The following is a 144,179-nucleotide window of genomic DNA, read 5'->3' as shown; positions in this document are numbered from 1 at the left end:
AATACACAAGCCAGGGCCATTATCCTAGTCAGAATATGATATACCTAGCAGCCTATATGAAGACATATTTATAAAGATATGACATGGTACACAACTTTGGGATTTTAATATTCCTGTCTCTGATATCAGAGGAAGAAGAACTACTGATAATGGCAAATTTATGATTAATTTTCTGGACATTGGATATAATGAAAATATGTAAAATGTAATTTTTTTGGATACTTGCTTATAGTTTCAATGTGGGTTTGTAATATATGCAAAATGAGGTTATTTGAATGTTTATTATTTCTCCTCTTTATATGTGAAGCTATCACTGACTTTTCTGACGTTTTGCATTTTGTTATCCTGATAATTTCAATCATTTTTATTCATATTATTTTAATGCTTAAAAAAGTACCCATTGATTTAATATTTTCTGTGATATTATTATGATTGTATTTTTAACTCTTTCTTTTAGCTGTATTCTGTGTGTCTGATTAGAACATTTCTGATAGGACATTAATTTACAATAATATTAACTATTTGTGTTGGAACAATGGTGTACAAGACCACAAGTTACATATCATGTATTATTTTTTATAGTGCGCTCCATGTTGTTGGTTTCAATGCCCGGATTTAAAAAAAAAAAAAAAAATTTCAGACAGAATTTACTGTCACGTGAGGTCATAATAGTGACGGCATCCGCCAAAGTAATTTGGTAACAGTTAATTATCTTGTGTGCCTGAGACTTCGGTCCGTGCTTATGGTGAAGGTCCAGTTTTCTGTTTCAAAAAATACATGTATGCATGTGTTGCGCCCAGTCCGCCACATCTATAATTTTACATAATTATATACAGGAGCTGAGAGCATACATAGGCCTATTCATTGTTGTCTGTAACAAGAAAATCAACTTTGTTCGATAAAATTAATGAGACCCATTGATCGTTGAGAGATCAAGAGCACAATACAAATTTGAAGAGTACATACATTTGAATGCAAGTATGCCTGTTAATTTAAGGCTTTCGTATATCGACAGTAGTTTAATGTGGGAATGAATGCGATAGCCTATAGATTGCATCATCTTATCGATTTATTTTGAATAACCGTAGATTTACGAGATGCTATACAAGTTTTCTAAGAACCATGGGTGAATTTACAAATGTAGCCTAGATGCAATCATACAAATAGGCTATCGTAAAACTGATTAATCAATATATCAATCTATGTCCAGTCAACACGATTCTTTTACGGCTTCGTTCAGGCAATAATACACAGATGTGGGCACGCAAAACCATTTTGGTAGTTGAAATCCGTATTAACACAAGTGCCGGTAGCTCGCGTGTTATTGTGCATAACTGATCGAGATTCACGCGATGCCTCACTCTGTTGTTGAGTTTGGAACAACTAATCATTTCCGCACGTGCGCCAGTTCATTATAGTGTATACACTAATCTTATTCTTTTGGAATCCTTTTTTAGATGTTACACAGATTGTTTAATACGTATTAGCTACTAATGGTAACTTTAACAACTATTATTAGTGTTCATTGATTGTACTAAAGGTTTAATTATAAATGTACTTCCATGACTGGGCTAAAGCCTATGAACGGTATTGATGATCAACAGGATACATATTATGTACCCAAAAACTGTAAAGAAAAAACAAAAAGTCTTATCTGTCTCCTCGTCACTAAGGGGAAAAAATATATAGCCTATTCATGCTTTCATTAAGCAAAAAGTCATTACCAAAGACGTTACAATGAAAGGTTATTGTCCTTCGTTAAACGCATGCGTCTAAATGATGAATGCAGGCTTCAGACCCAATCAACAAACAGAAAATCCTTCCGATGAAATCTGGGCAATAGGCTATTGCTTTCGTATCGGACATTGCACACTGCCAACATTTGGATTCTTCAGTCACTTACACAGGTGGAATAGGACGCAGCTAATGCAGACTGTATGCGTTATTGATCATAAGGACCTTTGGCCAATTGCACGGATCCCGTCAATAGTTCAGTTTATAATTATTGTAATTTGTTTTTTCACTGCTGCTATTATTATAGGCAATATTTTTACCATTTCTAGCAAACTATTGAGGCTAGTATTTATCATCAGTGGGGACAGACTGTCAGTTTGCAAGGCCTAGTCTTGTTTGTTGCTATTGTTGTTGCTAATGGTAGGCTACTTTTGTTTTTTCTCTCATATTGGCTGTCCACCCACCGCTGAAACACTCTACTGGCTTCGCTAAATTAGCATGTAATGAACATTGTTATTGGACAAGGGACAAAACAATGCTGAATGTTTTTTCCCTAATTAATTAGAAACTGTCATCTTGTGCTGACAGAGCCACTATGTTGCATGAATCCCCAACCACTGTACAAAATAGCATCCTCTGCTGGCGTGTTCACTAGCCTGGCGTAACTTCTGTGCGATAGGACAATGCCAGGCTCGGTCAGAATCGTCACCTCTAGAGAGATAAGGCCGTGTGACGATTTCAAACATCTCGTGCTAGTTATTAGATACGCGGAGACAATCTCATTCTCTTCAGTAGTCCCGGCACCGGCAGGAGAAAGCCAAGAGGAAGAAGGAGGGTGGGGTGGGAGATTCGCGAGATTGAAGTCATAAAAGAACAAGAGGTTCAGCTCTTTAGAAGACAAAAGTGTCAAAAAACGAAAGGCATTTGTTTGGAGTTCAACTAATCGCTTAAAATTTTGGAATTGGACCCTTTTGTGAGGGCACTACGTAGACCGACCGATAGAAATAGAGCCATTTCACATCGATAGCCTATTACAGTAGATTTGTTTTGAAAGTATGGTGCATAGGCCAGTCAGCAGTCGTATCATTAAACCATTTTTGTTGTTTGAATTAATAACCGCTTTCCCCATTTGTGTCGCAAGCATCGTTCAAAATGGTCACTTCATAGTCAGACAATGTAAAACTGTAAAATTCAAAATGTAGAAATTGTTCGTTTATGAATGTTTCTTGTTGGTTGTCGATACCGTCTTAAGTAGCCTAGGCCATGCTATGTTTCAAACGAGAACTGCAGCAGACTGGAAATGTCCCAACTGAAATATGAGGACTAAAAATGTTAAATTTAGGATTGTGAGCTAATGTTATCAACAGGGTGAGTTTGATGCGGACGGATAAATGTTTAACTGTGATGTTACCGCATGCTTTACCAGAACGAGAATAGGCTAGGCTCACTTGCAAAAATAATTCATTTTAATAACTGGTATGTAATTAATCAGTATGATGACATGATGGCGTAACAGGTGTTCTTTGTTAGAGTAAATGCCTTTATAACATCCCGGATTATAGCATAGCCTATATCGCAGGCTATTGCAATTTCGGGCCACAATTTTCAAGAGCCACTGTCTGACAAATACATTTACCTATCTGTTCAAATGGAAACGTTAGTCAAATGACATGATTTTAAAACGCTATGACAATTTAAAGCACAACTGAGAAGCACAATGCAATGCACAAACACGATGTGAAATATCAACTGTTAAATAATAACCTATAATAGCCTTTTATTCAATATATAAATTTGTTAGCGATAGAGAGATAACATTTTCAAATAATAGTTTTGAAATTCAACTAAGCCTGTATTCATTCTGTTCTCATTTTTAAATAAATTACCGGATTGTGAGAATAGTGGGTGCGCTATACTATCGGCCTACACTTTAAATGATTCTCAAATGAGATGATTTCTGACTGCTGATGCATTCCAAAAGTACTGGGCGACTATTGCATCTTTTAAATTCACATCTGATAAATTAAATATTTACTAGTTGAGTGCGGGACGGTTGAGCGATTTCCAATTTTGAAAGAACACGCTGATGTAATCATGCGAATCTGTAGACACTGTGAAGTGAATTTCTATGTTCCTCGCAGTATAAATTTATTATGAGCTTTTCAGAACATATTTTATCTACGACCTTTGAAACGTTCCCTAGCAGCCTGTTTCGTTACCAGAGCACGTGAGTGATTCTTTCGAACCTCGGAAACTATTCGGCATCTATTCATATTGCTATTGCTAAGAACATCCAATATTTGATTACAGTGGCGATGCAAGGGATTTGTGACAACTCCACGAGTATTTCGTGGAGAAACGTGAAGCACAATTGTAAGACATGATTCGAAATATATACATCTGATATGCACGCATTCGTGCACTGTTAAAATGAGGAATTGTTATTATTACTACCATTATTATTATTATTATTATTAGGCTATTATTATTATTATTGTAGTTGAGGTTATTGCTCGTCTACTAGTTGGTTTATATGCATTCAAATTAAATAATAGGTTGTTACAATTGAGTTAATAATGGTAGCAGGCTGATTTTGAATGTGTCGAAATAACAAGAAACAAACAAAAACTGAAAATAGAGATCATGAAAAATAACATCCCACACATTTCAGTCGATTTCAACATATTTAACGTTACAAAACCGTTCACAAAAACGGTCTACTAATTTAACCGGAAATAGACGAACTAAACGTCACGATTGCCATTTATATTGCTGTCTGTTAAATGCTTGCTTGCTTACTAAATTTGCATAGCCTAGATTATACATTTTTGAATCTTATTCATTTAGGCTACTGGTCAAAATATTCAACTGTGAATTAATCATTAAATGGACAAGCGTACCTATGTGTAATTGATGAAAATTATTTATTTTGCATACACTGAATTGATGTGTTTCAACAACCAGAGTAGCAAGGATATTATCACTTTTTTATTAAATAAAAGTGCAATACATATGAACCTGCAATACACTCTGTTGCGAGATTCAAACACTGTTACAAACTTAAACATTATATAAATTAAGTAAATTGTGAAAAATGTCCAAAAAAAAGTTCAAACATCTTAACATTGGGGAGACAAACACTCTATGCATTATATTACAAATATACTTTAATCGAGAAAAAAAAACAGCTGTTTACCTATTATATACATGTGAAATAAATGGCTCGTTTAGCTTTATTGTGTTAATGTGTCAATTGAAATTCAGAAGTTTTTCAGTGAAAGCCGTCAGTTGTAGGCCTATTTTGCATTTTCATCGGTAAACGTTATAAATGCATTATTTGTCGGGGGAAGCAGAGTTAGAAACAAAAAGCTCGGCAAGTTCTTATAACGGAAACGTAGAAGCAGCCGGAGTTAAAAGTTCACGACAGGCTACAACATAATTTGCAAGTTTGAAAATAAAGAGAAGGGACAAATAGACTGCAATAGCCTACCTGTTGTCATTGCAATTCAGAGCCGAAAACATGTTAACCGAGACTGAGACTCGGAGTGGTTGCTTTCTATACAAAAAGTATTTTACACATAAATATTCACAGTAATATAATTTCTATTTAGTAACTCACGCTTCTATTTACAAGTAAGTACCCTCGTAGTAATGTGGAAATGTTTATAAATTTCAGTGTCAGCTTTTGGGTCGCTGCTCCAAACCAGTAAAAATAGAGCCCGTCGTCCTGAACTGGCGCGCGTCCTTCCTTCTCGTGCAAGTCAAACTTAATTTAAAAACTGTCGACGAAAATAGGCCACTGCTATAAAGCAGTTCAGTGCTGGGTTTCACTTAAAAATTTCATTTCGGCATTTGTCTTCTTGTTTCTATGAACTTTCGTTTTCTGATGTGTGGATGTGGAGAGAAGAGTTTGGTTTATGTTTCTTTAACAACTGTGTTATTTTCTCGTCGTCCGAGTTTGGGTCCAACGGCTTGTTATAATCGTCGTCGTCGTCTTCATTTTCTGAAGCCCCCTTCAGCCGCTCAGTCTCCGAATCCTGCTTTTTCTTTGCTGAAGCCATCTCGGCCGCGTGCCTTTTCCGCCATTTCGTTCTTCTGTTTTGAAACCAAACCTGAAAGAGCGAAAAACGTGTGACCTTTTTAAAAGGTTAAAAAATAACTACAAAATGGTAACGCCTACTTTAATTATTCACGTCACATGCCAAGTAACAATAACACAGCACGTCTAGCACAGTAGCTATAAAAAGCGAAGAGGCCTATATTCGCAATTGAAGAGAAATAAAAAAAAACAGCAATATCATTTCATAAGAAAATGTTCTAGGTTGATGTTTAACCAAAAACACTGCAATATGCAATTCTGTATTTTTTAAAATGTTGGAACTAGGCCCATAATTAAATTAAATGAAAACTATTATTAATTAAATAAAAATGATAATATATGCACACACAATAAACAGTGGATAGGCCATCTATTAAGGTGTCATTTTGGAAAACTCAATTAAATATATGCATGTGCCATTGTTCGGTTCAAACGATGGTTGAGGTGGTGACAATTAAAGCATATGGCATGGCCTCGAATAATTTAGGCCTACAATCTCCATATTCAATCTATTATTGACAGATAAAAATAATATACAATTAGGCTATGGAAAATTCGGCAATTTTCAAGTTAAGATAAAACCACATAAAGGCGTGTCTTTCGTAAGGCTGTACACTGATAAACTATGTTACATTTGCTGCATTAGGCTTTAAATAATGTAAATGTTCCACAAAAGCACTTAAAATCCATTATGCACCGCTTGTATTAATCGGATAATATTACTGTGTCGTTATTGCATAATGATATATAGCCTACCATATTCTTAGTTTTGTATTGTACAGTCAACATTTCAAATGAGTAAAAGGTTAATCACTAATTTAATAGGTAAATAGAGATAAGGACCGAAATGCGTGAATTAAATAGTTTAGCCCAAATTGCCTTGTAGTTCAAAGCGGAAGCACCAACGCAAAAAAACCGAAAACAAACAAACAAAAAACAAAAAGCAAATATACGATATAATGATATAACAAATAAAGAAGAATGGGCTAGACTATACCTCGTTATTCTTTGCAGAAACATTCCAAAATCTGTTCGATGTGGCAAGTGGGTTCCAAGCGGATTTTGTGTTTAATCTCAGTAATGTGTGATCTTTATTCTCTTATCTAATGTTTGACAAGATAATCTCACCTTCACTTGGCTTTCTGTCATCCCCAACGAGTAGGCCAGTCGCGCTCTCTCGGGTCCCGCTAAATATTTCGTCTGTTCAAACGTCTTTTCCAGGGCAAAAATCTGCTGTCCGGAAAACGTGGGTCTTGTATGTTTCCTCTTTCCATCTTTGTCGAGCAAAACCGAGTTCTGGTCTGTGAAGAAGGCAACTTTTTATTAACATTTTCAACCCAAGATTTAATGATCACAAGTTGTTTGCAATGTAAGATTAACATTCAATGTTATCCGCAGTTCAGGGGAACATGAGACAACCTGTCGAGAATGCATTACATTTTCAGGTTATTTTACATTGTATTACAAGTATTATTATTTTTTTTTTTTAGTTTATATAAGCTACATGTTATATTATTTGCACACAAGTCACCTAATGACGATTGTTCTCCATAAATCACATTGCTAAGCAGAGCTCGTCCATTTATCCGTCAATAGCCTACCAGACTTTAACATTCAGGACATTTTCCCAAGTTTTCGTGCAAGTATAGAGGACTGGGCTAAATGCCTTGCATAGGCCTAATGATGGAATATTACAATAGCATTGGCGGAATGAGCGATCTCAGTTGTCTATGAATACGAGTTGATACGAGTTTATAAAAAAAGTATTCGATGCAAATGCTGGGTTTACGCGTCAACAAGCAAGTAGAAATATGCTCATGTAAATGGGGAAAAACTTACGGGGCGAGCAAGCGAATCTGGCGTCTCTCCAATGTGGGCTTTGCATGACTCCGGGCCAAAATATAGGGGTCCTGCCTGGGAGGTCCGTCAGTGGCTTGGGGTAGCGAGCCACTGCCACGGCCGCCGCGGCACTGGGGCTGAAATACAGGCCGGGAGGAGGCGGAGGGCTCAAGCTACTGAAGCGGGGCAGTCCTGTCAAGATTCCAGCAGAGGAGGACGCAGCCACGGCCGCCGCTGCCCCCGCGGCGACGACTGAAGGACGGTTTAGAATATCGTTTATTCCGTGAGGGGTGGCGATTGCGCACTGGTGGTGCGATGCGAGAGAAGATAGTCCGGCCGACGGTTTTATCCCCGGGGAAGATACGGGGATCCCACCAGGATTTGGGGAGGTCGCAGACGGGGAGGTAGACGAAGCGGGTCCGCCGGAGGACAAGGGATACGCTGGGTACAGTGGGGTCTTCATTTCGGTCATGCTGTGCAGAGCAGCTAAAGGCGGAGTACTGAGGAGGAATGCGCTCTGACGGGACCCGTCCATCTGCCCCACCGCTAACATAACCGGTAAAAATGAAGATCGAAACTGTCTTAAAAATAATCCGTAACGCTAACCACTCACTAATAATTCAATTGTTGACTAAATCTTTTTAATCGACTGTTATTTCCAGATGAAATTGTCAGGAAAATAACTTCTATATTAGAAATATCAAATTGAACGCATGTCCCTAAACGCTCCAGAGTTTGGTTTAAAAGAAAGAAAAGTCAAGAGTTAATTTCTCACAGCACCGTCATAATAAGATACTCGTATTTTCCTTCTCTACTAAGCTCCAAATGTATTAACAACCAAGGTTTATACCCATCTCTATAGGCAAATAATTCCAATCTCTTCCTTTCTTCAACCTTGTATATCTTGAGAAAGCATAGCGTACTAGTAAACTGGATTTCCGATGTCTTCAGTTGATATTACTGAATGGTTCAAAGCTGCGGACGGTATTGTTTAACGCTTAAATCTATAAATAAAAAAAGCACTCTTTCTTGACGAAGCACATGAAGCGCCGCGAGATAATAAAACATTTTCATCACTTTCTACTGTCTTTTGCTGCAGAAGTCAAAACTTTGAGAATGTCACTCAGAAAGTGGAGGAGGTGTTTCTGTTTCTATTGGGTAAACACCGTTATGACGTCAACAGCGTGCCAGCTGCAAGCGCCAACTGAATTTAGGAGTGTGTTCTTATTGGCTCTCCATCAGTGCTTTAATTTGCACATTAAAAGAGTTGCCTTTCGACCGGCTATTAAATACAAAAAAGTACAAAATCAATCGAGTCAATTTGAGATCTATTTTTTTAAGCAAAGGAACATCTGCAAGTGTTTCTCAAGTGAAAAAAAACCACATAGAATTTTCCCATTCATTTAGCTTCACTAGCAATTAATTCCAGGGCGCTATTCCGCGAAATCCGTAAACCCATAGTCAAGACAGGTCATGAACTTATTGTCCATTGAACGAGTGCAAATAATGACGTCTTCGATTATGATCCGGAGGAAGGGATACTCTCCGAAAAAAGTGGTTCTATAAAACAACTATTTGCTAACAATGAAGGAGCGGGTTATATGACAGTTGATAACCGAATATAGGCTAAAGCAATGCTTGTGTATTTTCATTGTATTTTTTCACATAAATGTCTTTAATATTAAGTCGACTATTTAAATTAAGCTATAACAATGGAATTCGCCGGTTTTGCTAAACACGTTTATAAAAAATTGCTTCAGCGTTATGTTACTCGTTCACTCTTTCATGTAATTTCCATCGGATGATTTTAAGAGCTGTTTGCCGTTAGTATCGTTTGCCTTATTAAAGTAGATTCATGCGTTTTCTCCTTTAGCCTACATTTAATTAATTTAAGTATTTTGCATTATTAAGCCCTATCATTTGAGGTTAAATGTTTCGTCAATAAAACGCCGTATTTGTTTTCTTCATATGATAATCTAATACGATTTTGGTTTGTCTTGCGCATGCTTTTACGTATAACGTGGATTTTGGTCAATGTGTTTGTAACGTTGCGACCCATATTTTCTGGATATAAACTACTTCAGACGTAGCCTGGTTTTAACTATTTGTTCTGCATATATATGACAGCAACACATATTGTTTATTTATTTATATAGTATTTTAATACATAAATAAACTACGTGAGTAAAAACGACTATCCCTATTTTATTATATATTATAGATAAAATTAAAGCTTTAATTCAGGAAAACTGGTATGTTGAACAAGGGTGCAGCTTCATAAATCTAAACAAATATCAGATATAAAATACAAATATCAGAGCGCTGCTATATTTTTGGAAGGATATGTTGAAATAACACTTAGTCTACATTACATTTACATTGTCGGCAAAGATTATTTTGGCATGTAGGCTAATTGTACCACTGATATTATCCTGTTACGCTTTTTTTTTTTTTATGGGGCTGTTTGGTTTGTAAAATCAAGATTCCAATGATTCAACATTTATTTATAATTTATGCTTTCATGTTTGGGGGGCAGTTTTCAGGTCATTTCACTGGGCAATTCCTTTAATATTTCTGCTTTAATATTGAATCTTACAAAATAGTGTTGACAAGTTCCCTCTGGAAAATGAAATAATATTTCACTTCTGTTACCTCCAACATAGCTATTAGCCTATACTACAAAAGTACTACTGGTGCAGTACTACTACTTTAAAGAAGAAGATGAAAGATAGGTGGGAGTGGAGTCGGTACTGTGATCATTTAACTATGGTTAATGATTTGTATAGCTTCGTACGAAAGAATGGTGCTTTGTGGTTCTGTATTGTCCACTGACACCACCTTGTGGGAAATAACAGAAGTAGCAAGCAACTCTTCATTTGTTAAAAAGACTGGTTTGGGTGGGAACCCCCAGTTTACCGTTATTTACTGCCATAGACAACACCCTCAGTCCGTGTGCAGTCCACGGGGCTCTTGAGAGTTTTCAAGAGAGGCACCGAGGGCCACTTGTTTTGCCTAACACAAGATTATAAAATGTGAATATATTGCTTTATAAACACCGAATATACGTGTGTTGTGGTACATAAGGACAGTGTTTATGAAAAATGGCTGTTGGGTAGTTACAGCGGAACGGAAGGTCAGTTTTCTAACCGTATTAGCACTTCACAGGTTTCCATTCCAACGGATACCCAATGAGTTATGAGTTTCATGTAAATATACAGACATTTTTAATTCTCATCACACTTTGATTTTGATGTTTGGATTAGTTTTCTCGGCCTATAAAGAAACGATGCACTGCATCTGCCAACCGTCTTGCTTTATCTGAGCCGTGAAAAATTAAAATTGTGAAGGTGGGAGGTTGGGTTCCAGCTGTCTAAAACAATACATGGAGTTTTTCTTTTTTTTTTTTGGTTGGGACTGAAGCTGCCGTAGAAATGCTAATTCCACTCAATAACTTTGTGGCGCCCCACTAACATAATAGCAGAAACTTTTTACCACTATGGGTCAAAATGGCAGCAAAGCAAACAAATGTCTGTTCAGATTTGATTATTTTTCTTTAATAAAAATGAGGATAATTTTGTACAGATAATAGCTGAAATTTCTGAGACCCTGAAAGGTCATTTCCAAGGGATATTCCACTTTCCTTCACCTCAGAATAGCATTCCAGAATTATATGCTTAATAATGCTTGGTTTTGGACACTGTGGACATATTGTGTATGTTCTGTAGTAGAGACAGAAACTCGGGGGGTTTTCAAGACCAGCTTGGATACAGTGTTAGATAATAGTCTAAGTAATCAGAGCACTAGGTACAATTTATTTAGGAAAATGGGCAGCATTGCTGGGCCAAATGGCCTGTTCTCCTCATTATATTATGTTCTGTGAAACACAAGAGAATTAGCTCATTGAACAGCGTTTTTCATTATAATAACTTGGGCATTGGAGACACCAAGTGGGAACATAGGGGTATAACACCTGAATATGGAGTGAACAATGACTGGACATGGAGCTCCCTGGGCTTCCTGTTAGACAAACTGTTGTAGCCCCAAGACACACAGTATCAGCTTACAGTTCATCAACTTACACACACACACACACACACACAAAAATGGTTTAAAATAATTTCACCTACAGGTATTTTCTTACTATTAACACAGGAGTATGCTCATCTCTGATGAGCTCACGATTAACAGATGAAGAGTTCAGTTCAAACCACTTCTTAACACTTAGGAGGATGACATCACTAACACACCTCACATATTTCACTCTACTGTTATCATTGTAACGTCATTAGCCCAGGGCTGCCCAACCTTGTTCCCAGAGATCTAATGTCATGTAGGTTTTCACTCCAACCCTAATAAAGCACACCCCATTCAACAGCTAGACATCTTGTTGTGCTACTGATTAATAGAATCAGATGTGCCAAATTAGGGTTGGAATGAAAAGAGTATGGACAGAAGCACAAAAAGTGAGCATCATTTGCAGATTAAATGTAAAATGGTAGGGGGGCAGTGTGTCACAGTGCATAGGGTGGCTGGCATCCAGTCATTTACTGAACACCCCCCAAACCCATACCCACCCTTCTGGGGTGGCAGCTCAATCACTTGCCATGGCAACTTCTGAGCAGTGATCCCTTGTCTACTTGTTGTCCTCTATGCTTTCTCTCTGCTTGAATAAAGCCAAAAATATGGATGAAGGGCAGACCGTCTGCGCTCTTCAAAAAATACAATACTAAAATACTTCAGAGTTTATAAAGCTGACCAGCACTGCTCATCCTCAAGACAGATTATTTTCCATTATATTAGTCCATGGATATATTCATTCATTCATTAGCCTTAAAAGCATTTTAAACAATCAACATGGTGCAAATTCAATTTGATGCACATCAAGAGCTTGGTGACCTTCCAAATGACCAAGTTGTCCCTTTCACCCTAATTATATACCTCTGCAAAGCCAATCGGCAAAACATCACTCCATTTCAAGTGACTGAAATAGAGAGTTCTAGAAGCATAATGAAAATATCCATTGAAAACACTACAGAAGCCTCCTGCAAGCCAAGTAATGGAGCTCCCGGTAATGACCTTGTGATCAGGGACGTCATTAAAAACCAGACAGGAGGCGTGTTCTGTCCTTGAGCAAGTTGCTGATACCTTGTCCTAGTTCCCTGTCAGTCAAGCTAACAGCGGAAAGCACTTGTAAATTCATCCCAGTCGACACATCACTGTTCAAACCTCAAGTTAAGCCAAAATCATTTTTTAAATAATAGTGTGTAAACCTGCATGAATATTTGAGGAGCTAAATTGTTTATGATTTGTAGTATTATTCAGGTAGTCACATAGTAAAACTTGCACGCAGTAACAGGGTTGTGTGGTCTTTACCGTTTACACATTTTTTTAAAAATCCAGTATTAGTCATTCAGCTACACTGTAACACACGGAGCCACTTTTGTTCACTTCCGGGATTCCTCCGCACTAATCATCACCATTTCTCCAGCAGCTCTGACGACATAGTGTGTGAAATAGTCACCGGCTGCTAAGACTGTAGACCACACCCTTCAATTTCACAGCTTCCTGTGTGGGTCATAGATGTGATTATTCCCTTATCCGGGAGTACCGATTTCTTACCTTGAATATCTCAACCAGTGACAGAGGACCTGGATAAGTCTTAAGCATAAACACACAAAGAGCTTTGGTACTGACAGCTAGTAACAGGAGAGAATGTTCAGCAGCAAAGCCAAATACTAGTACCCCACAGGGTACTGACAATCAGTGTTTCCTGATTACTCAGGAAAAATCAGGAAAATTAACAGCCTAGGTAGGCACTGGTGTTAACACCATCTCACAAGCACACGCATACACTTGTTAGCACACGTGCTCACACAAACATTTCTTTAGTATCAATGTGAAAAGCTTCCTTTGGATCAGAGATGCAGAATTTGAATAAGTCCATTAAAAAGCCCAGTGATGAGACCCCTGAGAATCTTCCAATCAACTGTCACCTCACTGCCAGCTGAGAACCTTCCAATCAACAATAGCCTCACTGCCAGCAATGAGAAACCTCCAATCAACCATCACCTCACTGCCAGCAATGAGATCCTTCCAATCAAACATCAGCGCCAGCTATGAGATCCTTCCAATCAACCATCACCTCTCTGCCAATTGAGAACCTTCCAATTTACCCCCACCTCAGTGCCAGCTACGAACACACTCCAATCGACCTTCAACTCTCGGCCAGCTATGAGATCCTTCCAATCAGCATGTCACTGCCGGCTATGAGATCCAGCCAATCACTAGACACAAAATTACATAACACCATTTTCTCATTTACCACTCAGTGTGAACAGTGTTAATTAACCTCATGTTTTCTCCATTCAAATTGGACTGTCAACAACACAAATATGTTCAAAAGAATAGACTGGGAACACTTAAGCAAGAGTGTGGTGGGGGGCACAGACTAGGTTGGATAGGTCACAATCCCTGTGGACGGGGCTTCAATCTCAGCCATGGCACCAAGGCTACCGTCCCATTCTGTCACTCCCGTCTTACCAGCCTTTTTAAAAAGTTTCAATACAGCAGGAAGAGGAAGAACAAGCACAGAACCGCCCAGACCCAGGGCGCAACTCACTTCCGCAGACACATTTTCGCTGGCACCACCTGCGCATGCGTCCTACTAAACGAAGCACCACCTGCGCATGCGTCCGACTAAACGAAGCACCACCTGCGCATGCGTCCTACTAAACGAAGCACCACCTGCGCATGCGTCCGACTAAACGAAGCACCACCTGCGCATGCGTCCGTCTGAACGTGCGTGAGCGAGCGACCACAATTCGCCACGCATAGCCCATGGCAGCAGTCCTGCCTGCACGCCATGGGAAAAATACATCTTAACAAAATAATAGTAAAGTACAAAGCAAGAATTTGGCGCTCAAAAATATTAGATGCTACAGCAAATAACTGCATTAACTAGAGCAATATTTTGCTTACTACACATGGGTGGAACAGGAATGAGTGCTTTCAGCTTAACGTAAATCTGAGGTTTGACCAGATAAAATTATAGCACTCAAAACAGGTCAGCGCTTACTTGATTAGCTTCTTTTTGCCAAACACTGCGCAAATACGTCTGATAAGCAGCAGCATTCAGGATCTGAGCTCATAATGGCCTACATACCCGTATACATGGCATCATCCACCTACCACATGCAGTTAGATGTTACAGAACATTCCAGAAACCAGCAATTTCACATTTAAAATTTTCAATTAACTTAATTATTCTGAGACTGCTCAACTTAAAGTAGTGGGTGACGGGGGAATGCAGCCAAAAATAGCACTCACCTTAGAGGCTGCTGTGTATCGTTTGCCTGGGAACTTATTGACTGTAATGAGTGGATCTCCAGGGTATAACATAAATGCTAAATGTGCTGTTCCTGTTCACTCTACTGCACTACTTGTGCCTCCTGAGCTAGACAGGCTAGTAAACTGTGGCTCTTCAACTAACTGAAGCCCAAGGCATGTAATGCCATACAACTAGAAATATTAAACATTTGCAATTCATTGAATTCAAACTGAAATGCAACCAAAATGTAGAGTACATTGTAAGGGTGAGAACGATAACCTAACGTGTTAGATATGGAAACTTCATCTATGTAATAAACTTGCTACCCACGCAAGTTTACCTGCCAGAAGTGGCACCTGTTAAGTACTGGTTCTTTAAACTCTCGCCAACTAAGAAACGCAACACAGATTATTAATCCTCCTCTGCTTACCAATCAACATGCTCCAATCAATATCGGTCAGGTTTTCATAGCAGCGGACACCCAGTGTAATACTGGACGCGACCTAGTATAGACTCCTAGCAATATACACTTCCCACAGGCACCCTCAGAAAGATTCTAGTGGATAAAAATAATCACTACACACAGTTCACTAGCATCCACCTTATCGAGTCACCTCTTAATTCTGCCCAACAAATACAATGACAACTGATCATCCAGACTCAGCTTCCAGAAAGGAACTGACAGAAAAATGACATGGCAATATTTTTGGTACATAACAGTAAGCATTCAGAGTATGAAATGTGTACTTCCATGCACAATGCTCCTGAGAATAGGATAAATGGCTCCTAACGTGCTGGGAACAGCTTGCCGTTTAATAGAAACCATACACATACATCAGCATTTATATTCCGTTACAGAATTCCAAAAGCAATTGTCTGTGTGTGGGTTCTGGTCCTCAGTAAAACTCATAATGTCAATACAATGTTTTCTAATATTGAGAAAGTGGCTTATGCAGCCATTTCCTTTTCCCTTACTTCAAGCTGCCATACTAAATAGTGATGTCTGAGACCTTTGTGAAATGCTTGATGAGAATTGTATTGCAATGCCAAATCAGAACACAGGTTTTGACAAGCACGTTAGAATTTATAAAAAGGTACACTTTATAACTTTAGGTTACTACCACAATAAAAGGTTACACATGGACAGAACCATTCAGGTGAATTCACTGTACCATGATCAGATCCTCAGACTAGCGCTAGACCGGCTCCAGTGGTCAGTTTGCCACAGGTGTAATTTGAAATCATGCAGCCGAGTCATTCTAGTGTGGAAGGAACTGGGTGTTTATTGTCTGTACATTTTACTCCCGAGCCATGAGCTTCTGTTTCTTCAGCTTCTTCTGAGAAACCTGCGGGTACAGAAGTCTCAGTTAGAACAATATTCACTGCACCCTGTACTGCCCAATTTACAGTTTAGATGCAAATCTTTCCAGAAAATTAGAAATACAAATGTAAATTTTAGACATTTCAAATACAATTTCATAGCATCTCATATTGGAACAGTACATTTGAACATTAGAATGGTGTGAATGAACACAAACACAGCAGCTGACAAACAAAAACACAGGAATAGTGCCATGGACTACATGTTTCTCAGTGATAGAGGTACACTAGGAAATACGGCGCACTCCACAGGAACCACAATAAGCCTGAAGAGTTCTGGTTGCTCAGATCGTGTTAAGTCTTTTCATGGGAAATCCAAAGGTGTCCTAAGTAGTCATCATTGCAACCAAAAGCTTGATGGAGTTAAGACGCACCTTAGCACAAAAAGCAAACCCTCATTCATTTCAACTGAATGACAGGCCAAAAGAAACTTAAAGCAAGAGTGAGATTTTCCTTATTAATACAAAAATACAGATTTTAAGAACATGCGTCTCCAGGGCCACTAGCATTTCTCTTTCCTGAATATTCTCTCGCGAGTCAGTTGCCAGGGTTCAAAAGCTTTTTGTGTGTGCCAACGACTCCGTCTCAGGTCGAAACCCATATTCCCCGAGTTAAACCGCACTCCCACAGGTTAAATCAGAGGCGCTGTTCGGGACGCACCTTTTTCTTCTGCGCCACCTCCTCCTCGGGCTTGGGGACGATCTGCTCCTTCTCGGTGAGGATCATCTCGATGTGGCAGGGGGAGCTCATGTAGGGGTTGATGCGGCCGTGGGCGCGGTACGTGCGCCGGCGCATTTTGGGGGCCTTGTTCACCTGGATGTGCTCGATCACCAGGGAGTCCACGTCCAGGCCCTGTGAGAGAAAGCAGACACGCGCTTACTGCGACCTGCAGCTTCACTGGACAGCAGACTGCTGCGATGGGGAGGGATCTCAAATTTTACCCAGGGGGAGCGAGTTTCATTCTCAAGTGAAACAGACACACAAGCTGTTTGAGAACAGTACTTGACCGGAATTGCTTCAGTAAACACAGCTGTGCAAATGTTAAAACTAAGCTTGGAAAGGCACACTGGATAAGCGTGTGCTGTAAATGGCTAAATGTTTGCCAGGATAAGTTACTACAGCACACACGGTGCACATAATTAGAAAGCCAGTTTACACTTGGCCAAGCAGGGCGTAGACAAAATCTCAATGGTTGCTCAGATCGTGTTAAGTCTTTTCATGGGTTATCCAAAGGTGTCCTAAGTAGTCATCATTGCAACCACTGATCTACAACACGCACCACAGGCTGGATCATCCCCCAGGTTAACTGGCTCAAAACCCCCCTCTAACTCAGCCGATGCATGGCAATCATTTTAGCAGGCAATGGGCATCAGAAATTAAACACACCCACCCCGACCGTAAAAAGACGGAGATGAAAGGCGCTATATAGGCCGTTAAAATGCGACATCGCACCTTGAGCTCGGCGTTGCTCTCTGCGTTCTTCAGCATGTGGAGCAGGAACTCTGCGCTCTTCTTGGGCCAGCGCCCCTGTGTCCAGTCCCACTGCTTGGCCTGAGGGGGAAACATGGCAACAATTACTGCGCTTTCCACATGAACCGGGACACCTAGAAATCAAACTCAAACTTTAAGGAATAACCAGCCTGATTTTAAAAGGGCCTCTGACAAAAGCCTTATTCAAAATCTTCTATTTAAAAAAAACAAAAAAAAACACTTGCTTTCAACCCTCTTTATATTTTACCTGCAATACAATTCCATACATGTTTTTTTATTTTGGTTATTTTATTTTACACTCCTAAAGCACTACATGCACCATGCAAGACAATGACTTATGCAAATCACTATGAACACTTACTGGTTGGTTACAGTTGCTCAGATACATAACAGTTCTTTTCATGGTTTATTCCAAAGGTGTCCTAAGATCGTCATCACCGCAACTGACCAATCCAGAGCCATTTAAAGGATGGGTTCAGCAAAGAAAACGCAGCCTTGGATGTCCCCGTCTCGATAGGCGCGCATCACCACACACCTCGGAGGCTCCCACACTTAAACCAGTCGGCTCACCTGGGCACACCTGCCGACTCCACCGTTGTAGCGCCGGAAGGGGACACACTGGCGCTTCACCACCACGTCCTTCAGGTACTTTGTGGCCTTGCGGATGTGCATGCCTTTGATGGCCTGGGCGGTCTCACGGGTGTTCTACAGACACAGTTTAAAACGCTCCGCATCAGGGCTTCTCAAACGCTGTCCCGCTACCCTGCCTCGCCCCATGGGCATGCTGGTTCACATGCCAACCACGACTCAACTGTAAGAATCTGTTGTGAAATTGTTCCTAATTAAATCCTGTTGGAAGGATGATTTATCCTTACAGAGAAGTACCAGAAATGGCTGCACATACCATTCAGTATAAATGTCTCATTCACACCACAGCACTTGATCAGTTCCAACGCTTTCCATTACTTTCTGTAACGCACTGTGGCAAATCACTACTTCAGAAAGATGCATTTTCAATTGATTCAGTTCTACAGTGACAGGTTAAATCAGTGCAAATCTAACTAGTGAACGCAAAGACACCTGGGTCACTGAAACAAATTCTGAAAAATTAGTTTCATAACTAAGCAAAAGCACATTGAGTCAAATGAGCAGTCTACAGTCAATGGAGAAATAATTCAAGAATTTTACTAAGTTTACAAACACAAACTGCTTAAGTCATAACAAAAGGCAGCGTACATAGGGGTCCCTAAGACAATGTCTGAAAACTCCTGCTATACATTAGGGCAACAACCCTCCCCCCCCCCCCCCCCCCCCCCCCCAAAAAAAATAAGTACATGGTAGAAGATGCTCAGAACACAAGTTTGTTATTGTCATATTTCAATCCAAAGGTCTCCTAAGTTGGTCATCATTGCAAACCTTACCATGTAGTTTCCAAGCTAAATATAGGCTGTTTTCAGGTACCAGGTAATTACAACTAGTAGTTTACTAAAGACCAACACGTGGTCTGTATCGGTTTAGCCTAAATAATTCAAAGATTATTGATTGGGATTCCGTGAAGCACCGATCATGTAGGCGACTTTCAGTAAGCGCTGGTGTTAAAAACGTATCTTAATAGGTAGCCAATGTTACGTAGCTACCTAGCTAGCCAAATTTACGACCATCAATACTAGTTATGCCATACAAGCCATTTTTTCCCCCAACATACATAAACAAGTGAAATCGGAATGACAAGCTGGAGAACTCGTTACACTAAACGTGCTAGAGCGTTACCTTGAAATGCACCCGGAGATTTGAGCCCCTGGACTTGCATGCTGTATGGGAGAGAGATCAGTCAAACAGGGCAGCTAAGTTAACTCAAATCCAACATCAAATCGATAGCTACAACATCCATACGGGTAACGCTTAGAATATTTACTCACACTTGGTCGGGTTCTCGGGGTCGAGCGAGTAGCGGACCATTTTGAGAAGTCTGCAATGAGACGAAGCAGATTAGTAAGCAAGTCTGCAAACAGCCATTTTTTACCTATTCAGACAGTTGTAAATGAGCAACCTTTTGAGTAAAAAAAAAAAAAACCGGCCACACTAACCACAGCGAAAATAACTTATGTACTAACGTTGGCATCGAAAACTAGAGGTCCGCTGCCATTTTAGATGAGAACGCAAAGCATTGAAGTATGTATGCACGCGTCTTCCTTCACCAACTAAACATACAAATACCATTCTGGGCGATTCAACAAAAAATATAATTTTAAATTCAGACTGTTACGATAGGTCATCTTCACTCACACCGCGAAAGTGGTCTGCCGGTTGCTATCGATCGCACATTTTGACTTAAATGGTCACGCCATCATACAGCCAAGTAGAAAAATAAATATTTCCATCTGACGTTAAATTTACACATACAAACATGAACACCTTCCTCAAAACGCTAACCATTACTTGGTGTATCAAATTATAAGTTATGTACGACGATGTGTACGATATTTCGCAGATATTATGTTGCTTCTTCTCGCCATAATTTCTCCATCACTACTTACTTTCTCGGGCCGCAGAGGGGAAGAGGAAGTCTGGGGCATTCTGGGAGCAGAAATGGTGGAGCCGAGTATCGTGAGACTTCACATCGAAAACGAGATTTCATATTAGTAGTCGAGTGGGAGGACAAAATTGTACTGTATTGTATTTTATGCATGATGTATCTACGTCTTATTTTATATATTATATTTTTCCTGATTTGTCCTGCATTCTAGTCATTTTCTAAATAAATAATATCCGCAGTCTCAAGTTGTCATGTTCTCTGTGTGACTTTACAATTGTAAATAGTACTTTCACATCAATTAATGTATACACTTTAATTGATTTTATTGCAGGTATATGCTGGATTAATAACATTTTATTTTACAGAGGTGGCAGCTGGTTTATGTTGTTCCCATCGTCTGTTTCTGAGCAAAGTGATTTGCGAACCATTTAAACAACATTGCACTTTCCCCAACTACAACAGTATAACATTCTTTACTGTTATACTGTTTTAGTGGTAAGGGCTGTGAATAATAGTAATTATCGTAATTTCCAGAGGACCAGTTCACCCTTTCTCGGTGTAATTACCTAGGTAGACCGCAGGAGGGCGGTGTTTCCCTTATGGCAGTTTATCTTTTATTCTATGAGGCACAAATAAGTAGTCGAAATGAACAGGCTACCCACGAAAAAGATGTCTTTTATTAAGAATATTTGATGTAGTAACATATACGTACACGTTTAATCCATTTTCTGAATTATTAGTGTAAACATGTGCCTGCTGAAAATTCCAGCTAAGACCAGCGGGAATTCTAAGCTGGTAGAAACTGTATTTTCAAAAGTTTTAGTTGGTCGTAGCTGGTCAGAGGTCAAAGGTGGTCAAATTGGTGGACAAGCTGATTGTAGACCAGCTAAACCAGCAACCAGCTTGACCAGTTTAGCCTGGTTTAAAATTGAATTTTTAGCAGTGATTAGACTGATGCAGAATATAAGAAGAAACTTATATATAGAAGAAATCATCAAATATTGATATGTTATTGAAATTAATAATGCAGCATGCTGGCAGTGTGAAAATAATCATGGATGTATAGCATTATGTCTTAGTAAGATTCAGTGACTTGTGGTCTCTTAGTATATGGCTTAACATCGACAGGCTTACTGTTCTTCTCACATTTTGTTGTTAGGCCAGAACCATGAAGCCTATAATTCAGTGGTCAGAACATGCTGGCTGTATATTACTTGTTTGTGAGCAATAGTATGTTGAGTTATTTTAGCCCCCAGGTCATCACTGACACAAAAGCATGGTTCCCTTGTTACACAGGCACATTTGATCCTTCCTATGTTTCTCTTTGAATCACGACATTGCTTATGCCTTCTGCTTAATGGCTCACAATGCTCAGTTACTAATAATCACATTTATTTCCCGTTTGATTCTGAGCAAATTTATGATTAACCTGTATTTTTTTCCAGGTAATCACTTTTGCAATTTCTGTACTGTATGCTTATTTGGTGAACATGATATTTTCAAGTCCCAGTATCAGGCAGTCTCACCTGAAGTGTAATCTCCGTTTTATTGTAAAGTATTTAATGGCAGTTTTTGCTTTCTTTTTATATCCTTAATTTTTGACGGGTAATTTTGATTTATTTTCTTTGCTGGAACTTGCTTAAATGGTTTATTCAGTTTGTGTTGTTTCAGTGTCTGTGAGTGATCAAATGGAAAGTGTGTATGAAATGTCCCACTGCCTAGTTATGGACTGTATGCAGATTCAAATAAACACACAAAGTAAAATAGTCAGTTCTTCATTTTATTTTTAGTGAATGCATCCATCTTTCTCGCCAAGTCAGTACAGCAGCTTTGATGCAATGTTTTTTTTTTCTCTCTCTTGTGTAAATAACCTTTTGCATTGCAAAAACAAGCGTTTCCAAAACATTCTACCTCATGAAACAGAACCATAAGTGTGCCTTTATGTGTGTGTAAGTGAATGGGTCCTCATACCTATCAAGCATATTAATTTAAAAGGCAGTCAAAGTAAATTTCATTTCATATTTACCATTGCCTGGTATCTGTTTAGGCACTGTTCCAGTTGATGGATATGCCCCATGGCCTTGTACAGCATTTGTTAAGGCACTGTTTCAGTTTATCGATGGACCCCCACGGTCCGGTATCCGTTCAGGCACTGTCCCATGTTATGGATGGACCCTAGGTCTGGTATCTGTTTAGGCACCGTTCCAGTTTATGGATATACCCCCTGGCCTTGTATCTGTTAAGGCACTCTTTCTGTTTATGGATGGACCCCCATGGCCTTGTATCTGTTTAGGCATTGTTCCAGTTTATGGATGGACTCCATGGTCTGGTATCTGTTTACGCACCGTTCCATTTTATGGATGGACTCTATGGTCTGGTATTCAATCAACACTGTGCCAGTGTTGTCCGCATCCAATAGGCCAGCAGGTCAACACACAGTTGGCTGTAGTACTTCACAGGGGGTGTGGGATGAAGCTGGCCAGAATGGCTGTGTCTCATTGGTTACCAGCAAGCTAGACTGGTCAAGCAGGTGTGTGCAGTCACTTGTTAAAACGGCACACAAAGAGGCTTTTGGCTCATGTCTGTATGAGCTCTACTTGTGCACTGTGGTGGAGAGCACATGCATGTTTGCCCTCTTCCAAATGAGTGCAGTTGGTCAGTACAAATAAATATTCCAAATTTAGAAGAAAATGGGGGGGGGGGGGGGGGGGGGGGGAGATAAAATAAAAACATGCACTCCTCAATCCAAAATATAGAATGGCGTGAAGTCTCTGTACTCATGAAGAAAAGGACCGAATGTTCTTAATAGAAGACAGGAAAGTTTATCTATGCAGCTAGCCATTGGAAACACAGGCCAGTGACATAATGTTCAACAGACACAAAGTTTAATTCGCTTTTCACAAAGTATATTTACATTACTTCACCCAGGAGACATTGGCCCCTGCCCGACTCTGAGCCTTTACAGGACATCTCTGGCCTCAGCCCATGCACCCTCTAATACACAAACACACATTCATGTGTACACAAAAACACAAGATTATCTCTGTGTGTTCAGACCAAATGTACCTCGCACACCTGCATGATTATAGTTAATAGACCAGCTTTTAGTTATCGGAGGACCAATCATATCTGTAGCTCAGCATTTATTTTGTGAATTATTCTGCATTAACAGACCCCTTATTTAACCTTCTATTTTGACTAGCAGCTGCAGAGTCTTGCTGATCTGATCTGATTATTAGCAACGTTTCTATGCAAGCGTGCGCTATTGCTCTGCACTTTTAGCTGTGTGACCGTGGTTTCCGAGTTCTTGTATTGTATTGTTATTATTTTGCATTTACTGTTCCTCTGTATTGCTGTTATTGGGAAATTAATTTGAGAAGTAAAAATACTGCCATGAACACATTAATAAAAAGTACATTGTTGTTTGGGTTTCTTCAATCTTTTATTTGTTTTAAAAGTCTTATAAAATTACGTCATTGTGCAAATAACTATTTATAATCATGTAGAAAACATTCCCTGGGTCTTTATGTCCTTTTCCTATCAGGATAGAGGGTACAGAATTTTGAACTTCAGCTACCTCTGCAACAGCTGAACCTTTGTCCTGAAACCCATTTTCTACTTGGCACATGACCTTCTCGGTCTCTCTCTTGCACCTACAATGGCATTTGGCACATTACAGTGTTAAATTAATTCTAATAGAGTACATACGGTCTCTATTGGACTCGTATGTACTATATTAAGAATTAACACCTAACACTGTACTCTGATTAAGGCTTATGTATTTTCCACTTCTAAGTTATGCTTTAATGGCTATTATTAGGTGTGACCCTAATGACTTGGCAACAGCTCTTTGTTGGCTAAACCTCTTTGTCTGCACTTATGCAAGTCATTCTGGATAAGAGCGGCTACTAAGTACCTAAGTGTAAAGGTAAATGTAAAATCAATTGGGTTATTTTTAAGTGTAATCACTTTGAGAATGCACTCTGATAACTGTTGTGCAGAAGATTTAAAACACACACACACACACACACAGGCACACACACACACACGCACGCACGCACGCACACACACACCTCTGAGACATTACTTCATACAATATATTCTCTCCTGGCTGCTACCTAGGAAACAGCACAGATGAGGTCACTGTATGAAGCAGTGGTCCAAATATATCTGAGCAGATTAGGGTTTAGGAGGGTCAGAAATAGTGGTTTAGCCATTCAAGTTGGCCCACCTAATGAGCACAATCGTGTCTGTCAGGAAGAATGCTTGAATGATGTCTGAATGATGATCTACACTTCGTTTTGTTTTAAATTAGTCTATGAATAAAAACAATCATTTGCTCCCTCTCCACGCGCACATATGTAGGATACATTTTAAAGCACATAGCGCTTCTCCCACCTGGCAAGGAAACCATACACACTTTTTACTGTACAGTACCGTCAGCGTGTACATCACACTGCAGGGCCATCTCACCACAACGATTCAGGATACATTCCTGGCGAACTGTACGGTGCCCCACTTGGAAATGCCACCCGCTCCTCCTCGGGGAAATAAACACACAGGACACGTACAGGAGAGTACTGAAAGTCATATACCGGTTTATTAGGATTTGGTGCTTTTCATGATCACGATGCGAGATGGTTTGAGCAGCTATACGTACATACAGCTCTGCACGTTCTCTCCCTGATTAGAGCCCATGCTGAACATTGCACTGTAAATAATGCTGAACGAGGCTGACGACTACTCGAGTCCTTTTACAAAAATAAAGATATTATATACAAAAAGTGTATCAACTGTGTTTTTCTTAAACATTTTACATATGTTTCGTGGTATCTATTTTTTTAATTACATTAAGACGTCCACATCTCCGGACGATGAAAACGAAGGAGGTGGCAAAACGCACAAGTGACCGGTTGAAGAACGCCGTGGGGAGAAAAATGTCTGAAACAAAATGTCCAAAAAGTTGTTTTCTCCCTCTTTTCATGATTCTTCCCAGTCTTCTTTCTGTCCATTTTGCACCCCCGAGATACATTTTTGGATGACCTTTAAGACCAGCCATTGAGCTTTCCCCTTGGGATGAGAAACAGATCACACACTTCACACAGAATGCTTTCTAAAGTTTGGTCAGAGATTGGCTACACTACACAGCAAAAATTCACATTTCAAATGTGGCACGGTCACTTGGCTTATATGCCTCTTGCTCCATGTCAGAAAAGTATTAACTTTGCCCCTTTAGCCAGCCCCTCGGTTTCTTGACACGCAAAGCAAAAATGGCACATGCAAAGGAATCATGATATACTATATGCACAAATCCTTTCAACACTCTGTAGAATCCCAGTTTTTTTTTTGGGCTGATGTAGCACTACATTGTAACCTGCAATTTGGGTTACCACATCCCATGTATTCAGTAAGTGAGGGAAACATTAGCTTTAGCAGATCCAAGAAGACTTTTCCTTTTGTCCACAGTTGAGCTGCAGGGTGGCGCTGGTGTTCATTATCACTCAGCACTCCATTGGCCCATTCAAGAAGTTGCCAACAGAGGTGAAATCACCTGACCTGGTTTCTTGGGCAATCGCCAACAATTCCGAGGGGTATAAGAAGAGTGGCAGCTCCTTACCTGGGTACGGCTCCGCCCCCCACCCCCCAGGCTGGATTTCAGAGGTGTGTGATTTACAGTGCCAACTCCCAGAAACTCCTGAGAAAAACTGCAAGTGCTTTGCGTGTCAAGAAGTGTGGGGAGCTGGGATGAGAGTCCCGCCAATGTGCCTGCTTCCATGTTTCAGAGCTTACTGGTACTGACTACAAGATTTGTGCAAGTTTTTAATTTTTGGGGGGGCACTCAAAATTTTACCCTCCACACAAGGTAAGTGCTTATTAAAACTCGTATTGGCTGGGTGGGTGGTCAGTCAAATAGGTTCTTCTTTTATTGTGCATGGTCATATAATCTCAAAACCAGTTGGCTCTGAAACACAGAAATCCGCATATCTGTGGAACTCTTCCACTCCTTAAATGAACCCATAAATCAGACCAAGGCCCAACGCCGGCATTAGATGCCCATGCAGATTCCTGATGGCGCTGACCTTTGGGCTCTACTATGGGTCAGGCCAGTGACCCCATGCACTTTGACCCCTGGAGCCCCACGTCCGTGTTGCACTGCTGAGACGAGGCCCATGTTGCCTGGGTGACAGTTCCATTGCTGCTGCCTGATTAGTTTACACCCCATGTCATGCCCCCCCCATCCCCCACCCCCCTCTTACTCCCTGCCCCTAGCCACTTGCTCTCATTCGGACAGGCCCAGTAGCCCAGCAGCATTGTGGGTAATAAAGAAGGCCCTCACCCATAACATTCTCCCACACCTGAAAGGCCATGGAACTGGAAACCGGGGATGGGCAGCATTTCAAATGTATCTGAAGAGTGCTTAACATCCATTTGAAATATGCATTTGCATTATATGTTTCCGTCTTTTTTATGTGGTATAACTTTTATTTTATTATTTTTCTTACTGATATGGACCTATGTGTCTGAAATAAAGTTAAATTGAATTGAATTGATCGCAATCCATAGATACATTTATATGGGAGGCGTTTTGCTTTTGAATTTTATTCAGTGCACTTTTGGCTCATCCTGGCTGGAAATACAGGCCTGGACCTGCTCATTCCTCCCCTCCCCTTCTCCACTTCTTCCTTCAACCCCGGAGGGTGGACGGATTGGATGGACAGACGGACGGACATTGCGCTGGAGGACGGAAGCAGACGGTGAGGGGGTGACTGCGGGGTAAAATATAGGAGTGTCTGTGAAAGTCCTGGCCAGCATCACACTGTGTTAACTGCTTCTGGACCCAACAGGTTTCCAAAGCTGCTGTTTCCTGCGACAGTTTAAACAAGCAGCCGAGCCAGGTGAACCTAGAGAGGGGAAAAGAATCAGAGACAAAAATAGGAAATGTGTGCTTTTTCTGCACCATCAGTTTGAGACACACAAAACTACAGTCTCATTAAAAAAACTATAACACAGCCATAATGCATTCCCAGTTTGGTAAACTAGCAGCTTTACAGGGAGCAACATAATGGACTACATATTAGTAATATTCAATAATTGTGTAACAATAGTTCAAATCCTCATGCGACTAAACCATAATTTCATGTTAATAAGTCGAAAAAAGCAGCTTTTTTTGCATGACACTGACACTGTTGTGTTTGTTAACTGAAAGCTGATTGGTCAGGGCACTTACCCATCTGCTCAGGCTGTCTGACTCTGCCCTCATGAGGGAAGGCAAGCCAGCAGAGGGCGCTGTGCAGAGACTGGGTGATGAGGCAGAAGTGGACAGAGGTGGTGTGGTGGTGTGGGGGCGTGCTGAGTGGCGGGCAGGGCTGGGTGGGGCCAGGGCACTGTGGTGTGGGGCGTGGGGTCTCATTTTAGGCAGGGGCTGACCACAGTGGGGGTGGGAGGGTACACCAGGGCTACGTTGACCCGCTCCGAGCCGTTCTTTGGGCAGATGATCTCGGTCATTCCCTCTGGCCGGGGCTGGCTGAGGAGCTCACCTGCAACAGAACAAAGTCAGAGACACATTACCTTCCATTTCATACATCAAATTTCACAGAGAGAGAGGGGGGAGAGCGAGAGAGAGAGAGAGAGAGAGAGAAAGAGAGAGGGGGGGTGAGAGTGAGAGAGGGAGAGAGAGAGAGAGAGAGAGACGGAGAGAGAGAGAGAGAGAGAGAGAGAGAGACGGAGAGAGAGTGAGAGCTCTAATGCAGTATATGTCAGAGACAGGCTGTTTGCTGATCTCTTCAGTGTGCCAGCACAATGGACCAAAGGCTCTTACAGGAAAGTGGCCGTGGTTCCTGCTGGTTTTACAATTGTATTTACTTAAGGAAAAATAAGACAGACTCACTTTGTTGAAGGCTTAACACTCTGCAGATATCTCAGTATAAAGGTTTCTCGATCAAATTTGAGCACCAAAGCATTACTTCTTGATCTGTTAATGTAAAACGTCACTTCATAATTATTTTTATTTTAAATGAATACTTCTAGCATGTCTCTGCATAGGTTATGTGCACCTTGGCAGGAGCCATTCAACACCCTGTTTTTACGACTCTTCATTGGCCCATCAGCACATCCAACATGGCTGCCACCAAACTCACTTGCACCTCTACTGTTCTTCTGATTTGCAAGGGCCTATATTATTTCTAGGCTGGTCCGATTGCTGCAGGTTAGCACAGGCAAGCGGGTATCTCTGCTCATTTATCCTCTCTGCACAGCCAGACGGTGTAACACAGAGAGGGCAAAACGATCAGGGACAGGCGTAAAGTGCCAACCTCCACAATCAACATGATTCTTAATGGTGGACATACCACAAAAACTGAGCTACCTGCCACGGTCTCTCAATAGTGTCAGCCTACAGCAGCAAGGCTACACGTAGAGGGCCTATCCACTTCTACTCTTAGTGGATAAGACCACATCATTGATTTGATCTGACATGTTTGGTGAAGTCACGTGCAACTGCAGCAGACTGCGTGCGCAACCTTTTGCGAGAATGTTCTGCAGTGGTCTGATACAACAGTGAACCAGCACTGGGGTGTACAGCTGGGAACAGGCCCGGAAAATAATTGGTGTCAAAAACAGCTAGCATAGGCACTGGCTCTCCAGAACCGTAGCGGTGCACCGCTGGTCCACAGCGATTTGCCTGTGGACTGACTCTGCTAATAAGTCATTTTAAACCGGCAGCCCCCCTGAGCCTCAGTAGCAGATGACAGCAGTGACTCCACTCCATTTTATAGCCCTCACTCCATCACTGTTCCTGTTCACACGAGTCCTCAGGCTATTTCTGCCATGCTCTCCGGTAGTGATTTTCCACCACTGACATGTTCTCCTGGTCTTGTTTATTTAGCCTGTGTTACAGCCTCAATGCTGAAAGACCGGTTGGTTGGTTATGGCTGAAAAGCAGTGCACAAATTTGAACAGTATAATTACACACAAACCCGCGCAACATGTGCAAACAGGATTTTCCCGACAACCTAAAATCTGAGGCCAGAAAAACAAATTCAACAGGCCAGACATGATGGGTAAACATTAGCATTTAAATGTTCAAAGCTGAAACTTTAAAGAGATACACCTTACAAATCTTTTAGACTGGCTGTGTAGAAAAGTGGTTAGGGAACTGGGCCTGTTACTAAAAAATTATAGGTTTAATTCCCAGGAGGGGCACTGCCATTGTAGCCCTGAGCAGGGTATTTAATCTGAATTGCATTAGTAAATAACCACATTGAACATTAAAAACTGTAAGAAGTAAGTTGCTCATTGGAACATTTATTTGGTTGCAGTGTTGACTGGGAGTGACTTGCACACAGTCCTTTGCTTTCTTTTCCCCCAATTACTTTGTTTGACCACTAGGGGGCATCTGCACTTCACTGCCACAGCAGACTGCCGCACTGTAAAATGACAACTGCTTTCCTTGGGACTTTATGAGGGGCTCAATAGGTCCTTTATTGTATCGCCCTGGAGACAGAGTAGGGATTAGGTGCATGGGGTTGGGGTGGGGGGGGGGGACGTGACTCAGCCCTCAGGCAGGTAGTGAGTGAGACATGTGCTAACGCTAATCAACACTATTGACTCAGGGCTGTTTCCTGAGTGAGGGCAGAGCGCTGGGCGTTGAACGCGATGCCCGGGTGGCGAGTCACATGCTCGGCTCTCCCAAGAGCTCAGCAGGATGGGAATAAAAAACAGAACTGCACGCTGTCCCACACGACCGACAGACAAACGGACAGAACCAAAAACAGAACTGCACGCTGCCCCACGCGACCAACAGACAAACGGACAGAACCAAAAGCAGAACTGCTCACTGCCCCACGCGACCAACAGCTAAATGGACAGAACCAACAGCCAAAGTCTTTTTCCTGCACACACACGATTCCTCCTGACAACCACCACCAAGAGCCACTTTAATTCAGTACAAACTAACAGTTATCACTTTAGACTGAATACTCAAATAGATAGACAGCTTAGCTTTTTTTTGGCCCACATGAGGAAATTCAATTGGTTATATAACGGTATAACAAAAAAACCAATTAATTAAAATAATTAATGGAAAATAATTAGGGTCAAGGGTGAACAGCTAATCAACAAATACAAAGAAACGCCGATACTGCCCACCAGGAGGCAGAGAGAGCCCAGCTGGGTGAGAGGCTCACTCCTTAATCATATGTGCTGACAAACCCATTAGACCTAGCGCTGTGATCGCAGCCATGGTGCAGTGTGTGATCTGACTGATGTGAATGTTAATATTAACTGCATAAATATATGGGCCATCACCCTTCCTAGTTCCTTTCTGACACATAATGTGGGATGCCCTGTTTGTTAAAACTAGTGTGGAGGCAGGGAAACTGCGGGGGCATGGGTGTAACTGGAGCCGGAATGGTCAGTGACCTTCACAGTTCTCCCCGGCGTGTACCCCTCTGCAAACCCGCTCAGCCTACTAAGGTACGATGGAAGGTTCTGGTCTCTGGCACTCATCGCGAGTGCGAACCAAAAGCATACTACTCCAGTTTTTTTTTTATTTTCAGAAAGACCACGCTGAGGAAGCCAACAGCTGCATCTGACATTACGTCAAATCTGCACATCTAATAAAAGTGTAAACGTGTGTCTTTACGATTAAACTATAGATAAAACTACCAAACAAGCACAGGGGCCATATTAACTTGTGCTACAGACAACTGTACGAAACAAAATGCTACACATCACTGTAATGATTTCTTATTATGCTTGAGAGTGCACAGTGATAATCAGACACTGTATGGTCAGTCTCAGGTGTCATCCTTGGCACAGCAATGTGGACTTCCCCATATAGCTTCTTATGTGATGCCTTTCAAATCCCTGAGAGCTACAGGGTCTATGGCAATCACTGAAATGCAAGCTGTGCAATCAGAGGCCGGAGACAGATACAGTCAGTCTGCCCGTGCAGACTGAGCTTCAGCTGTTCCTACCAGTGGAAGGACCTGGTGTCATGGCCGTGGTTATCAGCTGTGTGCAAGGCCATGATTTTACAGCAGCAGCAGCAGCAAGTCAGTCAGAGATAATGGTGTAGCGATCACAGGCTTCAAGCTCAACATCTATTTAGGCAAAGCTGAAGATGGAAATTTCCGTCCGAGAGTGAGAGGGCGAGGGCGAGGGAGGGAGGGAAAGAGAGAGCGAGAGAGAGAGTGAGAGATCCATGCAGCACATCGTCTTCAGTGAAGCATGTAATTTGTCCTAACCACTCTCGTCACTGTTATGTTAAGGAAGCAGATCCGAAGCAGGAGTTCTGACCCAATCAGGCAGTCCTTGGGCAAGAACAGGGCATGCTGGGATTGTACAGGGGATCAGCCTGGCGGAAGTGACAGCAATGCATCACATCATCCCGCCTGTTCACGGACCTTAAAGCAGGGCTCCGGGCCCTTTAACATTTATATCATGTGGATGTGTTGGGTCTTATAGCCTGTCTGCTGCCAGCCCATCCAGATGGTGTCAAGGTCATAGAATTTTCACTGTTTCACATGTATGTCTGAAAGCACAGCAGTCTCTCTGTCTCTGTCTCTTTCCTGAATATTAGAGTGGGCCTGTCACAGACTCACAGACAGGGATGGGTAAAAATACACTATCATTTGAATTTTTCTGATTTGCCTTTTTAGGTCTCTGATTGTCCAGTCCATATTTTTATGTCAATCTGTACTTTTGTTTTAATCTGTATCTTTGTGTAAGACACTTTGGGCTGCATATGTTGCATGAAAGGTGCTATTTAAATAAAGATATTATTATCATTAATAAAATAAAATGTACAAAATCTACTTGAATAAATTAATCTATAAACTACAATCTAAACAATGGAAGCACAGTAGTTTTCGGGTGTCACAGAGGTATCAACCATTATTGCATATGAAAACAACCAGTATTGCATATGAAACACATACTACACGCAAATACATATATGCAAAAAAACTGCCCATTCCTGGTCCAGTGCCTCCCTGGAGACATGCAGGACCTTGGAATTGTTCTGTCTTAAGGCAAGAAAGCACCCAGAAGAACATCATGTAGGCTATGCATTGCACGATGCTGTATACAGGGAATATATGGCTCAATTACTCTCCTGTTTTTTGCCCCAAATGCTACATGTGCAGGGTGGGGAGCCCCTTGCTGGTTGCAGGGTGGCAGTCCATAGCTGTAAGGGAACTGAAATTGTAACTGAAAGGTTGCAGGTTTCAGTTCCAGCTGGGAATTCCCAGCGGCTAACACAAAACATTTTTATATCCAGCTCTACAAATGTTTATAAAAATGTAATGTGTTAGTGGCTCAGGAGAAGAGCGTCTGCTAAATGTTGAAATGACCTTGGCAAGCTCCACCCAGTAAAGTAAAGGCCTAGGGGCAAGCTTCGCCCAGGTCTAAGTAAGAAGGCGTACAGTGGAAAGTTGTACGGTAAATTTAAACTTCTGATGGTTCCAGAAGCTGCCATGGGACATGAATTTGATACAGTGAGTTAGGTGTGTCACATTCTATTACTCAGGTACTTCAGGTTTTATTATTTTGTTTTTTCCTCTGCAATTTAATCCTGATATCTGATACCAATCTAAAATTTCAGCAACCCACTTGAAAAACATCACAGTTTTGGAGCTCAATGTAAATTTGCATTTTCCACACACGTTTAATATACATGTTTGCGTTGTGTGTGTAAAAGGGTCGGCTGGTTTGCCAAACCTCTTTCGTCTTCGACAGCTGCAAGTCCATACCAGATCTTGGTTTTGCCAGGGCAGGTGCAGATAGGCAAGGGCAAAATCCCAGCCTTTAAACCCCAAGCTGCTGCATTAGCCATGGGAGCCCTATGTGCTACCCAGTGTACCGCGATGAAGCCAATGTCCCAGTGACGTCCACTCAGCAATGGAAAACTGAACATACTTCCTTGTTAAAAGGTTTGCTTGCTCCATCCATATCCACATTTACCCATTATTTTTGACCCTCTTCCTGAATCAGACTGAAACTAACAAACAAGACGCGCACGACACCAGCTCATCCGTAGCCATGGATGAGCCAATCAGCAGCCCTCGTTAACTCAGCCATCTATATAAACTACAGACTCTCCCCCAGACCACGGTCAATTTTCTGATACTGGTTCGAACAAGTCAGTGATTGACCGCTCTCTGCAGCTCCACTCAACATGGGGTTGAGGAAGAGTCAGTTTCCCACCACTGACACGAGTGGGCATTGGCTCGCTCAAACGCAGGGTTGGGCAGAAGTGCACTAATACACAGATGGATACATAATTCAACATACCTCCCAAATAAATGTGTCTGTAAACTGCAATCAAACCAAACAGAAAAGAGGGGATGAAGTTAATAAAGTACATGCGAATACATGTCATTTCAAATACTGTCCTTCCTGAGACATCACAGGAAGAGGCAGGGCCTGTTGCCCCACAGCAGCAGCTCGGCAGGACAGGGGGGGAGAGTCCTTTTTAAGCATAAGGAAACACAAGGTTGATCATATGGGGGCAACATAGCTCAGGAGGTAAGACCGATTGTCCGGCAGTCGGAGGGTTGCCGGTTCAAACCCCGCCCTGGGCGTGTCGAAGTGTCCTTGAGCAAGACACCTAACCCCTAACTGCTCTGGCGAATGAGAGGCATCAATTGTAAAGCGCTTTGGATAAAAGCGCTATATAAATGCAGTCCATTTACCATCAGGGTTAGCGAGGAGCGCAGTTTTGGCAGTTGGACCACATGCACGTGCCGGCCTGACAGTAATGTAGGAATACCGATCGACAAACTTGCAGAACATCACCCATTGTGTCTGCCAACTGCTTTCCGGGCTATTAGAAATTCAATAGTGAGAGTGTCACTGACAATATTTACTTACAGATCGATATGAATACGAATTTGGGATATATCTGGATACTGTGGTGATGGGAGTACCTCTCTCTCTCTCTCTCTCTCTCTCTCTCTCTCTCTCTCAAAAAGCCTCTTTCTCTCACAAAATGCTGTATTCACGTGACCGGGTCGCCAGAGGAGTGCAGTTTGAATAAACTGCCTTTGCTCAGCGGGGTTACAGCCGAGGCTATATTACATAACCAGCACAAAACATTACCAAACACAGCACAGCACAAATGCTCTCTTCTCTCTGATGTGGGTCAGTCCAGCCCACTCTGCCAAACAGAAACGTCCCTCACTTGAACCTCAAAGACCCCCCATACCCCCCCCCCCCCCCCCCGCGCCAATCAGCGCTGGCATACAAAACATGGAGTGCTGGTGCTTGCTCGGGTGGGGGGGGGTGGCGAATTTGGCTCTGACTTCAAGGCCCTAGAATATGCTGTTGGTCCGCCCCCCCCCCCCCCCCCCCGCCCTCTCCGAAATAGCACTGCCAGGTGGAGAAACCATCCGCATTCCTCTCCTCACCAGCCACACTCACTCACTTCTGCTCCCTCCTTCGCCAGCCGCTAGATGTTTTCCTTCTTTTTTTTTCTCTTCTTCTGCAACGAAAAGCTTGGAAAGTGCCTTAAAAGGGAAAAAAAAAAAAAAAAACTCTGGACTCTTCTGGAAAAAAAAATGTAGCTATTTTCCTGTCTCGAGGAAAAAAAAAAGAAAAGAGAGAAAAGAGCAGAATTCCTGGCAGGACGCTGGAAGCCTAGCGTAGCGGTCAGGGCTCCGGCCAGCAGCCCCACAGTGGCGTTCCGAGGTCTCCGCGGCGCGCTTCCTTCCCCTTTGTGAGATTCCCGGCTCGGGACAAAGGAGCGTGGGCCGCCCTTTGTGTACCATCCGGCCCCCCCGAACCCCCACCCCACAGGAACAGCAGGGGGAATGCGCTCCCGAGCGGCCGATGCGTGAAAGCATGCGAGCATTGTCCCCCCCCCCCCACCCCACCAGGTCTCCATCCTCACGCTCTCCCAACATTTTCTGCCTTTTAGCAAAAAAACCGCTGCTAGTCAAACGATTCAGAACGGGAGTCCCTCAAAAAGTGGCCCAAAATACGCTGCCAAGTGCGGCGACATCGCTTCCTGTTTTGCATGTGTGGGAGGAAAAGGGAGGGGGGGGGGTGACTCTCGTGCACCTAGGCACATTAGTGCAGTGGCATTTCCTGTTTCAGCTGAATGAACCTCGTGTAGAAAAGCAAACACTCGAACCAAGAGGCAAACATGCAAATGTTTATATTAAAAATATGTAAGGCTTGTGTGAGTCAACAATACCGCCCCCGAGCCCAGCTTTTTAAGGCATCTCGGTTTGTTCTAACAACCGATGACTTGGCAATCCAGCTACGTTCCATCGGCTTGCCTCATGGGAATGGCTGCTGGAACACTTTTTTTTATAGATTAAGGAAGAGAAAAGAACAAGGGTTTACATTCTTTTGGCTTTCACTGGGCACAGCCATTCAAACCCATAAATATTTCACCGTCCAAATCCTTCTAAAAGAACAATGCTAATTTCTCTTTCCAGGCTCCCCATGGCTGACTCCCCACAGGGAAGGCGAGGCTGTATCCTGCGCGTGACACTGCAGCATCCGACTGGCTGAAGGAGAGGACGCTGCCTGAGCCACTTCATCACTCGCACACCTCCTCACCCACTGCTTTAACTAGCGTCCTCCATTAAAGCCTGTTAAATCAGGCCGATTCATTACCCTCAAAGCCAAAACCAAGGACGGGCAAAACCATAAATATATTATCTGAGTCCAATTAATAATCAAAATAAAACGTTGTCTCAATTACTCAAGAATTTAATATTGATTTACAAAATGACACTTTAGAACCTCAAAGTCCTGTGTCATAGCATTATTTTTGTATTACCTCTTTGTACATGTTAATGTACCTTTCAAAAAGTGATCTCTGATGTTTACTCTGTTCATAGCAAAAAGATATGATAAAGACCATTCCCATACTAACAGAGCCCTATAATTCTAACCTCTCAAAATCAGAATCAAATCAGGAAATCAGGCTTCTCAGACAATCGTCATCACAGCAGAATCTAAAGATGCTCACTCACACACAATGAAGCTGAACTCACGGTAGTGGCAGTAGTGCACTGAGCAGGATGTACATACTGTAGGACTACGCAGAGAAAATGCAGCAGACATCATCTGACGGGGGGGGGGGGGGTGGTACAGACACTGTGACAAAGCTGGCATCTCTCCCGGGTTGGGACAATGAGAAAGGCCTGTTTGCTGGCCGGTGGCCACCGGGCCTGACACTGTTACACGGCGAAGCGGTCACCACACACACACACTCTCTCTCCTCTTTCACAGCTCTATTTACGGATGACATTCATAGATGAGCAGCGCTGAGATATTAATGGACACATAAAGCAGAGTTGAAGGATAACCCTGCAGCAGGTTCCTCTGGGCCTAGGGTCCAAGCAGGGCAGCTAGGAGGACTCCGTTGACTATGAAAGATAAACGCGGTCGCAATGAATAAAAACTGCTAATTCCTCTCGAAGGAATTTCAGAGAGACAAATCCCTGGTTAAACCAGGAAATCCCCACCCCGCCACCTCTCGCTGCTGGTTTCCCCCATCAGCTCCTGCGGTACCAAAGCCCTACCCCAGGGGTATCCACAAATTTCCCTGTTATTTCCCAGTTATTTCCCTGACAGAAATTAATAACCGCCACAGAACATTTCGCGAGGAGAGGCCCCACCCCCGTCACCCCACCCAGGGCTGGCTGGGCTGTCACTAATTAATAATAGGAAGGAGCCTTTTCCTGCCCGTGTTAAATGTGTAACACAGGAATGAAGGACACATTTGAGCAACGCACACAGAGCCTGAGTATGGAGCGCTGAGTTTGGCCTGGTCTCTGGATCCTTGCAGAAGTGCCTCCAGGGGGCAGGTGGGATAGGCAAACAGACAGACAGACCCGGGGCTTGTGGGTCAGCTGTTCACTGGGGATTAAAATGTATTTTTACTGCAGACCGTAATACACCCAGAGCACAATGCATGCGGTACCCAGATGAGCTGCTCCTGTGATTATGACAAATTACTCATGATGATTTTGGCAAAGAAGCGCTACCCCCAGTTCCTGTGTTAAACCAAGAGTATACAGCACACAAAGTCCCCGCTATTTGTCATATCTCAAGGGCGTCGGGACAGCCATGGAGCAATTCGAACGGTTGAGTCTTCAGTCTTGCGTCGGACAATGGGCAAGATTTCTGCTGTCCACGTCTGTGATTCCCATGCCCCAAGCTCCCATAGTTCTTTGCACATTCTCAATGAAACGCTTCATCGGACTATATATTACAATGCCTAATCAAATCAGTTTTGCTAAGCGCAAAACAATTATAAAAACATTTCATTTAAAGCTTATGAAAAGGAATCAAGCTATGTTTGGCATAGATTACCACCACAATAAACACAAGAAGCTATACAAGTTGGAACATGGAGGGAACTTTTCCTCTAACAGCACGAGGCAGACACAGCCCACCAGAGTGAAGGGGTTTGAAAAATGTTTGCCTTTTTTCCCCCAGCTCAGACCAAAGAGGAACAGACTGTCGCTAAAACATCCTGTTCCCTGGAAGAGGACGGGCCACGTGACGTAAGAATGCATTCAGAGCAATGTGTTCTGTCGCCAGCCGGCCCCCCTCTCTCCCTCCACCTTTGAGTTTCACCCAAACCTACAGCATTCCATGGGATATCCTATCAAATTTACTGGATATGGAAATATTTATTTTAAAACCAAGATTAAAATTACATTGGAAACTCAACTTTGAGAACTCTCTGGATTACAAACACAGAATACACACATTATTAATAATAATAATAATAATAATAATAATAATAATAACAATAATAATAATAGTTGTGTTTCTTCTCTTTATTTCACATTAAAACTTTTATGAGTGTTCCAACAGACAGATACAGATGAATAATAATTCTATATCAATTTACATTCTTTTGCTTGAACACCTCACACTCTAACCTTATTTTATCTACGGTCTCTGGAACTGTGGCCAGGGGAGGCTGGGTGAGACAATGTTAGGCAAGAGCAAAGGCAGCTATGAACCAGCAGAAACGGCCTGAGTCACAGCGAATGACTAAAGAATAAAGTCAGGAATGCGGTCACGTAGTCTGTCTCAGTCAGTGAGCTTCCCCGGTGGATCCTGCACATTGTGGGAGTCTGGTCTGCCTGCAGCGGGTGTTTCTGAACTCATCAACCGTATCGGTTACAGAGAGCCAGCTGCGCCATTCACCAGAGGCCAGGCGGCTGACCCCAGATCAGTTTGGGCTCAGAATTAAGCCCAGGCAGGGGAGAGAGCAGCAGGCCCCAGGCACGAGGCCACCAGCTGCTGCTGAATGAGCTCAGGGCATTAACACTACAGAGTGTTAAACACAGTCAGGCTGACCACAGCAGGGAGGGACCCAGGCACACACACACACACAGGGGCACACACACACACACGCACAGACACACACACACACACACACGCACGCACAGACACGCACACAGACAGGGGCACACACACACACGCACAGACACACAGACACACACACACACACGCACGCACAGACATGCACACAGACAGGGGCACACACACACAGGCACAGACACACACACACACAGACATGCACACACACGCACACACACACACATACAGACACACACGCACACACACACACACACACACCAGGCTTAGCAGCCGTCTGTTAAGTAATTCCATGTGTGAATTAGTGATTTGCCTTGATTAGATTTCCATGCAGCTGGCTGACCAGACTGCGCTGTTAAAAAGGCCAATGGGCGAGGCCGTAGCAGGAGCTCTTAAAGAAAACCAGAACTCACCGAGCGTTTTTCCCTTGGACAGGAAAACGATGAAACAGTACTTCATAATCAAAACTAGAGGAAACTACACAGTATGTCTGACTTATTTTTAGGTGACCGGTTCATTAATGATTCAGTTTTTTTTTTTAAAAAGACAAAATCTGTTGAACAATTTCTATTTCAGTCTTTTCCAACAATACAACTGTGGGTAGTTGAAAGGAGCTAACAAACAGCCAAATCAAGCCATTGACTGGACATGTAGAACGGTTTCCTGCTTCCAGCAGCGCGGCTTTGACAGCCCAGGCTAAGCTGAAAGGCTGTTTGCCTGTCCAAACGCAGTCCCTCTGTGCCACACCCTAAAAGCGCACAACTGCTCCTCTCCTGAAGGTCAAAGATGACTTTTCTTAACAAAAATCATAATTTCAAGTTTTGCTACAGACACAACCAATATTGCAGCTGCCTCAAACCAAAAATGGTTATGTTAGCTTAAACCCTGTTTTGTTAAATGTGCCATCTAATCTCCATGACAACCAGACATACTTTATAGGCAGACAGCCATTTTGACTCAGTCAGTTCCCGTTATCGCACTTGCACTCCAGGAATCAGAGGATGAACAATACGCTAAGCCAAGGGAACGTCCCCAAAAAATCAACTTATTTCACATTCAAATTGCAGAAAAGGAAGACACTGCATTCCTCTGTGCGGTGTCCATGACGACGCTTCGACTTGTCTGCGTGTTTGCTCTTCACACCACGGCCAGTGTGGGGAGCGACGCGATTGGTGTAGACTTCTGGATGGACCGTAGGTCGATACAAACCGGTAATGGAAGAGGGCTGTGGTCTGGCAGGGGAGGACAGTCGCACTTTCTGTGATCAAATAAAAAATACCAGCTCCGAGAAGGAAATGGATTTGTCTGGGGGGGGGGGGGGGGGGGGGGGAGTGCCTAACATCGGCATCCCCTCTGTCTGCATTCACTACCTTCTGGGATACACTTCTGACCATTCTTGCAGCGGTTGCCACACAACCATCGCAATGGCTGGGACCTTTTCAAAATAATTGCATAAAAATCTGGCAGCGCCACAGACAGCCTGTTGGGGTCCTCGAACGTGGACAGGACAGGAGGACAGCTACACAGCAGCACCTGCGAGTTCCATATGCCTGTGGTTCAGTAGCTTAAGCCGGGGAGGCAGTGAGTGAATTTTAATTATACGGCCTCCCCTCCCCACAGCTGCAGCCGGAGGATCAGTCAATAAGGCAGGCGAAATGCAAGTGATTAGGCCGGCTGTACTGTCACAGGGAAAGCGGCTGGGCTCTTTAATGAGCTGCCTCGCGCAGGGATCAGCCTCCGTTTCCTATTTTCACCCTTAAAAGTGCTCAAGTGTGCAAGCAATTTATTAATTTATAACCAAAGACTCCTTAAGAATGTACAACCTGTTGTATTTCAAATGTAACGTAAAATACGGGTTCCTCTATTTTTTGTTTTTAAATAGATTGGAAACCATGCCCATTCAAATACAAATTCAACATGTGCTGGTTGGGTTTTTGAGCATTGGTTTTGTAGCGGTGGCTAGCATAGTAGCAAGTAGCAGCCATGTGGATGAAAGCCCTAAACCTAATTTAGGCCTTTTAGCCAGCATGTGCGCATACTGATTTCCCAGGCAAGCGCCACTATCGCGACAACTGTGCTCTGAGATAATGAACGCACAAATGTATCGAAATCTTCATTGCAGCCAGTCAGTCATTTACATAACAGCACATTTCTTTAGCCGACACAATGCCATAATACCCTGAATGAATACACACGATAGGAGTGCTAAAGGGTGGTGACGAATGGGGAGCCAAGACGCAGCCAGAAGAGGCGGATCTTCAGTCCGCAGCGGAATACGGCCGGCGATTCCGCTGTCCTCGCTACCCTTGGAGGTTTGTTCGTTCCGCCACAGTGGAGCCAGTAAAGACAGGCACTGCGGCCAGGCAGGGAGGGGATGGCCAGATGCCCCGAAGTTCGAGGAACGGAGAGATCTGGCCTGCGTGCAGCACAGTGAACAAGAGCCGATTCTCTTTGGAGAAAGAGACACGCGCCCCTCCACTGCCAGCACGTCCTCATCTCAGCCAAGCGCACAGATCGCTCCAGATGTACGACAGACGACCGTCTGCACGGAGGCTGGGCTGGTGAACGGCAGAGCCCCTGGCAGGCTGAAGCAAGGCTGGAGGAGCCAGGAGGGAACTCCATCACATGGGCAGAGAGAGGGAGGGAGGAAGGGAGAGAAGGAGAGAGAGAGAGAGAGAGAAAGAGAGAGAGAGAGAGGGGGAGAGGAGGGAGAGAGAGAGAGAGGGAAGAGAGGGAGAGGGATGGACAGAACTACATAGTCACTCTGGTGTAAATTATTCACTGGGTACACTCTGAGTCACAGGAGCAGATGTCATCCGTGTGTAAATACCGTACCACCGCCTGTTCTACAGCACCACACCGCAGAGGAGAGGACTGAGCCCTGCAGCGCAGTCACAGAAAATCACTGTCAGACCACTGGGGAAAAAAAAAAAACTGGCAGATTTTACATTTGTTCTGATATGGGCCAATCTTCCACAGAAACAAGTCATCAAACAAACAAATGAAACTCAGGTCTGCAGACAGTAAAGGGCTTTTGGGATAACATCTGCAAAACTGCGCTGTTCTCGTTTTAATGTCTAGTATCTCCACTCCCATCCATATCCATGACAACATGCCAAAAACAAAACTAACAAACCCAAAGAGGCCTCCCACTTCCTACTCATCGGCAGGCCAGGAAGGGAGCATGCCTCTTAAAATAGCCCTGTCCCGCGAGTGGTAGGAGAGGAAAGAGAGCGCACGCATCCCCGAACTGCACGGGTCCCGCCTACCCTCAGAGTAGGACCGCTGTCCCAGAAGGCCGTGCAGCCCATATGAGGCCCAGGTGCAGCCGTGACCCACTTCTGTGGCCGACAGCCAATGGCGAGGCTCGGAACCCGGTTACGTAACCTGACGCAGATGGGTCGCGTTGTACAGGACAGGCCCTCGCAGCTTAAAGCTGTTTACTGTAACTAAACAGCCATTATTTTCCAATTTCCCTAAAGAGCGGGCAATGCTAAGCTATCACAAAAACACATGCATCTGCATGTTTGTTTCACAATGTCTAATTTGTAGAATATTCCATAGTACACGTCAGATTGGATTCTGAGTTAACCTCTTTAGTTAGGGTTTGAGTAAACATCCTAAAAACAATAAAATCCTAAAAATCTAAAATAATAGTATTTATTAATATCATTATTATTGCAATGTTAATATACAAAAATGAGTACAGTTATTAGCATTAGCACCACATACAAAAGTAAAAGTGAATGGTGGCATACTGCCTTCTGCACCGAGAAGCGTTCCTTGATTCAGAGTGACCTCAGACCTTCTGATGCCACTCTCGGCCTCCCTGTGTTCAGTGCAGAGGAAAAGCATTAGTCACTTGTTCCTCAGGAACTAATCCGCCCCTTTCGTCTTTTATTCTGATGTCCCACAGTATTAAAGCCGCGAGAGTAAACATGCCAAATGGTGTTCATATTTAGCTCAGTCACATACTCCGCAGACACAGAGAAGACTATAATAGCCAGCGTCTGCGTGTGTGTGTGAGGAAACCCGTCTGCTAACAACGCAAATCCACCGGGGATCAGCGTTGGCTAGTTAAACTGGTGCAGGATGAGATTAACCTGGGAGAGTGAGGGGTAATCACATTAACCCTGTGAGCATGGGAGGAGCGGGGGGGGGGGCTCTGATTGGTCTGCAGTAGGTGCAGGGCGGGGTCAGATTTCGCTGCAATGGCAGGCCTATGTCATCGCAGTGGTGACATCACGGCTGACACCAACAAGCTTTAACAGTATAGTTGAGATCAGGGATGCACAACGGCTCCCAGATGCACTCAGAAAAAAAACCTTGTAATATCACACTGCCCAGCCCAAGTTGGACAGATTACACATCACAAATTACTCTGCCATTAAATCATGCTGGATATCTACTGAAGCAAGATAATCTCACCCAAGGGCACAGCAGCATTAAAACCTACACATTCAGATGACTTACATTTTTCAGTCAACTCCTGATAATTGCATTACCGCTACTGACTGTTGGAAGCACGCTGCTGTGGCCAGCTGCACACTTAATAAAATGGAATATGTAATTATCAGTAATGCAATTATAAGGACTCAGCGTTTCTATTTCAACAGTTTGATAGTGACAACATCGTTTCGACAGCCCTAGTGGAATTATTCAGGGAAAAAGGGATGTTTATGGGTGCAGGGTGATTGGTTTCTGGGTTGTTCTGGAAAGTCTACCCAGCTCTTTGGAAGTCCTGCCCGATAAGCAATATCTGTCCATCAGAAATTATTGCCCTAGAACAGGGCAGCTGCTAATCTTCTCTGTTTCTCGAGCCACACCCCAGGGGGCCTCAAGACCAATCAACTCCTTCTCTTGTCTCTGAAGTAAATGACATCGATTTTGTATAATACCTAAGCCCACAACAAAGAAAATACACAGAGACCCACTCCCCAAAAAATGATGGCATCTGGATATAACTCCTCCCCTTTTCCCCACTGAAGTGAATGTATTCAGAATATTTAGCAGAGGCTGCAGCTTAAATAAAATAAAGCCTTTAAACCATTAAGTCTTGAAGCCTTTAGCTATGCCTTAAATATTGTGATTGTGACTTCAGAAATAAAGACACGAGATCGGTCACCATTAACACAGCATTCTCCTAAAACCCACTTAAAGACTTTAATGATAAGAGGAGGACTTTATCTCTCAATGAAAGCATCACTGCAAATGGTTGTTTAATGAAAAATTTGGCTTTGACATGAAATCTGGGTCACACCCATCATTCTGAAGGTAAGACGGAACATACCAAATTATGGTTTTGGGGGGGCATCTTGGAGGGAAATCTTCCCTCTGGTCAAATAAACCCCAATGCCCCAGTGCAGTGACAGGGACACTGTGCTGTAGGAGATGCTGTCTTTCGGATGAGATGTTAAACCGAGGTCCTGACTCACTGTGGTCATTAAAGATCCCATGACACTATTTGCAAAGAGTAGGGGGTTCCCCGGTGTCCTGGATAAAATCCCATATCTGGCTCTCGCAAAATACAAAAAACTTGCCACCTAATCATCCCCTGATTTAATTGGATAAAAAAATGTTCTCTCCCTCCAGTGGAGCTGCTCAGTGGCCAACAATAGAGGATTGTGGTTGTACTGGGAAGCTCCCAGGTGTGAATGTGTATGAGTGTGAAGCAGGGCATTGCTGCAAAAGAGCATCCATGCTCAATGAACCTACCCTGGGTAAATGAAGGTTAGATAAAATAAAAAATTCCCATCTTAAAATCTGAACATTATTCAGAAAGATACATCCCTGGTGAAATCAAAAAACATGAGTCCACCCTCAGCCTTTAGTCAGAAATTTGGCTACGCTTCTGCAAAACTCACATTCGGTAAAGCACACTTAGCTCTCCGTATTGCGTACAATAATACTCCACACCATGTAGGGAATATTCTACACAGCAGCAGTTAGGAGCGTGGGTCTGAATGTTGCCCGTGCTTGTTGGAAGCAGATTCGCACGACTGTGCCAATGTACAGCACACATCGCTGGACAGACTGTGCGCATACATATATATGAGTGCTGAGGCACTGTGTGTCGGCCTACTGCATGACAACCTGCCTCTCATAGTCAGATACCAAAATAAAAACCGTGGCTAAGCTAGAGAGGTTACCACGCATGCTGTGTAACATGTGAATCACTGTAGGACAGAAAGGGCTGTTTGTTTGGTGACCGGGATCTTTTTTTCATTGAATTAACCTGCATAGCACAGCTTTATCTCTTGGGCCCAATGAGTTCTGTCATTTCAAATCTGGGTGGGTGATATCAGACTATGGAGCAGAATGTGGAACAGATAAGGAGGGGCAGATGCACAATAGCTTCTCTATGCCAGGGTACTTAACGTAGTGGGGCAATAAAACCAGGACAGGGCTTTTCACATATAGACTCGCACACAAAGAGGTTAACGCCCAGGGCTAAGCTCTGGCTAGTGACCCCTGCTCGCCTCCTGGACTTATCTGCTGGCAAAGAATCATCTTTAGGACTGTATTAACCCAAATATAACTGATCCCTCCAGTGTGGCCAGGGCAAAAAAAAAAACCTTTTAAGGGGGAGACAATGGGTCGAGAGATGTCACAGACCTGGAGAAATGAAGGTATTAAAACCACAGCAGAGGTGTTCCTGTGCAACCCAGCGCTCAATAAAACACAGTAGCGACGTTCCTGTCCAACCCAGCGCTCAATAATACACAGCTTCAAAATTCCTGTACAACCCAGCACTCAGTATTACACAGCACACATGTTCCAGTACAACCCAGCGCTCAGTAATACACAGAAGTTTTTCTGTACAACCCAGCACTCAGTAGTACACAGCAGAGATGTTTCTGTACAACCCAGCACTCATTAATAACCAGCAGAGACGTTATGCATGTCAGGGTGTGCGCAAGACTGACAATAACACTCAGTAATACACAGCAGAAGTGTTCCTGTATGACCCAGGGCTCTTTAATACAACGCTCCAACACTCCTGTACTAACCAGTACTCAGTAATATACCGCAAAGATGTTCCTGTACAACCCAGCACTCATTAATAACCAGCAGAGACGTTACGCATGTCAGGGTGTGCGCGAGACTGACAATAACAATTTGTGGGCTGAGGCGGCACGCTAATGGTACGCTAACGCTAGCGCACACGCCTGCTAGCAGAGCGCTCACTCACAAACCCACAGACGCCGAGGACTCGGGCCAGCCAGGCACACCATAAATCAGGGGAAGTGTTTCCGAGCCCTGGCCCACTCCATTTAAGGACAGATGAAGGAGAACAATGCTCAGGGAAGGAGGGAAAGTCTGCGCATTCAGCACAACAGAAATAAAAGCGAACGGTAAGATATTTAGGTCAAATCCCAGCGGGAATCAGTGAACGCTCTTGGATGAAGTGCATGTAGGTTTATGGCATCATCTGCAGGCAGATTTGTCAGAGGGCCATTAAGGGTCCTTAATAAAAGTATGCATAAATATACTGTAGGTCAGTGACGCCCCACCCTCATAGTTCTCTGTGTTCTCGGCTTGCAAAAAAATAAACAAAACCAAAAACAAATCACGTGACATTTGCACACACTGACGTCTCTGGAAACAATGCGGTGAAGTCTGTCACCTCTGGGACTGTACTGGGATTGCCTCCAGAAGAATATTCTGCTGAGATGCTGTGCTGCACAGTTCAGAGGAACTGCTGAATTAAGCAGTTCAGACAAGAGACCCCAGTCCCCAGTCGAAACAGTTGGATGTTTCCGAAAGCAGTCCAGGTTAAATTAGATATCTCGCTCAAGAGTACAAACTGCAGTTCAATGCATTAGAAAACAAACCTGCAGCTCTTTAACCACACCCAGAAGACCCCACTGGCTTAGTTCAGGCCTTAAGGTACAACACCCCATATATCTCCCCTACATTACCTGCGCTAAGTTCTCTGCCAGGGGTTCCCAAACTCAGTCATGGGGACCCTGTATAGGTTTGCTTTCCTTCTAGTCACAATTGTAACCCGTGTTGTAATGAACTGTTCATTGCTCTTAATATGACCCTTTTATGTCTACTGCGATATCATTTTTGACAGGTCATGTTATGTCAGAGATAGATCTTCCTTGAAGACTAAGAGTTCCAAATTCACATCCCAGGACTGTTAATCAGTTTGATCATCCAGTGTTTTATTTTTTATGTTCAATACTATATGGAAAACGGTTACTTCAGAAAGGAGTTACATTTTTAAAATTGCTTCAATTATAAACTCCTATCTGCAGTAAATGTAGAAATGTAGTTACTGACGCTAAACCATGAAAAATGTGAAAAAAGTGTTCAGAAATGAAGCAAATTACAAAGAGCCATACCACCCTTTGGGGTAAAATAAGCTAAAGGAAATACTTAAATGCGTGTCTTCAACAACCTTAACTGATCAAGTGATTGACTTAAACAAAAACCAGCACAGTGGTCCCCCAACAGAACCCTGGTCTTAGGAATTTCCCTCTATACCTCTGTACACATCACAGTGTTTCTGACCAGGCGCAGATATCACGGCTGACAACGAGGAGAAACCAGCACAACACTGACTGCTACATTGCTTCAGGGTAGTCAACATGCTGTAGGAGTAGTCTGTTGCAAGCTCAATCAAAGAAGTTCACCTTTAACGTACCCTTTATTCAGGAGTAAAAACATATCTATTCAGACAGAACAGAAAGTGCTTCTCCCCTCTGTATAACAGACGGTGTAATGGCCAAGTCCAATGTTCCCACAGCGCACAGCAGGATAGAGGTGGGATGCTTGCTTCTACAGGGGAAAAAGCACACAGCGCCACTCGGACAGACTCATTTATTGTGTCATGTTCACTCGCGGTATTGACAGCCAGTCAGGGCACGTGGCCAGTAGAGGCCATTATAAGTGAGCCACCCACTGTTTCCTTTCTGAGTTATTAATAATGGTTTCAGCCTCCTGCCTCAAGAGTCAGTTTCCAATTAAAAACATACAGGCCCACAGAGCTTCCAGTCAAAGCAGGCTCAAGCACGCTGGCTCCTTAAAATGAAGAAGTACAAAGTGGCCCTCATGTTTCTGCGGTTCTGTTCTGCTACTGAGAAAAAGTCAGACGCAGGGATGTAAAAAAACCACAGAAAAAATGCAGTACTTTCCCCAAACTTGTTTATTTTGCACTTCAGTTAATGATTTCTCCCTACAAGCCTCTGTAGTCTCCCCCCTGCTCAGAAAGCAGAAGCATCGCACCCATTTTTCATGGAAGGGGAGAACCACTTTTTCTAAATTTACAGCCATACTCTACGCTGCTAAACCAATGCTAAATTCTCAGACTTCCCTAGTTCACGCACTTGGCAAGTGTTCCAGAGAAAACAGTTCCCTGAGGTCCAGGGGGAGTGAGTAATAACTGAGTAAGGCCGAAAGGAGGTTCCTCTGAGGCGTGAAGTGGCCAACCAAAAAACCACTCCGCCGTCTGACCAAGGTCATCGATAACCTGGCTCCTCTACATCTGATCCCGGCATTCGCCCAGAGTGCAATGTTTTCACAGCAGAGAGCTGTGAATCATGGCCTTCCCTGGAAAAATCCCAGTCCTGTGACTGCAGCCAAATCACAGCACTGAGAATATCTCAAGCAATTCTTTTAAAAATGTGGAGATACTTCAAGTCACTCAAAAGTCAATCATCATCAAATCAGCCAAAACAAAGAAAAGATGAAGTGGCTATGTGAAAACGCGGTGAGATGTTTCAAATCAATCGAAATTCAATCAACTTCAAATAAGGCAAATGTCCTTTTCAGTGTGTTTTTTTTCTTCAATTTTCCTTTTGAAAAGCATGCTGGCCTGACCTCATTGCTTTTCCCGACACCATATTTCTCATTTACTTAGTGTTTCACAACACCTTAATGTAAGTAGGACAGTGATCTTGGTCTGGTCTTGTCTTGGCTGGATTGTATCTTTTAACAAAATACATTCCACTTTGCAGGTCCGCACATGCAAACTGCCACTCCCAATTCTCAGCTCCAAAACCCCGCTACCGGGCCCAGAGGTAAAAACAGCAGCAATCCTCCACAGAGATGGCAAGTGTGTGACAGCTTGTATTTCCTTAATAATAAATCTCAGTAAACGTATGGTGTCATTCTGAACTGAGGCCTGATTCACCTCTGTATGCATATTTGTAGAACGGACAGAAAGATGACAATACGTGGCATCATATGGTCTAAATCTTTAGACAGGCATTCACAGAGGCTGCCTAAAAATATGTCCATGTTATACACACTTATGTCTATGGGTGCTTTAATGGATGTCAATGGCTGTATAACCCCATAAAGCACAGTGAAGAACCATTTTTAACTTTATTTATTCAATATCATCAGCATGAAAAGACAATTACGATTATGATTATGATTTAAAAATTATGATTATTAGTTATGCACAACTAATGGTCATTTGCCACCCAAATTGACACAAAATTACAGAAGAACCGAAACTATGCAACTCAAGAACAAGGGGTGAGGTCAAAGTTCATAATTTATACCTTAGCTCGTCTCCGGTTGATAACTTGTCACTCAATAGAAAAGGAAAATTATTCAGAGTAACGTCCAATTTTAAACCTTTCGGTAGTTTTACACCATTGTTTAAACCAGTTGCATCATTTGGTCTCAGGCTAGCTAGTGTACATGCTGGACACCTTGATGAATCAGAACAGAGTATATGGCAAAATCATAATTTAACACACCTGGAAGCTGTAACATGGGACAGAGACATACTGTAATTTTACACCTGGAGGTTGTGTCATACATTGAAGTACTGGTAGCTTTTAACTAAGACATATTAGCTCCATACTGTATATACTACACTGGAATAATCAGCTCTGCACCAAAACTGGGTGCATTTATGAGCTGTGCCACTGGGGTGCCCACCTTTTCAGCTGAATTCCATGATAAGCTAATGACAGACAGCTGAAGACTGTTCCTGTCAATCTCAATGAAACATTTTACTGTGGTCTATGGACAGACTAGGTATGCACAGCTAAATGGCTAACTAAGCCATGTTAATAGGTAAATCCGTTCATGCACACATGCTCTCCAGGAATGGAATTGCTCACCTTCCTCTCCCTCACACACACACACACACACACACACACACACACACACACAACCTCCCCTTATGACCTACATTCTCAGTCATATTGCAGGAATGCTCAACCTTACAATGCAACAATAGCAGCACAGTGGCCAGCCAGAATGACGGATGGATTTTTGTGCAGCCATTGCACTTCCTCTTGCAGAACAACTATCATGTGCTTGTGGTCCTTGCAATTCCAAGTTTGTGTTATATTGTTATTTACTGTAGCAGTTTTCCTGGTTTTTAGCTTCCAGGCAACTTTGAGCTGTCTACAGAGAGGGCAGGGCCCACATTTTGGTCGAGAGTGGGTGGTTATTTGGAATTTCCACCGCCGCGCTGTTACAGTAAATCAAACACCAGAAATTCCAGCAAAAAGCGGTTCTAGATCCCACAGACACAGAATATGACTAATATTTATGTCACAGTTGTTCAACGAGTTTGGGAAACTTGGTTAAGGGAAATAATTTTTCTCTATTAATCAGGAAATAGCCTATTGATTTCAGAGCCAAAATACCTCTGGTGCCACTAATATCTGGCTTCATTGCTGAACGTGCTCTCCAGCTACCAATGAGTGCAAAAGTTCTTGATGTGTGTGTCGTTATGACATATACACAGCCCTCTGTCTCTGGCTGAGACAGCTGTTGGTGGGTGGTGGATACTACTGCCTGCTATTTCCTTACCCTAAGTCCCACAGGGAGCCTGGAAATATCTAAAATACCCACCAGCATTGTTCTTCTGGTCGTAACAAATGTGAAGCACCTCTTTGTTTTTCTACCAGTAAGGGGATGTCATGACCGTCCTCGATTTCTCTCTCTGATTCAGACCACGTTAGGCCCGCCAGTCTCCAACTGGGTCTGAGCAGACAGTCCACAACACGGTTAATATCTGGTTCTGCTGTAATTGGGAACACTTGCAAAGAACCATGTAAACGCTGCCCAGGGCCTCGGCCTGGTCTTAATTGCCTGGTCACCTGGGAGACCCTGCACGCAGATGCCCAAATCCCCAGGGATCAGCTAACGGGATTACGGAGCGCCCGGCCTTGCCAGAGCCAATCACACAGGCCGGCGCTCTTGAATGGGAGAGTGAAAGTGTACAGGACGCTACTCTTCCCACACTAGCCCGACAGGGAATGATGACCGGATTCAGATTGGGGATACCTCCCCCTGCAGCAGAACTCTCTTCTTTCCCCAAACCGTCACCCTCACATACACACAGCATGAATCTGCTCAAGAACTCACTGGTCTTTAACTCTTCATTCACTTTAACATTTTTTTTTGTCTTTTTTCAATGAGTAATAATGATTTAATCCAATGTTTGTGATTAATCAATAAATGGCAAGTCTACGGTGTAATGCGTAAAGTCTTCAGAAACAAACCAAAGGCAAATGGTGGATTCAATTCAAAATCACAGGGGGCTTGCTCCTTACTGTGGGCTAAGCAGAATTAAACTTTATTGTCACCAGCTACTCCTATTATCCAAGTACAGTACTGCAATGTTTCCTGTGCTGCAGATTGGTTACCACACTTTTTACAATGTGCTTTATTCTGAGGCATAAACAGCCCTTAGACCAAAAGTTTTTTTAATGCGAAACTCCAAGTTTGACTGCAATTCAAGTCTATCTGGCATTAACAGACACGCTCGGCTCTCTAAGGTGTAGAACCAGTTGGGTGAAACTGATGACGACCAAACTGTAAATTGAGTCCACATCCATTCATAACTGAAAGGCACCATTTACAGACTGTACTCTCAAGAACCTAAATTATGATGACATCATCCTGTAAACTCTCCACTGAGAAAATCTTAAAAAATGCACAGAGAGCTGATGGTGCCTCCTGGGCAAATAGGTATGCCATCACTCCTGATGAACTCCACTCAGAAATGTACTAACTATAAACACATACAACCCCGTGAAAATGTATAATAATGTTACATATACTCCACTGGAGCGCATACACTTTTTTCATGGCTATGTATCTTAACTGTATAATTCAGGCCACACAACCTACCTAAGAATTAAATTCATACTTCTGCCCTAAGACCTTTTTGGATTCATAGAACACCGACCACCTTCAGGCATATTGGATGATATTTTACGCACAACATTTCTCCCCATGCTAAAAACTGCTTGGAGGCTCCTTTGGACTGTAGGCCTGGGGTACCTTTGTGGGGAATGGGCTCCTGGAGACCCCCTGCAAAATGAGAAAGAATCACATTTTTATTTTTATTATACTTAAATAATTTTGATATTCTGTTAACACACTTGTTTCACAGGCTTATGTCCATAATTTTCTGGTAATTGTTGTAAAATAACCATTTATATTACCAGAGTGTTGTCAGTTTTGGGGGCTCTGAGATGAAAGGTTTGGGAACCCAGGTCCTAGACAAGAGGAATCCAGGAAGTGCTGCTCTCTGCTCTCTGTCTGAGGCATTCCATCATTTTGCGTTTCCAGGGTTTCCCCCACACAGGGCCCCGGACGGCTTCTTTACAGAGAATGATTAACCGCAACCAGGGGAAGAAGGCGGGGCCGCCGCTTCACAGGACAGAGTAAACGGAATCACTTGATGAAACGGATTAACCTGCGGGTCACGCCGCTACGGCAAACGTCCCCCATCCCGCGCGGCCGCGACTGAGTAAAGAACGTCCCCCCCACACACGGCGACGCGCGCACCTGCCTGCCAGCCTCTGACCCCACTGTTTGAGGAGCTTGAGGGAAAAACCATTAGCACGCCATTAACACGAACCCAGCCTCAACACACTCAGCCAGCCAGACCACCACCACCAGAAGAGAGCTGGATAGTTCACTTTACCTACAAAAACACTTTGTTTTGGCATCCAACCTGGCATCCAACCTCAGACTGCTATAAACCACGGCACAACCGTAAGCTTATTTAACCGATTGAGTTCACTTACTTCTGTAATCATTGAGGACAGGGCTACACCACAGCTTTGCAGCTGCCTTATGGCCAGAAGAGAGCAAAAAAGGCTAAAGAGCTCAGAATTCCGACCAATATCTGAGGTGGTATTTAATTTAATTTATTTTAATATATCAATATCGGACCATCTGGGCTCAGAGACTATGCTGTCACAGTGCTGTTTATTAATGCATTTATATGATTGCATCAATGTGGTTACCTTAGCCTCTAGGTGTGCTCAGGTGTCAAAAAATACAATCAACAACCTTCAGCAGGAATTGTCTTCATGCTGAGAGAACACAAATGTGTTTAAAAGGTGCTGAAGTTCAAAGCACCGAGTTCTGTATTTGACATAAAAGCTGCTGACACACAACCTACTCCTCTATCCACAGGCTCTTTAAACAAACTGTAACCTGTCAACAAAACAAACATGGATGCCGTTATCTCATGCACAAGCTGTGCACAGTTTTCTGAATGCCTTTTAATACTAATAATTAATCCTAGGCCAAATACTTATTGGAAATACTTCAACCCTTTAGATACCAGTAACCAACCAAAATAAATGATTGCATGAAGTTAGCTGGGTTGGCTGGGTGTTCAGGGACAGGTCACATAAGGAGAGGTCGGGGGGAGGGGGGGGGGGGGGGGGGGCGGGGTACCAGGGCAACCGGACTCCGTTTCGTCGCCGTCTCCCACTCAACAGGCAAGACGTGGCTGCTCTAGTAGCAGTATTGGCAGCCATCGTGCGTGGGTCAGCCAGAGGCGTTTCATCCGTACCGCCTTTCCTAATAAAACACACAGGGTTTATAAACTCCACATTCCTTCCTCCGCCTTTCCATGACCTCACATCGGCATGGATTTCCGTTCAATCGGACAGCGATACAAAGATCCCTCTGGATGAGAATCGATATTAATGGACAAGGGTATGAGGGTATCTGAGGCAAACTTTAGGTTACCCTAATTCCATAACAACCAGTCACTGCTATATGTTGGAGCAGGGGCTTTTTCTGTCTGTAACTGATACATTGCAAAATAAAGCAGAATGGTTGAGCAGTCAATAAACAAAAATACTATCTGGTTTTAATACGTCACCAAAAATATAAATAGCCCTTCAGTAACTGGGTGTACACCAGATATGTATACATTGATCCTGAACTTCATTTGATGAGGGTTCATGTATAGAATACACTGCCTCTGGCTCCTACATGGCTATGAATATCTCTCCAATAACATATCGGTTTCTATGACAGCGTCCTCGTTGTCGCACAAATGTGCATGTGCTTCCTTATCTTAAAACAGTCCAGCATTAGCAAACAGTGATTAATTCTTCCTGGCATGGCTAAAGCTTGAGATATGCAAACAACACACTTCACTCCCATAAACTCTTATTCAGAGGGTTCTGAATCCCCGCTAAATAGCAAACTAAATAGAAGAATGCGACAACACACCAATATAAAGTGCCATTCAGGTTTAATGTGCGTTTTCAATACACAAATGTCTTCCTCGACATGGTTAACAAATACAAAGACACAATTTGCTTAAATAAACTTAGACACACCCATGGTGAGAGGTCAGTTCACCATAGCATGAGCACACCACCAACACATCAATAGAGGGTCACAAACTGAATGTGGAATTCATTCCTCTGCACTTCACTTCACAATTCACTCCATCTCTGTGATGGACTGCTGTTGCAGGGATGGAATCAAATGGCCACCTGCCTTCCACAGGACAAGACATACAATAAGCCCTGAGCTGAGCTCATCTGAGCAGACATCCCATTCTGTAGCAGGTGTTCAAATTTTAGCCCTCATCTCTGAATCCATTTGTCCGTTTGAACGCATCTGTGTCCCCCGTACAGAGACAGACAGAGCAGGCGCAGAAACATCAGCAAGGCAGGCATGGCTGGGGCAGACTGTGAGACAGAACAGGGAAGGAAAGCCTTGGAGGACCGTGCCTCCAGATCCATGAACCCTACTGAGTTTAGTCCAGCGTTTCCCAACCTTTCTCCTTCCGCAGCACACTTTCCAAATTTACAGAATCTCACGGCACACCACCTTGAAAAGCATAAAAAATAAACACCCTGCAGCCCCCCTCCACACACGCACGCACGTAGGCCTAAACGTTCTTTTGGGGTTTTAATTAAGCAATGTACATTATAATGACATTTATTTTGGCTTTCTGTGAATGGGATTTGTTCATTTAAGGTTTTTGAATTCATTTGAACATTAAAACATTTTTTAGAGGATTTTTCACACGGCACACCTGACCTCGCCTGACGGCACACGGGAGTGACGCGCGGCACACCGGTTGGGAAACGCTGGTTTAGTCTACGAGAGAAAGCTCTAAATTATCGATGAGAGCCGCTGAAGATATCATGCCCAAATATGGAACCAACAGCAGTGCAGCTCACCTGCAGCCAGGAATTCAGCGGAGGAACACTAGTGAACTCTGAATTTGATTAGAGAGAAAACTATAAGCCATGCAGAGGTTCTATAAGCATTAGTCTTACAAAGTAAAATAGTTGTATGCTCACATCAACCTTCTTTATATTTAAATTAGACATCACAGACCATGTTGAAATTCTAATAAAAATATGCAGAGAACCAAGCTTATTATTTTTTATGGAGTTAGTCCTAGCTTTTGGTCGATTCAAGCCTATAACGACATAATTGGATTGATTTTAATGAATCGGGTTTAATTAACTCAAGTGTACGTGCTTCAGGCACTCAGCATTTCAAATAAAGATTATTCTTCACTTTTAATCCTCCACCAAACTGAAATTTCCCTGAGACTCCAGGACCAGGGTTGCCCATCCCTGTCCTTATTATTCAGTGTATTGTGAATCTCTCTAAAAAATATGTCCAACAGAGGACAAAAAAATCTGGTTAGCTATAGCAATGTCGGATAGTACTACTTAGTGCTGCATTTTTACCTATAAACTTGTTTAATTTGAATTAACACTGAATATATTACTGTGTTTGTGAGTATAGTATAGTTCAAGGTTTTAAAATAGTATGTGTGCGCGTGTGTGTGGGTGAACAGAAACGTGCTTCAGATATGACAATGATTAAGAACTGTGCATGTAAAGTCTAAAAGAGACGTTTCCCAAACGTTTAGCATAAAGGCAAAATGGCAGCCTCATTTTCAAAAAGCAAACAATGAGCAGCCTGTGTTTCCGTGGCAACGGCACAGGTGAAGCTGATAAACTCTCCCACCTGACAGTGAGGCTCGGTGCTAGGCACATCGGCCAACCTTACAATCACAGCCTGCTTCTCTTTAACCTGCATTTGGCACGCGAGGGAGGGGGAGGAGCCTGCGAGCTCGCTTTCAAGTCAGGAAACGAGAGCTGCCAAACAGACGTATCGCCTTCAAAACTGAACGCCAGAGACCTGCAAAAGCCCCTCATTAGATTTCATCGAGATGGCAAAATTGGCGATCTCAGACGCGGTGCAAAATCTGACTTGGATTCAAAGAACGGAATTCCCCTGCAGCCAGGACACAGGTTTAATTTAGAGAGGAAGACTGCAGACTCAACACTTAAACAGGAAACTAAATGGATATATTTTCAATACTATTTCAATGTTTGTTTGTTTTTAACATACACAAACTACTGTCATCCAGGAAAAGATTCATTTCATTCATTGTTTTCAATTTATGCTGCTAACTTTATTTGAAAAACACATTTGCATGCTTCACCACGTCAGCTGCAATAGATTTTAGATTTTCTTGATACATCAGATAAGAAAATGCATGAATGAATGCATACAGATTCAGACTTTTCATGCATACAGATGCACCCATTTATTTAGAGACCTGCAAAAATACACTATACGCCTCCTACACAAATGCATCTATCAGAATTGTGGACATTTAGGCAGTTTTGCAGGTGGCACAGCGTTTATATAAAAAAAAGAGACAAGCAAACCGTTTTACATATGAAATACGTACATGCAAATACATATCTCACATACATGAACGTGAAATACTGCACATCTCTGTTTAGGGGTTAGTGGAGCACCCTTTTTTTAGTCCTCCATCTGGTATCACTTGTTAGTAACAGCGTGTCATTGAGTTCAAAGGCAGCCTGTTCCCTAGGTATCCACAGCGGATTGGATTCGACGGGGCTAAAATAAGAGGGCTGCAGCTGGTGAGGGGACACCCTGGAGCATTGCTGAGAGTTGGGTTCCATTCTTCACATTCCCACAGCCACCTAACCTACCGCAACTCCCCCCTCCTGCCCCCACCCCCACCCCCTCATGCACCATCGCCCTACACCCCGCCTTCCTGTGCTCACCACCTCAAACGCAGCACCCCCTATACAACCCCCCACCACCACATTCTGCATCATGAAATCAAAGTATATCACAGGGCACAAGCAAAAATACAATAAAATGTATCCTCTTACAAAACACCTCCCAGATAAATGAATCTATAAACTATAGTCAGCGTGGTGGAGGAGTAGGTTGCTTTGAAAGAGGCCCAGAACTATAAACCATACAAGAACAGGACAGCAACTTGTATTAATAATGAAAAACATACATGCAGATACATATTTCATATGTATGTGTTTTCATTGTTAATACAGGTTGCTGCCCTCTTCTTGGATGGTTTATAGTAACCATATCCAGTTTCTTTAAAATATTTTTGGGATTTGAAAGCCCATAATTCATAGAAGAGAATAAAAAGAGATCTTTCTCTCCGAAAGACTCAGATGAGCAGACTTTGTTCAGTCATAGTGACTGCAGTGAAAGCTTTGGGGATGGATCCACACAATTAATTCCAAGTCATATCAATCAACTTCAAGCTCCACCCTTCACCCAAGAAGTGCATCACAAAAACATAACAGCCAAAACAAAGTCCTTGCCCCCAACCGAAATCGAATGAAGCTAAAAGCGGGGTCATTTTCTTTGGTCCGGTAGCTAAAGAAAGCTGTTTTCTTTCAGCTTGCGCCAATCCCTTGGCATATGATGGCTCATCAGGTCCTGCCTCATTACCCAGGCAGAAAGGCTGGCTTGTGTCCTGGGTCAGTCTCTCGCTGTTATCTGGCCAAACTGAGAGTGATGCACGGCCCAAAGTATGCCGTATTTACATAAGCAGAATCGGAGTCTAAGTCGTAAGCAGATCATCCTCCATCTTGTACCATGCTGTTTTTCAGTTCTGACGCTGCCATTTAAGGTTAAACTAGAACAAGAAATTCATGTTCCCCCGCTACATTAACCCCTCTCGCTTGTTTGTTTTGCGGAAAAGTGTCACGTAAAAGTAACAAGTATAACCAGTAACAGTGAACAACTGCTGATTGGTGCACGCTAGTCACAAGATGAAGGAAAATACCCTTAAGTGGACAGTGTCTGTATTGATCCCGCAGGAAGAGATGCTTAAGGGGTATTGCCCTGATATGCTGCGCAGATATGCAGTGTGTTCCTCATTATAAATGCAGGGCCACAGAAAAGCATTAAACAAGGAATACACCAGGACAGACAGTGCAGTTGTATGAAAATAACTCAGGTTAGGGTGGTGCGGCGCACCAAGAGGTTAACCACCCTGAAGTGGTTTTTGCATCGAAAATCTATATAGAAACAGCTCTGAAATACAATTCAACTAAACGGTTATAGCATGGTGTAGTTACTTTCACTTGTATTCTGAATCAGCTGGAAACAGAATGTCCAATTGAAACAGAATATTTTAACGGCTATGAGGCTGCTTTTGCTGGAGCTACGTGAAAGGCATGTGTCATACTGTCTCTCTTATAGGATAATCTCTCAACCAACAAGTATTTAAGCAAGCCTGATATATTTTCCTGTGTGAGAATAATTTCTCGTCACAAATTTGACAGCATGATTCAGACCCGCTTGTCAAACCAAGGTGAAGCGCGTGGGTAATTTACATACAGCCCGTCTTTCCTTGCACCTGGGGGAAAATAGGCAGAACCAAGATGCCCAGAAACATTTTATAATCAGTGACACGCCAACTGAACACCTGCAGGAACAATAGTGCTGTCCCCCAGGTTATTCCAATCACAAATGCAGTTTAATTCCAATTAAAGTAGAGAAACAAGTGGAAACACTGACTGTAAAAACCTTTTACTGAATACTAAGTAGCCAAAATGTGTTTATATCAATACATAGCCTAATATGTGGTTGTTGGCTAGTTACATGCCTCCTATTTCTCTTTCTCTTTTAAACCCCAACTGACTTTCCCAGAATGCCCTGCAGGCCTACTCCATTGCGGGCACCAGTTGTTGACAGGCATGCCAAGCTGGCTGAAAGAAGCCAGCCTTGCATGACCGCTATGTGCTAGGCTAACCAGTCAGATGTGAACCTAAACCTGACCCCACCCTTCTGTCTTTTCTTAGCGCTCAGTCAACCATCATCAGGACACCAACCAACCAGATCCACATCCTGCAAGCCTCCTGTTTCCAGGTCACTGAGAGGGCAAGTAGAGGACCCATCTCAGTCAAGGAAAGTCAATACACTGACATAATAATACAATATGTCAGGCCTCCCCAGACCTAGCTTTGGAGAGCCACAGGGGCTGCTGGGGACCCCAACCCTGGTCCTGGGGAGCCACAGGGTTTACCAGGGTGCTTAACCTTGTTCCTGAAGAGCTGCAAAAGCTGTAGATTTTACAAGATGCATTACAAGATGATAAACAAAAGTGCATATAATAACAGCCAACAGTTTTTATTTGATTGAGTTGTTTCCTCAATCTTGACACTAATAACCATACCCGCTGACATTTTCAATAACACCTGCGAGCGTGTTGAAAAGAAGGAGAACAAAGTGGTTTTGTGTACTGCTGTATCCGAAGGGCCCTGCCCGCGTACACTTTGAGGGTTTTAGTATCTGAGGAAGGCAGTGAGTCTGAGCGGTGGCGCCCATGTGCTGCTAAAGAATCTCGATGAGGACACGGCACGCATCAGCATCTGACACACAGACGCGCCAGAGACACGGCTGTAGCTGGCTCAGCAAAGCAGCTCATTCACGCAGGACAAATGACCAGCAATGCGTTTGGCAGTGGGACAGCATTCCTTTCAGGAAGGCAGACTGAAGAGTCTGTCAGTTGCACTGGAGTAAAGCTGGTCCATTATTGTCATCTACGAACCTTGAACAAGCTATTAAAGGCAAATAAATGAAGTTTTGTATTTTTCGTACAGTTCTTGAAAAATGATCTAAAAGTAACGTGAGTGTTTTCTGTCTGCTCACAGACTCTGCTTGTCTCACTGTACTGTATGTCACAGCTTGATATGGATATCTCTCGACAGGCCGGCTCCTTGCAGCCGCATCCACATTCTGCAGCCCCAGCTCACTTTCCCCAGCTCCCCAGACTCTCGACCCCCTCCCGGGGAGAGTTTGCTTTCGCAAGCAGCAGAACCCCAGCAGTGTGTAGGGCTGCTCCGGAGCAGCGCCCAGGCCTGCCCCCTGTCCCGCACAGACCGCCACGAAGCAGGACGAGACAGAGAGGAGGAGAGGACTGAGAGACGAGGAGAGAGAGGATGGAGAGCGGAAGTGAGAGAGGAATGAGAGAGGAGAAGACTGAGGAGGCAGAAAAGATAGAGATTAGGATGGAAAGAGGAGGAGAGAGGACTGAGAGAGGAGGAGAGAGAGGAATGACAGCAGGAGAGAGGACGGAGAGAGGAGAAGAGAGGAGTGAGATTGGAGGCGGATACTGAGAAAGAGGAAGAGGGGGGAGAGTGAGGAGTGTGGAGGGGAAATACCGCTACATCATGGATTTGGTGACAACCCAGCCGAATAACCTCTGCCAAGAATCCCCCTTCCAACCCCCCACCCCCACCCCGACTCCCACCCTCTCTGACTGCTGCTCTGTCTGCTTCCAGACCTCAAGCAGAAGCTCAGAGAATGCTAAAAAATCCCAAAAAATGATTTCGGTGCTCACACACCCACACCACACACACCCTTTACATTCATGTCCACCTCTGAAGTGACACAAAAAATTAGCCTACGTTTCATTACTATTAGATTTAGTCTACTTAGAGGACTGACAGAAAATATGACCCCTTCTTTAGCTAAAATAGCTTCCAGTGTATTAAATAACCATCTCAGAGTGCTGATCTAGGATCAGTTTGTCTATTTAACCCATAATGGATGAGGATGGGATATTGACGGGAAAACTGATCCTGGATCAGCACGCATACTCAGAGACGTTTTATGAATATGGGTCCTGTTCCTCTGCGGAAAAGCATGATATATTTGCGTATAACACTTAAACCACATACCCGGCAGGTATTACAAGCATGACTGTCATCCCCCACTGGTAAAAATAGAAAGAACACCAGCATCAAAACAGCATTGAACCAACAGGCATTATTAAGCATGTACGCAGATATCTCACCCATTCTAAACCAACAGCAAGGATTAGCCTACTCCTTAAACAGAGCAGGACAGACATTCCTTAACCTGTCCTTCTACGGTACATGGGCCTATAATATATTTAATGAGATGCAGGCTCAAGCCTAGATCTGTGTTTCTACGGTGCATGTACCTAAATGATCTCTAATGGGATCCAGGCTAAAGATGTTGGACTGAGGAACATGAGCTGTGCATGTAAATGGTTTAGTTTCTTTTCTTCATATTGAAGCTCACACTAGAGTTAATGCAATAGCCCAGCTAATGCAGGAAATCCATGTAGGAGAGAATCTGAAAGCAGTGGGTCAATATCACCGGTTTAAACCAATCCTTTGCTGGGTTTTTTTTTTTTTTTTTGTATGCCTGTGTATCTGGTAACTCGGTTCGTTGTTTTTTTTATTGTGTAGCACTGCTGGTGCCAAATCAATTTCCTCCTTTGGGAATCAATAAAGGACTGACTCACTCAATCACTAATTCAGCATTACATTTTTTTACAGAGATGGACAGACTTCATAGAATGGACTGCATTCATATAGCGCATTTATCCAAAGCGCTTTACAATTTATGCCTCTCATTCACCAGAGCAATTAGGGGTTAGGTGTCTTGCTCAGGGACACTTCGACATGCCCAGGGCGGGGGATCGAACTGGCAACCCTCCGACTGCCAGACAACCGCTCTTACCTCCTGAGCTATGTCGCCCCCACATAGAAACGCAGCTTCCTTGGGTAAGCATCTCACAAATACGTACATACAGTATATGTCATGTTGCATACATATTCCCAGAATTCAGAATCAGTGTGTAAGCTGATAAGTGTTCATGAGCATTCATAAGCATGCACGCAGGGAAAAGCTACCCCCTGTTAGGAAGAGAAAATGTAAGGAACCGTGGTGCTGGCAGTGAACCCTGCTGCGTGACAGGCACCAGCCCGCAGTAGACCCTTGCCGTACACGTCTTATCCCCCGCCTCGGATTTTAAAATGCGTTTTGTATCCATGGCGATGATCTCTGCTGCCAACCCGGAACTAGCCAGCACTCACGGCTGGAAGGCAGACTGTTTTGAGCCCAGTTCGTGTCTCTAGGTGGGGCTGGCAGTCCACTGGGACCCCGGCGCCTCCGCCCTGCCTTTGTCTTGCTGCCACCCCCCACCCCCCGATCCCCATCCCCATCCCCCACCTCCCCCCCCCCAGCCTTGACCTTATTCTGAATCACCATTTCTCAAATCACGCGCACGACATCGTGTGCTGCTCGCACAGACACAGAAGCGCTGTGGCCGAGCGTTTTAGCATCCAGCAGACTCTCACTGCAGTCTCTGGGGCTCTCAGAAGGGAATCAGATTATAATGGGAAAACTATGAACAGGCCGTTTGTTATTCGCACTGAGCTATATTCCCATTAACAAAGGAGACAGAGCAGCGCATATCTCAGGCTCCATATTGCATGTCACAGCTGTACACTGCGTATGAGCACAACCGTATCAGCATAAAACCCACACACAAAGGCGCACACGCAAACATAGCACAGCTCCCCGATTCTGGTTACTAAAAAAAGGGCGTGTGTACAAAACAAGGGACACCAAAAGAAATGTGAGCCCGGATATGTATGCCATACCGAACCTGAAAAGCACAAGATTTGGCTGCAGCCCTTCGGCTTGCAGGCATCGGATGCAGCTTCTTCCGGTGTGTTTACATAGCATAGCTACAGAGAGCAGGAACTGGCAGTCTGCAGTGCGACCCAGCAGTGCTCTACAGGAAGGCGAAACACTGGCTGTCCCCCACGTCTCCATCATACAGAGCCACTCCAACATAACAAGGACTCGTTATGCCACCCTTCTACACACACAAGGGCCACTCGTATCTGCGACATGTATACATCCAACACAACAGAGGGTAGCACACAGATCCTCAACCGTAATGAGCACACGCACAAGTCCATCACTCAGACAAGCACTCTATTCACAGAGCGCAGCAAATTACCCCCCGGGTATCCAAAACAAACTGCAGTGTTTACTTCCCAGACTGAGGTACGCATAATATACTAACAATTGCAATTTTATAGAAGGATAGGATTTTTTTCCAAGACTAATGCAAAAAAATATCATAAAAATTGTCTCCCGTAAATGTCTCACCCTGAGGCAGAGGAACAGGGGCATTTAGATAAGCACAACGATCATGACTGGAAAAGGTATTTTTGGATTGAACATGATTTGAGGTGGGGTCAGAAGGTCAGGCAGGTAGAAGCAACAGGACGTGACTCACCTGGAAAGGTGTGGGGGTTGGGCGACCCTCTCTTCAGGCACTTGGAGCACAGGACGTGTACAGAATAATGGAGCCCTGGCCACTCCTGCAGGAGCACGTTCAGCTCCTCCACCAGAGGCGTTATGGCTTGCCAAGCAGTCCAGATATTTGGCAAAGAGGCGTGGCTAGCGATGGACAGGGTCTCGGCCTGCAGCCTGCTCCGGGACGGCCGGTAGCTGACCACCACCGGCACCTTGCCCCGGTAGGCGAAGATCTGGTGCTTCCCGTCGGCGCGCTGCACCACGTGGCTGTTGATCTGCACGCTGTAGCGGGCGAACAGGCCGGGGGGGAACAGGAAAGGGAAGCAGTACTCGATCTGCAGCTGCTCCACGGAGAACAGCTGCCCCGTCAGCGCCGAGCCGCCGTTCACCCAGGCCTCGGCGTGCGGCTCTTCGTTGCTGACGTAGCTGGGGAACTTGTACCAGAGGGTGGCGCCGTTGAGGGGCTTCCCCCGCGGCCTGTTGACGCAGTAGCAGACGCCCATCTTCTCCAGCAGCTCCAGGATGAGGTGCAGGTCCTGCTGAGTCTGGATGAGGGGGCTGAGGAGGAGGCGGATGACGTGGGAGGGGAGCAGGCCGTGGAGCAGGAAGCCCTCCACGTGGTGCTGGAGCTGGCTGGCCCTGGCCTTGTCCCCCCCACCACCGCCACCGCCACCAGCGCCGGCGCCGGCCCCCTGCAGCTTCTCCAGCAGCGCCGCCGAGTCCCTCTGGAAGAAGACGTTGAGGATGGCGATGAAGCGCGGCAGGTTGTGGAAGACGTACTCCTTGAGGGTGGGGCTGTCCTCGAAGTAGAGCAGCTTGCCGCTCTCGTGCAGGTAGGACAGGGCGCTCTGGAGCCGGTCCTCCGTCAGCCCCGCCTGCAGCCCCAGCCGGGCCGAGTCCCACCAGGAGAGCCACAGCTCCCGGGGCTTAAAGTGCAGCTCCTCCAGCGCCTGCCAGGACCGGGGCAGCACGCGGTGCAGGTTGGGGAATATCTCCCGGTGGTCGGCCACCGACGTCAGCTTCTCCCTCAGCCGCCGGACGTTCCGGCAGGCCCCCACGCAGCTGACGCAGAGCACCGGCGACAGGATCTGCAGCCGGTGGTTGAGCAGGTACTGCAGCTGTGACTTCCTGCGCCGCAGGTTCTTGTCGGAGACGCCGTAGAAGAGGACGTGCGGGCTGGCGGCGCGGACGTCGTAGCCCTGCTCCAGCGCCTGGTCCACCTGGCCGGCCACGGCCTGCAGGGCCTCCCTGTCCCTCCGCTCCTGCAGAGCGATCTGCCGGTGGATGTCCAGGCTCTTCTCCTCCACCTCCGCCTCCTCGCACAGGTCGGCGTGCGTGCCCACGAGGCACACCACCGCGTGGGGCACCTTGGCGCCCAGGAGGTGGAGGAAATACCCGACGTGGGCGTAAAATGTTTTTGGCGTGTACGTCTTTAAGTTCACCACCAGGATGTACAGGGCCCCGGGGGACAGGAAGAAGGGCTTTATTAGGTCAAAGTTCGGCCTCCCAGAGAGATCGTAGACAGTAAACGTCAGACTCCGGTCGGCGTCTGCTACCCAGTTAGTCACATCGATCCCCTGATTCCCAAGGGGGACCTGGGTGTCCTGCGGTTTTCCGACGACGCACCGCCTCAGCCCGGTTTTCCCGGCATTCTTCTGTCCCATCAGCACCAGTTTTAACCGGGGCTTCACAGCCGGCTGCGAATGCGCCAGCTCTTTCTGATAGGCAGCTATGTACGGGATGCCTTTCATGCAAACCTCATACGGAGGCTGTATGAGGGGGTTGTCCTTTACTTTCCAGATGTTAACTCTGGCCAGCTTTCCAAAGTTGTCAGGAAGTATCGCAATTTGGTTACCCTGTAAAACAAGCTCCTCCAGCTTCTCCAATTCTACAATCGAGTCAGGCAGATATGTAATTCTGTTATTGTCCAGCCATAAATTAGCAAGCTTACACAGCTGGCCGATCTGCTCCGGGACCAGCGTCAGTTTATTCCTGCTCAGATACAGCTCTTCCAGGCCCGCAATCTGGAAGATGACGAGGGGGAATTCCGCAAAGGCGTTGGAGGACAGGTTGAGCATCTTCAGCCTCTGCATCTTGCCGAAGGACGGTGGCAGGGCTGTCAGGTTGTTACTATCCAGCATCAGGCTCTCCAGGTTGCTGAGGTCACAGAAGGAGTCGGGCAGCGAGGAGATCAGCGTGCCGCTCAACCACAGGATTTTAATGGACCGCAGCTTCCGGATGTCGCTCGGCAGAACCTCAAATCTGTTTCCGGAACAGTCTAGCTCCTCAAGGTCGCCAAGCGCCAGCATCTCCAGGGGGAAGTAGTCCAGCTTGTTGTGGTCCACGTCCAGCGTGCGCAGCCTGCTGAGCTGGGAGAAGGACCTGGGGAAGTCCCGCAGCTCGTTGAAGCTGATGTCCAGCTCCTCCAGGCCCTGCAGCGTGCCAATCTGCGACGGCAGGTACTGGATCTTGTTGTGGCTGAGACACAGCTTCTTCAGCCCCCTCAGGAGGCCTATGTCCTCGGAGAAGTAGCCCAGGCAGTTGTGGCTGAGGTCGAGCTCAGTCAGCTGGCCCAGCTCGAACACGGCTGAGGGCACGGCGGGGAACTTGTTCCGGCGGAGGACGAGGATGCGCAGGTTGGTGAGGGCGGCGCCCAGCCCCTCTGGCAGCTCTTGGAGGGAATTGTTGCCCAGGTTGAGGACCTCGATCTCTCTGATGTTCTCGGGTAGAGTGATCTTCTGGCAGTTTTTGGCGCTCAGGGTGAGCTGTCGCAGGTTACTGCGCAGCTTCCTGGAGCGTACGGCCGCGTCCCTCCACAACCTGGCTGTTTTCAGATTGCTGTCCCTTCCAGCCATGGTTTCGCAGAGAGACCCCACCTCCTCCTTTTCATTGAGGGAAAGCATCTATTATCCTGGCAGCATGGTGCTCTGCTTCCTTGGCTCGCCAATTCGCGCGATCCGCACCATAGCCGTCACAAAGTCAACACTGGCAAAACAAATGCTATCAAAACCAAATCTTGGCGAAAAATCGTAGGTATTTTCCATTGTGTCCGGAAGGCGAATATAAAGCAGCGCAGGCATTTCATGCATGCACTTATTCCGCGGCGCTGAATGCAGAACAACAGAAACCAACCTTACCGCAATTAATGGGTCGATTTTATAAGTCCAAACGGTCCGGTCTGAAAGCAAAGCGGGTTGCCTGGCACCGCCAGCGGGTCCTCCGGTACCACGACATCAACACTATCTGATTTAGATCTGATTGATTCGAGTCAAACAACACACATTCCGCGCACCACCCCGCCTCAGTGCGTGCCTCCGCCTGTGTTCGCAGACTGCAGTTGTAGGTCTCCTCTCTGAGTGTGAGGCTGCAGCGACGCCTCGAAAACACTGCGTCAGAATCCTGATCCCACCTTCCCGAAGCAGAAACAATGAGAGCAGAGGGGGGGAAAGGAGTTGTCATCGTGAAACAAGAATCCTGAAAACCAACTATCCATCCCGTAGTCTTAACAAAATATTACAACAAGAGGCGCATTCGTTTTATTTGTTATTATTTTATTTTAAAGGGAGCATCATTCCTTAATATCCGGATGCTTGGTATAGGAATCGCACAACTCGTCTACTTGAGATAGTCCGCGTCCCAGCGAGCTGTGCATTTTGCTTCTGAAATACATGTCCAGGTCACTACATAAAATGCGAAAAGGACATGTCCTTTAATGATGCCTTACATTTTCAGTGCTAAATACACGACCTCAAAGTGACATATAAATCAGTCACCTAAAGGTTTTTCATAACGACCGTTAGCCTATAGGCTACAGGGGCATATTAATGCTGTGTGCCTGCGTAGTGTCTTGTGTTGTCTTTGAATGGACGAATAAGGAAATTTCCTGAAATCCGTGTTTGTAATATAGCCTATTACTCGGTAAAGAATGATACCGAAACACAAAATGTCTATGCCAATCCCAGCTTTTGTGAGGGAGACGATTGTCCTTTGTGTTAGAAAATACAGTGAGTTTGTCTCCACCCAGCGGAACATCTGTGTTTACGGGGCAAATTGAAACACATTAAACTCAGAAACATCCCGATAGCCTTATCTGTGTCAAAAAACGTTTAGCTGCATTTTAGATGCGTATGTTCCCGCATCTATCCTACTATACTTTATCTGAATACCGAACTCTAGGTTCATTTTTGTAGCTAAGCAAACAGGGCTCATATTTATCCTACCAAATCTGTTTGCCAGAGGAACATGCAATGGAACATCGCATATTTTCTACACAACACTGCAGGCGGACTCGGAGCGCCGGATAGTGGACAATCAAGAGCAGTACAAGCCAGAGCAAACAAAAAATATGACTGACAAAACGCAACAGGAGTTCATTCAGACAGGTTAGTATTTTTTTATTTTGTATTATCTGTTAAATGGGTGTATTCAGATAATGAACAATAACAAACACGTATACTTACATGTAAATGTAACATTTCATATGTGTCATCTTTTTAGACTTAAGGTAAATGGTTTGCAGGGTTTGGGCCAGTTCAAATAAAACCAAAATTCATGGGACAATTCTAATTTAGATCTAATGGCTTTGCGTCGTGCCTAACAACATCATAGTGACCGTTAAATTATTCACGATACAAAACGGCCTCTTGGGTTGTGCTTAATCATGAACTGGAATGTTCAGTATTTGGAATTGGAATTTAATCGTTAAACTGGAGAATATGAAATCACCAGTTCCTTATAGGCCTACTTAAGGACTGGAATTGAGATTTCTCAGTTCTAAAAGGGTTTCAATTGGACAATGCAAAGTCTTGTTTTATATCTATTCTATACATTATTTTGCTATTGATTTATTCTACATCCCCATTTGTCCAGGCAAAGAATATTACTATTTAAACTCCTTTCTCTGACTTGGAGGTAATCATGTGTTGTGTATATAATTCTCACATCTCTAGAATATTGCCAGTGACATCACCTTGTCTCTAGCTCACATTTTATAGATAGTAGTGTCTAATGCTTTAAGGTACTGGTCCAGTGACCATTAGATTTCTGGTCTGAGTCCCAAGTGTTGCTGAAATTCACCAGAGAAAGGAGAGTGCATACCAAGCTAAATATCAAGCTGTGTATCTGAATAGCATGTATAGCTACAAGCTGTTATCTGCAAAACAAACAGTTCACATCTGTAATCTATTTTAGTGCAGTCAAACATTAATCCCTGGTGCTGAAGACAGTGCCAGTTCTGAAAAAGTTTTTATCTTTTATTCTTGCGGCAGAGCCAATCACCAAATGACAAACAGAATTAAACAATTAAGTCAGCTTAATGCAATGCAATAGAATCAAATTAGTGAAGGTGAAGTTTGAAAAACAAACAAAAAACCAAGAGCACTAAAAGGGTAGTTGGCTCTAACAGTAAAATACTGTATTAACAGTATTAAACAATGTATGAATGCAGACGTTTGTAATTATCATTTAAAACCCTTTCAGTCCTATCATACCAGTCGGCCATAAGCAAACTTGATAAGATCAGTGGAGCAAAGTTGAGAACAGGTCTTAAGCTATAAATCCAATGCTGAAAAAGTTTTGCATCTCTTGCTTTGTTTGCTGTTTTAAAAAAATATATGGTGTAGGAGTGCAGTGGCCACTTTGACACGAGTCTCCCATGTGAATGTTCCTTACATATTGTGGTTTACATGCTGTTCCATTTTCAGCCAAAAAATTCAGTTTTCACCAGTACATTTCCTGTGTTCCTTTTTGATTTAAAAAAAATGATGAAAATATATGAAAATATGCAAACTTTCATCTACACTAATACTTAACCCAATACTGCCTGGTGTGTCACAGCAAGAAAAAGTGTTTGCTCTTGTGGTGACAGGTAGTTTGCCTACTGCCTACTGCCTACAGTTGAATTTACACTGTATCCTAAATCAAGGCAACAGAGGAAGCATTGGCTAATGTAAAGTTTTTTTAGAGGTTTATTGGCATAAAAAAGAACAAATCAGACCAAAAAACAGCTCATAATTCCCATTTGTTCATTTGCACAAATTAATATACAAACCCCTACAAGAACACTTGAATCAACTGCATCATTTAGACAACCATAAAATTTAACAATTTATTCCTGGTCAACAACTCAAATTTTTCAAAATAAATATTGAAACAGCATCTGAAGAGAGAGAAATAATTCTAATGGATATTGATACTGGACTAATATTTATGAGTGCATATGAAAAAGGGGGGGGGGGGGGGGGCAACCTTGTAGGGTCATGGGTCATATTCACAACCTCACAGGTATGTGGTTCTTTTCCAGATAGCCAAACAATCTGCCCAATTGTGTACTGAAGGAAATAACCCCACACACACCTTATCCTAAATCCAAAACAGCAGGTCTGGACTACGAAGAGGGAAGCCAGCAGCCTCTCACAGCTCAAAGGTCTTCCTGAGGCAGACCGAGGGCAGGTGGGGGGTGAGGGTTAGGGTACGGATGGGGGTGGGGGTGGGGTGGTAGTGGGGGGGGGTGGGGTTTGTGGTCTGTTCAGAGGTAAACGAGACAGTGAAAGATCAACTTTTTAGTAAAACGAGGAGAAATGTGCAATTAAAAAGTTAAATTTGCAGCACAGAGATATGGCACATTATCCATGGTGGCCAAAAGTAAAGAACATGAACGGACGCGGTCCATGAAACGAGACTGTGGTACTTCAGCGTGTCAGTCAGCTAGTGAAGCTGTCACTCATAGTCACAGTGCTGTGGTATGTGTGTGTGTTAATTTCCACTGCGGTCAGTGTTTCCAAATTTCACACTTCCTGCGCAGGCCCACTCCAGTACAGAGAGCTCAGTACAAACACAGACACAATACTGAACCAGAAATACAAAGAGCAAAGATCACTGCCATACCAAATGTGGAGGGGGGGGTGCAATGTTAAGTTCAAGCTATGCAGAGAGGATAATTTCAAGGGGGGGAAATGAGAGACAATCAAAGACCATCCCCCTTTCTCGGTTTAAGGCCTTGTGGCAGATGTCCCTGACTGTGACATGTAGGTGTGCTTGGGGGCGGGGCTTAGGCAGTGGAAGGGGCTAGTTCCTGCAGCGTGGGTTGTGCGGGGGCGGGGCTCCCTCCACGGGGGCGGAGCTGGGCACGCTCAGCAGCTGGCCGGCGTGCATGCGCTCGTTGGCGCGCAGCTGGCAGCCGTCCTGCAGCATGCGCAGGGCGATGCGGGCGATGTTCCGCGAGTCGTCCAGGCCGCAGTGGGGCCGGCCCTCGTACTGCAGGCCCAGCTTCTCCAGCATGCTGCTCAGCTTAGTGTGGGTCCGGGGAACCTGGCAGGGGAACCATCCACAGCGTCACAATATAAGAAATATATACTACTACTACTACTACTACTACTACTACTAATACTAGTACTATTACTGATGCTAAAGCTACAACAGCTGCTGTTACTACTGCTCCTGCTTGCTACTGTGCTAAAAATTTTTTTTAAATCCAGCACTGTCCACATGCTCATTACCAGCCGCGACGTCGGAGGCTCGAGTCCGACCGCGCGACCTTTGTTGCATGTCTCTCCCACTCTTCCCCGTTCTTCCTGTCTCTCTACACCAGGGGTGTCAAACTCCAGTCCTGGAGGGCCGCAGTGTCTGCTGGTTTTTGGTGTGTTTCAGCGAAAGTCAGTAATTCAAGTCATTGATTGGTTGAAAAGTTCACGCACCTTGTACTCAAAGGCTTAATTACCTGCGGATTAAAAGGAAACCACAAATGCCTGCAGACACTGTGGCCCTCCAGGACTGGAGTTTGACACCCCTGCTCTACACTATCCTGTCCAATAAAGCTGAAAAGCCCATAAAAATATATTTTAAAAAAAATACATTTTAAAAAGTACAGAGGAAGAAGACTATTTGGCCCACAGAGGCTCGTCAGTTAGCTACAGGCTACAGCGGGCCCTTTCAAACCGTCCCCGTTGGCAGAGATTATTCACAAGCGTTTTTTTTTCACAGTGCTGTTCCACAGCGTGTTGCCATGGTATTCCCATCACCCAGACTCGAGCCTCACGCTCGCAGTAGCTCTTGGTGGCACTCTTGGTTTCCGTGCATTTACCTTACACTTCCAAACAAACGTTCACGTTAACCCAATGTGTATGGCTACACTGGCAGGAAGCATTCTTGAGGCAAGCTTTACTGCTGTGAAATGACAGTTTAAAAATTAGTTTTAAAATGAGCTAACTACAAAGCTATATTTAGTAATGTTGATAAACAACATTTTACATTAAGAAGATCAGTTCTTCTTCAGGGATCCATTTACCTACTGATAAGCATTAGTTAGCTACCTATTCACTGACCTGGGGAAATTCTTGTTGTACCTGTGCAAATGCTGAAATTCGCCCTGGTTTATTAAAAGTGGTTTTGTAAAAAAATAATAATGAACATGCACTGTTTAATTGATTGTTCTGACAGCATGTGCCTTTAGAATGTTATCATCCTGTTCAATCCTGCATTAAACTAATCTTTAAAAAAAAAAATTGTGAAATTCTCACTACATGCACCTGTGATTAAATTAATACACTCTACATAAATACAGTACACACACACACACACACACCTCAATCTCATGACTAATGGAGTGAATTAATTTCTTTAGCTGCAGCCCCATCTGTTTTCGCAGTGCTGGACACTAGGGGTGTGCATTTGTATATATTTTGTGTATCTGCATTTGTAGCTTTATCTACACTTGTGATTGAGTAGAAATCATCAGTGGGCATGGTTTCAACTTCAAGGTCCATAAACAACCAAAAAAGCCTGTTATAAACTTTAGTTAAAATCAATGATCTGAGCACTTACCTGTATCTGTGATATTTCTTTTTAGGGTATATAATTTTGGTTTAAATCAACAATGTGAGCACTTGTACCAGCCATATTTTTGTTCTACGGCATAAAATTTTTTGATGATTCTAACGTTCAACTAATGTTGAATAAATCTATCTACAGTTTTAAACATCTCTAATCTGAGCATTACAGAGAAATAGCTCAATACCTGGCCAATAGAAACAGGGGGCATAAATCACCTTGTAGAAGTTCCCGTAGGACTTCCTGATGTTGATCCACTTTTTGGCAAACTGGGGATAGCGAATCCCGCTCACCCGGCACTGGATGTTCAGGAACTTGCTCATGTCCCAGGCCCTAGGAGACAAACACTGAGACTGAGACCGAGACCGAAAAACCTCACCTGTGCTTCTCTACAGCAGACAGAGAAAAACGTCACGCAGCCCAAACCAGAGCAGCAGCCCCCCAGGGGCTGCAGGACTGCAGTAGAGAAGAGCTAAGAGAGGTTCTTTCATTGAATTTTCCTTATTTTAAGACTTTTGGGATGCTGATTTTACGTTTCTTTTTTTAAAACAGTCCCTGTTTCTGTGCTGAATATTTATGCACCCTTCTACAGCGTGAGTAGTAGCAGTAGTTTTAGTGGTCACAGCACCTTCTACAGTATGCCATAGAATTTACAGTAGTTTTAGTACAGTAAAGTAGTGTAGTAGTTTAGTAGTAGCACCAGTTACAGCACAGTAGCAGCAGGAGCAGTAGTAACAGCAGCTGTAGTAGCTTTAGCATCAGTAATAGTACTAGTATTAGTAGTAGTAGTAGAAGCAGGAGAAGCATTATTATTAGTCGTAGCAGTATTAGCATTGGTAGTAGCAGAAGCAATACTAACAGCAATATGAGCATAAGTAGCAGTAGCATTAGTAGCAGTAATAATAGTAGCTTTAGTATTAATCACAGTATGATTAACAAATGGACTGCATTTTATATAGCGCTTTTATGCCTCTCATTCACCCATTCACACACATACTCACACACCAACGGTGAAAGGCTGCCATGCAAGGTACCAATCAGCTCATTGGGAGCAATTAGGGGTTAGGTGTCTTGCTCACGGACACTTCAACACGCCCAGGGTGGGGGATCATGACTGCCAGACAACTGCTCTTACCTCCTGAGCTATTTTGCCCCTATAGTTGTAGTAGTATTAGCACTACTAGTACTAACAGCAGTAGTAAAAGCAGTAGCAGTCATCACAACAGTATTCGTGTTAGCAGCAGAAGCAGGAGCAGTAGCAGTAGTAACAGCAGTAGCTCATAGACGGGTGAGCAGTCGTACCCATCTGTCAGAACAGCGTATTTGTACTTGGTCCCCAGTTCCTTCTCCTGCAGCCAGGCCACGGCCCTTTGCAGAACACTGGAGAAACTGTCTGCTTTATCCACCGTTTCCTACAACGAAAAAGAAAGAACAGCATTCTTTCAGCTTCACGCCAGCCCATCATCAGTGCATTTAACTCCGCGTGTTTCACACAAGCTTCTCCTTATCAGTGTATTTAACTCTGCCTGTTTCACACAAGCTTCTCCTCATCAGTGCATTTAACTCTGCGTGTTTCACACAAGCTTCTCCTTATCAGTGCATTTAACTGTGTGTTTCACACAAGCTTCTCCTGATGAGTGCATTTAACTCTGCGTGTTTCACACAAGCTTCTCCTTATGAGTGCATTTAACTCTGCGTGTTTCACACAAGCTTCTCCTGATGAGTGCATTTAACTCTGCGTGTTTCACACAAGCTTCTCCTGATGAGTGCATTTAACTCTGCGTCTTTCACACAAGCTTCTCCTCATCAGTGCATTTAACTCTGTATGTTTCACACAAGCTTCTCCTCATCAGTGCATTTATCACTGCGTGTTTTAAACACAAGCCGCACAGAGATAAACTGGTATTGATCTTATCGTCTAACTATGGGTGAGATAGCCAAAAAGTGAATTTCCCAAAAAGTTGGACAACCCCTTTAAGTTAATAATTAATAACGAAACCAACAGTTGGTGGAATCTTACTAGACAATTCAGTAATATTAAGCCGTACTTCACGTTCGTAATCAATGCAAAGTGTGACCCGTTTAATGCCTGCCTCTATGCAGGAAAATCAGGAGCCTAATACAACATAAATGGTCATGCTACTTCCGGGATCATACAGTGTTTAGGAGAGCAGGTGCTCCGAGTCTCTGAGTTTGTATCTCAGAGACTTCCCAGCCATGAAAAGCATCATGTCCAAACAGAAGATCTGGCTGTGGGGGCAGAAAGAGGCGGAGGCCAACCTGTGTGATTCCCGTCAGCTGCACACAGAAATCTGAAAGCTGAGAGTTCGTTTCGGGTTTAACGTACTCCTGAAACGAGTCCTCCTGAAAGAGTAAAAAAACAGAATGAGAAAAAAAAACATTCATTCCCCCATACGATTACAAAATCTACAAGCTGCCTCACCTCCAATCATCTGATGAACAAGTCCCGCCCTCTTTCCAGACTTTGTTTCCCCAAACATCCCTTCCTGAGTTGCATCAGATGGGTTTCACAACAAACCTGGCGGGCAGTCTTGTGTACACACTTACTATCTATAGTATAAATATCTGAGTCCCAGGTCAGGAAAACTACAGGCAGGCGAGACGTGCAGCACAGCCCGTAGGATAGCCGACTATCGGCCATTTTGAATTCCCCCCGCGCGGGTGGGGGTTCAATTCCCGCCATGGCGCTGGACACTAAAAGCTGTAGCAAGCACTGTGACCCATATTTGGTAGGCGATTTACTATGTAGCAATACGGCTTTTGACACACTCAGCCTGCCTAGCACTTAGGCTAAACCCAAGCCACACACAGCCTATACACTTATTTCTGCACTTTAGAATGAGTATCTTCCAATGTTTTATTACACGTATTTGCTCGTGGGCCATTAAGGTGCCGAGTAAAAGCTTTGCTTTCTTTTGAAAATTATTTAAATTAATGGGCGTTGCATATCCTGGTGAAATAGGCCTTTGGCTCTTGATTGACGCTAAACCCATGGAGATTACATATATAGTGAAATTACTGAAATGGCCGTGGGCAAAGCATGCAAACCGAAATTAGCATTTTGCAATTTGAAATCAGTGTCAATCCACCACACAGAAACTCAGCTTGGACACATTTCTGTAAAGAAAAAAGCCCTTAGTTTGTGAAACCCATAAATATTTTATTGCATAAGGAAATATAGTGGAATTCTGTGGTACTTTGGAACAACACTCTCAACAGTAGACATTTGGAACATGACATGCCTTTAAAAAATCATAGTCCCAGGACAGGACAGTATCATTTCACTACTTTTTCTGTTGCATTTTTAAACAAGTATAAACTGACATTCTAACTTCTTACTCATCCATTTCAGCCCTTGTTAAACAACACCAATATATTGGCCAAGTAATGCATGAACAGACCAGAAAGTGCGTCTTCGCTGACACGAGGACAGCTGAAACCCAATTTAAAGATCATGCTTAAATAGAGTTCCCTTTCTAAACTTCATGGTATTTCAGTTTTAGTGCTTGTTTTCAATTGGCCCAGAGGTTTTCTGTGTACGATAAAGGATATTTGAAATACCCGTCGGTTTTGCAATTGCTAATATAGGAGGCATCGACAGGTTTATGGTTTTCAGTATCTTCAGTAATAAGAAAGACACAGCGAAAGCAACAAAGCTTTAAAAAACCTGATTAGAGAGGAGGAATAATTACCAGAATACTTACTACTGGCCCTGAGGGACAGATCAGAGTATCCCTGGTGTAAACTATCTAAGTCACAAAGTAGTTGGATGCAACAGGTCAAAATATCTGCCTCATAATGAAGCAGTGGCTGGTCAGAAAGCAAATCGTTTTTTACCTCCATCAAAACCCAAAAGACACATCCAGAAATGGCCGTGATGGATTTTATGACAAAATGCAAGGAAAGAGCAATGAGCACAGAGCAATTTAAACCTTGTGGGTCAATGTGCAGTAATGAGCCCAATGTCTGTCTATCATTGTAGAACTTAACTGTGATGCTTGTTAGTGTCATATGCTGGACAATGACTCATCTGTTTCCCTTAAAAAATTTTAACTACAAACACACTGCACTCCACACAGTAAGTTATGTGTGCGATTGAACCCCCACAGTAAGTTTCACCACACAGTTAACTCACTGCCTGCACTCTGCAACGAGCATGCATCTGTATGAAAGCTCTGGCTGTCTCTTAATCTGTAACACTCAGTGAGCTCCACACATGCTAATATGGCATGACCACCCAGCTACCACCTCTGTGTAAGTCCTTTATATATGCTAATGACAGAATGATGCATACAGAAAAAAATAGCAATGTGCATTCCACTGATAGTAATACCACAGATTCTCCACACTGACATTATTTAGGGTACTGTGCCGGCAACTCAAAGCTTTCAGTTTTGACTCCCATGTGAAGGCAGTGCCAAGGTACTTAACCTTATCGTTTAAGTAAACATTCAGCTGTATAAAAAACGGGTTGTGTGAAGTCCACATCTGGTCCACACAGCCTGAATTAGCCTCTTCAACAAGCGCCTCAAACTCAACAATGAAAAGAAGGCATAGATGGCAATCAGCTGAAGGTAAATTCTGCACTGCTAGGAAGTACCGTTTTACAGATGTCCGGGGGGAACAGCTCATGTAATGTCAGTCACCATGAAGTGTTTAACACAAAGTTTGACACAGTACTGGATAGTGGATATCCTAGTCCATGGATAATCAAATCTGGACCTCAAAACCGAATCCGGTCCTGGTTTTCTTTTCGCCCCCCGTAATTAACAGAACAATGACTGCTACTGATTGGCCAGCCTGTATTCACACCCAATTCTCATGTAAAGGGCAGGTGGAAAACCAGCAGTTCTTGCACCTTGAGGCCCATGATTTGAATAACAGGGCACTGGTCTATAGGTTAATGATGAGCCTAGATGGGCAGAATGGCATGTTCACCTCATTATGTATTCTCATGTTCCAGATGTGCCTATTAGCCTGTTGTCATCATTATGTATTTTTATGCTCTTATGTTCACTGAATGGCCTGTCCTTCATATTATGTATTCTTGAAAGAAAATTCAAAGCATGCAAATATTCACGGCCACGCCCTCCGCCCACTCACAATCTCCAGCGTGTGCGTGTTGACCAGGACCATGGGGAACTCGATGATCTCGTGCAGGAAGTCGGGCGGGTTGTTCTCCTCGCAAGTGGCCTCGAAGTCCACCACGCAGATGTAGTCGTAGTACGTGTCCGTGGGTCCGCCCTCCAGGAGCGCCTGCGTCAGCTTCTGCTTCTTATAGTGGCTCTTCAGCCGCTTCTTCAGCACGTCCTTCACCCCCCTAACGGAGTGACACGGCAACAAATTCTGAACAAAACTCAGCCAACAGACCAGTTTTTCACATTTTTTAGGAGAATGTGGACCATGCCTGTATAAATGGACAGGTCAATGAACAGATTCAGACACTGCATATGCATACCTTAGAAACAAGCCATAGAGACCGTATTTAAATTGTGAAACAAATCGTTATTCTTGCAGTAAATGCAACAGGTGTGGTGTACAGTGTCACACATCTCCTGAGACACCGTTGGGAAATCTATCGTGGTTTTTTTTTTTGCCTTTTCCTTAAATTTGTTTCTTCTTGCAGCGTCTTACCTAGTATCAAGCTTCAACTCGGCCAGTTTTGCACGTAGTTCATCTTTATTCATGCGGTTGATGTGGCCGTTGGCGACAGCAATCTCCTTATACACGGGGTCACTGAACTCGCCTTTGCTGGAGGACGGAGGAGCCTCTACGGGTTCCTTCTGGCCACATCTCCTGTTGCAAGATTTGGCCTGGGGATGGGGGATATTTATACATTTGTTTTGCATTTAGCATACAATTTCGCAGTCTAACAATAAAACAGTCTTTGCTCACGGCCAGTTGCATTTGACACTGGCAGTTTCTCGCCACTGTCAAACAACCGTATGCCATGGGCAGCCTACATTCTGGAAGACTAGTATGACGGGTTTCAACTTTCGTGTCAAGAACTCGGATCAATCGATACATCTATCACGGAGCAGAAATTCCGGCGGTCACAGCACTGTTCCATAATATTCCATAATAACAAAAATCAGTGCAGCACAGCTAGTCAGCTTGCTATATTCATAATCATGCGCAACGTATAATCTACATAAATATAATATGAACTAACCAGGGGCAAACGCTTTTATCAAATAGCATGGGACTGCTTTGGTGGTCAGTCACAGCAAGCCCAGAAAACACAGGCCAGATACTTTAATTGCAGCTTTCTGATGTGTTGGATCAGAAAAATGACGTGATCAGCAATAGTGAACGCCAAACCAGCGGCAGTCTTTCCAGTCTAGCTGGCTAAATGTATTATTAGATGACTAACGTTAGTCAAGACGAGTAACAAAGGCAACATTTGAACAATAGAACATCTACAATAAGTTTCGCTAGACTATCTACTTACAAGAGAATTACTGTCGTCCTCTGGGCTATGAGACGCTTTAACATTTCCATCCTTGTCAAATATATTTTCCTTTTGGTCTTCCATAATAATGTCCACGTAAACGCAATAATAACTAGCTATGTATTAATCTCAGATTTAGCTGACGAGCCAAATAAAATCCTATTTTTTGGGCACACAGGTCCACTTGTTCTTCCCGCCAAGCTAGCGCTTATTTAATAAGCCTCCTAATCCGCGCCTCTTAATCGCTAAATTCTGCCATTTACATGTATTACTCGCCTCTCCAATTTAACATGCTGAAAATACAGATGAAAATATTATATATAGCTAAAATATTCGTCCTTGTCGTTTTCACAGCTAGTTAACGTGTAGTAACATCGTTTAAAATGTAAACAGTGCCAGTTTCCGGTTCCGGTTGATGCACATTGAAATGCGCTTCCAGGTGAGACAACCATCGATGGAAAATGGATCCTAGCCCCTAAAGTATCTGTCCTAGCCACAGTAAATGAGCCCAGCACAAAACAGCTGTTTCTGCAAAATGCGAAGAACATACATACATGTAAATACCATAAAATAAAAGCTGATTGTCTGTACTTGTTCTATATTCATCATATTCATTCAAAAATAACATTACATTAATTACAGCATTTTAAAAACATAAATACATTTTTTATATTTTATTAATAGCTAATTTTATGAATCTGTGAATAGATCAATTTGGCTTAGTGTATTCCTTTAATTTTACACGCATTTTAGTAGCAGCTCAATGTGCATTGTCCAAGTGTGGGTATGGATTGTATCTATTTTCCTTTTGTCTGCAGTTGATAATTAGTACAAAAGAACTAAAATAAAATAAAAACTGAACTGTATTTGAATATCTGCATGAGTAAATGTTTGAATGAATTCTTTGAAAATGACACATGAGCTATACATTACATGGTTCGCTGGTAATAAGGTGGAGCCTGTGGAATTTTGAAGAGTTCAATTTATTCCGCCGTACTTTTGTAAGTAGAAAAATAAATGCAGGCACGTCTTCGTTTCAAAACAGGTAGTTTAATGTAGCAAAGGAACTAGTGGGTCTGTTACCCATGTACAGATAAACAAAGAACCAACAAATGACGGAGACAGTGAATACTTATACCCTGTTCCTTCAAGGAAACAAAGGGCCAAATGGTTATCTTACACATCACAGCCAAGGGGGGGGGGGGGGGGGGGGGGGGGCATTGGGGGCGAAGAAACAAGATGTGGGGGAGTTGGACTGAAGTAGGGGGTAGAGGATATCACACAATGGTACTGCATATCAAAGGGAGACAATTTGACTGGGCAAGGGGGTAAAAGGTCAATTTAACTGGGTGTGGTGGTAAACAATCAATGTTATCTGCAACTGGCCCACTAAAATGTGAGACACCTCAGAGGGGTAAACTGTGGCTCCCATGTTTTCCAACAGAGCGGCCTAATTTCTGATAATGTAACATATCAGCCCCTTCCACCTCTTTCCTTACAGTAGCCTGTGGATTTCCAAAGTAGTGAATTCACTCTTAATCATTTGAGAAAAGCTGTGGTGCCATTGTGTCATGTCTGATCATCATTAACTGGAGTCAGCCTTGACATGAGGCATCTCAGACTACAAACCCTGCCAAATTCCCATGGAAAAAATTAGGTGTGACCCTTCTCAAATTCTTGATGTATTGTGTAACTCAAATCAGACTGCTCCAACAAGCTGGGTTTCCTTTCAGTGACATGTGGGTGAGAAACTCTGCCCCATCAATGAGGGTTTTGGGTAATGATGACAAATTAGGAGAGCAAGAGACTCAGTGTTAACAGGGTTCAGCTCTTTTTGAATCAAACCTTTAGAACATGTAGGAGAATTTTGAGACTCCCCATGAGGGTGATGACATCACATGTTAAAGTTAAGGTATTCCCATCAATGTTGATCAGACTGTTTCCTCCAAACTCTCAAGGCGGCATGATAAAAATATATCACATGTATAACTATACACTCATATAATCAATATGTAATCCAATAAACCTATATCAGTAGTTGCAGCAAAGCTTATGGTAACGCAAGAAACCACAGTATCCACTGTAGAAAAAAAGCAAATGCAGAAGGCTTAAAAAAAACCATACTTACTCAGCAGAAAATTAGTGCCAAATAGACATGCTAGAAAACTAATACTTTACAGTGACCCCTGTGTAACCTGAATACAGTAGAAAAGTACAGGAGGCTATAACTCTGTGAACTTGTATGTGTAATGAAAAAACTACAGACAGCAATGAAGTGGTGTATGCGTAGTGGGAAAGTACAGAGTAAGGGAAAATTGGGGTACCTGTCCACTATGATAAGATTAATTAAGAACAGCATAGAGCCGAAAATCATTTTTTGGGGCACCTGTCCACTATGATAAGATTAATTATTGATACGTTAAGAACATCATAAGGACCGAAAATTATTTTGGTGCCAAGAAAGTCAAGTTGACCCACGAACAGGAAACTGAAACTCCTTACTGTGCCAAAAAGAGCAGATGGCTGGTATTTTTAGAAATGTGTTAAAGGGGGGTTATGGGCACAATTTGTGTATAAAATGTATGCAAAACTGACAGTCGAGGTTCAATTCCCCTGAATTGATCCGGCTTTGTGCACCTGTGCAATAAAGTCTAAACTTTCTGAAGAGCTTGCTGCTGTTGTGTCTTTTCCCTCGTGAAATTGTTTTCTACAGATTGCCGATTGGCGTGGAAGTCTGTTGGTTCCTAGACACAAACATCAGAGGGAATCGCTTGATTCAAGTGGATGCATTAGAATCAGACGTTACTCAGCTCTGCGTGTGTGGACTCAGTAAGTGATTTGGAGGTTTCATGCATACTGAACAAAGCCATGATCCTGAATGTAGGTTAGCGTTGGGACCTTGACATTGTTGGCCATGGCCATGTCTCTCCGATAAAGAACATCCAGGAAATGAGTAAATAACAAGGGCAGTCAGGATTCAGAGTTCTGTGCCAAGAAGCAGATAGTAACCCAAGATAGAACTTGTTCAAGCTCAATTTTGTATTGCACTATATGAAACACCTGACAGTTGACAAGCGACTTCTTCAGTGGATAAAAGTAAATTAACGTGAAGTATTTAATACTACATTCATTTTCCAAAGGAGCAAACACTGCCTCAAATTCATGAAAGGGATTAACACTGGATAACTACAAGGCATTCTTCTGCCAGTAGAACGAGGGCCATAGATGGAAATAAGCAGAAGGTAAATTCCACACAGACATCAGGAAGTATTTCTTCACACAGAGAGTAGTCGCTGCGTGGAATAGCTTGCCAGGTCATGTAGTAGAAGCAGAAACTCTGGGGGTTTCCAAGACCAGGCTTGATATGGCAGTGCCAGATACCATCTAGTTTGTAGGTAAACGGTGAGCACTGGGTACTCTTTAGTGGTAGAAAAATGGTGAGCATTGTTGGACTGAATGGCCTGTTCTCATTAAATTCTCATTTGCTGTCACTGGATTTAAACTTAAGTGCCTGAAGTCTCCAAACCAAGGGTGTCCAATTATCTGAAAATTGATGATATGGTTGCAAGCTTTTATTCTAGCCTAGCTCATCATGAACAAGCTGCTGTATCTACACTGACAATTTTCAGACAAGACAAGACACCCTTTTGACAACAGAATGATTAATTCAGGCGATATGGCCATGCACGGTTGATTGCTTAAGAAATCAAGAACAGAACTTCAAGCTAAAACTTGTTGCCTTATAATACAAGAAATTTCTTCTGATAATATTTGCATTTGTTATCTGGAGGTAAATACTGAAGTGACAAATTGAAATAGTTTAAAATACTAAATTCCCTCATTTGGCAAATATACCAATCACAAGGGAAAATATGAAACTAATCTTCAAATCACTTCATCAATATTTATAGCCAACTCTACCATTTTTACTTCTCCTGAAAGCAAACATCTCTTATTTCACAGCACTTCAGTTAAAATCTCAATTGAAACAAGATACACAGTATTTTCAAAATCAGTGACTTTATTTACAAAAAGTAGCAACAAGTAGTGATAACCAGCATGAACACAAACAATGAGGCAATGGAAACAGTTCTGAATAAGCAGTGAAAGGGTTAACACAAAAAGTTTACGTTTTGAAGATTAAACCACCACTGAACGAACACCAGTCACCACTGAACATACAATTATTGCATTCAGGCCTCAACTACAAAATGACCCTAATCTTTCTGAATATCGTACATTCTTTTTTTCTCTTATTTTCCATAAATTAGTGTTTGGGTTCCTATAAAGTGCAAGGCAAATTTCGACTTAAATTAACACATTACTACACGAAACAAGCAATTCCCTCCATACCTAAAACATACACAAGCATTAAAATCATAGTGAGTTGTATTATTCTGTAATATTTTTGTGATGGGGGGGGGGGGGGGGGGATGCACGACATTACCTTAACCATCACCGTAAAACTAAAGACACCATACAAACTCTTAAAAGCATAACTTTTTTTTTTAGACAAACTGTGAACTTCACATTTCATAATTGCCCGTAACGCCAAATACAATTACATCTCACAATACCTTTGTTCAATAATAATAATTAAAAATGCTTTTCAAGTAATAATTCTTTTAAAAATAGTTAAGCATTTTTTTTGATGCAATAATTTTTCATCCATTCTGAATCCGACAGGATAAAAGAACACTCCCAATATTAAAGTGTTCTTGGACCAGTGGAACACAATAAACAGCTTATTAACAGTGACATGACTTTCATTTTCTTCAGTTCCTGACATCATTACACAACTCAGGATAATCGGCCCATCGTTTTTCCAAGCGGGTCTCATGTTTAAAGCACTACACTCAATAAAAGTGAAACACGTTCAGAACCTTGAGCCACATCCTTAAAAGGCACACTGCAAGTTACTGGTGTCATAGAAATCAATTAACAACATTTAATTAAGGCAAATATGCATTAATGGCATATTTGTGTTGTGTCAAAGGTAATCTTACCTCAAAACTGACCCTTTGCATTTTGTACAGAAAGACCCTGCAAGCAGGAACCTGTAAGAAAAAAGCTATATCAGGAACCCGTATGGAGATCCATTTTCTGAGGCTATACCACCAGAAATGAAGCGTAGCATATTCAGGGACCATCAAATGAGGCTATCTAGAAAATATTTTACTGTAGACAACTCTGATTATGGTAGCATATGCAGAATGATACCCAACAAGCACACGCTGGTGACCTGCTCTGGTGTGATAATCTAAAAGCATTCAATCACCACCGGTGTGAACCTCAAAGTCCACTTTACACCAAAAAGGAACCTAAAAGTACCAGAATGAGAGTCACACCTGAATGCATTTACATTGTGAAACCGTTCAGGACCTCAAGGCACAATTATTTAAAATCCTGCAGCTCTCAACATTGGATTATCTCCTCAATTTCTGTAGTAGGGCTGGATGGCAGTTAAAGCTGACGGTACATAGCAGGTCCACGGTTACGTCACCACTAATCCAGTTGAGGAATTGCTGTATTGGCAGGCTCTCTCTCCTTACAGAAATTATATATACTGCAATATTATGAATGTTTTGAAAATAAGGCAAATTAATTTCACAGCAGCCTATTTTAAAACATATATACTGCACTATTTGAGTGTGGCAATAATTTGTATATTTACACGTATGCTGTGAAGTGTCACAACATGCTGCCAATCTATTTCCAGTGTGCTGCATGTCTCTAAGGATGAAGTAGCTGGTGCGGAGGGCTAAGCTACAATGCATTAGCCTTTGGTTCCACTTACAGAATGACATCCCACAGAGATCGCTGCGAAACATGGTTTCCTGTCACGTATACAAGCTGCACATCTACAGACCTAGCTCCCATTGCATAAGACAAAAGAAGCTTGATATAGTTCTAACTCATTATTAATGAAGGCTCTCAACTTTCCTGTCACCCACTGTGGATATCCGGAAACATCATTCTTTAAACGAATGTCACAGTTGTGCCACACAGCCTAACTGTCGGCACATTTAACTAGAAGTGGGTGGGTTCTGGATTCTTCACCACAGCCTGTAACACCACTACACACAACACACAAGACATCTTTGGGACTTGCATAAACACTATTTTCACCTCAAGCAACTGTTGCCCAGGCTAAATGCATCCATCGTCAATAGCAGCAGACATAATAGTCAAGTGAAACATTCTTCCGCGCTGTGCTAACTCTCTCTTTCTCACATGCATACATACACACACACACACAACACCCAGCACCCCTGGCTCAGTCTTGCTCCAAGAAAGTCGTGGGTTCAGGTATAGGGCAAACTCTACGTTGGAAGGGAGGTATACGAGTAAAGCTGGAGAGATGCAGTGTGACACGACACACACTTTTGCCCTGCTTTGAATTAAAATAACCACCGTCATTCCCACAGAAACAGCAGGAAGCTGCCGAGCCTCCGGAGGTCCTTAAATACTGGCTTTGCTTTTGCGTGTTCCCTATTTACAACACAGGATTTTAAGGTATTGCACTGGGCAGAGTGCTCTTCTGCCACTTCCTCTCTGGTTCCCTATGGTCCTTTTGGCTCCTGACCACCCGGCTCCGATACCGATTGGCCACAGGCTTTCGACCATGATGACCACGTCTGGTCAAGTTGACCGTTCAGCATGGCTCCTGATACTGCACTTCTGTCCTGTCCCTTTCCTGTTAGATAGATCAGCATGTTGATGACCTTGCACAACAGCAGGTGGCTTAAGATTTGCTCTAATGGAGGACACATGTAAACTTCTGTCCACCACTAGAGCACAGAACTGCATGCCACAGTCATTTTACAAAGGGCTAAAAAGCCACCTCAGAGATGCAGATTTAGCAACAGTCACCGCTGATAGCTGCAGTTTAGTAGCGAATATTGCAGTTGTCTTCCTGGAGGCACTTTCTCAGTAGTATGGTCCAGTGTCCTGGAACGTGGCGTAGCTGGGCCAGTCCGGGAAGATGCCGTGGGAGCAGCGGGGGCTGCCGTACGGGTCGATGTGAACGCCCAGCTCCCCGAGGCTCTGCCGCCGCTGGTCACCGGTCGGCCCGTCGCCGGACCCCTTCTTCAGCGCCGCCCGGACGATCCCATAGTTCTGGTCCTGGTTGCTGTCCCAGTGGGCCTGACCGTCAACCTCGTAGCAGATGGCGAACTCCACCCGCTCATGGGGGCGGAGCTTCTCGGGCAGGCCCACCTGGAAGGAGAAGGTGTTGCGGTCGGAGGCGCCTGCGTAGGTGTCCTTGACGTAGCTGCACTCCACGTCCGTGTGGCTCTTCCAGGTGTTGAAGGTGATGCGAACCTTGACCGCCTTCTCGTACGCCAGGTTCTTGACCGCGATGGTGCCGGTCAGCGACCGTTCCTGCAGCGTGCAGTGCTCCAGGCACACGCTCTGCTGCTCCAGGCGCTGGCGGAAGAGCAGGTAGTCCGAGGAGGGTTGGGCAAAGTCAAGGACCAGCTCGTTCCCGCCCCCGGCATTGGCACCGCCCCACACCCCGCCTAGCGACAGACCCGTCATGGAGCCCAGGAGGTCTCGTACACTGAGCGGGATGTCGATGGAGTCCTCAAACTCAGAGAACACCTTGACCGCGGTCAGGGACAGGCCTTTGTGGTCAGCAAAGGACACCTGCTTCTTTGCTCTGGCACGGTTGCCGGGGGCGACGCCAGGCTCCTCGGGCTTGGGCGGGATGGGGCGGGGAAGGCAGGGGCGCAGGGGCTCCACCCTCTTCAGGCCCATTCGATGGTGGTAGTCGTCCCGCGACAGGTACAGCGGCATGGCCAGCTCGATCGGCATGGTGGACTTGGGGTGGAAGAGGCTGACGACACTGGGGACACAAAAACCATAGAAACACATTTCATAATCTTCCTCTACAATGGTTTAAATCCTCATTTTTTCTGACTAAAGAGGAAAGCCACATTTGGTAATTCAATCACAAGCAGAAGGATATGGACATGTCGTAAGCACACGCATCAACAGCTTTTTCACTGTGACAGCTGGTAGCAGCAGAGAACGTTCAGCAGTAAAGCCAAATATTAGTGGCCCCCACAGATATTTAGAGTCTGCAATAAGTATTGATTACACTATAATGAAAATATCGTCATCAGTCAGGTGACCACCATACAAAAGTGACCACCAAGGCACGTGCCGCCATATTTGTGCACGGCCGACACCCACTTCCTCAGCAAATTTCCCAGTGCTTTTTCCAGCATTGACTTTCCTAATTACTTCAATTTTTTGTCGAGTGTCAGTGTAACTGGCTTATGAACTGCCTTTTGGCTGATGAATGTCTTTTTAAAGCCTGAACAATAGAGGTTAGGCTGCTGTGTAGAAACATTAGTAAAAAAGGAACCTTCTGCAGCGTAATTCAAACAACTCTTGACATACTGAACTGTTGGCAAGGCCACATGGTGAATATATTTACAATCTGATGTGTAAACATGATAAGTGGATGAAGTCTATCTGGAGAGATTTACATCTGAACACTATCCTGTCACATAAGACCTGAATCTAAGTAAGTACTGAGTGATAACTGCCATTTTAAACCATTTCCTTCAGGTTTTCTGATACAAGAAACACACACATGCTTTTTTACACCACTGACTGTCGGCTCAATGCCAGTCCCTTATGTGCTTTTTTTAATGCCCATTCTCAAATTTAGTGTTTTACATGCTTAAATAAACACTGAACTGAACGGTGTGACATGACATGCTTTGTCACTTGATAGTGTACAAGCGCTTGGCCTGGAGAAGCAGCTGACACAATGTGAGCTCAGACCAGCAATATGCTGCCGAAAACACTGATGGACAAACAATATACTCACATAGCTCATGGTTTCTTGTATTTTACATATTGTCAATATTTTCTGTGAGGTTTGACAATTTTTATATTGAATTCATTTATTTAAGTTCAGCTTTTGTCAAGAGGCCTGATCATACTATTAGAAACAGTTCCTGTTCATGTTTATTTATGAAAATGTAACATTTTTGTGCGCAGTTGCATCAGCTGGAATACTGAGCGACTCCAGGAAATCAAATATCTGATGCCAGAGCACCCCCTGCTGTTTGTGTCGCGCAGCTGAAAGAAAAAGTGCCAAATAACCAATGCCCCCCCCCCCACACACACACACACACTTCCCAAAACGTTTAGGGAAGATAGCAGTGCACTAATCTGTAGGTTCATGCATATGCATATTGTGGGCGGTGCCTTGTGCGATTACATTTTAGAAAGTGCTCCACTCCTTTCTCATCCTGATGTACCTATTGAATATCCTTTTGGTTATTCACCCATTGACCCTCATTTGATTCAGGAGATGCAATCATACACTTTCAGTGTGGTTTCCCTAACATTAATTATTAAAAAGCAGTTAGCCACTGTGAAGTGCTGCTGAAGTGGCATCACACTACTATTGAATTACTGCAGCAGACCTGCCACCAGCAAGGAGTAAAAGTACATTGAAATATATTTTAGTATAGACTGCTTCCCAGAAGAGTATATAAACTAGTCAAAATGGTGCATGTGTAGATTGCATTGCATGTTACGCAAATGTTCAAACCATGCATAAAAAAGCCAGTCAACCCGTATCACATTACATATCTCAAATACATGCATTAGAAACACTGCCCATTCCCGCGTGCCATTGAGATAAGACACATAAGTTTATCATAGCTGTGCCAATTGTCTGGATCATTGGTTACCAGGGCAACACAAGCACCAGCCACAACCATGCAGGAAAGGGACAGTTTTCACCTTCTGAAAGTACCGTTTCTACCGATTGTAATAACAATCCAGCTAGAAATATGTTATCAGCTTCCCATTCCCCCAAAGTAGCAACTGTTCAGATAAACAGCATTACAGCCGAGAGTTATCACCTCTGTAGGAGTAGCTTGTCATAGATAAGCCTTAGTTAAAACACTGCCCTGTTGTACTGCCGAGCTAGGTGAATGCACACACTACTGACATCTCACCATTTTAACATATGAAAACAACCAGATTAGGAGCTTGACATTTTTTCCCCAAATTAAATATTAATGGTCCTTTAGTCAATAGTCAACCACAAACCCCGTAATCTGGACCAGAATGTCATTACTCCAGCCGTCTTTAAGAAATTGGCCTTTTGGCTTCTGTTACTCACATATGGAAGTGGAATGGATAGGAAGTGGGCAGAGAGTGATTTCCGCATGTTATATTAAGTGTAAGTCATTCTTCGGCACATAATTACACAAAATAAATTCTACGTGGATGTACCTCTTATCCTGGTAGAGCACTGAGTTTAATTCAAATTCAAATGATCCTTGTAAATTCATTTTAGAGTATTTGGGCAGTTTACTGTGCGAAAATTACGAGTGCATTTATTGGGTTAAGAGTCAATATAAATTTTGTGAAAAACACGAAATAGCTCAAAGCTCTGACAATGAATCCATCAGTCAGCTGCACTGTATATTACAAACAATTCTTTGATAGAAAAATCCCCTTCAGTATTTGACATGGGCCACCAAGTTATCTGGCCCATTCCAACGACACTGCTTTGACACTTAATGCCAGTTTGTGCAGCAAGGACCAAGGGGGGCAAAAACTGTGCCCCTGCAGAAGGTTCGCAGGCTATATGCGGACACCTGATCTGGACCTGTACTACGTTACACTGAGGGTAATAAACATTACATTACACTTTCACCGTTTGTTTGGAAACGGGTAACGCAGAAACTTTTCATCATTTCCTCAAGGACGCACGAGACAAAATAAAACACTAATAAAACACAGACAACTTCGACAATTTTGTAGAGATTATATTGCGTCACCCTCTCTCTGATATCTCTTGATGTTTCGAATGGCCCAGTTCACCAATATATTTCCCATTTAACAAAACAAAACTTCAAAGAAATTAATTTGAATGATTTTCTTTCATTTTTTCAAAAATGCACAACTAGCTTACCTGTAGATTATCTTCTGATTTAAGACAGTAAGGCGCAGTTGTAACGGTAGTTCCTTGCTGGTGTCCTGCTTCCTGGTTTTAACAGCGTAGCCAAAAAAAATGTTCCGTAAAATATTTTGAGCTCGTTTTTCCGGGTAAAGTCCCAGCTACTCATGAAAATATTTTACAAGTTAATTCTAAGCAAAAACTAACACTGGTTAAACGTGCGTCTCTCTTAACGCAAAACCGTGTTATTCTTATTTTAAAAGCTATTTAGAGTTTACGGTGCATTTGTTAGGATTATTCAATAGCCTCTCTTCCTGCTTTCGCCAACCGGCGGCAGGACGTTGCATGTAGTTTTTCATTACAGTGGCTAATTGGAAGAGTCAGGGACCGGCTCTTCTTGCAGTTATAGTCGACATGCCTAGCTTACAAACACCTCAAATGAGAACACGCGAAAAAGTACACGCGTTTGTTAAAGAGTCAAATGCTAACAAACATATAGCCTAATCAACTGTAGTGCATGCAAAACATTCTACCTGATAAATGCAGTGCACTCAACATAATGTTTTTCATTGTAAGTGTAGCCTGATATCGTTTTTTAAAGGTTTTGGCCCCAACCACCGTCTATACCCAATTAAATGTTTTACAGATGTAAAGACTGTCAAGACTTTCACACGGTTTGTTCCTTATTTGAACTCGTTGAGATCGCTCAGGCAAATCTAGTTAGCAAAGGCATGAGTCTTTATGTTCACATTCTGATATAAATAAAATCGACCAAAAGCTAGGCTTTGCAGGTGAACATGAAGCGCTTTTTGAAATGATGTCCAACTCATCAACTCGTTTAGGTAAGACGCTGCGTGTAACGATATGAAGAAAAACTTTTGTTACTGTAACGCAAACTTTGTTATGTTTTAGACGAAACTTACCTGGTGCGATGTGATGATAAAGGTCAATTGAGGTGAGAGAAGTTAATGCTTCGCAGCGCTACTGGTCCACAATACATTTTAGCCAATTGGAAAGTCCTGTAATGTATATTTTATAGCTACGCTACGACACACATTAGCTTCTTATACAGACCTGTTCTTTAGAAACATTTTCACAATCAATGCTGCGGTGCCCCGGACCGGCCTTCTAGATCTTATTGCGCTCACGTGTACTTTTCCTGAGAGCCAATCACCAACTGGAAGAGAGGCATAGTACCAATGGGATATCGCAGTGGGAGAGTGATCAGACGTTGTCACGTGACATACTGGACAGGGTCAAAAAACTTTCTCAATTTACTATTTAAATGACCTTTCAGAAACTCGGACATACCTTCCAAAGTCACAGTTCAAATAGGCGGGCCTTCTATTTTTGCGGCAGCTGTGTGTGTGTGACAACAAGGGCATAAATTATAGGCTATTGCATGGATATTAAATTGATTGCAGTTTCCCTAATATGCACAATTCCAACGTTACCCTAGTCAACCTTTGTGTAGTTAGTAACATCCATGTGAGACTTCCTTCATATGCATCGTTTCCGTGAAAACATTGGACTGAAAATTAAGACAACGAAGTTACACCATTCTGTGGGCTGCTGTGTTTATAATGTAAACCAACACCGCCCTTAGACTGTTCTGTAGGCTACTTTGCGGATGAGATTTACCCAAGTGTGATATCATTTCCACAAAGCCAGCTATTTGAACAGCTACACCACCTCAAACTAGACAGATAAACCAAACTACATTTCCTACTGTAGGCAACGCCTACTTCATATAGCCTAGTCTACATTAATTTGTAGGCCTAGGCCTACTTCTAAATGAGAATAATTCTTTACTTTCAGAAAGATAAACTTTTTTCAGACCAGCATATTTTGGCTAAATGTGTAACCTTTAAATGTACTTTTAATGCCATTTAAAATAAATAAATCGGCTTTGGCGTCAATCGTTCCGGTAGCTATCCGAGAATGCTTTTAGCATGCAGATAAACATTATGTGGACGCACATATTTTGGCATTCAGAGAAAAACTTCCAGAGACCGTCACGAACCTAGTAATGTAATAGGCCTGCGTAAGTTTTTTCCTTTTTAATATGTATACTATTTGATAAAATATAAAATACCAGAATATAATCTGACTGGCCTATTTAATAAAATGTCCCGAAATGAAATGCACGTTCGTGATGCAATTATACCATTACTTGTAGGCTACCATAGCTAGGCTACTTTGTAACAATGCACGCCTTTATTTCAAACGGAAATAGCAACTGAAATCGTCAGCAATCTAAAACCGTAATTTTGTTTGAATCACAACTTAAGAATTATGCTATTAGGCCTTCAGTCAGAGTTTCCTTGGAAAAGAGATATACGCAAAATTAGACGATGCTCACATCAGGGAGTGTATTTATCAGTTATATGGAGAGAAAAGTCGTTACAGTAAGTAATAACATAACGAAGAATATTGAGATACACGTGACTCTGCTGCTCTCTGGACACATTTCTGTAATTAGGCATTTGCTTCGACAAATTACAGGGATTCACTCGGTATCTGTCTGCTGGTGTGTCTCAACCAGAACCTGAAAGAAAAATTGCTTTGATGTGGCAACTATGTGATTTCGTTTAGGGTCATTGACATCAAATGATCTAATTTATTATGCAACTTTTCAGACCATAGTGACCATGATGCAGCAGAAATTCGGAGGTTGTTCGCAATAACGCCACATAATGTTAGCAATTTGGCTTTCAGGCACCTGTGTTCTTCTCGGTTTAAGTCGTGCTAGGCCAATTCGTCTCTGGCGGTTCTAATTCTAATTTAAGTAAATACGGGACACAAAATGTTTGGATGAAATCCCGGAACGGGACGTCCTGGCAAGTGCAGCGCTGTTGGAACGCGGAGTCAGTTTCCTTTCTGGGATGAGCGCAAGCTAGTAGGCCAAGTTGTGAATGATTTTTGTTGCATTTGATGAACTTAGTAATGTGTATTTAAAACGATATGCATATTCACCGCACAGTGTTACCTTTTATTTTAGAATATATCATAAAGCTCTGAATAGATGCTGGTCTACCATCTCATACATTTTGGGCTGCATTTTGCTCACTGGTGGAGCCTAATTCCATTTCTAATATTTCAAATCTGAAAATGAAGACTTTCCTAGATAACTATGTATAAGGTTATAAGTGCACAGACAGGGACAGATCAACTGTTGATAGACAGATATGTGTTGACAGCTTTATTTTAATTCTAAAAATAGTAATTCACACACACATACACACAACAAGACTTCCACGAAAGTGGACAGTAAATCTTTTTTTTTTTTTAATGCTGTCAAGCAGGAATATGAATCTGACTGATCTTGTCGTCTTGTGTGGTGTGGAATTAGGGTGTCAATCGCCTGTTGATAAACAATTGAAAATCAACAGTTTCCATAAAACATCTTTTGAAAAAATCTGCCTCCCACATCATCCCATAACCTACATATGTTTTCACTGATTGCAATGAGAGGACTACTTTCTAAATCAATTGCCACAATTCAAAGGACTTGTGATAATAACATATTCTGGTCTAAGAATACATTAAAAACATATAGGTCTAATAAAAATAACATCAATCTACTAAGATAGCGCAAACGAAAAATGACTGCAGGCACCACAACATGACTGTCTCAATGTCATTTTGTTTCTTGCTTTATTCCCAAATGTTGCATTTAAAAAGTGTTGGTGAGCCATAGCATGTAGGCTAGCTTTTGTCTAACGCTTAAATATTATCTGTATAATTATTTGATAAACACACAGTTCATACACTACTGTATAATGACGTTTCTGTCAGAAATAATTATGCAAGGTAGAGCCTGCCCTTCTGAAATGCTTTCAATCCAGTTGCAGTGTTTGGTTCTTCGTAACTTAGTGTACAAGCATGGGACTTTCTCTTCATACCCCAATTGTGTCCTAAAAAGATCCCTTGCTGCGAAGATAAACCGGTTGCATTTTAGTATCCTCTAGGGGGCAGCAAGAAAATTAATGGTGGTTTAAAATAGAATAAAAAGACACTAAGTAACCAGGGATTAACATGGGTTTTTCCCTTGACCACAAACAGTTCAGTGTTGGTTCCAACTGGGATCAAGGCTCAAAAATGTAAATAGAGACACAGTGGCTGATGATCTTGTACTAAACCACAGTAATCATGAGGTGGAAGGTTGGTAGCAATTGTCGCATGGTGTGCAGATACTGTACCAAGCAACCATTTGAAGTATAGCATAGCATTGGCAATAAGACTTTCCAGCTCTGTTGCTCCTGCAATGTGTGGAAGTGTAACTGAGAGGGAAGTGTCTGAAACTCAAAGTGCAGGGGGTATCCACCATGTGAAAATATTTTACAGTTCTCAAGCAGGGCATTCTGAGTGCAGATATTTCCAAAACATGCTTGTTTCACCTCCCAAGAATGCTGTTTACAGTGTTATCAGTACGAACAGACTGTCATATTGACTTTCCCATAACAACTGCAACAGTTTAAATACTCCCAATGAAAAGTATTAAAAGACTCAGTGTGGTGTGGTTCACATCAAAGATGTTTTCTTAACAACTATAGTTCATGCTCATCTTTCAATAAAAATATTCAGTGCATTTGCCCCTGCTGGAGGTTATTATGAAACATCATGGCTAGGTGCAATGCAAGCATGCAGATGGAATATCTACATTTATGAGTCTGTGTTATCATGATATCAGTGGTACGAACATGAATGTCAATTGTCTTGGTTCATCCAAATTTCTTTTATTATTATTTTTTAGAATGCATGCCCATTTGGAGAAAAGCTCTGTTTCACTTGTACCACTTGTAACATGGCTGACAATCTATTTCAGCCCCAGAAATGCCTAGTATAGGGCAACATTGCAATGTTGCATTTCCTGTACAGGGGTCAAATCCACTTTGTGAAATCCCCTATATGAATTAAAAAGCTGCATTCAAAGAGATTAACAAAATGAAGTACAAGAGTTTTCTTCAGGTTGAGTTCAGTTAGTACAACGAGGGTACATGAATGGATATTAGCCAACGGTAAATTCCACACAGACATTGGTAAGCATTGTTTCACACAGAGAGTAGTCAGTGTGTGGAATGGCCTGCCAGGCCCTGTAATAAAGGTAGAAACTCTGGGGGTTTTCAAGACCAGGCTTGATACGGTGTTAGATGCTATCTAGTATGTAGGTAATCAGAGCACTAGGTACAATCTTCTTGATTTATGCCGGAGGGCAGGGGTGCCACCAGGGGTTTTGAGTACCTTGAAAAGATCTTGCATTGGGCCACACCAAGGCCACCCCATCCCATCACAGTTACTTTAAACACACCATATTTTTGAGAGCAGGCAATGAAACGTGAAAATATTTTATAACCAATTTTACTTGCTCACATTGTAGGCTGTGCAAATGGCATTTAGACTAGCAACGAAAACCCGAAAGTTGACATTCTTCTGTTAAGCATTTTCTATGCAGAAAGTTGAGCCCCGTGGTGTTTCTTAGGAAAGAGACAGAGCAAGGTTCAGATTTGTCCCTTCCAACAATCTTTGATGATGCAGACAGATGCGTCTGTTCCCATGGACAAGGTGACACTGTGCATCACCGAAGAATGACAAAGGAGGCTGTTGAAAAAGTTTGTGCAGGTGTACATAATTGCACTCATATGTGTATCCCTAATTTCCATTACTTAGAAAGACAATAAAACATTACTGCTCAACACTTCAGCAATGTCTGCCATATGTCTGTGGTTCAGTGCACTGAAAATATCAGGGGACAGTGTGGGAACCTCACTGTCAATCATCTGCGCTTAATTAATGGTAATTGATGTAGAATAGGAGGGGCAATGTGAAAATTGACTGACAAAAAGGCTCTGTCTGTGAGATTGCAGGTGAGAAAACTTGCCCTAGATAAATTGGTGTTTCCAATGATTATTCTTACAATTATGAGGGACAGTGACTGTGTCATGTGATTTTTTTTAAAGGCTACATTGATCCAGTGGAATATGTGATTATAAGTATGGATTAATTTTGATGCTTATCATAGGAGACAGAGGATCCTCGAATCTCTTCCCCCCCTGAGACCCCCTCCATTGGAGCAACACCATCTCAACTCTGTCTCATTCCCAAGCAGAAGACAAGCAAGACCGTTTACCACCTGGTGCGTCCTTTCAAATGGCGCTGTTCACAAACTGCAGCTCTAATGGCAATGCATGCTTCACCGCAGTGAATCATTTGACTGAATTTGTTTTCTCAAATCATCATCACTCAATCATTATTTTTTCAATGAATCATATAACCATGGAAATGAACAATTATTTAGACTTACAAAATTGTGCTGAAGTGTATCTTTTGGTCCACTTTTTGTGACCCTAAAAATATGTTTCAGTGTTGTAGCAATGACGCTATGTTGTTATTTAACCCTTTGAATAGTAGATGTTGTTTAATTATTATTATTATTATTATTATTATTATTTTTCAAAATTCCAAGTCAGTGTTCTCGAACTCTTTTGCTTTCCATTACCTGTAGGGATTGTTACATCAGTATTAGAATGCTCAGTTAAGAACGTTCTGATCATATATTTGTGATCTTACACCTTAAAGGGTTAAACGTACTGTACAGCGCCAGCACCGGAGCAAACCGTCCACTCTGTCTTGCAGTGCAAGTGCATAATGAGACCGGTGCAAATGGAGTTGCTGCTCCTGGGAAAGAGCGACCTTTCTAGGCGGCGCGAAGAACTGCGGAATTTCCGTCACTGCGTCAGAAGGTTGGGGCGTCACATCCAATCCAGCGCGAGGAAATTCTGCAAGCTGTCGGACAGGGAGGTCTGGGAGGCGTAAGTTTTTCAGCAGCCAGAACTGCAAGTTTTCTGGTTATTTAAGGCCAAGGAATCCAAAACAAGTCAAATGACAACCAATATGCTTATTCACTCGCACACACAAGCACACTCTGAAAAAGGATGTGTTAATGTCCAACACATTTTTTATGTTACTACATGTGAGTTACTTTCAGCACATTTTGTCAAAGTAGTATCTTTGTTGTTACAGATATACTGTTTATGTTACAAAGGGAGACTTTTTAATTTAGGCTGCATTGAAAGTAACAAAAAATGTGTTATCCTTAACAAGACATGGAGGCGTGTTCCAGAGGAGAGCATAATGTGCCTATCCATTTTAAACTTTAGATTTTTCTGTTTTATTTGTTATAATTGAGTGGTTCTAACATTCGCCAGTGGTGGACAAAGTACACAACCCCATTACTTGAGTCAAAGTATAGATACCCCTGGTCAAATATTACTCCACTACAAGTGGAAGTTGTTCAGTCAAATTTTTACTTGAGTTAAAGTACTGGAGGACTTGCTTTTAAAAATACGCCGTCACCCGCGTCCACCCCCAATTTAACCCCTGCTCAACATGCTTTTTCAGGTTGGACGGCGAGTTTTTGAATGCAGCGATGTAGTTAGAGTGTGGTAAGCAGAGCAAACATTTAGAACAATATTAATCTTTTTGAATTTCACAAATGTCAAACATGGACTTGAGATATGGCCAAGGTGGCGAAGAATCGTCCTTATCTTCTGCCGTCGCCATCATTACCGCCGCCAAATTCAAATTGAACTGTTCAATCACTGGTGCAACAAGCAAGCGCTCTGAACTTGACCGACAGCGTAGTAGGAGTAGGCTACTGTGATTGGTTTTTCTCCTGTGAGGAACACAGCGTGTGGCGAATCGCATTTTAGAAAAGAAAAAAAAAAAAGATTCAACTGCTGACTTCAAAGCTATGCTTCAAAGTAAGCTTCAGAGTAACGACAACCTTCATAGAAATGTAGTGGAGTCAAAAGTACAATATTTATCTTTCAAATGTAGTGGAGTAAAAGTCATAAGTTTCCAAAAAAATAAATACTCAAGTAAAGTATAGATACTCGAAAAATGTACTTCAGTACAGTACTCAAGTAAATGTACTTTACTGTCCACCCCTGACATTCACCAGCATTAAATTAATAAATGTAATAAGTTAACTTATGCACACACAAATACTAGTGCAAAATATAACACAAATAAACTGCAGAATAATGCATAAGATAAATCATAGTAATCCTCAATGTCCTTGATGTACTCCCACAGATAGACTCTGTTGTCGTAGTCCAACCAAATCTTTGTCTGGTTAAGATTGCCGTTATAGCTTCTGGTGACCTTCAAATGCATCTATAGGAGATGTGTAGATACATCTAGCCAGATAAAATGACCATCTATAATCATAAGCTAGTAGCAAATTAAATTAAACAAATTTGTCTTGCATATTCCTTTTTTCAGATATTTAATATTTAAATGTAAATGTTGAATTTAAATGGGTCAGACATTGTTATGAAGAGCTATATTGACCAATGTCCTCCCATCTGTGAGCACGTAAGAGATTCTGTTACTTATTTACTTTTCTGAATATCTATTGTCAATGTATAATATAAGGATACACACACATTATATTCTACTGTACTGAGGTACTGTAAATGATGGAGAAGTAACAGTGTCTAATTTTCTGAGCAGCTCCTGAAATGAACTCTAGTGGTGGCATAATGAGGCTTCATGGGGCCAAAAATGGGTGGAGCTACCGTACGCTATCAGCAACTCACTGTTTTGAACCAATCATAGCGTTCTCCTGTGGAGAGTCAAGCCATTTGATTTGTTCAGGGAAGTCAGCAGTTGACAACTGATTGTAGCTCCACCCATTACTATGGAGAGGGAGATTTGATCGCTGTAAACAGTGGGGTGTCCTTTGTGTAGCAACCTGTGGGAGTACGCCTGCCTCTACACCGTGTTTGACAGGCTGCAGCTCCGGATCCTGTACAGAAACAGCCGCAGGAATTTCAACAGCTTCAAGGTAAAACTTCTGTTCTTCAAGTAGTCCAGGCGAGTATGTGCAACATCTTATAGGAACCCTGCCTTTATCCACGGAAGTATTAAATTTGGCAGATTTGTTCACTTTGGGGTAGTCATGGAAGCCATTTTCTGTGACTTGATTACTCAGAATTTTGTGGATAAGATGTGGAAACTTTGTGGGTTCACAGCCATGGATTAAGGATGGACTTTGAAAGATTCATTTTGCTTTGATGTGTGTCTCACCATATAAAGAAACAGATTTGATTGACAGACAATTGAAAGTGTTATGCAATTCCTGAAGGAGGACCGGCTGAAACTTAAGCTATGTCATCGTGAAGCTCTTCATCTCTAGCTTGTGAAAGGTTATTTGTCATCTCGCAACCAGGACAATGCAACTTCTCAGGGATAGGACAGTCATGACATTCTCTTATTGGCAGAAAAGAGAGGAGTTTCATCCGTCATATCACTTACAACAATAGGACCAATGACAATGGTGATTGGTGGATACTTTCCGTCTATCGTGGTCATTAGCTGCAGATTCTATAGACGCACCAGAAGCGTAGCTAAGTATTCCTGACATTGAAGTGTTTGTATTTGCTGCCCAGACAACCTACGAGAAGCTTCGCTTCAATTTCCTGGCAACTCAGCTGCTGATTGGCTCCTGTGACCTCCAGCAGCTCTATGGGGCCTGGCACCTGTGCGGAGCCTGCATCTGCCCTGACTGCAGGCTGACATCATTGAACTGCACACCTCAGAACGGGCAGGTGCAGAGGGAAATGAGTGGGGATGATGCCAGGCCAGATAGTGGACAAGGCCCATCAAAAACTGCAGTGAGCAGAGCAATGCACCATGGGTGCTGTAGTCCAGACACACAAGGACACAGTCTATGGGATACAAGCAGGCCAAACACAGAGGGAGCCAGCATGGACTCTCTGAAACAAAGGTAAGAAGTGACAGTGCTGGACAAGTACTCCCTGGAACAAGGTATGTGATTTGCTAATAAATCAATGGTCAGTTGCTTCTTCTGACAAATCATGATCTTATCTAAATTGACTTTCAACTGGAGGTGACGATTCAAGCCAGTTCAAGGCAGTCCCTTGATCTGTAACAGTACGCTGCCTAAATCCTGATAGAATCAAATGATAACTTCTCTGTCTGGATACTCTAGAGAGATCTTTTGGGTTAGAGACTATATGTGGAGTAACTCAGTCAGCAAACCAGCAACAATTTTCAGATGTGGATATGCTTTCTATTACCCGGACATTGCTAGCCCATTGATTTGGTAACAATTGGTGAAGCACTTCATTTTGAGTTGAGCTTAAGTATTTGTGTGTGCATGTGAAGACTCAGTGGTTGTGTATGTGACTCGCTGCACATAATGCAATTTTCAGATGCACCGAGTAAGGAGGAGCCAACCCAGCGAGGGACGGGTATACTGGCCTTTGGAACAGACATACCGGGAGGAAGCAGGGGTTAGATCAGGATTCAAAAATACCACCCCCCCTCAAACATGGCCACAACATGCACAGACAGATAAGAGGCAACCCTGATGTCACTGCTAAGCCCTTTGTGGAAAAAGAGTTCATATGTGTCAAAGTACGACATGACAGCCGTTCTGGATGTACTTGCAGTGGCAGCCATTATACCAATGCACCCATGTTAGGCTTGAGCTTTTTAATCCTGAGGAATTATGATATAACAAATAAAAGCCTGATTGTGCTAAGAAGAAGCTAGGCTACCGTGAAAAAGGAGTCATGGATTGGTTTGCAACATGTCGGCAACAATAAAACAGGGATGAAACACATTGTTATCTCAGCTTGCTCAAAGAAACTAGAGAGGAACTCCACCAAACACAGAAGAGTTTGTTAACAGTTGTTTCCAATGTGCTCCGTGATTGGTGGAGCTTTTCTCTGTTTTCGTAAAAAGTGATGTCACGACTGTCTTACTGCTGTTTTATTATCCCTGAAACATGCTCTCCTGAAATGCATTTGTGCTTGACACCGGCCCATGACTAAGTTTATGTTTCTGTGCACAATGTTGGTAGCAATGTTGGTAGCTTGCCTCTTGTTGCAGTCCTGTTCCTATATATATATATAAAGTTTTAACTTTTTTTTTATTTTACCACTTTTAGTAGAAAGAGTTGCTCTTCCTACCTAACAATAGCTTTCTGTACTTTACTCATGGCCTATATGCAAAAATGAATAGAATGCAGGATAATTTATAGAGTTAGATTCACTGTTGCTCCCATAAATCTCATGTGCTGCAAAGAGCAATGGAAACTCTTGGCTGTTTCTGAATAAATAAAGTGAATTCTATCGTACCAGCATGTTGAGACGAATTACATTTAAATAAAAAATAATAAACAAAAAACATTGCCGTGTGTTGGTTTATGGTTTTCAGAGCCAATAGGGGGCTCTTTCCCCTCTGGACCAAGTGAAGTGCCCTGGTGCAGTCATGGTGCAGGGTAATACTTGGCTCATCTGTCCAAAATACAGTGTTTGTAGTGTACTTTTAGCAAGCGCTAACCTGGCTGTCCTTTTCTTGAGGCTTACCACTGTCCGTGCAGTGAACCCTCTGTGGTCATGCTGGTGCAGTCTTCCCTTTATGTTAGTCTTTGACATATCTATGCCTACGTCCCGGAGAGTGTTCTTGATCGGTTTGAAAGTTGAAAAGAGGGTTTTCTTTGCAACTGAAAGTATTCTTCTGGCATCCATCAAAAAACGGTCTTCCGTGGTCTACCTGATTGTTTGCCATTGCTAAGCTCACCGGTGCATTCCTGCTACTTAACAATGCATCAAACAGTTTGATTTTGACACACAAATGTTTTGGAAATGTCTCCAAGAGATTTATTGTTTTTTCAGCCCCATGATGGTCTGCTTTACTGACAATGACACTTATTTGGTCCTCACATTTAGCGATAACAGTAATAGACTGCAAATTCCACACATAGAATCAACTTTAGACCTTTCATACGCTGACCTTTCTAGCTTTTCTTGCTCATGAACTAATGATGCAAAGACACACAGCTGACCAAGAAATAGCTGAGCAGCCAATGGTCCAATTACTTTTGCTCCCAGAAAATGGGTTGTAATTCCTACACAGATCACACAATATGGATGTAAATACCCTCCAATTAAAGCTGACAGGCTTTAACCTAGTATTGATTGTTTTATTTCAAAACCAATGTGCTGGAGTGCAAAGCCAAAACAACAAAAATCGTGTCACTGTCCAAATACTTGCGCACGGCACTGTAGAAGGTAATACAAGTTGAAATCGTTTTGGGTCATGCGCCCAAAACAAACTGCCATCCCTACTCGTAAAACATAAGGTTGGAATAAACCTGATCCTAGATTAGAGCTCCATATCTGAGATACTCTATGAATATGAGTCCCAGTGTCTCATCTGTAATGCAGGCATAAATCTGCCACACACCCTCCCCCACACCCTCTCAGTGCTCCTGCCATTTCCCCCCATTTGCTAGCCTGGGTTTGGGGCTCCTGCTGAATATTTCAGTGGTCCATTGTAGTGTGTGTTATGCAAGAAAGCATTTTAAAGCAACAGAATCTTAAAGCTTAAATGCAGCAAAAGGAGGATTCCCTCTATTCAACAACCTTTGCGAGCGAGCATCTGAACTGTCAGTAGAGCTATCTGAAACCAGTGAGACCCTTTGGCCTTTGTGTTTGAGTATAAGGCACAATAACTCATTCATTGGTATGAAGGTGAAATCCTTCCCTAAAATATGACACTAGGCAAACTTCTATTTTGAGGACCCATAACTGGCAGTCAGTGGTGCCGTGCCTTAATTCTGCCTGTTGAAGACTTTTCAGGTAAAAGACTGCTGAATCAGGGTGAGATCAAAGCAGCCTAAGTGGCTCTTTGTCATTCTGTGAAATCAGATTGCTGTTCTTTGTTGTACTATATATGCTAGCTTTTGATCTTGGAGCTGATAAAATGGTGCTGCTAAAAAAAAAACGAAGATAATTAATTTAATAAAACTTTATAAAGGTAAAGCATGATGGCGTTTTCATTTTTTATTTAAAAAAAAAAAAATTAGATTTGGCACACAGTGTGGGGCTGCGTTGGTCCAATTACCACCATAATTTGGAATGTCCAATTAACTCTTTGTGGCCATGTTTATGTGCAATCCCTCAATGCCGATTTTGGAGACATCTCATTTTGGAGGTTCCCTTCGAAACATATAGCGTCACCAGCCTGCTTTACACTCTGCAGCCCACAGCCAAACACAGATAGAGTTGAGTTGGAGGAAGACGTCCCTCCGCGAACGATCGACCAGCGAGGGTCACTAGAAAGCGATGAAACACGCACCCATAACCGATCGAACCCTCCCATGCCCTGGGTGACACAGTTGGCAATTATGCTTCACCCTGTGGGGCTTCCGGTCACTGTTGGCACACGCCCCACTGTGTGGTGCCTTAACTGAATTAACCACCCAGCAGATGAGGGCATTTTCACAATTTCATGTTATTCTTACTGTTCCCCAGATCTTAAAATAGATTAGAGCAATAGCATCTCAGCCACTAGAAAGAAGAGTGTGTATGTGTAGCAAGTGAAATGATCACCAGTTGAGAAACTAAATTATTTAATATGATCTTCTCTCTCCTTTTTACTTTCTCAAGTTGATTTCCACAGAGACCAGCTACGGTTAAATGAGATTTTAAGTCTTTATCACTTTTTTTTGTTATTTTGCTTTTTAGTCATTACTCTTGCATTAAGCAGAGCCATATCTAGAGTAGCATGCATGCTATATCTTATTTTTCACGCTATCAGATTGTATAGCTACATATTTATCAGCTCTTAGCCATGTTAAGTACCCTTCTGAAGGGCACACAGACAGTGTCTGACCTGGGACTTGCACCATGGACCTTTTCCAAGGCCCCAGTAATAAATGTTCCTCTCACTGTGTCTGCTGACCAAAACAAATTTGAAAAAAAAAAAGAAAGTCTTTTAAAGACTTAAGAAGTAATATTTAATATATGCATTAGTGGCTTGTAACAGTATAACAATTATTGAAAGCAAAGTTTGTGATTTAACTGCAGGCAATGTAAAAAAAATTGAGTGGTTAACAAGGAACAGGCAATAAGAGATTATTTTTCATATTTTCATGAAATCTGAAAAATAATTAATGAAGGAGGCAAAGGCTGGTCAATGGGGCCAGTCACTGAATGCATCATTATCGTTTATTATTTACTGGACTTTCAGTAAGATTGCAGGTTCTCAAGAAAATAACATTGAAGTGTCAAGAACAGACATGGATTTATAAGGAATTGGACGCTGTATGCCACCCAGACAGTCGACTCAACACAGAACGTTTTGTGACACTCTCGAACATTCTGGTTAGACTGAATTGTTGGAATACTCTGAGAAGCCAAAAATGGCTAGCTAGTACATGACGTAGGGGCATTTTCTGAATAAGTAACAGCCCAAACAGCTTGCCCTATTTAAATGAAATATTTCTTGTCATATCTACATATGATAGGTACTTGGGAGAAGCCGTAAAAGTAATCACCATGACCATGACACGGACAATGAACTGACAGGAAAATTATTTCTCAGCCACTGTAGTGATAAGAATGGTCAATAAAACTGCATTCCAAGTTTTATTGAGACTTACTGTATGGTACAGGTTTCAAATTAGCATCCAAAATTAACAAATCAGCCAACTCCTGATGGCATTTAATGATGCTATGGGGCTTCCTAAATCCAGATTGTAACCTCTCAAACATGTTATTAGTCTGTAGAAAAGAAGAAAGCTATTGAGCTGCACATTTCTTAAAAAAACTTTGACAGAGACGGGAGGTCTTAAATGGGGCCATTAGTCAGAGAGGTCAGTAGGATCCAAATAGAATTTCTTGAGTTGTGGCTTGATTTCTGCCATCTTGAAGGATGTAGGATGATCTGTGGATAAATGATTGCCAGTCTGAGGTAAGCGTTGGAAAGTGCAGTCCAGAGCCAGTGACGTTTTGACTTCATTTACCATTATCTCTAGCTCCAGCCATGAGTAAATATTTGGATAATGAGCCCAGTCTTTGGCCACAGCCTGCTCTCTGAGGAGCGGTGCTGTGAAATGTGTTGGGACTCCACGTACGGAACCCAAACACCAGGCTGCACGAACCCAGGCCGCTTATTTTGTGGATTGGACTGATTAGATCCAAGCAACACTGACCATGAGAGGGACTGCATCTGTGAAAGTTGGTGTTAATTACAGTTGGAATTACTGCCATGCATAGGCTTCTGTTTTTTTTTCTAGGTTGAGAGCCCAATTATAAGCCTACTGTTATACTCTGCAGGTGTTCAGTCAGAAAATGGTAACTGACAAAACAAGTGAGGGTCAGGGAATCCATCCATCCATCCATCCATCTGTCCATCCGTTATCTATACCCACTTATCCTGGGCAGGGTTGCGTCGAGTGCTTGAACTTATCCCAGCGTGCATTGGGTTAGAGGCAGGAATACACCCCTGACAGACCGCCAATCTATCGCAGGGCCCGGCGCACACACACCATTCACTCACACACTCATACCTATGGCCAATTTAGAGTCTCCAATTAACCTACCTGCATGTCTTTGGACTGTTAGAGGAAACCGAATTTCCCAGTGCCATAGAAAGAATATTATAATATGATTCATGCTATATATCAACAAATGGGCTTTTATATGACATCAAACAGTACAGTAATGGGTTTTTTATATAAATCTTATTCTGTCATTCACAAGCCTGGCTGAAAATGGATTTCATTCCACTTTGAACCAAAGTTATCATGGGTTTTTTTCCCCCCAGGATAATAGTTTCAGTTTTTCCTTGCTAAAGGGTTTTTCCGCCTCCCCAGCTCTGGGAACGGCGGGGCGATGTGGCTGAACGCTCGTATCTGTGGGCGAGTTCACCCAGCAATTAAGGGCAGTCGGGGCAGATGTCACGCTTGAGCGTCATAAAAGGACCCGCTGCGCTATGCGAGCGGCACCGGGGCCCCTGACTGCAGGGCCCCTTCGCGCGCCGCGCGGCGCAAGGAGAGAGCGCGCGCGCGAAAGAGCCGGACTGCGCTGCCGTGCTGCGTTGCCATGGGCACCAGCTGGGTCAAACCCCTTGCCCCGGTGTCGGTGGGCACTGATGTCTATTTCGGGACCGGCTTCATTAGTGGAAAAGAAGGACGGGCTAGGATGCTTGGAAACTGTAGGAATGCCGCAATTCCAAATGAGTAATGTAATTACGGACTAATTGCACGTTATATAGTCGAAGGCGATGATGGCACCAACACGGTTTAAAACTTCAGGATCTGTGCAGGCATCATGCTTGAGATGCAAGTGTAATTTTGCCTAACATCAGCGTTTTCCACAAGAGCCGATTATAGCCGACTGGTTGTTCTTTTCATGCATTGTATTGACTTATAGTATCTGAGACAGAGGCTATTAGAGGCTACTAAGACAGACAACACACTGCCTACGGAACATCTGCGATTGTGTCGAGACTGCGAAATTTGCGCTTTGGGATAAGAGCGCAAAGAACCCAACTGTGGCAAAAAGAGAAAGTTTCTCGTGTGGTTGCTCTGAATGTGCAAGTTTAAATACCAAGTGATCAATTTGGAAATCAATTTATAGTGCGTTTTGAAAAGGGGATCCTGAGACAAGGTGAGATAAATGGGAAGCAAACGACAGGTCTAATGACAAAGACATGACTTTATGTACCATTTGAATTTCCCTTATTAGCACTATGTGATGTGGAAGGGATTTTCAGTAACAGTAGTACAGTACAATACGATGGATCCCTTGAGAAAGGCACCCGACTTCAGTAAACATGCAGCTGTGTGTGATGGACATGCAAACTTAAAGTGTGCTCTATGTCAATAAACTAGACAGTGCACTATTGATTTTTATTGCTTCACTGTATAATCACAGCAGGATTTACAGCTTAATGAGCCAGCACAGGACTTTGGCCGGAAGGATCAATCCACTATTGCTTTGAAGAAAGAGTAAATTTGAAGTCATTTACACCATTGTGAACCACACTTGATCCCACACTACCCCCAACCTTTGGACATTGACTGCACATGTCACAGGTTTCCACCAGCAATATTTACATACAGGGATGGGTAATAATCTACTACAAATATATATTTGTTGCCAAATGGAAAATTCCACCAAAGTAAAAAAAACTACAATCAAATAGTAGAGCTTTAGTAGCTGTAGGTGGCTTTGCAGGTGGCACAGAGGTATGAACCATACCATATCATAGTCATATTACATATTAAATATTTACATGGAAATACATATTTCAAGTACATGTATATCAAAGACTGCCCATCACTGTTTACACCTCCCTACAGACATGTCCCCAAACAAGTTCGCTGATTGTGCGTAGAGAGCAGTGACAGATGCTTGGTGTGGCGATAGGAAGGGTGTGGGATGGAAGCATATACATGAGTACTGGCTAATGTGAGGGGAAGCTGTCCTGATGTGTTATCCAGAATCGCCCGCATGCCCAGTCGGTTTCTGCCTGCACCAGCACTGGATCAGCTTGGCCTGTAATAAATTACTTAATCCAAATGTCAATACTAGCACCCTGACTAATCCAATTACCCGATTACCTGTCTATCCCCTCAGCTCTGATCTATACGTCCTCCTTTTTTTAGAGGAGCTGAGAACATCTCCCTTTCCAGAAGACTGATGTCCTCACGCTCTCTTGCAGACGACTGCTTCATTAATTGCTCATATATCTTTACGAGTGGCAGCTGTCCTCACCTGGCTATGAATTTAAAATCATCCAATCACTGGGGTTTGTGTACTCTCACAGGGAGAGGATATTGTTTTATCTTGACAAAATTTCCATCCACGCTTTCTGCCATCTACTAGAAAAGAAATGTCTTGAAACAAGAGAGGGAATATATATATATATATTTTTGCAGTTCATTATTTTTCTTTTTTTGATTGCATGGGAAGTATATCAAGACTCAAAAAATATTTTAAAATATTTCTTTCTGTCTTTATTTCTTTGTGCCATTGCAAAAATAAAATGCTAATCAAACACTTGGTTTGTGTGGTTATTTGGCAACATGCATTGGCTAAACAAAAGCAGTGGCTCCAATCGAAAACTGATGTGTGAGTTGATTGATGATGTCATTTGCAGCTCACAGTGACCATATGAAAATTGATAGGTTTTTCCACAAGAGCCGCATATAGAGGCGGCTGGTTTTTCTTTTCATGTATTGTGTTGACTTACAGTATCTGAGATACGGCCTATTAGAGGCTGCTGAGACAGACAGCACACTGCCTACAAAACAGCTGCGATTGTGTCAAGACTGCAAAATTTGCACTTTGGGCCAAGAGTGCAAAGAATCCAACTGTGGCAAAAAGAGAAAGTTTCTAATGTGAATGCTCTGAAAGTACACCACAGTAATCACTTTGGAAATCAATTCATAGTGCATGTGCAAAAGGAGATCCTTAGACAAAATAGGAAGCTAATGACAAAGACCTGTAAATCAGAAGCAAATGATCAACAAACGTATTGTGGACTACACCTTGGCAGAGTGCTCTTTGAAAGCAACGTGGTGTGGGTGTAATGTAGCAGACATTTAGTGGTATGATGTAACATGATATTGAACCGAGCTTCTGAAAGTGATATAGAGGGAGGGCATACAGTTGTGTACCAACTGGGACGTCCTGTACTTCAGCTAAACCTGATTTGTACTGTATGGTCTTTGTCACTTGTGAAAAATCTACCCAGTTTGGATTACTAAATGGTTACATAATCGCTAACATAATTTGATAAAGAGCCAGCATTAAATTAATTATATTACTCACCCTAATCCCCAACCACTCCATCAATCAATCTTAAATCTGGACAACTTAATGTTAGCATAGGGTTCTGTGCTCTATTCTGTTAGCAAATCCCCACAAACTTCAAGGAGCTGAATCTGGACAGCAGTAGACGGGGATGGAGAGAGGGATGAGGTTATTGCAGCACGCAACACTGGCAGTCTGTGTACCCTGTGAAGCCAGCAGATATAGAATTGTGCTGGGTTTGGCTTTGCATAATATTCAGTTTGGTGCAGGCAGATTTTAAAGCAAAAATACCAAAATATTTTAGAATGAACTAATTGTAATCACCACTACCCCCTAAGCTGACAGCTCGTGGGCACTTCACTTGGAAACGTTTTAGAATTCGCAGTCTTCTACCGCCCTCTTGAAATCCTGGATCTGGATTTTTGAGAAAATGAACTCTCTGATTCCATTGTTCCATTGTTCCATTGTTGGAGCCCAGACTCTGGCCTTACCATTTGGGAACACCACTTACTGTAGCAGGCCACAGCAGGACACTAAGCCCATGTTTGAGGAAGTGTGTGACCTGTTCAAAGCACACCTGCTCTCTCTATTCAAACACTTCTCTGTGTCACACTGTTTATGTTTGCATCACCTCTGACCTGCCAGTAGTGAGCTGATGTAATTTCTTTTTTAAAAAGTTGTTACTTCCTGATTAGTGCTGAGGAGGACTAAAGGCGCATCCTCTCAGACTAAAAATAAACTTCATCATGATAGCGCACAGGAACATATTTCGTTGCCTGTTACCCTCTTGTTACTACGTGAAAGGGAACAATGGGTCGAAGGCTTCCCCCTTTTAGCTAAAACATGGAGGCGAGAAAAATCTTCTGTTGACCTCGTTGTCAGGTCACGCAGCTCGTAACAGCTGTAGGATCAGACGCTTCTTTTTTAGAGGGCAAATAAACAGGTGACAGCGCTGTGTGGGCAACTGTCCTGGAAAGAGGGAGAGCGTTTCTCAGTATGGCTGGCAAGCCGCCAGGCCCGATATTTTTAAACCAGATAGCAGAGAAAGCCGGAAAGCATATATGAATGTATGTAAACATGCAGTGTGGACCCAGAGTCTGAGGACACGACCAGAACTGATTGTTTTCACCATTTATCCAGGCCTAGTGCAATTATGATACTCTGTTTATACTTCTTATTCAGGAATACTCTATTTTCAATAATGAAAGTTAAAAAAAGATGTGTCGGTATTTGTTGAAGGTCAAAAATAGTTGGTACTTGGCGTGTCCAACTATCGCCTCGATCACTGCCTTCACTCTGCTTGGCATTGATTCCCCCAGCTTATGCAACAGCTCATCGTCTATTTCAACCCAGCTCTTTCTCAACACTTCTCATAGATGATCTCTTGATGTCGCATGATGCAACTGGAGTATAATAATTGCATTATTCCTTGATAAATAATGAGAAACAACCAGATTTGGTCGTGTCCTCAGACTTTTGGTCCCCACTGTCTATGAGCACAATAGTTTTATAAACAATGAAGTTTATTTTACAGTGACACAGGAAAGTTCTTTAGTTAAACATAAAGTTTTTTTCCATTTTGTGAACACCTTTTCCCAAATTAACTTCTAGGTTAAACAGGCAGCAGTGTTTAATTTGGATAACCTAGGTTAATATTGTTTTCAGGAGACCATTTTAATCTCTGTCACATGGTAGTAAACTCCTGTGTAACCACCATTTCAAGACTGACACCCTGGGGAAGTGGTCAGTTTTAGGGAGTGCAGTAACCTACACCAATGATAAATCCATGTTCAAGCTGGCACAGCTGGACTTGCCCTGTCAGTTCTGATTGAATGTCTGTGTTCCCTGTGCTGTGAAACAGGAACAAATGGGGGGAAACTATTAAATGAATTAAATTCAGCTTTTTCACAATTTTTAATTTGTGTCAGCTACCCTTCATGTATTCATCGTAGCTTTCTGCAATTAAGATTTTCTTTAAGTATAAAATATATATTCTTGAAAATCAGATGGCAGTTGGAGCAAGTTGCTTTTTTTGGGCGGGGAGGGGGGGGGGTGGTGTCTTGCCCCAGCTTTTTGTGCAGTAACAGTAGAATTTGCCATGATTACAATGCATTTCCCCGACCACAAAAAACCCCATCAACATAAAAATATTTTCGTTTTATAGAGACATTGTATATATTTTAAGAGAACACTAATCTAGAACATGTGTGGGACGTGATAAGTAGTTGGTATGAAACAACAACCAAACTTGACTTGCAGGCTTGTGCAAGGATTATATTTACATATCGATATGTATGTTGGAAGTGTATTAACTATCTTCTGACTGAAAGGAATAATTATCAATGAATTATCTTTTTTATTTATAGACATGGAGAACATTTCTGATTAAACATTTATCTTATTATAAGAAGTAATGCAAAAGAACAAAGCAATTAACTAAAACTGACAGACATGCAGATGCCTTAGAGGGCTTGGACTTTTGGGCTTGAAGCAACTACAATACATACAAACAGAAATAATACTATGGTAAATGCAATCTACACAAGTCATTTGAACAGATGAAGTATTGAGATAATCTGAGGATGTAATATGATGAAGAGGAAACTGTAGGCATGAGCTTTCACAGTTGTGTTGTGTGTATATAATGTATTAAGAGGGATTCCTTACAGTTTCACAGACACATAAATACTCTCCCACAACTATTCGACCTGTTGTATGCGCTGTCAGTTTACTTTAAATTCTTTCTGTAACTTGGTCATATTTTGAATGAAAGAAACTGAAATAAGACAATATCTTGCAATATTTAAAACTGGGGCCAGAAAAACAAGAAAAGCCCTTTAGAGTAGAGTATCTTCATGTACAACATCTTCCATACTTCCATTCCATACTGTATCCCAGGATTCTGTAGCATGTGATGTCAGACTCCACTTCTCTACAGTTTGGGCTTGCACAGACATGAATCGGAGGTTGCAGCTCAACTATATATGCAGACTCACCCATGAACGTACACACACACACAAACCTATACTTAATGCACTTGATCAGTTTCACCTTTATTGCAGGACCATGGTGAGGCTGCTCTTCACCCCCTTAAGCTTTAAATAAGCTTGGAACACTGAACCAAACCTTTTCCCGCATGCTTTGAAATAGGCAAACTGTGAATGGTAACTAAAGTGTTGAAAAATGTCCACATTAACCATTGCTACTTTGTCTCTTTTCCATTTGGATCCTTATTTTCACCCTAAGGACAATTGGCAAATTAGTGGCACTCTGCATTGGTAGTGGTTTGGGTGAAAGGTGTGAATGGAAGCTACACTGAACACAATACGATTAGTTGCAGTAGAATGCAAACGGACTGGTTTTAAAGCATCAAACAAATGATGTCACAACAGATTCGAAGTGCCACCTTGTTCTTCCAGCTATTTAGTTGCCAAAATAAATCATTTGGAAACACCGATTTGATTATAGTACCAAATATTCCCAAATACTTGTAGCTTCATTACAGGAGGCTTGCAAGTATCCATAAATGATGTGTCACAAGAAGTATATTATGCAGTATTATGCAATAGCAGTAGTATTGGTCAGCGTTGGACAGAATCTGTGCACACAGGACATTGTCCAGTTGGTTGCATTTACAGTTAAACTGATGATTTGTTTGCTTGTTGCTCAGTCTGGGAGGAGTGACACAGTACTGGATGCGAGGGGTTGGGTGCCCGGTCTTCCACGATGTGGTTCGGCCGCAAACTCTGTAATAGGAATAGAAATGGCAGGCTGTTTTACAAAGGCACAGTCAGGAATGACCAGCATTTGAAATACAAATACATCATAAATATGTAATTATATTCATCTGATAAGGGGCCAGCCCCTTTGTCTGTATGATTTATACCTCTGTTCCACCTGCAAAGCGACTTTCACCTCCACCATTTTGATTGCAATTTATGGATTGATTTATAAGCATTTTTTTTTTGCATTTTGCTATAAAATGCACTTTAGCGCATTTTTTTGTCCATCTCTGTACAGTGTGTTCCCTCCCCATGTCTGTGCTGAACCCCAGCTGTCTTGTCCGCTGAAGTGAAGTTCTATTAAAAATGACCTCATTGACCCCAGGTTGGAGAACCCCATGGCCCTGTAAGTTAAGACCACTGCCCAAAGACCTGCTTTGTATTGGTAATGGGCCAATGGGTGAAGAGCTTCCCTCCATTCACATGATAGCTGCATGATCGGAGCATGGCCTGCTCATGGGGATGGTTGCTGTTGGTCTGTGAAAACTGAACTGAACCATAATTTTAAGCGAGGAGCCCACAGGCTGTTCAAAGCCATCAATGGCTTTTTAAAAATGAAATGCTTACTCTCTCTCTTTCTGGATTCTCTTCAACACTTAGAGTTAGCTAAATTACATTAAATTACATTAAATTACAGATGATGCCCAAGCTTATATTATCACGAAAGTGAAAATCACAGTGTTTTTTATTGTTTCCTGGGAAATTTTTTATTGAATGTACAAAGATACATTATCAGCATTAAGCTTTGAAAACATACCAGAGACACTTGTAAAACTGTGTACTTCAACCATGCATATATGCACCTCACAGATGCATCCATTTAAAAAAATAAAATAAAACAGCAAAAGCACAGGCTCTTATGAATATCTCCTGACAAGGGATCATTCTCCTATTTTAAGGAAATATGTTTTTACATTTTCCCCAAAAAAGAACAAGGAAGCTGTTTGCTGTGACATTTGACTTCCGTATGCCATACGTCACCCAGACATCTAAAATGCACTCAAACATCCTTCAGTGTGCTGATATAGCCTTTAGTCAAGACAAGGTCAAGACCTCAAGGTTGGCATTACTGTGATGCACACTTATGGGCAAAAGAGAAGAGAGGTTTGCCTGGTCATTTGATGGCTGCATGGCCTGTGCATGTCATGTGCAAATGAAGAGTCCCATTGGCTGTTGGAGTAAAAATTTTAAAAATGGACCCCTTTCCACCATATCATGGTAAGCATGGAGTCTTCTAGAAGAACATGTCCGGCTAACAACAATTAGTTCCCAGAAAGTTTTTCAATGTGCAAATTTTCAGTTTTCTTGAATTAACCAATAACGTGATATTTAAGCAACAGGGAATGGTCCAAGAAACTGAATAATTTTTGTTTTTCCAGCAAAAGAGAATTTTAGGAAATTTTATTGATAAACTCTGCTATGCCGTTTAAATACTTTCATGTGAAGTATTATTAAAACGTTATTGACACATATCCTCCATTGACACGCCTTTTTCATGACTGAATGATCTGTGATCTTGACATGTTTGTAACAGTAAAACAGTACATTCTAGAGAAACGTTATTACCATAACATTCCTACGCAACCAAATGTGAATCTAGCCTGAATGTCCCCCTGAGTTCATGAAACATTTTGTGGTAGCTGGGTGCTGTCCTTTGTGAATTTTGGATATGTTTAGGACTACAAAGCTAAAAGAAGGTCATGCACAGTCCATTTATCTTGCTGTGTCCCCCCCTGCTGAAATCCACTCACCATGGTCCCTCATTGGTCAGAATCATCACCCACACCTGGTGTTGACACTTTGGTCCATATGGCCGAGTCACTTTGCTCTTATCATTGAAAACCAGGAGGAAAAGTCGTGCAGAATGAATACCAAAGTTCATATTTATTCTTTCAGCAACACGCCTGTCTGCAGACAGATAGCATGCCGTAGTTTTAAGAGACAAGAAAATGATCTGCAATGTAGAGGACCTTAAATCAGTTTATTGTGATGTTCTTACAATAATTTTGAGTAAGAAAGTGAAACAAATATAGTGGTTTTTCAGCAATATTAAACTTGACATGCAATTGAGTGATTCAATACTGTTGCAGTGCACGATGGGCCCCATGGTCAGGTATCTGTTAGGACACGGTTCTAGTGTGTGGATGGGACCCATGGTCTGGTGTCTGTTAAAGCACTATTCTAGTGTGTGAATGGGACCCATGGTCTGGTGTCTGTTAAAGCACTGTTCTAGTGTGTGAATGGGCCCCATGGTCAGGCATCTGTTCTAGTGTGTGAATGGGACACATGGTCTGGTGTCTGTTATGGCACTTTTCCAGTGTGTGCATAGGTGAATTCGGACTGAGCTTGTGGTGGACCATGTCTCATCACTCCCCAGCAACCCGCTTTGGTCATAGGGCATCCACAGCCTGCTTGCTCAGGCTGTACATGAAGCATCTTCCTCAAACTTACGTCTGTGCGAGCTCAGCTTACGGGCTCCTGTGTGAAAAGAAGCAGTGGTGTCAGACCATGCGGCTTGAAGGAGAGCTTGAAGAATAAAGGGTAGATGCCCTCACTGATCCATCGAAGGACTGAGGTTATGTGTTTACTATCAGTAAATTGCGTGCATTCTTAGACAGAAAGTCTGGGTGAAGCTGTAAGGAGTTGGCGCTGATAAAACCGAAATTCCAAAGTCCCTTGTACAGGAGATTTTGTCATTTAAACCACTCAATTAAAATGTCATATGAGTATAGGGTGTGTAGTTTTTTCAATACTTTTTGGCTTCTGATAGTTGTACATTTTCATGGTAATATAGTAAACAAAATAAAAACAACACATAAATAGAAATGGCAGAATACCAGTGATTATATTGTGGGTAGTACTTTGACATGTTTTATGCAAGAATAGTTATTTGTAAAATATTTGACAAAAACCCCCACTTTTTCTAGAGGTTGAAAGGCCAATGGCGGGCTCATAAATTTTACACACGAAGGCCAAGGGTTGACCCCTGCCCCCTGCCCCCAGGCTAATACTAACTCAGCCTTGCTCAAGACACCATCACAGAACTAAGTTCATGGTTGATTGTTATTGTCGGGCGTAAATATGGACCAATGGGGAGAGAGAATCTCCTGTTCACTCAGTGCCTGCATGTCCAGTGCATGGCCAACGCACAGGGCTGTTCCCTCGGCTTGCGCCTGTAAACCCATTTAACCCCAACTGTGCAAACACGTCTGGTATGCAAACAACCCTCCCTCTGCCTGCAGGAAATAGCACACGCACACCTGTCATAATAACGATCAAATATGTGTAGGTGTTTGCATTTCAGTGCTTTTAGGCATATCTAAACTGTTTACATTCAGAAAGGATTAGAGAGGAACTGTCATATCCTCCAAGTTCTGTTGAGTAGTTCCTCTCTAATTGGTTTGCATACCTGTGGCGATGATTTTGAATTAGGTAAACAGCATCTTTGCACTGATGAAGGCAATAAACTGGCATGTTTGAATGTTTTATTTTTACATTTACTCCACATAAGTGCAATCCTGTTTCTTTATTTTAAATAGCCTCCATGTACCATCGTGCAAAATCTCTTTTCCCAGTTAATCTAATTTTTAAATGTCTGGATTTAGATTTAATGTGTATATAATTTGATACATATTGTCACAAATTGTCATGGTACCAATGTTTCATGTTGACACAGAGGTATGTTTGTGACTAGCACTGTTGGTAACTTTATGGCAGTAGTTAGAATGAGGTATGGAAAATGCATTCAAGATCATTGCATATAGAGAGCCATTGTGTAGAAAGAAAAAAAAACGTATAATGAACTCATTTTAAAGTAAGTGCCATTTACAGGAATAATCTTTACTAACAGTATCTTTCTAAAAAAAGATATTATTTGTGCTGTAATTTTGTGAAAGAATGACATTTTTCCTTTACACATAATTTTGTTATTGCTTTTTATAGGTATCTGGTAAATTTGTTGCTTTTAAGATGTTGTTTTTCCTCTTATTTCTTGTGTTTTGCAATCCAGGGTCACCTGAGTCCAACAAATGAACCTGAGCGCTCTGGAAAATCAATATCTCTTTCATCTCAATCAATCTTTTCTCCTTTGTGAAGGACAACAACGGAACCAAAATTAACTTCCTTTTGGTTCACCAGAGCATTAATACTTTGTATGCATTTTGAATTCTGTCAGCTATAATATTATTAACAGTGCATGTCAGTTTAGGACACCAACGTTGGGAGGATTGACCCACTTTTTGTGGCAGGCACTTTTTTGTAGCAAGAGCGACCTCTGCTGGGAGGGAAGTAGACCTGCAACATGCCATTACTCAGAGCTTAATTAGGGTTCCAAGCAGGTAGTGCTGGAACACTATTGTTCTTTCTTTCTTTCTTTCTTTCTCCAATAAAAGTACCTGTAGCTCAGAAACCGTAAGCAGTAGGGATCTACACAGGGAAGGTATCATTCACGTATTGGCCTGATAGTGGTGCTATAATGCATATATTTATGTTTAGGTCCATAACTTTCATAACACAAGTCCAATTTATACACGCATTTGGGCATTCCAGATCTACTACTTTGCTATTGGGACTACCCATGTAACCCATCTTCATTTATCGCCATTTTGTTTTATATACAAAGCATTGCATGAACTTTTTGGCTGCTATTAACAAATTAATTTGCAAAAAGAAAATGTGGCAAACAACATAAATGGCCTGAATTCCTTGGCAGTTAGTTCAATCACTGTGAAACTCTGTCGATGTGTTAACTGAAGTGATTTGACTTACTGTATATACCGACAGTACATTTAAAATGGTCAATAGGCAGAGGCACAAGTCATTTTTCCCCCACAAATTTATGTAAGCTTGTTAAAGCCAGCTTGCAAAGATTTGTCATACAACCAACAGTCATGCCTCAACACCATAAAATTTCATAAGACCATGATTGGTCAAAAGGTAGGGTAATAATTGGCTTCCAAACTCAAAATGGGAAAAAAGGATAAAGTGAGAATCATAACAGTTTGGCCTAGACAGCTGCCATTTTTAGCATATGTCTGCTGAAGTGAGACAAATCTTTTGTATACTGTTACGTATCACTGATTCTGAAATCGACCCACTCTGTTTATAGCACAAACTGACTGCAATCTCACAGTCATCCTCCTAAGCCATAGGTAGCAGCTAAAAACTAACGTGATTTTTTATATCTTCATACGTTCATAGAAAACATACAACAACGTATGACCATGCATTGAAAACTGGGTGTGCATTAGACCAAAATGTCCAGCTGCAATTAATCTGATGAACTGACAATGTGAAACTTTCAATATACTTTCGTCGATCTTAATCACACTAAAGACTTATGACAACTAGTCTATCAAGATGATGTCTGTGTTTAAGCTGACTGACGGAAGGGACTAATAAAGATATAATTTTCTTACTGAGGTTTTCAATATGGCACATGCAATGAATTGCAATGGTCTCATAATTTACAATCCGGCAGCAATGTTTCTGGGAAAAAAAGCTGATTTTTGATGTCGAAGCATCATGGTCTAATACAAAATTAGCAATAACTTACCAACTGTCCTCACAAAACTGTCCTTTGCTTATTTCTCTGTCTGCCTGTCTTGTTTATGTTCCATAATGTTTTCTCTGTTTTTGCGATGTGTGCTTGGAGCCCTATAATTGCTGCTTGCAGCTATATTTATAGATTACAAAGGCAATGTTTTAATGTGCTATTTTAAATGATGACATTTAATTAGTCACTGTTCCCATGTTCTCCCTGTGCCTGCATGGGTTTCTGCTGGGTGCTCCAGTTTCCCCCTATAGTCCATAGACATACAGTAGGCTAACTGGAGACTCCATGTGAGTGATTGAGTATTGTACCTTATTGAACCTGTGTTTTGTAGTTGTTCCCATGACCTTCGGTACACACCTATTGAACGTCACTTTGGATAAAATCGTCTGCCAAATAAATTCAATGTAATGTAATGAATGGTGAATGGGCCCTGCAATGGATTGGGGACCTGTCCAGGGCACTTTCCTGCCTCTTGTTCCACTGCATGCTGGGATAGGCTCCAGCCATCCCCATGACCCTGGATAGCCACTGTTCCCACAAGTAGTTGTTATTGGCACAATTGGATGAAGCACAGTCAGTTCAGGATATAATAAAACCATCATGTCCCTCCTAAAAGAGAAACAAATAATACAGAAACGGACTTTGATTAACTGCAGTGCATCCCAGAACACAGAGCAGAAAGCCCAGCCAAGGCCAAGCAGCAGAGACATTTTGGCTCCAATTTCTCCCACAGAATTGCTTGCACGCTCTTTGAAGATTTAAGCATTGAATATTGCGTTTTATTTTGGACAGAGGTGATTGGCGGAAATTGATTTCAGGGTCATTTTTTTTATCATGTTCTCCAATCTGGTGGTGCTATATTAGATATCCAGTCTCAATCTGCTTGGCTGGTGATGAGCAGGAGGGTAAAATAGAGGGGTGATTTATTTAATTTAGTCACAGAAATGAATGATCCATTTTGTAATATGATTTTCAGGGAATATAATATGCTTGACTTATTTCCATCCTATATTGTTCCATTAACCAACTGTGTGGGTGCTACAATTTATATTATATCATATAATTGTCATTGAAACTGCAACAAAAAAATTGTGAGACTTTGCAAAACTATTTATGTATTAAAAAGTTCATTTTCCAGCAACATTGCAGATGTCGAAAGTTGGATTTACAGCTGTAAAGGAATAATTAGCTAGATGGATAAGATAATTTTTTATCATTAGTTGCTTTCTATGTAATGCTCATGAAAGGTTAATTTACATCTAAGCATCATATGATGTGTGAGGGGAGGGGAGAGAGGGAAGGGCTTTCTGGGCATGTTTGCATACTCTAGAAATGTTATTATTATGTAATGTTATGTGTCTCAAAAAAGAAAATAAAAATTAATCACACTTATATTTATTGCAGATTCACGAACACACATTTCTTTGAGGTGTCACAGTTCAAAATGTGTGTGTGTGTGTGTGTGTGTGTGTGTGTGTTTGTGTATGTGTGCAGGGGGGTTTATTGCAGATGTTTGTTAATAATGGACCAGTTATTGATCAGAGCTATTGGTCTTTGTGTAAAGAGGCAATACAGAGATAAGCAGCATGCAGACTTTGCAGACTTTGAGCTTGATCAATGAACTTCATTCTAAAAATAGTGGGAGCCTTTTCTGATTGGCCGTGGTGAAGCTTGAAGGACACCTGCAATGGGGTGTGGCACCTGTGCTGTTTCGTCCCCAAACAGTTTTCTTTTTTAAAGATCCCATTGGGCATAAGGTTATATTATATATGATGACAAATTATATATATATATATATATATATATTAAAAAAAACAAACAAAGTGTATTAGTGAAGGGTTGGGCCACCACAAGCCACTAGAACAGCTTCAATGCACCTTGGCATAGATTCTACAAGTCTCTGGAACTACTGGGGGGATGGAACAACATTTTCTCAAAAGATATTCCCTCATTTGGTGTTTTGATGGTGGTGGTGGAGAGCGCTGTCTGACATGTCAGTCCGAAACAGGTGTTCAACTAGGCTGAGATCTGGTGTCTACAAAGGCCATAGCATATGATTCAAATCATTTTCATACTCATAGAATCATTCTGTTTTTTCTTACATATCACACTAATGCACAAGCATCACAGTCATCGAATGTACGCATTCGACCACAATTTCAGACCCTATTTACTGATGTCTTTCCAATAGATCTAAAAATGCAGATGTCACTTTAGTCACTGTTCCTATTGAAACACCAGCCAGTTGAGCAGTCTTTGAGACTGAAGCTCCTGCCATCCATGCCCCAGTAATGAACCCTCTTTCAAAGTCTCTTAGGTTTTTTCCTCTTTCCATCTTGATCCAAAATCGAGGTCAACTGGGGCTGCTCAGCACTTTTATACATGCCACAGCACATGATAGAATGTGAATTTCTTAATTGTATCATGCAGTACACCTGTATGGAAGCATCTGTGTTTGTTATGTTTCTCCACTCCTTTATTCAGGTTTTTCACATGTCACTCGTCTGTATATATGCGAACTGACTGCCTGTTGCTCTTTATTTAGTAAGTCTGTGTTTGTAGGAGCCACTGGATGTGCTTAAACCCACACGCTCTTCATTGCGCGTGTCGTCAATAAGGACAAAAATGACAAGACCAGGCCGTTAAGTTCACCGGAACACAGGTGTCAATCTCCAGTCCTGGGGGGCCACAGGTTCTCGGCACTAGTGGCTCATTTCAGTCGTTGATTGGCTGAAGAATCCACACACCTTGTTCCCAAGGCCTTAATTAGCCACTGAAAGGGAATGACAGAAACCCACAGACACTGTGGGCCCCTGGGAATTTAGTTCGACATCCCTGATCTGGAACAGACAAGCACAAAAATAAATAATCTATCAGGGATCATCACTTAGCTACAGACTGACAGAGCTTGAATTACATCAGGCCTGGACTCGAACACCCCGTGAGGCTATGCCTCTACTGAATAACCGGGCATGCTGTTCCTCTCACTGACATGTCTGATATTAATGCCGTATTCATTTCATCTCATTTACACCTGTGACCCTTTGTTCTCCTGACAGGCCTCAAACTGAAACTTAAATGAACTTGTTGGATTGAGAACCACGAAAAGACCAGTGCATCCAGGGGCCAATGTTATTTTATTTCGCAATGTTCCCTTGTGATACAGAACATTTTATCTAAACTGACCCATATTTGCGTTCTCCTTTGATTTCTTCCTGCTCTGTCTGATCCCAGCCTAGTATAGAAGCTCTGTGATCTTCCCATTATGCGCAAACAAAGAAGCAGAACTGAACAGGCTGTTCAAAGGCTGTTCCTATATAATGGTGTCCTGGGCTGCCTCTGGTGCTGAAGAAGGGGAAGAGCTGGGTGTTCATTGATCCAGTGACCCTGTGGGGACAAAAAGTATTTTTAGTGTTGCACTCTCTGGTGGGTGACAGTTAAGGATACAAATGTTCATAGAGCTGTACTCCCTGTAAGAATAATAATAGTAATAATAATAATAATAATAATACTTATTATTATTATTATTATTATTATTATTATTATTATTATTATTGTTGTTGTTGTTGTTGTTGTTCTTCTTCTTCTTCTTTTTGTTTTTGTTTTATATGAAAACATAAATTCCTCCATGGGAAGATCTACGTATGCATAACAAGTTATTAGAGCACTCCAACTTGCTTTTGTTTGATCAGAGTAAATCCAGCTCCATTTTTAATGGCCCCACTGACAGGGAAAAGTTTTTCTTACTGTTAGATGCCCTCAGCTCGCCCATTCCTTGGTGATGCTACAGATGAGGTGAATGCTGGTTTTCTCTCTGCTGATACACACGGCACAGTCTGCTCCATACCCTGTTTGTCAGCAGAGTTTCTGAGCCTCAGACAAGCCTAAGATCTCACAGGGACCTCACTGTGCATGTGATGCCTGAATGAAATGGTTGTCCTGCTTTATGTTTTATTAATCATTAATCCCCCCTTAAAGAGCTGGAGGACAAGCTGTGCTGGTGCAATGAACGTTGAACATTTTGGACTAATGCAGTTTGCATTCTAAAATCAACATTTTAATAGGTACAACCTGAACTAACTGTGAAACAACATGATTGTATATTTTTATGAAATGTAGAGGCTTAACTATCATAAACATTTAACTTCTTATTAATATTAGCATTATGAGGGATGGCTTGGTCAGTAATATTATAAATATTGTGATTATTATATTATTATTATGCCATTATTCGATGGCAGCATCTCATTTACACATGCATTATATAATGCCAAGCACTAGTGTTTTAAATAGCCCTACAGTGCAGACTGAAATGGCTGTTGTGTGAAATGCATTTTTACTGAAGCAGGGGCCCTCAGCCACAGGGCGGCCATTTTAGGGAACCCTTAAATGAAAAAGTCTGTGGTTTGCAAATGAGAGCCTGCCACAAGTTGTTTCTTTTTGCCTTATCATGTAAAATGGAGTGAACCAAAAACAGAAACTGTCTGAGATTTAAATCTTTTGTGTTTATTGCAACTTAAACCCACCATCTGGTCCCTTACCTTTTACTCAGCCGGACACACAGCCATGATAGACAACAAAATAAACTGCAGCTGTCATCTTAAGGCTGCTATATCAAGGAGTCCATTTTTTAAATCTTATGCTGTCCATCAATCCGGACAGAAACAAGACCACTGTTCAACTACAAGGCTGTCAGCATGACGTGTGACACAATTATTAACACAACAAGAGTGACAGGAAGGGGATTTGTGAGATCACTTTGTGAGATTGTCCCCATGAGTTTCCAACGACTTCACTATTAACTGACCTGTTGGTTTCTGTGTGAACATTTTTAGCTTTTACTTATTTTCCAACCAACCCCTTCTTTCAACGTCCAACCCACAGCAGGGGTTGCAACCGGGGGTTAATAACACAGGATTGATACAAACTGTGACAATTCCATGTACCTGTGCCAAACTGGAAGTAAACAGGCAATGTAAACAAATGGTGGAACATCACAGCAAAATATTCAGAGCAAGATCAACTCAGATAGAGTATTTTCAAAAGAGTACATGTGATCCCAGTTGAACTCATACAGACTCAGTGAGAGTTGATTTAACACTGAGAGTGTTGCTGACTGTCTTCAGTTTGACACCAATGCCTGGACACACACAACATAACCCTGTTTAACCTGGCTTACAGGTGGGAGCACTTCAGTTTCACAAGCCTCTCAGATCTCATCAAGCCCCTCTACACAGTAGTCTGATTGGCTGAAGGAAGACTGCACCCATCCAAGAGAGCCCTCACTATGTACTCCTCCTTAGATTCAGATATGATGTTCTGTGATTTCAAACCGTTTTGTTTACTCTTTTAATCATCTTCCTCTTTCATTTCCACCAGCTTTCCTGAGATTTGTTCTGTGATTTTCTTAGAATTTCTCTTCACATTTTGTTGTAAGTAAGAAGTGCAAAAGTATAAAGTGCACATGCTCATGTGAGTTAATGGCAGGAAATAAAGGAAAGTTTGAATGAATGAAAAAAGAATGAAAGTAGGCCAGCCTGATTGGCAATTGTGAAGTCATTTTCCCCGGAAGGTCCCCCTCTAAACTGGTAAAATGTAATAACTCAGAACAAGAAAATGCTCAATGCTTCATTTAACATTCATGCCAATATCCTGCCTCAGTTCTACCCTGAATTTTGGTCACTTGCGATGTAAAAATAGTGAAAAATAGGGAAATTACACACATAGAAGAAAGGGCACATTTGCTATGCTGAAAAAATGAATCTACATCAAGAATGTCGCTCACTGGATTGATATTATTTTAAGAAAAGGATAAACGAAATGAAAGCCAGAACAAACCCCTTTCTCCACTGTGTACCAGATCTACGAAAATACCCTCATTTTAAAATATATTGGTGAAGCAGGTAAATTGAATCAGACGGGTACAGGCAAGTTAATATGAGACAGTAATTTCCCAGGAAACACATACTGCAAAAAGCAATTTATCTTATCTGGCCGATGAAATACGTTTCACTCTCTGAAAATATTACAAACTTGAAGCGGCTGACAATAATTTCTTTCACAAAATGAAATTGTGCGCAGATATTAATAAAATTTTCAGTGAAGACGGCAATAACATGATCATTCATTACCAGACAAGGAACAAACAGGGAAAAATTGCTATTTTAATCAACCTAGAACTATCAAGATATGGATGAAGAAAAATATGCATGAAATAGATTTCAAGTCAATTTAAATGAAAGGAGGGAGAACATACTGAAATAGCTGTTGCCATGGAAATCAATCAAATGCAATATATTATTTTCAATCTTCCCCACTGAAACCACGCAGAATTAATTACACAGTCAAACAGTGTGGAACACAGACCGGCTGGACTGATCATGAACGCAGTGATCTTGATGTTTGCCCTATGATACCTATGAAACCAGAAAATAATTCCTTTGGAACTTTCATCTCAAGCAGAAAACATGAAATCTTGATGACAAAATTGTTAGTAACAGCAGTAACACTCAATTAATTTGCTATTTTAGCAGACATTAACAATCATAATCAAAGATTAGGTGTAACTGATGATGCTTACAAATGAAGATCTCCAGTTTGAATTTTCAAGCAAAATACGCAGGCCAGAATTTTGCATTACCTGCTTTAAACACTAGGTGTCACTTCTTCATGAGAATAGGGCTTTTTCGTTATAAGATACAGAATATCAGTCAAAGCAAGGTGTTGTAACAAATTATTGTCACACAGTATGTCAATCATCATAGACACAGCTAACACATTCTGTTCCTCTTTAATTACATTCCAGTGGTTTATTTGTAAAAAAAAAAATCAGTCATATATCATAGAAATATAATTGTAAAATAGTTACCTTTTAGTTAGTACATACAATAAAATGAATTCTGTCCTAATAGGTGGTTTCAAGACATTGTGGTGGAAATTGGTTTGCAGGCCCATAAAACAGCTTTGATGAAACTGAACTGTTTACTCACTCAGAGACACTAGAAAGGGAAGCAGAATGGAGGGTTCGAGTGGGGCTAGGCCCTGCTCTGTAAACCAAGAGTTACTGGTAGGGGTGGTGGAGCAGCTGTAATCCCCAATAGTGTCTTCAAATGCACCTTCATTTCCACCCTCATTTCTCTTCTTCCGAGTCACTCACATTTGTGATAGCCATTCCCCTATCAATGGTGCTTTCATCTTTCTCCCCAAGTCAAACTGGGAGTTTTTGTTACGTTTTCTTTTACTTACACAACTATTGACGAAATATGATTTTTTTTTTAAATGTTATCCTCTGTAAGTTCAGTATTCATGTTGGTACCCTGCTGATTCACTCTTCAATCTTCCGTGTGCAGTCGGTTACGTACCCTTGATCTATCATTTGGCACTAATCTCAACAATCGCGACAAGAAGCATATCTGCATTTCCGACCATATGTGTATTAAATTTGAATTGCATTTCTCCATCGTTACTAGTAATAAATCCTGTTCCAGATGCCCTCGCATCATTAACTCCTTGATGGCTGATGTGTTTTCTACTGCTTATTTTCTCTGCTGTGCAGATCAGACTCAGCCACTACAAATAGATGAGCTTGTCTCTAATTTTAATTAACTCTGCTTAGCAGCGCTAGACTAGTAAATCAAATCAGGCCACTAAATTCACACCGTTGCTCAATGTGCATATCATTAGTAAAGAGCGTATCCGAACTCAGTTGGAAAAAAAGAAACAGTTGGCAGTTCATTATGACCATATGAAGGATCTGTAGAGACAAGGCTGTCAAGGATGTAAGGGTGAAATACTTTTCTAACCTCTAAATATAACAGAATTGTCACAACGCAAGACTTTTGCATAAAACAATTGTTAATTCTCCTGCTAATGTGAATTTGCACTCCCTTGTAGAGGGTGAGAAGTTTCTCTCATTTTCTAAATTGAAATAATTGCAAGCAATAGAACAGAGAACTCACCCTCAGTGCAAGATCAGTGCTGTGCTGTGCCCTCAGATCAGTGCTGAGCTCGGAACCATTACGCTAATATCTACAGTGCTGTGTTGAAGATGTGCAACTCTTCTTCCCCATGAGCCATAATGAGGACCCCTCACTCTTATGAACTGTCTGTCTGATGTCAAGTTCTGGATGTCCAAAAACTTCTTAAAATTAAATGAGGGTAAGACTGAGCTCCTTATGAATGGTTGCAAGGCTCAAACAGTGCACATTGAGAACTGTTTCACCCGGTTAGGTCAGAAAAGAAAATCTCAGGCAAGAATTTTTAGGGGTGGATTTTGCATCGGATATCAATTTTGTATTGTTCTGTAGTGTTAATTGTTCTCCCTAAAAAAATCAATGAAGTGGTTTTAGCTTATTCAGAACTCTACTGCTGGCATATTAATCGGTACAAAGAACAGAAATGTGCCCACATCCCCCCTGTTCTAGCTTCTCTGCATTGGAGCCCTGTGTCTTTAAGAATTGATTTTAAGGTTTTTTTTATTGGTATTTAAAGCACTCAATGGCTTAGCAACTGAATACATTAATGTCTGCTTGACTCAGTGAGCTCTCATCTCTGCAAGCCCTACCCTGTTAGATATTCCTACTGTTAAACTTAAACACAGCAGGACTGCTTGTTTTTATGTGCCAAAGTTATGCAATTTCTTGCCACAGTATAAAAATATGCTTAAGACTTTTTTTGTATTTTTGCTACAGCATTTAATTAATTACTGGTCATTGCATTTATGCAGTTTTATTCAATATTCTTTTCTGCTTACATAAGATAACAAAAGATGCTTTTCAACCATAATAATAATAATAATAATAATAATTATGATTCTACTTATTATTATTTGTATTATTGCTGGTGTTGTTGTTGCACAGACTATTATTTAGACTACAAGAACGGAACAACACACAAAAAGGAAAAATTACTGCCAAAATAAACAGATTTCTGCTGAAGCATGTATCAGGAACTAAAATGAACATCTCTTTTCTGAAGCTCACACCAAAAGGTGAAAAACGAATGACTTTCGGCTGAAGTTCGCGTTGAAAGCCAAAACTCCATATTGGGGCTAAAGACCAAAAAGTGCATTGTAATATGGTCGTGGGGAAGAAGTGAGAAAAAAAAGTTAATGAAAAAGTCCATGAACTGGAAAACTCCTTGTGGTCTCAGAGCTGTGATTGGTTGTGTTGGAGCACATAGGTTATCTTGGGAAAATGAATTCCAGGGCTTTGATCCATCAAATAAGAGAGTGGAATTCCCGCAGTGATATTTTAACTCCAGTGAGTCAGAACATTGCAGCCACCGCAGCCCGGTTTCTCAGAGTCTGATGGGGGTAACTCACACAGCTACACCGGGGGGCATGTCAGTTCACATCCCGCCAATGTTCTCTGACAAGGTGACACTTACGTGCTGATCTTTTTGAAGAATAAAAACGTTTGCTGCCCTGTTTATGTGACGGTCAGCCCTGACATCATGTCTTCTTTGCCTCACCTAGCGCAGAGAGTAGGGGAAAAAGTTCTGAATATGAGTGAAATATGGTTATTTTCACAGGAAATTCACTTAGATTCTGATTACCTTGTCTCCACTGGCATTGTTTCACAAATATTAATTATTGCAGTTATAACATTAACAACTGTGTGAGCCTTTGGAGGGCAGTCGCACTTTTGGGTACACCATTACCATGCAGTACACGCAACTACAGAACCACCAGAACCCTTTATTGTCAGAACACGGTTGCTTACATTTTTTTTCTCCGCCTGTTGTGTATTGTATAAAAGCCTAGGAATCAGTTCCATCTCAATTTAGTCAATCCAAGAAATTAACTGAAATTGAAATGGAATAGTTATGGAATTTAAAAAAGTAGCTATAATGTATAGAGAGGATTTTTCAACGAATGTAGCAAAGTCGTTAAATTAATTTCCTGCAGTGACACTGAAATTTACCTGTAAATTTTTACACTGTCGTGCATCATTACTAATATTATTTATGACATTTAAAAAATAAAAATAGTGGGGACAGAACCCTCGACTGCACGGGGGACTAACATATGAGTGGAGAGAGTCGGTTGCCCTACAGACTGCCCCACACAGTCGACCATTATGGCATGGTTTTAATCACATAATAAGTTTTCAGTGTGAGAGAACAGCCAGAGAACTCCACAAAGGACTCAGATGATAAAGGAAGCAGCGCAATCACAACCGCATGCAGTCCAGCTCGGGAGTGGGTTGATGAGGCGATACAGGCTTGTGGTATATCAGCTGCGCCGGGGAGTGAAAGACTGCTGAGCGCTGGTAGATAGTGCATCCAATCTAGCTCGCCTCGTACTCGAGTCACATGGATTTTATTAACCATTCATTTATCTTTCTGACAGTTTCTCTCCAGACCGTACTGAAGGTGCGCTAGTCACATATTTTATCCCCGCCCTCTTGCGAGGAAACACATAATTCATTTTGTGTCACAGGCTCTGCTGCAGGAAGGGTTCACTGAGTACTTGCTGTTACTTGACCGATCCCCACCTTCGCTGACTGCAAATTCGTCCCCCTGAAAGTGACGGGCTTCTGAAATTCACAGCGGGCTGCAAGTTCGCCACGTTAATGAAATTCCGATGAGCGCTAGTTCCTACAGCGCTCAGAAAACCCGGAGAGTAGATTGATCTCGGATGGGTAATGAATCAAATCGACCGACCCGATGACACGGGATGACGAGAGCAGCTCAATCGCTGCCCTGAAGGAGAGCAGAGCCGTCTGCACCGGCTCCCTCAGTTTCCCAGGACTTTATTTATCCGCCAATGAAGCCGGTGACAGTTCTTCAAGGTCAGCACGGAGTGTAGCCTTTGTAGTGAATGCTAAGCCTGAATTCGAGCGCTGAAGCTCTCCCGGTCACGATCAAAGAAAATGAAACAACAATTGGATACACACTGCCATGGACAAAGTCTGTGTTCAGACAGAAGAAAAACCAGGAAGATAAAGAAATGGGGCCAAATGACTCCAAGACAAGGAATTCTGGCTTCAGTTAAAGTATATCCACTAGACAGTAACATGTATAGACTAGTCATATGATCACCATCCTACATTCCTTCCAGTATCCCTTGTTCTTAACTACAAGAGGTTCCAGTTGGTAACATGACTTTCAATGAATTATATTGCAGTGCAGAATCCACATTGCCACAGAACTCTGCTAGGCCACACCTTTTGAATAATGCATTAAATTGGAATGTTTCAACAGATGGGAGACAGAACTTTCAAAGCCAAGAATACAGAGTAGAGCATCTGGTGGGTCTGGATATACAATCTGTCAGATATACTGTAAGCTGTACCTAATGGAACTGCTAGAGCAGGGGTGTCCAGTGTTATTCGAAAAGGGCTGATGTGAGTTCAGGTTTTTGTTTTAGCCTAGCACTAAGCCACCTAATTCTACTTACTATGGTTTTGATTGAAGACCATGATAATTTAATTAGCTGAATCAGCTGTCCTAGTGCTGGGCTAAAACAAAAACCTGCACCCACAGCAACCCTTTTCGGGTAACGTTGGGTACCCCTGTGCTAGTGTGACAAGCACATGCCCCCAGGCCTCCCCCTCCGTACTCAGTCTTGCAGGTCCTGAATGACATTTCATGCTATTTGTGTGTAAGTTCGGCTTAGAGAAATTTTAGTTTCGAAGTACAACATTTTTTTAACACTTTCCCACAAGGAATTATATATCCTTGCATCCATTAAGCTCCTGCTAAGAGCAAAGACATGCTAAGCGAGTTATTAGCATAGCTCCCTAATGTAACTGCGACCGAGTCATTAAAATCCTTATTTATAAGTTTGCCTGCCACTCTGAATAATCACAACTCCTAATGCATTTATGCCTGATGCACAGACGTAACAAAAATTCCCTGCATACGTTTGTGTTTGTATGCATCTTTGCGTGTTTTCTGCGGTATTAATGAAGATTGTGAGAAAATGTCAGCTCTTCACAGAGCTGAACAAGAGCACGCATTCTCACTACTCCTGAGGATTACATAAACTTAATAAATTTTTGAGATGATGAGTTTAGAATTTTAGAATTCATTTTATTGTTATTATTATCATGCACTGTGTTAATGCAAACCTCCTTGTAATTCTGAGCACTTTACAGTGAAGGAGGAAACACCTGAACCATCTTTGCGGTCTAAATGGTTAATATGTAAAGTTGGGCTACAGAACACAAATGTCCCCTTAAAATTTCAAAATGGTATTAATTTAGTGAAACTGTGAAATTAACCCAGAAATAGACCCTTCTGTACTATATACCATACTATTCTGATCTCCATACCTCTTACATTATGCTTGAGCCCACAGTGCCAACCTGGGAGTTTTAATACATGGACTAACTCACTGAGAAGTATTTTTTGCTCTCTTTTCATTCAGTCTATCTACAGGAGGCAAGTGCTGGGCCTGTTCAAAAGGTCTGTCTGGCCTCTTGGTAGATGAACGATTCATGCAGGAGGACTAGGCCATGTCTCCAGGTTTGTGCCTTCGCTGAAATCCATATTTGCAAAGTCAGTTACATGCCTTATGCCTCTGTGATAAAGAGGCGTTTTTTAAAAGTGTGATTTTTCTGCTTATCTTGCATTTTTGCACCTCCCCCCATCACCACGAGGGCTTATTTATCCGCCTCAACCTTGCTCTCACTGAATGGTATGCCAATATATCATTGATGAATGCCTCTGATGTGGCATGCATTGAATATTAATATTTATGTACACAACAGAGTGAATATGGTTAAATAAGCCCGCGGGAATGCGTCTTTAGATTTAGATGACACAGAGCTCTAAGTCAGGCAGATTTTCCAGGAACGCAGGGGTGGCTTGACTATACTGGCAATCAATCGTATGTATACTGTATATATATATAAAATCCAAACCATGAAGGTGAAAAACCATACTGTAAAACATTTAATACTAACTAGAAAAGTGCTCCTCTTGATGCGGTGGAACAGTGGCTCTAATCTGAGATCCTCCCAGATGGTTGAGCGCCTCACCCTGTCAAGGAGAGTAGGCCCCACCACCCTATGAAGAAACCCCATTTTGGCTGCTTGTATTTGGAAACGTGCCCTTTGGTCACTACCCACAGCTTGTGACCATAGGTGAAAGTAGGAACGAAGACTGACTGGTAAATTGAAAGCTTTGTCTGTTAGCTCAGCTCCTTCTTCATTACCGCCATCCAACACAATGCCCATGTTACTCCTGCCACTGCACCTAAATGGTGGTCAATCTCCTGATCCTTTTTACCTTCACTCATGAATAAGACCCTGAGAAATTCAAACTCCTCCACGTGAGGCAAGCCATCTTTTCCCAGGAGACGACCATGGCCTCAGACTTGGACGTGATGATCCTCATCCTAACCATGTCACACGTGGCTGCAAACTGCAGTAATGTGCAACGAAAGTCACAGTATGATGAGTTAAAAAGGACAACATCATCCACAAACAGCAGAGATGCCACTCATATGTCCCCAAATCAGATATACTCCGGACCTTGGCTGCACCTTGATATCCTGTCCTGTTTTTGAATACCATGAACAGGAGAGGAGACAAGGTGCACCCATGTGGGAGTCACCCACCATGAATGAGCTTGACTTAATGCCAAGAATGCAAACACAGCTCTTGCTGTGAGTATACAGGGTTAATGGCTCGCAATAGCAACTCTGGCACCCTGTACTCCCACAGCTCCTCCCACAGGATACCTTAGGGAACACGATCGTAAGCCTTCTCCAAATTCACAAAACACAAGCAGACCGGATTTGCAAACAACTCCCACGCCACTTCAAATGTCCACTGTGCGACTTCTGATTTGCAAATATAACCAGAGATAATTAGCCTACTCTGGCATATACCACAATGCACAATTCCAAATCTTGAGCTCCCTAATTTTGCTGTGTCTCCAAAGTATTTTGGATTAAAGTTTGAGCACTTGATTCAATTTAACGTATTTCTTTTGTCAAACGGGTTGTGGCCTAATTCTACGTTGGCGCCCATCGTGCCACTCATTAGAGATGTGGATGACAAAATGTCATTACACAATTTCGGTCATACGCGCCAAAACAATAGATGGCGTTAAATGCAGGTGGCACTGTCTAATAGCCGCTATTTACCTCAATGCGAAGAAGAAAAGACAACGAAGAACGGAAGTGGGTTTGCCATTTACCGGAAGTTCAGCAGAACTGTTTTTGTTGTCAGAGGGACTGTTGTGAAAATGGCGACGTCGCGTCGCTCATCCCAGCAACAGCCGCAGCAACAACACCAGAGCCTGTCTTCTCCTCCGCGCAACACCTCTCTCTCCCTGACTCCCCCGGGTTCTCCTTCGGCGCCAGTAGGCGCAGCAATTTCGGCTCCAGCTGGCGCTGAGCAGGATAGCAGTGGAGACCCGGAGGTAACTCCGGCCTCCCCCGATATCCCCGCTCCGGGCCTCAGTGCTAGTAGCAGCACCAGCTCAGCCTCAACCGACGGGGGCAGCAACAGCGGGACGAGCCCCGACTCAGGCGCCATAATAAGCCCGTTGGGCGGCGGCTGTGGGACTAGCGGGGCTTTTAGGGAGCTGTTTGAGGCCTGTCGCAATGGAGACGTGTCCCGGGTGAAGAGGCTGGTTGATACGGTGAATGTGAACGCCAAGGACATGGCTGGACGCAAATCGACGCCGCTGCACTTCGCTGCAGGTTTGTGCATCGTTAGCATTCATGTAACGCGCAAACATTAGCTAAGCAGAATTATATTGGCGACATTGGTCGCTTGCTGGGAAAGTTTTGGTTGGGCTAACGTTAGGTAGCGAGCTAAGTTAGCTAGCCAACTTGGACAACTTCAGCTAGCGCACAGTTTGCACTCAATCGGGTTATTTATCGGTCATGTTATCTGTCCTCGCATCGTAACTTGGTTAGCTAGCTTCGTCATTAGTGTTGTCAAGTTTGCACTTGTTAGTCGCGAATGCATTTGCAATTGCAGTAGATTTGGGTAACTGTTTGGCTAAGTCGCTATCTGTACTGGAGACGACTACGTTAGCGCTAGCTAACCAGATATTTGGGTGTGATGCAGGATTTGTTTATTCCTGCTGAGCAAAGTATTGAAACTTTACTTGCCTTAACGTCAACATACCCAAGAGCTCAAGTAGGATGAATAACGTTAGGTAGAGGCAAAGAAGTCAGTCGTCTATTAAGTCAGTTTGGATGACATTTTAGGAGGTGAAATACGTCTAAACTTTAATTTAGCTAGCTAACTGGGTGGGTGGTTCACTGTCGATACAAATGCTTACAGTCTTTAACTAAGTTACAAATTTTACTAAACCTATTTTAAATCGACTGATTATGTAAGCGCGTACAGCTTAACATATGTGTTTTTGTGCAGTGAGAGTTTTGTTATTTAGCAAGCAGTCTTCGGATCTAGTTAGTTTTGTCATAATTTTGATCTTATTGACCTCCCTTCTCCCCCTGGTCGGATCGCAAAAGCAGCTATTTGACGAGAAACTGCCAAACCCCACATTTAAAACGTCTTTCAAAAATAAGTGGCCCTCTGGTGACTCGCTACATTGAGAAAAACAACAGAGACAAGCTAGTTGCTGTCGAATGATTTCCCCCTCTGCGTCTCCAGTCGCACTGTCACGACCACTTGGTCATTAACAAGCATAGTTAACAGTTTTCCCGTCACACTTCTGTGCTGGATAAGTTTACGTTAGTGTTCTCAGTTGATGCACTGGCAACGGGTTCAGCTGTCAGCCAGTGATACCATTTTAAACAGAATTTACAGTTGTACAGAATTTTAAGTAAAAAAAAAAAAAAAAAAATATATATATGATATTTTTTCTGCATCAAGGTTTGCAGTTAAAAACACTGACATTTTATCTTCAGTTTTTTCAAAAATATCTTGGGGAAATATCAAGATAGACACATTTGGGAGGATATCTGTGATTTGTATGCATTTCTTCTATTGAACGAGAGTTAAATCGGTTTAATGTCTTCCCGCTTTAGGGTTTGGCAGGAAGGATGTGGTAGAGCACCTCCTGCAGACGGGCGCCAACGTGCACGCCCGGGACGACGGCGGGCTCATCCCGCTGCACAACGCGTGCTCCTTCGGCCACGCCGAGGTGGTCAGCCTGCTCCTGTGCCAGGGCGCCGATCCCAACGCCCGCGACAACTGGAACTACACCCCGCTGCACGAGGCGGCCATCAAGGGGAAGATCGACGTGTGCATCGGTAAGAGTCCTCCCATGCCCCATGCCTGGCTTTGTTTATTCATTTATTTGTGTTCACAGCATTTTTAATGTATGGTAATGTAACTTGTACCTCATCAGCTAGGCCTATATTTAGAAAAAGGTCTGATCCAATTCCCCCTTTCCACATCTCCCCCAATCTTCAATAAACCTTATATTCCCCAGCCCCCCCCCCCCCCACCCCCCAGAAAAATATTTTTTTCTACCTTCCCTTCCACTTGCTAATTCAAGTGACACAGCATTTACCTATCACCGGGGTGTTATGGCCCAGCCATTGGCCTGACCGCTTCTCATTAATCCCTACTGGGATATTAGTGATTTATGTGTCTAGGCCCTCAGATCCTTTGCACTCAGCATCTGCTAAATTCTTAAAATTTAAATGTAGAAAATAAACAAGTGAGCCATAGTGTGTCACGTAAGACAAGTGTGTCACACTCATGTTGATTTTGGTGTGTATTGACCTGATCAGGTTGTTGACCTGATTTTAATTTTGATGATGCCCTGAAATGGAGGAGACTTGTTTAAAGTGTACATTCAGACCAAACTGTGGCCTTTAAAAAAAAAAAAAAATAGATTTCCGCTCCTTTTCATTTTACACATGAGTTTTGTGGGATGTTTTGAGGGAAACGTGACAGCCTGCTGATTGTGATGTGGGTGGGAGGGATCTGCTGGGGCTAATGCCCACTCTTCTCCATTTGTGACCAAAGCAGCAAGTCCGGGCTTCATTTTTAGAGCTCACTTCTTGATCTTGTTGAGACGTTGTTTCTCTGTAGCGCAGGCACAATTCACCTTAAAATATGACTTTCAACCCCCCCCCCCCTTTATTTTAAGTCAATGATACCAATACAGCCAAAATACAAAGTCTCTCTTTTTTATTTTTATTTTTTTACCACAAAAACATGTAGTTGCAGTCAGACTTCATGACCATATAAGGGTCCCCACTTTTCCCTACTGTGCAGTCTCTGGCTCCAATTTGTATTAAATGGTGACACAGAAACTGCCCTTCTGTGGCCTCAGAATGCTTTTCCCAAGGCTGTGGAAAGTCAAAGGACGACATCACAGTCATTTTGTCCATATATTGTTTTGCAGTCTATGTTTGTGACTTATAGCCTATTGACAGTTCTCCAGCTAGGTTTAGAGTGTTTTTACTTGATGTATTTAACAGTATCCTACGCAGAAAGAGTGTGTTAATAACATTTCCATGAACTTGGCTCAGCTCCACTGAGCAGAAGGTTTGCAGACTCCTGTAGGTAGATATGATGAACTCTTCTGTCAGGACTGTCAGAAAGAGACGCTTGCTTGTGGAGTATGGTTACAAAGCACAGCTTCATTGGCTTTGAGGAGAGCTGATGAGGGAAGTTTTGATGATTGGTCATTGCAGGTCACATGGTTTCATTGGTCTTTACCATGATTTCATCTCCCAAAGTTAGTGTGATTGTAAAAAAAGGTGAAGGAATGTCAGAGGAGGTTGAGCATCATATGGTTATACAGAAAATATCAACTCTATTTCTGAACTGAAAATACTATAATCAAATAGTGTAATCACCCCTGCTTGTTTAAGTAATGGAGAACTTTGCCCAACCAGGTTGAAAATTGAATTCTGTAAAAGCTTGTAACTTTCAGTGCAAGGTATGTAAGCCACGTCTTTAATAGCTGAAGTCACTCTGCGTGAAGGTCGTCGCGTAGACTTCTCGCGAAGCAGACTTTAGCCCTGCGAGAGACTGCCTGGTCGTCCCCCTGAATATTTAATGAAAAGCGAGCTGTAGTTTTCCAGGCTGGCGCATGGTTAATTGCCTTTAGATTGCAGTACGGTAAATGGAGTGCTCCATTAATGCCGCTGCGTGTAGTGCTGACGGCACTCTGGAGGTCTGTGGGCCTGGCGGGGGTACGGCGGGGGTGCGGCGGACGGACCACGCGCTGCACCGCTACAGGTTGAGCCGGGCGTGTGGTACCGACGGTACTCTGCCTATGTATTGTACTATCGCGTGAATAGGAAGCGATAAAAATGCATATATTTGTGTTTATTTTGTTCATTTAAGTGCCACTTTAAATACGGTGTGCATGTATCAGAAACATCCACTATTTATCCAAAATATATTAGTATTTGTTTTTCCACTGAATTCATTCCAGCCGGTTGGCAAGTTAAGAACATTGTTCTGTGTGATCCTCTTCTTGGACAGCTCACCTCTGTGCCTCGCCTGGTGTGGTTTAGAAGTGTCCCCACGACAGAGTGATCTGTAGCATTTTGAAATGTCCCTTTGATGAAACCCTCCTTACTCCTGGCGCCAGGTTCTTACCGTTGGCACTGTACTTACTCCTCTAACTCCAGAGATGCAAAAGCTTTTGATCATCCACAAACTGGTAAGGAATAAGCCTGTGTAATGAAAGAATTCATCAGCTGCAGCACTGCTGTTACTTGCAGTCAGTCTGAAAGAGCGCTCCAATAGAGGACAGTGGAACAGTTGCCACCCGCACTACAGATATGGACCGTGCAACTGCTTGTCATTTTGCAGAAGCCAGCCATGGTTCAGTTCCTTCTCTCTGATTTTGGGGTGTTGAGTCACCACATCTCCCAGAGGCAGAGACATTATTAATAAATAACACTCTCCGGGTGACTCACCCTGTAAAGACGCTTTTTCCGAAGCAAGGCGCGAGCCCCCGGCTATGGAGGTCCTCATCGGCTAGGCAACAACTGGCCCAGCCCGGCCGGTAAATGATGGGACATAAGCAGGCTATGACCCGTTATCTCATTGCTCACTAGTGGCCACTACAGGTCAGACCAGTCGCGTGCAGGCACACAAACCGAGAGTATGCTGACCTCGTAATCCTGGACGGTATATGATTGGTGGTGTGTCTGCAGTCTGGAAAGATATGTGAGAATAGGCATCGCGTGAGATGGTGGAGTCGCCATCGTTGGCGGAGGGGTTGCAGTGGGAGATCAAGTTCGTCAACAAGTTTATTGTGATTGGGTTGGGAAAAATTGGGGATAACATTTAAAAAATAAAGAATTGCTCCCTAGAGATAAGTATTGTATTAATGCGCCAAGCAGTTTTGAATCAAGTGGACGGAATGATTCTTTAAACCTTTGGTGTCTTGTGTGAATGTGTATGCCTTTTATATGTAACCCTTTTGACTTAGACTGTGGATTCTCTTCTCATCCAGTATTATTATTTAGTTTCTTTCTCTTCCTCATCACAAATGGAGATGTCGCTATGTGGAACTGTGATGATGTGAGGGACGTTTTGCGGTTTTTGTGTGCGGTTCATTGATGTTCACTGTGACATGCACATGCATGGTGCGAGTGGCGGGAGGGTGAAGGTCTGCCTCCGGGTGCGGTCCCTCGTGCTTCCGTCTCTTCTCTCTTCACGCTGCGGAAGATTCCCCAGATGTTGAAGTGCCAGTCATCCTGTTTTATTGAAGGCGTTGTGTTTATGAGCTTTGAGCGCTCCAGCTGTCCTTATTTTGGGTTAGTTCCTCTGAAGAAATCAGAATGATCAGAATGGTGAGTGAGAATCCTTCAGTATCTGCGCCCGCGCGGTGCGTAACACTACCAGATTAGCTCCCGTAGCGGTCTGTGCATTAAACTGAGCACAGCTTGTCATTTCTTCAAATGACAGTATACGTTGTGTTCCTGGCTAATAAAATAGTGGGTTTCTTAATGAATTAGGCCTAGGGCATAGTGAAATGCTTCCATTCACTGGAGGGTTGTGCCTTTCAGATGATTTTCAAATGATCCTGTGAATCTGAGCCATCTGGGAAGTGTTGGAGAATGTGTAAGCTGACGGATTCGGGTAGGTGGAGGAACAAGGGAAATGATGTTGAAGGTGGTAACTGCACAGTTTTATCGTGATGTTGAAGGTGGTAACTGCACAGTTTTATCGTGATGTTGAAGGTGGTAACTGCACAGTTTTATCGTGATGTTGAAGGTGGTAACTGCACAGTTTTATCGTTTGCCGAACAGACCGCACGCACACCTCACAGAACTTTTAAGTGCAGAGAGGAAAGCTGAATGCTTTAATATATTAGCTAATTTATCTGGAGTAGGATTGGAAACGGCATATCTAGTGAATAAGACCTGTGTTTCTGTCTGAAATCGTAACCAGGAAAATTGGTTTCCTGGTCTGGAAACAAGTCTTGTTTGTTATGTTATATAGGAGAAAATGGTCTTTGATTTCAGTGAGGTAATAAATTATTTTTAGGGCCATGCTTGGGAAGGGTCCAACCATGGGTCATTCTGGGCCAGACGAGTAACCTATACACACTGTTCTGTATCGTTATGTCTCTCAAATGACATTTGGTTATTGTGTTTGGTTAAACACGACTTTTGCATTATTTAAAAACGCACTGAGAAAATTTCTGTCTACCATCAAAGCAGGTAGATTTCCCATCTACCTAGCATAATTTTACTTTTCAAGTCAGGCCAAGTCATATTGTCCACATTTTGAACCTGTTGCTGCTGGATTTTTGCCGTAAGTAAACCAGCAAGCAGCCAGATCCCTGGGTGGAGAAGAATAGCTCATTGCATCAGTATGACTCGTCTGTGATTGACAGAAGAGAAAAATCGCCTTTCTTTCTTGTTTTCCTGGTAAAATGCAGCACTGCCTGTTTCCATCCGGATTCCCAGCCGTAGTCATTTCCCCCTGCGCTGGATATGTGTTCTGTGTGCTCGATGATGGTGCAGTACCACACAGCCTTAGCTCTCACTGCTGTGGGGCGTCTGGACTGCTGCTGGAACTCGTGAAAGGTTGATGAGCAGGACTGGTTCTGTAGGCGTGCAGGCCTGGATGAAGCCGTGCTTGACCCCGTGTTGCTCTGGGTGTTCTCAGCTCATGCGTGTCATTCAGAAACTCCACACAGAGCCCAGGCAGCTTTTTCAGGAACCCTCCAGTTCCGTCTGACACCCTCACTGCTTGATGTCTTCACCCGGTAGAGATCCCGAAACATTCATGAGTAATACTTTCAGTTCCATTAGCACAGTGGTTCTCAGCCCTGGTCCTGCAGAGTTACATGGTCTGCTGGGGTCCCTAGCCCTGGTCCTGTTGTGCCATGGTCTGCTGGGGTCCCCAGCCCTGGTCCTGTTGTGCCATGGTCTGCTGGGGTCCCCAGCCCTGGTCCTGGAGAGTCACAGGGTTTGCTGGGGTCCCCAGCCCTGGTCCTGTTGAGCCACAGGGTCTGCTGGGGTCCCCAGCCCTGGTCCTGGAGAGCCACAGGGTCTGCTGGGGTCCCCAGCCCTGGTCCTGGAGAGCCACAGGGTCTGCTGGGGTCCCCAGCCCTGGTCCTGGAGAGCTGGTCTGGTCTGCTTATTTGTTTTCCACCTTAAATACAGCAACGAATTTAGACAAAAGTATCCAGGTGAGGTCAACTGTGTAGTCACCTGCTTTAATGGATCTATTGCAGAATGACAACGAAAACCAGCAGACCCTGCAGCCCTCTTAAGATCAGAGCTGAGAACTACCTAGAGATGTTACTTTGACATAGTAAAGTGTTCAGTGTTAAATCAACTCTTGAGTACAATTGATCCCTCTTGGACTCCTATAAACTCACATTAGGTCTAAATTAATACTGACTATTTTACTGCGTGTAAACAAAGGCAAGAGCACGCAGTTTTCAGGGCCCGTCTACTCTGATGCAGTTATGTCTTTTTATTACCATCTAAAAACCTGAGGCGCTGCATCTGCTGTGGGGCACGGCACTCCGTCACTTTCATTTCAGGGGGTGCTTAGTCACCGCCAGGCCCAAAGACGTGGCCCATTTATGGCCTAATTCAGAAAAAAAAAAAAAATTAGTTCTAAGCCCGTTTCAGTAGCTGCCACTGTGAAGCCCGGGCAGGACAGCCAAAATGGCTTCTGTATAAAAAGAAAAAAAGAAGACGTACGAGTCTCATTTCAGCTGGCTGTTGAGCCCGGGGCTGCGGTCTCAATAAGGGTTAATCATGTGGCATTCCTCTTGATTAGCCAGCGAGCGTATATCATTCCCCGCCCCTGATCAGGGCCGCGCTCCGCTCGCCGCGCGCTGTTTTCCTGAGAAATATGAAGTCGCCGGTGAGGAAATGAGATCGTTAGGGCTGCTCTGGAGGAGTTCTGCCCCCCCCCCCCCCCCCCCCTCCCCGCGCCGGAGCCAGGCGCTGCTTTCTCAATCCGGCCGGTCTGTTCCACGGCCAACTGCAGCCCTCTCATCTCAGCTGGTGTTCCTCAGGCGGACTGCACTCCTCCTCATCTCCCCATCTCCCCACCGAAGAGGCAATCTGGCGCCGAGCGCTGCTTCAGAGCCATCGTTTTACCTGCCCTGCGCTTTTCCTCAGTGGCAGTTTCACTCTAAGTTTGGCCTGGGACCCATCTTGAAAATATTTAACATCATCTGGAAAGGATCGCCACTGTGCATCTTTTTTAAAATGCAAGTTCTATTTTCAGTGTGGAAATCTGAATGAACAAGCAGGAGGTTTGCACAATCTGTGCCATTTTTCCAATCAATGCCCATAAAATTCATCATTCTGCAATGCAGACATGAAGTCACATATTTAGAATTGAACCAAAGTCTGTTCCTTTTAGTATGGGCATGTGAATTTGTGAGCAGGCTTGTTTAATCACAAATTTGCATGCCTTCTCTAGCTGCTAAGGCTTTTGTCCTGAGACGTTGTGTCATACGGCCAGTAATACTGCGCCCAGTAGAATATGTATGAAAAGTACGATCATATTGTATTGTCAAGCAAGTCAGAAGCCTGCTAGATTGGAAGTTTGTGCATCTACATATTTATGGCTGAGGAGTGTTCATAGTAAGTATGTACTGGCTGTTATTGCCAAAGAACCGAGCCGTTCCTCCCCAGCCTGTTGAACGATTGAAGGTGATTTGGATCTGTGCTTGACGAGTGTGCTTCTGCAATGGTTTCGAGAGCGCGGATAGGCGCTTGGCTCTCCGGGCATGACCTGGCGGCTCTGTTCCGGGACATCGCTGTGTTCCAGGAAACGGTGAGGCGCAGCCGTCTTCTGTGGAAGATCTTTGGCTGTTGGAGCTGGTGTCTTCTGGCGCGTCGGGTAAGGCCGTGTGCCGAGAGCTCGTTAAGTAAGGGCGCTGCAGCTCAGCCTGTGCTCTCCTGAACACAGGGCTTTTCAGCAGGGGCTTCAGGGAATGCGCTGCATGAACAGAAGGCTTTTCTGTCTGTGCGCACCTAGCAGCACCGTCCGCAGTACGCTTCCTGATTAATTTAACGGCTAGTTTACCTGACTCAAAACGAATTCTGTGTGGTTACATTAGCTGTGGCTGATCCGTGCTTGTGTTTACAGCTTTTTGTTTACTGCTAATGGTGAAAGGAATCGTGCAGTTGTAATGGCTTAGGTCGTTGGCCTTGGAATAAGAAGGTCTGCCTGATGAACAAGGATTATTATTATAATGATGATCATTACTATGGTTTAAATGGCTACAAACTGGCGTAGTAAAACACTAATGTTAATGCAAAAGCAAAAAGCAGTGGAACAGCGGTTACGTCTGGTGCTAAAACCAGTAGTTAGCCTAAGCTTTCTTGTGTGAGTGGGCCATGTGTTATTTTCAGTTCGAATGCGAGCCATCAACATTCATGTGCCTCCTTTTAATTCCAAATTCCAAATGGAGCAATGGGCAGAACGAGCCATTATAACTAATTGATTTCCTGAAGATTAATTTGTTACAAAATTTTTATTAATATTTCGGAGAGTGCAGAAAGGACTCATTTAAACTGTGAGGGTACAGTGACATGGGCCACTGCAGAAAGAAGGTAAAAGCCATCAATCAACAGCACTTGTGTTTTAAAACCGCCCCATGCTTTAAAAATCATTACTGGGCTTTAAAACAGCCTTGTGCTTTAAAAAATGACTGTGCTGTAAAAACAGTGCTTGTGCTTTAAAACCGCCTCATGCTTAAAAAACCATGATTGTGCTTTAAAAACAGGCACTTGTGCTGTAAAAAGAGCCACTTGTGCCTTAAAAACCATGATTGTGCTTTAAAAACAGGCGCTTGTGCTGTGAAAACAGTGATTGTGGTGTAAAAACAGGCGCTTGTGCATCAAAAACAGGTGCTTGTGCATTAAAAACAGGCACTTGTGCATTAAAAACAGGCGCTTGTGCATTAAAAACAGGCACTTGTGCATTAAAAACAGGCGCTTGTGCTGTGAAAACAGTGATTGTGCTGTAAAAACAGGCGCTTGTGCTGTAAAAACTGTGATTGTGGTGTAAAAACAGGTGCTTGTGCATCAAAAACAGGTGCTTGTGCATTAAAAACAGGTGCTTGTGCATTGAAAACAGGCACTTGTGCATTAAAAACAGGCACTTGTGCATTAAAAACAGGCGTTGTGCATTAAAAACAGGTGCTTGTGCATTGAAAACAGGCACTTGTGCATTAAAAACAGGCACTTGTGCATTAAAAACAGGCGCTTGTGCATTAAAAACAGTGATTGTGGTGTAAAAACAGGTGCTTGTACATTAAAAACTGGCACTTGTGCATTAAAAACAGGCACTTGTGCTGTAAAAACAGGCGCTTGTGCTGTGAAAACAGTGATTGTGGTGTAAAAACAGGTGCTTGTACATTAAAAACTGGCACTTGTGCATTAAAAACAGGCACTTGTGCTGTAAAAACAGGCGCTTGTGCTGTGAAAACAGTGATTGTGGTGTAAAAACAGGCGCTTGTACATTAAAAACTGGCACTTGTGTTGTAAAAACAGGCGCTTGTGCATCAAAAACAGTGATTGTGTTGTAAAAAGTAAAACGGGTAGTTGTGTTTTAACAAGCACGTAACCCTCCAGACCCACGGCGCAACTCACTTCCGCAGACACATTTTAGCTGCCACCACCTGCGCATGTGTCCCGTGAAACGTCCCTCAAAGGTCGTACGTGAGTGAGTGAGTGACCACAATTTGCCATGCATAGCCCACGGCGGCAGTTCCTGTGCACCGTGGGAAAAACAGGCGCTTGTGCTGTACAAACAGACAAACTGTAAAATGCTAACGTTACTGTTACTAACCACTACTAACAAACTACTAAAGTGCCAAAGAGAGGAAGAACGATATAGAAAATGGAACAAGGATAAACTAAAAAGGCTAAGCTAATTTCTAGCTAATCAAAATGGAAAAATCACTGTCCAGGCTGTCAAAACTTGACCGCAGGCGTTTTGAAATGAGTAGGATAATTTGCGCAGTGGTATTATATGGGTGGAATACATAGTACTTACCCATCAATCATGAAGAGAGGCAGGGATGGGGCTTTCACTTGCTTATGTTGAAGCTAATTTTTACCTACTTCCACGCCACAAATGTGAGCTGGGCTCCAGGCAAGACAAAACAAAAAAACATTTCACCTTTGGGTGGCAGTGGGTGGCTCTTTCTTTGTACAAAATGCAGTGGTAGGGCTTAATTACATTTTTTTTTTTTTTTTAAACGATTGTGGACTAACGTGATGTCTTAAATGGAGACAGGATACTGGGCTTTAGAATGCAAAAAACATGGTTTAGTGTTTATTACCCCTGTAAACACAGATGCTTTTGCATTAAAAACAGTGATTGTGCTTTGAAAACAGTGATTGTGCTTTAAAAACAGTTATTTTGCTTTAAAAACAGTTATTTTGCTTTAAAAGCAGCGATTGTGCTTTATAAACAGGTACTTGTGCTTTAAAACAGGCGCTTGTGCTGTAAGAACGGGGGTTGTGCTTTAAAAACAGTGATTGTTCTTTGAAAACAAGCGTTTGTGCGAATAGGAACTGTTTGTCCTTGCTCTTGGACCGATCTGGCATTAAACGAGAACGGGGGAAAAAAACACAGCTCTGAATTGATTAAAGCTCTCAGCAGGCAACATTTCATAAGCACAAGGCCGGGTCCAAATAAGGACCTGTTTCAATAATCCCATTAATTGTTAAAACGAATAAAACATTTTTTTTTTTTTGAGAAACAGAAAAAGAGAAATCCCGTTCAGCGGGTGTCGCAGATGCACCAGAGGACAGTGAGGAGAAATTAGACACGATGTATTTTCTGATTGCTTTCTTCTGCGCTATGATAGTCCTCTTATCCTCGCTCGCCCACGCTCGATTGCGGCCGCTCTGTCGCGCTGGCCTTGCAGCAGTGTAACGGGGGCCATTTTAAACGTATTTATCAGCATTCAACTGATGTGCCACTTCAGTCCGCTCCCGTACGTCAAGCACGTCGTTTATTTTGATTGAGAATCTCTTCTCCGTCAGAGGATCTTTTTAAGCGGCACACACATGCATGCTTTGAACGAGCAAAAGTAGTGTAAGGTGAGGATGACGCTGGGGTTGCGGTTGAGCTGCAGAGGACCGTGGTGAAGAGCATGTGATCACAGCTTCCAGAAAGCGTTTCTTTTTTTTTTT

The 144,179-nt window shown here is 42.7% G+C and overlaps 7 protein-coding genes and 4 non-coding genes across 13 annotated transcripts in view; 2 read left to right on the top strand and 9 right to left on the bottom strand.

Moving 5' to 3' along the window:
• Nucleotides 1–4,709: 4,709 nt before the first annotated feature.
• Nucleotides 4,710–8,795, bottom strand: nkx6.1 (NK6 homeobox 1). The gene is made up of 3 exons (XM_035390382.1): nt 7,673–8,795; nt 6,962–7,134; nt 4,710–5,846 (listed from the first exon to the last, which is right to left on the bottom strand). Exons 1-3 carry the CDS (start codon nt 8,223–8,225, stop codon nt 5,601–5,603), a joined length of 972 nt encoding a protein of 323 aa, XP_035246273.1. The 5' UTR covers nt 8,226–8,795; the 3' UTR covers nt 4,710–5,600.
• Nucleotides 8,796–16,259: 7,464 nt separating this feature from the next.
• Nucleotides 16,260–20,437, bottom strand: rpl17 (ribosomal protein L17). Its single transcript, XM_035392174.1, has 7 exons — nt 20,408–20,437; nt 19,790–19,839; nt 19,641–19,681; nt 18,441–18,575; nt 17,832–17,930; nt 17,040–17,231; nt 16,260–16,345 (listed from the first exon to the last, which is right to left on the bottom strand). Exons 2-7 carry the CDS (start codon nt 19,827–19,829, stop codon nt 16,298–16,300), a joined length of 555 nt encoding a protein of 184 aa, XP_035248065.1. The 5' UTR covers nt 19,830–19,839; nt 20,408–20,437; the 3' UTR covers nt 16,260–16,297.
• LOC118213480 lies at nt 16,659–16,725 on the bottom strand. Its single transcript, XR_004762430.1, has one exon. It is a non-coding gene; the product is annotated as a small nucleolar RNA SNORD58 (small nucleolar RNA).
• On the bottom strand, nt 17,571–17,637 carry LOC118213481. The gene has a single exon (XR_004762431.1). It is a non-coding gene; the product is annotated as a small nucleolar RNA SNORD58 (small nucleolar RNA).
• On the bottom strand, nt 18,244–18,313 carry LOC118213479. The gene has a single exon (XR_004762429.1). It is a non-coding gene; the product is annotated as a small nucleolar RNA SNORD58 (small nucleolar RNA).
• Nucleotides 19,214–19,284, bottom strand: LOC118213482. The gene has a single exon (XR_004762432.1). It is a non-coding gene; the product is annotated as a small nucleolar RNA SNORD58 (small nucleolar RNA).
• A 6,769-nt stretch (nt 20,438–27,206) lies between the features above and the next one.
• mfhas1 (malignant fibrous histiocytoma amplified sequence 1) lies at nt 27,207–66,839 on the bottom strand. The gene is made up of 3 exons (XM_035392150.1): nt 63,401–66,839; nt 27,635–27,944; nt 27,207–27,308 (listed from the first exon to the last, which is right to left on the bottom strand). Exons 1-2 carry the CDS (start codon nt 66,321–66,323, stop codon nt 27,814–27,816), a joined length of 3,054 nt encoding a protein of 1,017 aa, XP_035248041.1. The 5' UTR covers nt 66,324–66,839; the 3' UTR covers nt 27,207–27,308; nt 27,635–27,813.
• Nucleotides 66,840–67,528: 689 nt separating this feature from the next.
• LOC118213297 lies at nt 67,529–100,868 on the top strand. The gene is made up of 6 exons (XM_035392155.1): nt 67,529–67,802; nt 95,677–95,790; nt 96,291–96,466; nt 98,409–98,505; nt 99,110–99,447; nt 99,896–100,868. The coding sequence occupies exons 3-6, from the start codon at nt 96,303–96,305 to the stop codon at nt 99,906–99,908; spliced, it is 612 nt and encodes a 203-aa protein (XP_035248046.1). The 5' UTR covers nt 67,529–67,802; nt 95,677–95,790; nt 96,291–96,302; the 3' UTR covers nt 99,909–100,868.
• eri1 (exoribonuclease 1) lies at nt 69,364–79,143 on the bottom strand. The gene is made up of 7 exons (XM_035392151.1): nt 78,719–79,143; nt 77,902–78,080; nt 77,371–77,587; nt 74,527–74,610; nt 73,549–73,658; nt 72,465–72,579; nt 69,364–70,728 (listed from the first exon to the last, which is right to left on the bottom strand). Exons 1-7 carry the CDS (start codon nt 78,800–78,802, stop codon nt 70,486–70,488), a joined length of 1,032 nt encoding a protein of 343 aa, XP_035248042.1. The 5' UTR covers nt 78,803–79,143; the 3' UTR covers nt 69,364–70,485.
• On the bottom strand, nt 82,720–90,831 carry ppp1r3b (protein phosphatase 1, regulatory subunit 3B). Of its 2 annotated transcripts, none has more exons than XM_035392153.1 (2): nt 90,729–90,831; nt 82,720–86,564 (listed from the first exon to the last, which is right to left on the bottom strand). In XM_035392153.1, exons 1-2 carry the CDS (start codon nt 90,743–90,745, stop codon nt 85,649–85,651), a joined length of 933 nt encoding a protein of 310 aa, XP_035248044.1. In that variant the 5' UTR covers nt 90,746–90,831; the 3' UTR covers nt 82,720–85,648. The 2 variants fall into 2 exon arrangements, with proteins under 2 accessions (XP_035248044.1, XP_035248045.1); XM_035392154.1 differs by having other exon boundaries at nt 90,578–90,819.
• Nucleotides 100,869–131,784: 30,916 nt separating the features above from the next.
• The window catches only part of tnksa (tankyrase, TRF1-interacting ankyrin-related ADP-ribose polymerase a), a 144,177-nt gene continuing 131,782 nt past the window's right edge, over nt 131,785–144,179 (top strand). For both annotated transcript variants that reach the window (XM_035389761.1, XM_035389762.1), the window contains exons 1-2: nt 131,785–132,293; nt 133,596–133,820. In XM_035389761.1, the coding sequence (XP_035245652.1) occupies nt 131,834–132,293; nt 133,596–133,820 (685 nt within the window). In that variant the 5' untranslated portion in view covers nt 131,785–131,833. The remainder of the gene's footprint in view (nt 132,294–133,595; nt 133,821–144,179) is intronic.

Source organism: Anguilla anguilla, chromosome 14 (genome assembly GCF_013347855.1).
Source record: "Anguilla anguilla isolate fAngAng1 chromosome 14, fAngAng1.pri, whole genome shotgun sequence".
NCBI lineage: Eukaryota > Metazoa > Chordata > Actinopteri > Anguilliformes > Anguillidae > Anguilla > Anguilla anguilla.
Note: the sequence above shows the minus strand (reverse complement) of the source record. Positions and strands in the feature narration are given on the sequence as shown.

Bases quoted from the DNA above. Each gene is read 5' to 3' on its own strand.
- nkx6.1 (XM_035390382.1), bottom strand. From the start codon at position 8,225: ATGTTAGCGGTGGGGCAGATGGACGGGTCCCGTCAGAGCGCATTCCTC. The intron at 7,135-7,672 runs GTAAGTTTTTCC...CCTTCTTCACAG, and splicing joins CAGATTCGCTTGCTCGCCCC to ACCAGAACTCGGTTTTGCTC. The intron at 5,847-6,961 runs GTGAGATTATCT...TCGCTCTTTCAG, and splicing joins TGACAGAAAGCCAAGTGAAG to GTTTGGTTTCAAAACAGAAG.
- rpl17 (XM_035392174.1), bottom strand. From the start codon at position 19,829: ATGGTCCGCTACTCGCTCGACCCCGAGAACCCGACCAAGT. The intron at 18,576-19,640 runs GTAACGCTCTAG...CTGTGTCTGTAG, and splicing joins ATCTCCGGGTGCATTTCAAG to AACACCCGTGAGACCGCCCA. The intron at 17,232-17,831 runs GTGCGATGTCGC...TTTCTCTCACAG, and splicing joins AGAGCAACGCCGAGCTCAAG to GGCCTGGACGTGGACTCCCT.
- mfhas1 (XM_035392150.1), bottom strand. From the start codon at position 66,323: ATGCTTTCCCTCAATGAAAAGGAGGAGGTGGGGTCTCTCTGCGAAACC. The intron at 27,945-63,400 runs GTGAGTCACGTC...GTTCTGTTGCAG, and splicing joins CAACCCCCACACCTTTCCAG to GTGAGCTCCTCAGCCAGCCC.
- eri1 (XM_035392151.1), bottom strand. From the start codon at position 78,802: ATGGAAGACCAAAAGGAAAATATATTTGACAAGGATGGAAATGTTAAA. The intron at 72,580-73,548 runs GTACGACTGCTC...TTTGTCTCCTAG, and splicing joins TACGCTGTTCTGACAGATGG to GGCCTGGGACATGAGCAAGT. The intron at 70,729-72,464 runs GTGATTTATGCC...TTCCCCTGCCAG, and splicing joins CCTACGGGAACTTCTACAAG to GTTCCCCGGACCCACACTAA.
- LOC118213297 (XM_035392155.1), top strand. From the start codon at position 96,303: ATGAGACCGGTGCAAATGGAGTTGCTGCTCCTGGGAAAGAGCGACCTT. The intron at 96,467-98,408 runs GTAAGTTTTTCA...TCCTTTGTGTAG, and splicing joins GACAGGGAGGTCTGGGAGGC to CAACCTGTGGGAGTACGCCT. The intron at 98,506-99,109 runs GTAAAACTTCTG...TTTGCTGCCCAG, and splicing joins GGAATTTCAACAGCTTCAAG to ACAACCTACGAGAAGCTTCG.